The following is a 108,519-nucleotide window of genomic DNA, read 5'->3' as shown; positions in this document are numbered from 1 at the left end:
GAGCAGCGTTATTCATTGGGTAAAATGTTTAAACTTAAACATCATACTTAAATCTTAAGCGCTTGCGTGTCTGTAAAAAGTTGACTATCGAGTTTCATGTTTAAAGTTGTATTAAAGTTTAAATTAGATATTCGCTTAACATTCGTTGTACAGATCTTTTTACATGTAAAAACGGAGATAATTTATCATTATTGGACTGCATTTGCATACAATACACACACACACACTTATCTTTTTTATTTGCACTTTCGATGTTTAAAGCAACTGCATCAGTGTGAAATTGTGTTTTATGTAATAAAATAGTTGGTCATTTTAATAAACACAATTGGTATTTGAGTCACGATTGAAAGACAAATGACGTAAAAAGATATTGTTAAAGACTGATTCAAATTCAATGGTTAAGTCGATTACAAAGAAGTCGGAAGAAAATAGTATTATTTGTTAAGTTGTGGGCTTATTAAGTCTTTTGTTAGATCCAATAATGAAACACATAGATGGCACGCAAAGCGGCAAGTTACAGCTACAGAATGAACACATAATTTCCCATATCCCGTGTGTTTGTTTCGTAAAGTAAATTGTGAGGTTTTATATAGTCTTTTTTAAGACCACTTGAAAACTTTAGATATATTATTATAATAAAAAAATAAAAATAAACCGATTCATCACCACTACTACCACCAACAACAATATCATCATCACTATATTCATATCATCACGACAAAAATCAGTATCACAATACATTAATCCATATATTTTTTATAGCATATGAATTAATTGGTTAATTTTTATCATACTTATAACTGACCAGGGCGACGTTAAATAAAACATATCTAGCGGATTCGACTTCAAGCTGAAAAGAGCCAGGAAGCTGTGTGTTCAGGGTTATTTTGGTTGTTGCTAGAAGATGATATTTCATTATCAAGGCTCAAACCGGTTGTCACTTACAAAGAATACACATTGCCAATAATTAAAGCAATTTTCTTCATCTTCAAAGTCACTACTATAACATAAATACACGCGGAAGCGTTGAATATTTCATGTATCAAACATAGATCATATTACATAAAAAAGCAGAACACAATTATTTAAGTGATAAACGATAATATAATTTTCATGAGCATGTTTATGAATTCGAGTAACTCCTTTGTTTGTTCATATATTTGTGGAGAAGAAGACAGGTGAAAATCAGTTCTAGCAAAGCTGAGTAGTTAAATACTTTTAAAAGAGCGACATAAATTTTTCAAGTCAATGTCATTTTTTTAAATGTAACTGAACTAAATGCACTCAGATCGCGAGTGTATGGTTATATGAAGTACCGCGGTATAGTATGCACACTATTGATAAAGGTCCTTAAGTGTCGTAAATTATTATTGATTCCGCGATTTTTGTGGACTTCAGTTCGGATCTAATTTAAGCATTGATCGAAAAAAAAAACGCTTGCATTGATCTGATTGCATTATGTTTAGTTATTTTTAAAGTTCTTTGTTCGTTTTAAGAATTATGTGACCTGCATACCGTGGACAAAACGTATAAAGATTGACAGAATAGACGCACACGAGCTAACATTAATTTATTTTGATGATGATGTTGACTTAGTGAACATTGACTTAATTGTATAAGAGTCTCACCATTTAGTAAATGTTGAAGGCCGCGCATGTTGTGTCCATTAAACTATTCCCAAGTTAACTGCATTTGACAATGAATACACCGAATCACCGACTTCTTTGCATAAACATTTACAATTAGTGTAATAAAAAGTTAAGAGTGTCTAGTAATATGACGGGATGAGATTCAATCGGATTGAGAAAGTGAAGAATCTATTGCTATTGCGTATTTATTACAATATTAATTCGTTAGGAATATTGCAAAACAAGTAATATTGGAAAATACAAATGACTTTTCCGTTTGGTGCAAAAATAGTATGGTTGATTCAAACGGCAAGAAACAAAAGCAACAGAGCATTATTTGTCTAAATATGAAGTGATGACGTATTGGAGAGGTATTGTTAACACGTGTATTTGATGCGATAAATTGTCGAGTTTGAATGTGTCATGCATGTATTGTTTGATGCATGTGGTCACTAATTTCGCAGTAAGATCAGTATAAGTATACAAATTATATTAAAATTTATCTTAATGCTATATAGTGGACCACTATCCTTACGCAGTTCATGTTGTTCTGTTGAACCGTTTTAATTGTATTTTTCCAGGCATCATTTGGAAAGAAAATCCATCAAACGAAAACGTTTATCCGGTCACAAAATCCGCACAAACATAGCAGTACTGATCAATCAATTAATCGAAAAGAACTATGTACACACAGTATTTTACTTTGATTTAATTTGAAATAATAAGTTTCTTTAATATGGTTAAATGAACCATACTTATATTTATATTAATACGTACATAAATAAGCTCCTGTTGTTTCCACGCCGCGCTTTGTTCTGTTACTTTTAAGATTCAAGGCTTTATTGCATTTGAAAGATGGTTAAACCGCTTTAGATGCAATATGCAATACCCGTTTGCCAAAAAGCGATTGCCATAAAGCGGCGAGCTTTACATTTGAAAATTAGGTCATGTAAACCTAATCTTTTTCAGAAAGGTATCGACCCGCGTTTTACCTGAAATATGGATTACAGGTAATACGCAAACGACATTCAGTTTGCGGTTCTTCGCGAAAAACTATTTTGAAAAATATCTTTATGGACCTAATCTTTATCGTGAGTATAACTTTTAATTGTTAACTTGGTTTTTAAGACACGTTAATGTACATTTAAATATACCGTGTGTATCAATGTATTATTTCACATTAATGATTTTAAGTTAAAGAAACGCGGTTCAATTGTTATGGTTAATTCACGAAACGTGTATGATGTGATCAACTGGTGAGAGACATGCAAAATAAAAACATATACACTTAAAACCTGTTCAAAACGGCTAAGCATGATCACATCAAGTTTTTTTTATTAGAAATAATTGTAAACTTGACAAGCCTCGGTACTTATTAGAATGTGTAAACCAAAGGGACATTCCCAAAAGTAATGTGTAACGGATTACACAAATATTTAACAATTATTGAATGACTTATGAAAATAACAAGCAGAAGTGTTGTCAATCAAATTGATAATTATTAAGGACTTACCTTCACAAAAGCGATTATACGAAACAAAATAAAAGTTGTTTAAATGATAAGTTCGTTTGCGGCGTGCTCCAGGAATTCTAGACATTTTCGGAAAAGTATTGATAAAATTGGGATTGGTAATGAAAGCTTGAAAAAGATTCCATTTGAAGTTAAAATGTCAGATGGTTCTGTATGTTCTGATCCTAGGCAAGTCCTTCAAAAATGGGGTTCCTATTTTAAAAATCTTCTTAGCTCTCAGTTCGCTATGAGTGATTCAGACTATGTAGCACCTATTAATGGTGCTGGTGGTGGTGCTTTTGATGGGTTAGACTTTAACAACTTATTCACCATAGAGGAAGTCCGAAAATGCATAATACAGGCAAAATCTGGAAAGGCTCCAGGCCATGACGATATACCGAATGAGTTGTTGAAGAATGACCTAGCATTGGCGATGCTGCATAGCCGCTTTAATAGATGTTACGTTAGTAGAACTGTACCATCAGAATGGTCTAAAGGCATAATCACCTATTACAAAGTCGTCTACGTCTGATGTTAGAGATCCACTCTCGTAAAGGCGTATTACATTAGCACCTTGTATGTATAAGATTTATTGTAGTCTTTTTAATACTAGAAACACAAACTGGAGTACACAAAAAAATATTATATATGATGAGCATAATGGCTTTGTTAAAGGGAAAAGCACTATTGATCAAGTACAGTCATTAGGTACAATTGTAGAAAATCGTAAATTCAAAAGGCTCCTCACCTTTGGCGCCTGTATCAACTTTAAGAAAGCGTATGATATGTTAGATAGAAATACGCTATGGAAAAAGTTGCAGCATTTGGGATTGCGGGGCAAACTGTTTCAAGCCATATTTTCATTGTATAAAGATGTTAAATGTTGCGTCCGTCTGAATGGCTTCGACACACATTGGTTCGATATAAAGTGCGGCTTGGAAAAGGGTTGTCCCCTCTCCTTTATGCTGTTTAATATGTATATTAATGAGTTGGCTTCTGCAATAAATAGTTTAGATAAAGGAACCAAGATAGGAAATACAAGAATAAGCATTTTATTATACGCTGATGATGTTGAATTATTAGCTGAAAATGCCTAGGATTTGCAGTCCATGTTGAATCAGTCTGGTGTTCTCAAAATAAAATGACAGTAAACTGTGATAAGTCAAATATGACTTTTCGTACTAATGGGACACCTATGTCAGAACATGTTTTTAAACTTGGAACATATGTATTAGAATATGTAAATAGCTATAAGTACTTGGGTGTTGACTTTCACGAAATAGCTAAAACTGTTGCTATGTCAGCGTCCAATGCTCTTGGTCTGATTATTTCAAAGAGCAGAGCATTTGTTGGTTTCCATTACTCGACTTTTGCAAAGCTGTATGCTAGTATGGTATGGCCAATCATTAGCTACAGCGCTCCTTTGTGGGGGATTACTCGTGTATAAATACAGTCCACAACCGGGTCATGCGGTGCTATCTTGGGGTAGGGAAATATACTCCAAATGCAGCTTTGATTGGGGAGATGGGTTGGAAACCTCTCAATGTTAGGCTTTGGGGGTGCAGTTTTCAGGCAGTATTTTAGAGTGATGAATATGCAAAATACAAGGAAAATAAAGTGGTACTTTTTGTCAAAATGCTAATGTTAGAAATAGTTATTTTAGATTGAAAAAGTGTCTTCAAAATATTAATTGTATTGAATTGTTGAATCATGCTAGTGGTGACTCTAAACCTGTAATTAACTACATTGAAGATAAATTGTTTGATTTTGAAAAGTTGAAATGGAAAGCATAGTTAGATAGAAATACCTCTATCAGAGGAAGTGGTGGTAACAAGCTGAGTACTCATAGAATTTTTTTAGTCTGAGTTTTGTACAGAGAATTATTTGAAAACCAATATACTTTTTAATTACTGGTCGACTTTTAGAAAATTTAGATACGGTGTTGCACCATTACGAGTTGAGACGGGAAGATATGAGAATTACGCACTAGAAAATAGATATTGTTTGTATTGCCAGAATGTTGTAGAAGATGAAAAGCACGTACTATATCATAATGCCAATTGTACACTGAGTGTAGAACAGAACTTATATCTGTTATAAATAATATGCCAAGTGTCAGTTATGAAAATTTGTCAGATGATGAAAAATTACTTGCGACTTTTTAAAATGATAATAACGCATATTTTCTTGTCAATACCTGATTTAAGATTTTAGATGAACGCATTTTTTTTTATACTTTAGGGCTTAATCATAATTTTACTGTATATATGCACACACAGAGTCTTAGGTAAAATATCGTTTAGTAGGTTTTAATGGTAAAACTTTTTTTTTAAGAATGAAAACTTGTTTTTGTTATAAATGTTGTAGTCATGCTAATTGTAAAGCTTTTTAAATGTACAGTCTCTAATAAGTCATTTATGACTGGCTACATTCATGTCATTGTGTTATATACTTTGTGTAAATTGTAATATGAACATGCATTGTGCTTGAGACTTGAATAAATATTTGAATTGAATTGCTTCAACCATATAAACAGCATTCAAATGTCGGCATTCATGTTCATAACTATATCCCTTATACAAAGGCTATACAATTTCAAAATAGGAATGACGATCCCGTTTGAATAATTGGTTTTGATTATTTATCACATGCAATCATGTGTAACACATATCAATAGAATAAATCTCAATGTCCGTGCTTTTTATATGAACAATACTACATTAAAAAGCATTGCACAGTTATACGACACTACGGATATGGTTGAAATGTATTTCCTTAAATTGTAACTTATGCTTCGTGATACGTAAGCACATCAGACAAAAATAAACATGTAGGTTTAACTACCTTTAAACATATCGTAATCGAAAACTATATTAAATACATATATTTTGAAACAAAATGATTATTGTTTCCTCTGAAGAATATTTTATTTTTGGTGTACATGAAAATGTGGAATGTTGTTTACAATAGCAAGAAAAAAAGAAACGAAACAACCAAAGATATGTTATATGTTTAAATTGCATGATATTCCATTTCAAAATGTTCTTTAATGATTATTGATAATTGTGTAGTGTTATTAAAAATGCATTGTTACGAATACTACACCATTGCTTTCCGATAATCTGGTTATATTAAATCACGTTAGGCATGAAACAAAATTTTAAACATCACATACAATTGCTTAAGATATGAATTCGCTTATGTTGTTGATTGAACCTCCGTACATACCATTCAAAATGCAAATTATTTAGAAGTAGAACTTCTAGCTTCGAGTGCAAGCATAAAGCAGTTACATGTATTTAAATTGTATAGAATTTATCTTTTTTTAAACGTGCATGCTCCTAATGGTTGCGGACATCAGCGATTGGTTGTCAAGTCATGTCCAAGGATTATTATTAATACATGACAAGAATGATATCTTACTGAGTGTATATAATAGATATGATATAGAATCAAATCACGTTTGATACATTCTATGTAAACAATTTAAACACTGCAATATGATTGGTTTCTTGTTAAAAAAGCATGTAGACTTTAAATTTTATTAAGAAATAAGCAAGGCTAGAATTATAACTAACTGCCATTTTTAGTGATATGAACACATGTTACGGCATTTGAACAAAATGAAACAAGAAAATGGGAGGATAAGGCAAGTTTAACATTCAGGCAAGAGTCATCTCAACCATAATTTAAAGCATTTCAAAAACTGTTATCCTTGAATATTAAACCTGTTTACAGCGGCGCTATTCAGTGGGTAAAATGTAAAACTTAAACAGCATACACAAAACTTCAGCTCTTGCGTTTCTTTAAATAGTTGACTATCGAAGTTCACGTTTAAAACTGTAATCAAGTTTTACATTTGATATTTGCTTAATATTCGTTCAGTTGCATAGACCTTTTGCAATATAAAAACGAAAGTAATTTATGATTAGACTGTATTTGCATTATGTAACAAAACACACGCTTATATGTTTAAATGTACTCTTGATGTATAACAACAACTGAATCAGTCTGCAATTGCCTTTTAAGGAATACAACAGTTGGTCAGTTCAACATAACCTTCTTAGTCACGATTAAAGGCAATTGACGCCAAAATATAATGTAAAGACTGATTGACAGTAAATACGTAAGTGGAAGTCGGAAGAAAATAGACTTGTCTGTTAAATGATGGAGTTATTTAGTGTATTATTTATTTAATACAATAATGAAACACATCGATGGCACACAACGCGACAAGCATTTATTTCCTTAATGTAATACATTTAGTTAAGTGTTGCGTTTTATGAAATTTTATATAGTCGTTTTTTTCACCACCACCACCGCCACCGCCGCCGCCGCCACCGCGGCGGCGCCACCGCCGCCGCCGCCGCCACCGCGGCGGCGCCACCGCCGCCGCCGCCGCCGCCGCCGCCACCACCACCACCACCACCACCACCACCACCACCACCACCACCACCACCACCACCACCACCACCACCACCACCACAATCAAAATATCAAGTTGCTATCTTCAATATTGAAAAAGTTATGGCCAATGTTAAAGATTTCGGACGGACGGACAAATAACATATATTTGACATTTGACCTTGAAGGATGACCTTGACATTCACCTTTCACCACTCAAAATGTTCAGCTCCATGAGATACACATGCATGCCAAATATCAAGTTGCTATCTTCAATATTGAAAAAGTTTTGAACAATGTTAAAGTTTTCGGACAGACGGACAGACGCTTTATATTTGACATTTGACCTTGAAGGATGACCTTCACCTTCACCTTTCACAACTGAAAATGTGCAGCTCCATGAGATGCACATGTATGCAAAATATCAAGTTGCTATGTTCAATATTGAAAAAGTTATGGCCATTCGGACGGACGGACAGACTGACACACTGACTGACTGACGGACAGTTCAACCGCTATAGGCCACCCTACCGAGGGCATAAAAAGCAATGGCGATATTTTTCTCAGCCACATAATTGTTAATAGTTTGATATCACAAAATGAAAGTGAAAGCAGAACTGTCAAACATGACAACCTGTCAACGTGTTGTTTTTGCTGGCACGAGAGGGCGATTACACTCAATGTGTTCACATTTTTACCATAGGCTTTGTCAATGACCTTTATAGTATGGGTAGCTTTGATATTATTTATTGCTATCATGTAACTGCATGATTGTGTATATGTTTACAATACACAAAGCATAAATAATGATATAAATATACTTATTGAGCTTATTATAATCTGAGAACTATAGCCAGGTCAATTAAGGACTTAAAATACAATTTTTTGTCCTGATTTCATGAAGAAATGACCATGCATGTCCTAGATTTCAAAATCAAGGCCCTGGTCTGACACATTGGTAACATTACCGTTAAACTGTTACCAGGCTTCTGAAATTAGTTTTTATTGAACTATGTAAATCAGGCACTGATTTTTCTTGTTTTAAAACAGTCATAGATCAGTTGTGGCCTCTGGGTAATGAACAATTTTTGCTTACTTGTCACACCCTTAAAACTTTCCACACTTCTATAATAGCAAATCTGGATTTAGGTGATCTTCAATGGTACATTTAAACTTAAGTTCTGTTACAAGAGTGCTGGTAAAGTCAAGTCACATATTTAAATCTAGGCCATGTCAAAATCAAAGACAAATGAAAGATGCTTTCATTAATTATTTTCCAGTTGTTTACTACTGCTGTGAGTTTTTATATAATATAACTGATGAACATCATGTGAGAGAAAATTCACATTATCATTGTATATCAGGTTTAGTAGCCTTTTATATAACAAAGTTGGCTAGTTTTCAATGTCGCTTCTGGGGATCAAACCCGTAGGGCTTTTAGGAAGATCCTGAAATTTTTCGATCCCTCGAGAGCAACCAAACCAAAAATTAAGTCAAATATTGCCGACTCGGTTTTTTTAGGTCGGTTCATGAGAGATAATGGAGCTTGATTGGTCATTGTCGGCTCTGGTACTACTTACATGTACCCCGGGTACTCTTAAGTATACTTACATGTACCCCGGGAACTCTTAAGTATACTTACATGTACCCCAGGTACGGTAAATATACTTATTGTACTCAGTCTATATTAGACTGTACCCGAGTTGTATTCTCGCCCAAAATCCGATGTCGTAAAACGCGCAACCGATTATCTTAAACAAACTTCTTTTAAAAAAACACTGCATCAACATGCTTTTTGAGTATGTGTTCCGATAATATAGAGGCCATTCAACAGAAAATTGACATAAATGTGTATATATAATTAATACAAAAAAAAGTCGACAACAACTGATTTAGGGTTAAATTTCCCGGGTACATTTTAGTATATTTAACGTACCCGGGATACATGTAAGTAAACTTAAAAGTACCCGGGGTACATGTACGTAGTACCCGAGCCGACAATGAACAATCGAGCGATAATGGAAGGTGCAACATCCCCCACGCTCCCTAGCATCGCCTTGAGCAGTATTCAATTCTCAACAGAAAAGTGCTGGAGTCATTGATCCCGAGGGACAAGAAAAAAAATTGATTAATGTTCGAAATAAATAATTTGATTAATGACAATTCTATTATTTTAGCCAGGTCACAGGAAAAGCGCAGTCCAATCAGTATCCAATTAAATTATTTGTTATTGTCAGAAAACCGCTTTTAAGCAAACAGCTTTCAAGCGACTGCAGGCTGATCTAGATCCAAACAGACCACAATCGCCTTAATGTCTTTTTTACTGTGATACAGTTCATTTAACTTTAAAATGATAAAAAGTACTAACATGGAAGAAAGAGTACAAACCAGTAAAGAGTTTGAAATCAATGTTGAATTTCAGGACAGCTTGGTGATCTGCAAATCCCCGATGAAATGTTGATTTCGGATATCATAATCATTCAATAAGTCGCAAAATGCTCGAATACAATTTATAAAGCAAAATGTGACTTAAATTGATAACTAAAAATACCAGTATGCCAGTTTTGCCGTGTCAAGCTGTTACGATCCAGAAAGTCCTTCATTCACGTCGAGTATATATCCTTCGAATTCCATCTATTGTTGTCACAAGCGGAGATTTAGTGAATAAATAATTCATATATCCTAAATGACAGCTTCTATATAGCGAAACAAGCCAATTTATGCTGTAAGAAAGTTTTGACACGAGACTCTCATGGGGGCGGCCATTGTTGAATGTTGAAACACGAACGACAACTCTGCTAGGCGAATGTAGAATTACCGAAATCCCCGCTACAAGTCAATATTTTTCAAATTAGTGGGATATTGTTGTTAAGTTTTTGACTGTACCGCTGCTTTATAATATGAAAAAAGCCCCAGATGATTTTTTGACACTTGAAGGTCTTTACAGTGGGGATTTCGGTACCTGATCGTGCTTGTGCAAATATGCACTATGAATTCATACTGGGAATCCCAATAATAATGTTTATATTTTAGTTTTTCACGATCAAACTTGAATAAAAAAAATGTTTCATCAGTGATTTCAGTGTATTTTGCAATATTCTATATTAATATCCGCAGTATTTTGAGAAATAATCAATATTAAGGGTGATTTCTGGGGATTTCGGTGGATTTCTGGGGATTTCGGGGGATTTTGGTAATGACGGGGATTTCGGTATTTCTACGACCCGAGCATTATCTCAATCGGACTGGCGTGGTCTTTTACATAGGTCGCCATTGTGAAGATTTTTTTGATGGTATCATACCTTAGACGATGCTGAAACATTAATAAAATGAGGTTAACTTAGTAATCCTGCTCAGTGGTTGAATCTCCAGGAAATGTTAACATCATCACATAGTTACAATGTATTTGATACATGTATGCCGGTGACCCTCAACTGTAATTTTGGTAACAGACAGGGTAGCCTAAGGTGTAATTATTTCTAAGAGATGAACCCGAGTTGAGGCTTAAACTTACCAACCCATGAGTGAGTCAGAGATCAGCACTCTACCGGTTTAACTGGCCAGGGTAAGCTTGGAATTGGGGACTTACTTTTGCTTTATAATGATCTTAAATAATAATAAAGTTGTCAACAATAGATTTTTATGTATTTTAAAAGCACAACAAGTTAGGCTTGCAACAGAAGTAATAAAAATATATAGATTATTATACATTTTACAAATTTAACAATAAAGTAGTCTTATGTTTACTGAAATGTGCAAATAGATCTACATGTACCAATTGGTTTTTATTTCTGAAAATTTATAAAAATGAGCTAATATAATAAAAAATGTTAATTTTTAATTAGTGGGTGGGGTTAAATTACATAGCACTCAAAAATTATAAGTCTGGGGTTGTTTTAATTTCTGACACTTCAGCACACAGTACAGTAACATGAGTAAGGTATGATCTTGTTATTTTTGTCAGTACCGGTAGTTAATTACGGAGCCGTTAATTACAATGATACTGAACTATTATCGAGCAGATGGTCGTTGAACATTATAATAAAAATTACGATTGTTTTTATTAGTAATAAATCGGCAATTTATCGCTTTTATTCTATTTATAAAGTCAATATAGCGGATAGGTAAGGTGTCTACTGTAGAGCGAATACTGTCAGAACCCCCCCCCCCCCCCTCCCCCCCCCCCCGAACCCTTAATCTCGCGTTATCTCGGCAGTCTCGTTACGCGTGATTTAACAATGTCGAAATCGTGAATTGTCAAAAAGGAATTGTGCAATAATGTATACTCGTTCTCCTGACGTGTGTCAAAGAAAGCACTATAATATTAAATTGGTTTTATCTGTGGATCTAGTTATGACACTCAATATTGCATATAATGCAGTTGAGTGCTTCTGACCTTTGTGAAGTACGAAATTGTCCTTACTTAAAAAAACAAAACAATTACACGCATTAGATAATTCTTACCAAGAGTACTAAAAATGCATTGAATATAAAAAATACCCCGGTCTCATGGGAATTCCAAAATCCGAAAGAGTCTATAACGTAAGTATGTTCCTAGTTTCTTTAAATATATATGTGCATATATAATAGGTTATCACGAGAAGAATGCAAGTGTAAAATGTGTAGTAAAACGAATGTACATCGGAGCACTCTTCGTTATATGTTGTCCAATATATAGCGAATTCGTATAAATATAATGTCAGGACAACCTTGCCTACCATAATATAATACATGTCAATGATGTCTTGCGAGCAAGTTCTAAAATGCAAAACCATTGCACATTTTTGGTAGATGCTTTCAAAATTAGCTGTGATAATGTTAATCGTCAAGCTGCTTTGTAATTGCATATTTACAAACATACTAAATGTACTCAATAGTCATGCATACCATTTGTTGCTATGCACACGATTCTTAATTGTCATATTTGTACACCTTTAAATATGTTATATTGTATGAATCTCGGTCTAGGCAAAATTTCTTTTGTGTATATGTATTTAGCCATAGGCAACACACCTTATCACCAATACACTTAGATGTCTAGATATACAATGAGCCACATCCGATTATAAAGCGAAGTTTATTTCAGGCTATATACCGCTTTGCGCTTTACATTTTCCCATAATGTCGCGTTAACATGATTGTTTTCTGAAATCGATGAATTACTCAAGGTTTTACCTGTACTATCGATTACAGGTAGGAGTAAACGACATGCCGTGTATTGTTTTCCACCTAAAACTATTTGCATAGGATATGTTCTTTGGCCCAAGTATACCGTGAGTATAATTATTTTTATTTGTTTTCTATATTTTAAAGACTCTTTGATATAAGCTTTTAAACCAAATCTACATTTAAAATTGTTGACTTTTAAAGAAAATAAAAGAAGACATAACGACAGTGTGTTTCTAAGTAAATAATTTTAATCTAAAACAAACGCGGAGCACCAACTGTGTTTTATGTCCGAAAGGTGTAAGCTAATATTCATTTGCCATTCACAAAGTGAAATTTGATAAGCCATGATAATTACTAGTGTTAATATGACATGTAATGTAAAAGAAAAATTCAGGTACGTATATGAAATGGATTAAATAAAATTTAACAATCGTTAAATTTCTCAGTAATTAGAACAATAATACTGCGTCGTCCATCTAAAGAATAATTGTGAAGGACTCTTTTTAATAGAAGCAAATACAAAATTATAGTAGGTTAACGATAATTTGTTTTGCGGCTTGCACAGAAGTGCCCAACAATGCAATTGACTCGTTTAGTTGGGCTATTATGTAAATCATAATCACATTCTTTGGATAAAAAGGACATTAGCCAATGCCCAATAAAAAAAGATCGATTGTTTGCTAAAATCGCAAAATTAAACAATTATTAAACATGCAGATATGAAGATATTTAGTTCACAGTTTTATATGTTTTCTTACATTTTTAGAATGTGTTATAAAATCTGTGTTGCGGTCCTTTATATTATATGTTAAATGTAGTATCTATTACAACGCCGTTGTGGCTATACACGCGTACAAATAATGGGTAACCAAACGCCAATTAGTGCATGCCTATGAAACTTGATATTTAAAGCCGTCTAATTTGTGCATATAAGCTGTTCGTATTCCAAATAAGCAACTGGATCAAGTTCCTTAACAAACGTAGAATCCGTCAATCCGACACTATGGACACGTTAAGTTAATCTCGAAAACGACCCAATTGTTACTTATATATTCTAGCAAACGCATATCAAACAGCGTACACCACATTCAAATAGCGTCAAGCAATGTTGTAATATAAAATGTATTAATTGATTGACATTCTGATATATTGTTTCACTGACAGAACGTCATTAGCACTAAATCTATACAATTTCGCATGTATTGAATTTACATGTATATAATGTTACACGACAAGTCCCTGAACTTACATGTTTTGAATGAATTGTGCATGTTCGGTGTATGAATTTTTCGCTACAGCATGTAATTTTGAATCATTTTAATTAGTGTTTTCGTAGAAATCTCCGTCTGTTTACAGCATTGAAATGTCGCGTATAGTTTTTGTATCTTAGTTTAGTTTTAGAGAGGGGCGTGGCGTGGAAAAGTGTTTGTCACCAGAGCCTGTGTTCAGAGCTATTGATTTCCGTTGGGTGGTGGTATATTTCAAAAACTCCCCCATGGCACAACTAATAAAGGTCCCCGCGTTTCCAAATGGGTTGTGATTGTATGTTTCTGTACATTAGTGGATGCAATAATCTTCGCTTAATTGCACTAAATTGTCCAATTTTTAGAATAATGCGAATATGTTGAAAAAAAACCCACAAAACAAACACGCAACAACAACATATAAAATCTACTCACCCTGTAGAATTATCTTTGAACTTTCAAAACATCCGATCCTTAGCGCCACCTCGGAAGTAGCATTGGCTCATTGGATCAAGTAATGCATCGCCCAAAAGAGGTGGCACCCGTGATTAATGGCCGTGACATGGTTTGATGAGTGGTGGTGCAATAAACCAAACATCAACGGTCAGTATTTGTATTCAGTGAAAACCCTGCTCATGTTTAAATGACAAGTTATTAAATGACACGGAAACCATGCTGTAGTATTCATTGTTCTTTTAATCAGTGTAGCGTTTATCAAAGGTGATATCGAAATTTGAATGAACTAATTTATTGGCATAACAAATACTATCCGCCTTTTATGAAAATCTCGATAGGAAATAATTCATGCTATGAAAACTACACCGCATTCAAATGTCGGCATTTATGATCAATACCCGCTCTTTTAGATAAATGCTTTACAATTTCAGAATAGAATTGACGATCCAGATCGATCAATAAGTTTTGACTATTTACCAAATGCGACGATGTGACAAGTTTATTTATAGAATAAAACCTAATAAGTCGTTAATTTTCGTACATTCTTTGTAAACACTAAAAAGCAATGTTCAGTAATACGACCTTGTCCGAAATTTATTTCCAAACATTTTACATGATGCTTCTGGACATCAGTTGCACATCAGTCAAGACACATACGCATGTCCGTTTAACTAGCATACAACATTGACGCTATCGTAATTGAACTTCAACTTACACAGATATGTGGTAAAATAGTTGCTATTTGGACCTTCGCAATTATTTTGCAGCAAAAGTATTATTACGCATAATCTGTGAACATGATAGTGTGGAATTTTGTTTAAAGCACCAAGGAAAAGAAAGACGACAACTCGAGATTTGTTATTGCAGTGTTATTTAATGTTCTTTGATTTTCATTGATAAATGTGTAATCAGCAAGTGTGCAATATGAATTATATCGAATAATGCACCATTATACTGTCTTTAATAGGGTTATGTTTCATCAATAAAGTCATGAAACAAACATAACATCTTCAAATGAAATTGTTTTGGTTAGATATGCATTTGATAATGTTGTTGGTTGCACCTCCGTACATTTAATTAAAAATGCAAATACTTAAGAAGTGAAACGTCAAACTTACAATGCAAGTACGAAGCACTTATTTAACTTGTACAGAATGTATCCTTATTATTTGGAATTGGAAAAAAGAACAGATACGATAGAAAGATATTGCGAGCTTAACCATTCTGATAAGAGTAATCTCGATCATAGTTTATAGCATCTTAAATAGGGCTGTGCTTGAATATTAAACCTGTTTTACAGCGGTGTGATTCAGTGGGTAAACATTTAAACTTAAACAACATGAATAAATATTCAGCATTTGAGTGTCGTATAGCGTCTTGTACATAGTTGACTATTGAATTTCATGTTCAAATTTGTACACAAGTTTAAGTTAAATAATCCCTTAAGTATTCGTGGAATAGACCTACTGACATTAAAATACGAAAAATAAAGAATGTACTGGAAGCAGGACACGTTTACACCACTTGCATATGCACTTACTGTTTGTATTTGCAGAATGCAACAAGGTACACGGTACTATTTACAGTTTCATAATAATATACATTTGCACTGTCGTTCCATAACAAACTGTATTGTCAACACGGAAATCAAATCTGTCTGGCATTGCGCTATATATGGATAACAGTAGTAAGTAAGTTTTACGTACACAATTGACATGTAAGTCACGATTGAATGACAAATTACACCAACAGAGGATGCAAAGACTGATTCATAGTGCATGCTAAAGTTGATAACAATTTTTGTCGGAAGAAAAGAGTATTGTTTGTAAAGTAGTGGTGTTGAAAAGTATATTGTTTGATCCAATAATGAAACAATTTGATGACACGCAACGCCGCAAGTGACAGCTGTATAATGCACATATCATGTCCCGTGTGTTTGGTACACTAAGTGAATTATACCGTTTTATGAAGATTATATTGTCGTTTATTACATTTAGACCGCTTGATAACTCTAGATGAATAATTATAATAAGGAAATAATATAAACTAATGAATTGCCACCACCAGCACCACCAACGACAACAACAATTACATCATCATCACTATAATCATATCGCAATCAACATCACCATCATTATTCACGGACCTCTTATCTGTTATAAAACTTTGCCTGCGTGTTGACTTTAAGCTAAAAAGAGCAAGGAAGCGGTCAATTGAAGGCTCAGTGGTGCAAGTAAGTTGTATTCAATGATCAAGGCTAAACTGTTTTTGTTACAGACCGTACAAAGATTTAGGATGTTATCTTCATCTTCAAGCACATTTGCTTGTGATATCGAGTAAATATCTTCAGTTTGTTTCACCTTTAGCGGAGATGAAGACAGGTGAAAATCAGTTCAAACCCAGCTGATTACTAGAATACTTATAAGAGAGCAACATGACCTTTTCACTGGGATAATTTTATGTTCTATATAATGAAATATTTGTAAGGAAAATGATATTGTCACAAACTGAATAACCGGGTAATTTTTTGTTGAACGAACAAGACATTCATTATAATATTTAAAAAATGTCTTATTACATGCTATTTATAGCTATATGTTTTATACTAATGAATTGCAGGAACAATTAAGCCAGTTTAAGTGCATCACATATGCTTCTCTCATAAGTAATAATACCTATTTTTATCCTTATTTGGATCAATATATGCATGAGGTCATTTAAAGAGACTTATTAACAAAATGTCAACATGGCATTTATCCAACGTTTTGTCACAACTTAAGTTAGATCAATGAACACTGTAGACCAGGAAATTACGTGCATAATAATGTCAAAACGTTTAGTTTACATTACGCATATTACCTAAATTGTAGAACAAATAAATACCTTTGCTAAATGTAGCTAAATGCAATCGCAACAGTTCCAACGGTATTTCCTATACGCAATTTATGGACGTATACAATATTGGATGTTCCTTTTTTCTAACATATAATACCCTATTAATAAATCGTCCAGAAAAATATATACCATATCAAACAATTGTTGTCGTATAATAAAAGTAAATGTTAAAAGAGAGAACACATGTAAATCATCAAATGCTGGTACAATGTATATTCAACACTTAAATGTTTAAAATATTGACGAAATACAGTGTCTCACTTCTTCGCTTGACTTTTTGTCTTTCTTCGTCGAAGATGCCATGATAACAATGTCTCGAAAGCCTTGGAGCCGTTTATCTTGATACAAAACTAAAAAACATGGTTTAAAAAATCTGATTAAGTGCACAGTTGTAACTTTTCCGCCATTGAATCTGTAATGTCCAATTCAATAATTTCCGATGTAAAATTCAGTATTAAATGTAATATGTGTGATTGTGAGAGAGTTTTCAAAATAATAAAAATATGTATTTGATTTCCTACACGCTAAACGATGTCAACATGTATAATGAATCTGACCCGTTAAATCATGCTTATATATAATTACCACTTAAGTAGGAGGTAAACCATATGTGTATTACAACTCTTTTCCAATGCCGGCCCGAGAAATGTCAAACATTGTCATAATGTGTCTAAAAGATTTAAGTCTTTGAAGACCATTCTACGTAGAAGTGCCTCCTGTGTATCTTTTCCACATAGATAGCATTTTCGTATTAAACAGTGTATCCATCTCCGCGCATACAAATTTTGTCGACGTTTAAAATGATACCCGCAAACCCTTCGCGAATGATATTCATAAGTGCAGATAACAACTATAAATTATATTCAAATTAAACACATTCGGTAAAATTGTCTTTTTAACAATTTAAACCAGTAGTTTATGCCATATCATCATGACTTTGGTAGTACAATCACTAAAGGCAATTTTAGCAAATATGTAGGCTCATCATATATTTTTAAAACAGAGATTTTGTTTAAAACAAGACTAAATTTAAATTTGCTACGGCATTTGAAGGAAGCCATTAACACTTTAATTTAGCTTTTCCATTATTGATACATAGAAACATCCATACTATCGTTAGCCAATTACTTTAAAGAATGTTGTATAAACTTAATTCATAGGAAAATGCTGTTAAGTGTTTCAACCATTTTACATTAAAATCAATTATATCATACCGTCTTTACTTTTTAATTTTGCAACCAGTCGAATAAGGCATGTGTTAACAAAACATATTGTTTGTATTAATTTTCTTTTATTGTACGATTTTTTAATACTTAACACGACCGAATAACTCATGTTTCTGTTTGTACCCACCGACCCTTTGAACAAGCACTTACTGTTGCAATTTTGTATTATTTAAACATGCTTTTTTCTGCAATACATTTCATTTAAAATTCATATGATGAAAAATTGTGAAAAAATGTAAATTCGTTCACATTACGTATGTCAACGAATGAACTATTTTATTAAATTGGAATTTGTCTGTGAGTCTATTTATGACACCCAATTTAGGATATAACTCAGTTGAGTGCGACTGACCTTTGAGGAATACGATCGTTTTCCGTTTAGAAATTTTAGACACGCGCATTGCATACTTTATAACAAGTGTACTTTAAAAGCTTCGAATATGAAAAAATACCCTGGTCTTATGGAAATTCCAGAATCGAATCCCAACAAGCATATTTTGATTTAGTTTCGATTTTCCTGTGATAGAAGTTGGCATATATAATAGGTTTCTCAATCCCTCTTCTGTCACATATAAGATTTTATTGAATTTGTATCGATACCAATCAACTTAAGCTATACCATGAACCACTTCAGATCGTCATGTACAGCAGAGCGCTTTTCATTTGCACACGTTAACTTTACTGTTTTCTGAAAATCGATGACTCAATGTTTTACCTGTAATATCGATTACAGGTAAGCGGTTAGGGACATTCCGTTTATTGTTTTCCGCGTATGACTATTTGCATAGGATATTTTCTTTGACCCAATTTTTACCGTGAGTATAATTATTATCATGTGTTATCTATCTTTTAAAGACTCTTTGAGATAAGCTATGAAACAACCTAATGTACATTTTAAATACATCTTGTTGACGTATAAAGATAATAAAAAATATATAACGAAAGTGGGTTTCTAACTAAGTCGGTTTCTAAATCCTTTTAAACTAAACTACACGCGGACCACCAAATGATTTAAATGCCCGGAACATGTATTACAATATTAATTTGCCATTCACTAATTGAAACTTGATAAGCCTTGAGAATTAATAGTGTTCATATAACATGTAAAGCAAAAGAAACATTCAGGTACTTATGTGAAATAGATTAATAAAAATTTAACAATCGTTAAATGTCTCAATAATTAGAACAATAATTGTGCGTCATCCATCTAAAGAATAATTGTGAAGGACTCTTTTCAGAGAAGCTAAAGAAAATAATAGTAGGTTGAACGTAATTTTGTTTTGCGTCTTGTATCAGAAGTGCCCAGCCATGCAGTTGACTCGTCAAGTTGGGTAATTCTATATATAATAATAAATTTCTTTGATAAAAAGAACATTAGCAAGTACCAAAAAAACTACGATCAATTGTACTAAAATCGCTAAATTCAAGAATTATCAAATATGAAGATATGGAGATCCGATTCACAGTTGTGTATCTTTTGTTACCATTTAGAATGTGCAACACAGTCTATTTTGCGGTTTTTAATTTTTTATGTTTAATGTAGTCTATATTACCATTCTGTTGTACGAGTACACATAATGGGTAACTAAATGCCAACTAGTGCACGCCTATGCAACTTGATATTAAAAGCCGTCTAATGTGTGCATATAAGCTATGCTCATTCCAAATAAGCAACTGGATCAATTTGGTTAAATAACGTAGAATCCGACAAAATGAATAAGTGAGAACAATCTTGAAAACGTCCCAATATATTCAAGCAAACGCATATCGGACAACGAACACTACATTCTAATAGCACAAGTAATGTTATAATATAAAATGTATTAATTGATCGACACACTGATATATTGTGACACTGACAGAACGTCATGAGCGCAAAATTATACCATTCCGCATGTATTGAATTTACATTTATTCAATGTTACACGGCACGTCTCTGAACTTACTTTTTTTGAATTAATTGAAAAACAAGGAAGTTGTAGTATGTGCTTTTAGTGAAGTTAATATCGAAAACGACCCAATTGTCGCTTAAGTATTACAGCGAATGCATATTGGAGAACGTAAACCACAATGTAATGTACGATGATATAATGTACCCTTTATCGATTGATCGTCAAGCTTGTATATTTCGATAAATTTACAACGATCTTACAGGTTACGCGACAAGTCCATGAACATGTTTTGGAAGGGAGTTTAAATGTCACTGAAATCGTATTGTGCATCCTTAAGTAGTTGGTGTAACACACATTATTTAATTAATAATAAATGTTGAAATTGATCAATAAGGTGACCTTTTATTTACTTGGTACAATTGAACTTTTCTTGTACTAAATCAGAGTGATATCAACAACGGGTGTTGTATTTAATATGGATGCGCAGGTTTTTGAAAGAAATGCGCCTTAAACGCTGATGAAATATACTATTACACGAAAAAGAAATATAACATGTTTAATAAATTGCAAACTCACGTTTCATTAATATGATATCCAACACAAATGTCTTAGGGAAAGGGAACCTTACTCAAACACTAGACGTCAGTATAAAACCTGTTCAGTTAAATGGTCATGTAAGTAATGTATTTTTATTTTCAGATGGCGATTTCAACCCCAATTAAAGCACTATTTCTACTGCAAGGTAATTATGACACTCTGAAGGAAGTGAAATACGCCGTTATTTTATTTTGAATAACTTTGTTAATGGCATGTTATTCTATCGACAATAGCGAATAATGGGCAGTTTTTTGTGTGTTCACACATGGTATCGATGCTGATTTATTTCAGTGGCAAGTCTTGGGTTGTGCACCATTGAGCTGTGTCGATTGGAAAATAAGACGTTCGAAGGATTCGAGTGCATTTCGAAAAACGATATTATTATAAAGTTTATAAACCATACTTCGAATGCAACACACATATTTGCCGAGTGCTTAACTGATTTGAAAGGATGCTATTTGACCGCACAATCTCTTGGAAATAAATATGCAGTGTTTTATACTGGAAGCGGAGGACAATTTTATATCAACACGTTTGTGGACAAATCACATGGGTCATACAGCTGTTGTGAAAAGTATGATAGCCAGCTGTGTTTGAGCACGCAATTTGTTACAGAAAACACAACAACTAACAACTCAGACTGGGACATTCCTAAGCAAATAAACATCAGTTCAGGTTGGCATTAATAACCTATTGTAAATGCAGTTAATATTTACCCAAACACATCCTGATATAGTATTTTAGCATAATTTTTAAATTTTTACTTTAATATATTTGCATTTGATTAGCAGACACTCGACAGCACATATCGTATAGATCAATGTGTGCAAGCATAAATAAGTGTACATATCGTATAGATCAATGTGTGCAAGCATAAATAAGTGTTTACCTGCGATATTATATGTTTTTGGCAACTATACCAATGCATCACGTTTTAAGATTTTAGTTCTTATGCGTGTTAAAATACTTTTATCTTTACAGATCAAACTACACAACAATCAAAAGAAAGCTATGCAGTCCTTGTTGTAATTTCGACAATACTTTGCATTTCTGTCACGATAAACGTATTATTTGTGTGCCATCAGATTAGGAAGAAAGGTAAATCATTTGTTATAATAATATTTCAATTACCGGTAAGTTTCCGGTATTGGAATCTCGAAGCTCGAAATTAATAGCTCCGTACGTTCTTTCACTAGATAACTTACTGCGTAAATTTTTTATATTTCAAATGCTCGTTTAATACGAAGGCCGGACTGTAAATACACATTAGAAAATCACAAACACATTACTAGTTATATATGAGTTGAGTTTAATATTACAATTAATATAAATATACAGTTGTGGTAGCATAAAGGGTAAATATATAGACGATATAATCCCTTCTATATATATTTGGTGATATTTGTAGTCACAATAGTTCAAATAAGGTTAAAAACCAAAAGAAGTGTCCGTAAGGGTGACAGGTGACCGGTAGCTGTGGAATCCGACAGCAGAAATATCATTTCACGTATCCTTTCAGTTAATGAAAAACAGTGTCTTTATGTTGCCAAAAATTTGCTCGTAATATCATTAGAATGATTGTCTTAACCCTAGTTATATCAATTTATTACATACTATTATACTTTTACTGTGTTTTAATATTGTAGCCGGCATTGTTTTATTGTTTAAGTTTCTTACAGCATTTTTATTTATATCACACAATTTTAGATTATTAATCCTGTAATTAATGCTTCATAATAGTATCAATCACTCTTATTTTTTATCAATTTTATATACATATATATGTTGTGTACAACGCCATTGAATATAATTATATAAATAGGCGTTTCATCAAATTAGAAAGTTTCAAGTTTAAAGTTTCAATATTTGATACTCACCTTTTCAGGGTGCATAACGCTGGAAAGGCTAATGTGCGGTAAAGGCAAGGTATGTTCATATAAATAACGTGTTATTAGTTATTGTTCTTTGTATTATTAATTTGTGTATGACTGATGCAAAACTGCCATTTTATTAAACCACAAATCAATATTTGCAGAGGTCCTCACATGATATACAACCATTCTACGCACTCGGAAAGTTTAACATTTATTAGTTGCGATTTGATAAAAGTAATGACATTTAAGACGATATATTTTCACAAGGCGCTTGTGTAAAATCGGTTTAAGTATGGGAAATGTATGTGAATAAAATCACTGTTTAAAAATAAACACTTACTTGAAGCTCGAATTCATTTTGAACAATAATAACAAATTTATCAATATTTGACAGTATAATAATATTACATATTTAATTACACTAAAACGATAACACTTTGACTACGCTTGCTATTACACACTAGTGCATTTAATCAACAAATTAACTTAGAGCGGTCGAGATCCTTAATGCACAGCTGATAACACACAAGAAAATGCATTCATTTACATATGCTCATCCTGAATAAAATGGACAATTTAAGCCTTTGCACATTTAAACAAAGTTGCCAACTATTTTGTACAATCGTCGGCTTATACAATTATTTTGTTTCGTAGTTGTTTAGGCGATTCTTTAAAGAATCCACTATCAGCTGAGTGAAGTAAAAGGTTATTAAAAATATCCACCGCCATAAAAAACAGATGCTTTATTATCGAATAAAAAATATTTTGGTTTAATTTTGGTTAGGGTTATAGTTATGTCTTGAATGTTCCTTTACTCAGTTCTACATGAACACGATAGATGGACAAAGCTTAATTTAATAAATTTAATTAGAAAAATAAACCTTGCTTGTTTTCTATAAACAAAGAATGGACTCAAGTGTGTTTTATGTTGAGATGAGCATGTGCCTTAGAATTTCGGAGGATTTTAAGATAACATCACTAAACGCGCTCAATCAAACTTGTAACAAGTACAGGTTGCAGGATCAAGTGTCTTTGTGGGGTTCACAATTGAACGTTAATGGATGTAAACACACAGTTTTGTGTTCAAATTATTGTTAATTTCAACTAGTGCATAAAAAACAGTTTTTATGCTGCTTATGGAACAGTGAAATACACCAGAATTACTTGATTTAATAAGCCTGTGTTCTTGGCAAAAAATTCTATGTATAACGCAAGCATATATGCTGCACACAACGTAAGATTTCGGCACCGTTTTTAGACGTTTTCAATGATTTAATATTCAATCTTAAGATATCGACACAAACTGCAAGAAAAACTGCCTTTTATAAATAATTTTGCTTATGCTGTTCAATAACTTGAGATGTTTGCAAACATAATCTTCTTAACGGTGTGCTTATATTCTGTCCATCCCGTGTGTAAACCCCTGTGAACCCCGTTAATCCTTCACCCTGAGTACGGTTCCTGAAAGCTATACAAAAGCAAAAAAAACCCCAAGAGCTGTCACCACAGGATGACATATGCCCCCTATAAACGCTTTGATAGAAGTTATGAGCATTTTTCGAAACCTAAACGCAAAGAGTGACGGACAGACGGACAGACGGACGGACGGACAGACGGACGGACAGTCCGATCACTATATGCCCTCATTCGGGGCATAGCAACCAAAGAAATAAATATTTTTTTGTTATGATTAGATACCACGATTGCAAAGGACAAGCAATAGTTGGGCGAATAATAGATAAGTTTAATGTTCGTGTATTACCTGTAGCAACACAGAGAAGCTAAATAAGAATCGAAAAAAACACCAACACATTACAAACATTACACATTTGTTCATAAATATTTTCGTGTATTACAACCCAGGTTATCGAAGAGAAAAGATACGGCAACTGTTCGGAAAGAATCATTAGATTCTTATTTAAAATACAGGATAAGAAAAATAAGCTCACGCTTAGGACATCAGATGATTGTTATCAAATCACTTTCTCTCATTCCCACTCATCAATACTCCTGACCGCGTGTTATTCGACGACAAACTATAAAAAAGAATTTGTTGTTACATTAACATTATTCTTGCAGATCTTGAATGCTTTACGGGACGAACGCGATAGCTGGGTTGAAGTACGCCCTGTACATTCTGCAGGTGTGTTAACCGTAAACCTTTTATGTCGTGTTTATTGTTGCTTTTTATAATCGAATTTTGTCGTTACATTCATCATACATTTAGTTATGAAGCAATTTTATTAAAACATGTATGGAATTTATTTGGAAGTAACACCAACTATTTCCTCTAATGTATTCTAAGAATTTACATACAACGATTGTAGAAAACAAGAATAAAAACATGTTGTAAACTGCTGTATGTTTTCTTCTACTTCTGTCTTGCAGATTTCAAATTGCTGATGAAAATGTCTGATATCAAAGGGACACAGCTGGTAAGAGACAATTGAATTGATCATATACAGCGCATGTTTTCTTTAATACTCCACTGACAAACCATTTAATATTTAAATTACGTCGTAAACCTTTATTTCATTACTGAGTTAAACATACCGTTGCTGGTTAAAGATTTGTGATTGTATTGTGTTCCTTTAAGTAAACGTGTGAACGCACATAGTGAGATTATTTGATGGCATTCATAACTGTGTAGATCGTAATTCGTGATGCATATATATCATAATACAATTAACAATTTAATGTTCTCTGCATTTAAATATGTAATTAAAACACTGATCTCTTTGAACAAACTTCCCAAACGCTTCAATAATTAATTGGCATAACAGCAACATCTCAGACGACGCATTTTGTATGTGGTGTTCACGCTGATACTGAGAGTGATTTAAGACAGCACACACTTGTTGTATAACAATCAGAATTGCATAAAATAATTCGTGTATATCATTATTTTTATCTCTCTGCGTATATTTATTAGCAATGTTATTTTATTTTGTCAAAAGCAGTTTTTTTCTGATAATGAAAATTAAATCAATAAATTACAAAATTGAACTTTTTCAGTCAATATTTTGCTGTGTGGAAGAGGCACGATGCAGTTTGATTAAACTGATAATGTGCATGATTGATCTTGATAAAGTATTGAACAGGACATTTTTGTTAAAAGATTGATTGAAAATCATTTGAATAATGCTCGAGAACTGCACACTTTGCAATGGTTATGATGATTTACAATAAACAAACTTGTAATCAGTCAGCTTCACATCAAAACACGATGATTGTAATCCGGGTCACAAAATTAAGCACTAAATCATGTAACAATATGTTAACCAATTTAAACGTATAATATGTTTCATTTACAGAATAGTTAACACATTTTTCAAAAGAAGAGTTTGACAGGTAAGTGTTATGGAAAGTATTCCTTTATTATGTGTATGCTATTACTGTTGACATTCAACTGCTAACGAGCGAGCTATTCACTGGTACAAAATGATCTGTGTACTTATCCTAAGGGTGGTCTGATGAGTATTTTTTTAATTCTTTTACTTAATATTATGCACTTGATATCCTCTTATAAAATTGGATGTTGAACCCAATCAAACTGCTCTGATAGTTATAAGGCTCTTTTAGCAATAAGGCACAACGCCGGCGAACACGATCAATAACATAACAGTTTCTTTAGGGACGAACTTACATAAACAAAAAGAGCAAGGTAGAAATCATAATGGACACTTCAGTTACTAAAACGTTTAAAACGACAGTCTTTTGCAAATCGCAGTTTGACGAATCAATACATGGAATAAAAAAACTTCACAACTTTTTTTTTAGTCACCCCCTTTTTACATACGCAGTCAAAGGTTACTAATGAATTATTACACAGTTCTCTATCTAAAGAATTTTTAACTTTGTTATTTTTTTAAAGCAAAGCAAAAAAGTAAGTTGAGCATATTGAATTTGTATCCGAGGGCAATGAACTGAAATTCGGATAATACTTTCCCGAATAGATAAATATTGTTAGATAATCTGACTGTTTTATCCGAAGCGTATATATTTCCGTTGTCATAAAAACACAATATGTAGTCGCTATATTCAAATAATATGAATAAGGATCGAAGATGATCACGAGAAGCGCTTGCTTTATGATCTCATTTTAGGTTTGATAAGAATCATCTGCGCCACAAACTGTTGGTCATTGACGCAATACAAACTATTAGCTGTTAATTGTTTGTAAGTTTATACCAATTAATGAATAATTCATATGTAGTGATGTATATCTTTTCTAATATTTACTATGTCATTTTAATCTGCGCACAACATATCGGGTGGTGCGGTGGTCGAGTGGTAACACTCTGGTCTACCATTCCAGATGTCCCCGGTTCAATTCCCGACCGGGGCACTGGACATTTCAGAAATGCTTCAAGTGTTTCCCACCCAACTAGAGATGTACTATTATGAAAACCCAGGTAATTCTCGCGTGTAACGGTGCTATACACTGAGCACGTAAAAGAACCAAGGGATCTATTCGCAAAGAGCTAGGGTCTCGCACTCGGATTCCTTTGAGCCCAATACTGACTCTTCTGCAAAACCAAAGAACCCCATAGGAAATAAGTGCTTGCACTTTCATGGGTTATCCGTGACTGCAAGGTAAAAATAAATCTATACAAAACATATACACGTAAGTTAAATTAACGTAAAAACAATTTAAAACGACATCGCCTTATTCCTGAACATTAAATGAATACTTTATAAAATATCATAAGTATTGTTTATAGTCTGTATTATTTAGCGCGGAAATACCACACATATAATCGAAAAACGTTGCGTTCAAGCTTTCGAAAAATAGTAACGTAGAATTTATTATCAATTAAATTATCAAGAGGTTGTTCAATCGTATTTCTAGCTTTATTATGGCATATTCTTTGATACCTATTTGTGTTAATAGTTTTCTGAGATAGAATTTGTGATCGCACGGGGTTCCTTTATATTGTTTCAATAAATATTCAAACGTGTTCAGAGAACAATAACAATACAGTATAAATCAATAAAAATAGTTGTGCTGATAATAATTACTATTTAATATATAAGTCCAGCTTTGCTGATCATTTTTACGTTACCATAATTTGATGCTTTTTATAATGAATTTGATCAAACATTTTGTCTATTTAAATTTTTCAGACTAGCTGATATTATAAATAAATATCATACATTGATGCTTATTAACAATGAACTTGTTCAAACATTTTGTTGGTTTAATTCTTACAGAGTAGCTGATAGTAAAAATTAAGAATAAACATAAATATTATTGCAAAAAAAAGAGGAATGTCCACGGTTGTCAAGTCAGTTGTGTCGGGCTTTAATCAATTTTGTATTTTCTCTCCTTTGATCACGCAGGTGACGTATCAATCATGTTGGGGAACGTGAATGAATATTCGTAAAATATATGTTACTGTGGTCTTGCCCAAAGCTTTATATGGCTTGCCGCTATGGTGCAACTATTCTAATGGTGACATAAATCAACTTGAAATATCCCATAGAAGATGTGTTAAACAAATTCTTAGCGTCGGTAGGTACACAAACACCGATGTTGCATTGTCATGCTTAAACATTGAATCCGCGGAAGAACTGATAGACTTTGAGAAGCTTGAGTTTTTCGGGCAACTGTGCCGGCTTCCAGTTAGTTTCTTGGCCAAGAAAGTGTTCATACATAGACTTACACGATATTGCTTAGGGTGCATTAATATGCAACGGCTGATTCCTGACATCTACAGACTATTACAAAAGTACAGTTTGATGCCTACCCTAGAAACATATCTGGAAAGTGGTGTATTCCCCAGAAAGATGGCATGGAAACGGACAATAAAAAACAGTGTTGGAATTACAAACAAACAAAGACGCTCAGACATTGCAAATAAAATTACATGTCGCGAGGATTTAAAGCTATTTGAAGCTGATAGACCGCTTACCGCCAACGTCATTTCTAAGACTTCACTGTCACTCTCTGTGAACCACAAGTCAACGAAGATCCTAAGTATGGCGATGTCGAGGCAATTTGCAAGTCAATGTGCAATCTGTTACAAGTTCACCGACAGTATTGTGAACCATACTCTCTGGTTTTGTGAAAAAAACAGAATTCAAAAGGAATAAGCTTATTGTTGAACTGTACAGAGTGATCGGGCTCTGCAAATTTATGCAATTTATGGCTCTTCCCGTATTGACAATGAGTAGACATCTGGTGTGTCTTGCATTAACAGTAACTGAAGATGGCCTTTTTAGCAATTTCGTTTTACTAAAATTCATATGTGATCTGTTTTAACTTGTTTACATTATATTCGCTCAAATCGACTATGATGTTTCTTTGCAATAACCTTCAGGATGATATTGTCAGTTTATTATGGATAACCTAACTTTAGCTTGAATTTTCGTTTTCATTTAAGGTAAAGTAAATTAAGTTATCGATATTAGCTAAATAGTGTGGTTATTGAATACTTTTTAAGTTTATATGTTTACAAATATTACACCAACTTTCGCTTTCGGTTTCATGTGTATCATTTTAGGTTGATATTTGCCTTTAAACTTCTTCATAAATTTGGAAGAAAAAATTCCAATCGATCGAAAATCCGATTTTATGTAATTTAAACATAAATATTAAATTTATTTATTTATTAATAAATTTAATTATTATTAAATTAATAACTTAAATTACATAAATTCGGAAATGAGAATCGATCGGAATTTGATTTGAGTAATATAAATTTGGAGAAATAGTATGACGTGTCAAACGTTGCAAGATTCAATGTTTTCATATGTATGTGGTATATTTTTATATATTTGTTGTATATGTACATATGTATGTGGTATAATTGCATATATATGTTGTATAAATTCATATAAATATATATATAAATATATATATATATATATATATATATATATATATATATATATATATATATATATATATATATATAAATATATAGTAAAATCAGATATATGTATTGCATAACAAATATATGTTGTATAATTTCATATTTATGTCCGATATTTTCATATATATGTTCTAAAAGTTCATATATATATGCACTATTTTGACATATATGTGGTATAATTCTGATATTTGTGATGTATAATTTTAAAAAGAAATGTGTGTTATAAACTTTCATATTTTTGTGCAATAATCCCATATGTTTGTTGTAAAATTTTCATATATATGTTCTATAATTGGCATCATGGGAAATATTTTGAACAGACGTGACTGAAAAGCGGAGATGGCTAAATCCAGCGTTAAGTACTTACAGTGGAAGGATAAGGACTCATAAATATTAAAGCTGAAATGTCAATAATATTGTATGAGTAATGTATATACATTATTAGTACATTTCTGTTGTATCTATTGAAAAATATTCAAAATAAAACATATGAGTGCCTTTCCGTTTATAGAAATCCCTGTCCTTGGAAAGGGGCACTTCAATTCAGTCATACCGATTTGAAACGAATGATTTCATTTGACGGAATACCAATCATCCTTGTGGAGTGTAACCTTGGCGGTGATGGTTTTTGCAGGAAACTTACCAGATACAATTTAATGAATATTTAAGATATTAACAATTTTATAATTATTTTAACATATCTTATGGCGGTATATGGCTGAGTAAACTTTACGAGAATCGATCGGAATTTGTGCGATCAGTTTAGATGGTAGAATTTCGTAAAAAAAGTGCTTATCAAGTGAGCGCATTTTTGCAGGAGATAACGATATGGACTTAAAGTTGAAAGAACATGTTAAATTAAAAAATATGGTCAAATAAGCCACGTTAATTTTTGTCCGAATAAGGCTGAAGCCGAATAGACCCAAGTATTAGGCTTAGACCGAATAAGCCTGCTACTTGGACGCCTGTTTAATGTGGAAAAATAGAACTCATCGTGACGGTTCACTCGCGAAGAAAAAACATAGACGCACTTAACGCTCGAAAAAGCCATATCCGATTTTTAGCCATACCCATTAAAATATTTCCATGATGCAAATTATAGGACATATATATGAACATTTTACAACAAATATATCGAATTATAGCACATACATATGAAAGTTAAGAACACACAAATATTTAGAAAATTATACCACACAAATATCAGAATTCTACAATATATATATCAAATATATATTTGTTATGCAATACATATATCAGATTTTACCATATATATATATATATATATATATATATATATATATATATATATATATTCACACATATGGCCAGTTACGGGGTCTCTGATTTAGAAATAGGTTATGGGGTTCCCACTTTAAATACATGTATCTCCATACCCTTTTTTATCCGATATAAACACGAATTAAGGTATATAGGGGTACCTACTATTATTATTGTATATAAATACGTCATTTATTTAACGTCTTATACAAGGAAATATATAGCGAACTTATTTGCGAGGTATATACAATTTCAATTTCAGACCTGATTGTGGTTTTCGATTTAAGACCTTATTGTGAGATTTGATTGCATTACCTCCCCTACACCCCCCTCATAGTAATTAAAGGAGCCTAGATTGCGGGGTTGTATATAGACCCCGTTTTTTATATTGACCTCGTAAGTACAGTCTGAAAACTACAGAGACCGCGTAACTGGCACTATGTATTGGTATATATATATATATATATATATATATATATATATATATATATATATATATATATATATATATATATATATATATATATATATATATGCATTTATACAACATATATATGCAACTATACAACACACAAATGGAATTATAGAACATACATATTCAAATATACCACATACATATGGAAACATATAATTTTGCAACGTTTGACACGCCATAAAATAGTTGTGGGATTATTGTGTGTATAACAAAAGAATTAGTGGATAGTATTACATGGTGAAAAAACGTTATGATACAATTATGCTGTAAAAACTTTTCAACATATGTTTGAATACCTTAGATAATTTGTATATATATGCAACTGAAATATTGGATCATGAGTCCCATTATTATCATTTATTATCTAAATTTGCTCAATTTTAATTGCTGTCGATCTCAAAAATAGAGTTAGATAAGTACACTTTGGGACTCTAACTGTTCGTTTTTTCAGTTAGACTCTCTTTATAGTGTAACATTGCCTGATAAACCATCAGTACGATGTATGTAGAATTCCAAGTAATTATTTACGGTTACAAATGCATCGTACAAGTCTGCGATTTCGTAGACTTGTACAATGATGCATCTTTATCGATGTTAACTTGTTTTGTATTTATGCGAGTGTATGTCTCCATGAGTAATGCCTGCACGTGTGCATACGCGTTATTGTAAAATTATACATCAACAACACATCGCTTAAATTTTCTCTAGTCTGACTCAATTGATTAATACAAATTAAAAACCAAAATTTTTATTTTATTTTTGTAAAAAAAATTCTACAACAGTGTAAAATACAGCGCTCAATCCTTGTAAATATCATGTCGTTGAGCGTTCGTTTGAGAAGATGTTAATAAAGATACAGTTGCTCTAATTATTGTTTTGTTGTTGTTGTGACTGTTGTATTTTTATATAGCATTGTTTGTTTCTACTTTTATATAGCTGTTTTTGTGAAATGCTTACACATTTTGATATATGTAAGTGAACGTTGTGCAAACTATTATCTCTGTGCAGGGAAATACCTTCATCACTTGAAATCCCTTCGTAGTGTAGCCTTGACGGCCCATTCTTTACACAACCGATTGTTAGTTTATTTGTAATCCTCTATTAAGTATGTGATTGTGTGATTACAATTGTGAATCCCGTTATCCAGTGACATTGCCCTTTTTCAAATAACACTAACGTTGAAATGGGTGGATACCGCTAGCCAGTGATAATGTATGCTTAAAAAAACTTGCGAAAAATGTATAGTATGTTCGTATAAGTAAAGAATTAACAGATCACTATCTACTAAAAAATAAAATGACAGTTTTCTATCCTATTTTTGCTTCATTTGGCGTATAGCCAATTCATAAAATGTTTGTTTTTTTGTTTTTAAAGAAGTATCTTACTATGCACAAAATGACGAAACTAGTCAGCCTACTGAGATTATACTATTTAGGCCCCAAGGCTTCATTAATTGACTATATATTGTGCTCAAAATAAAATGCGTTTATGTTGCGTGTGCAAAAATGTACTATTACAGTGTAAAAAACAACGCTTAACCATTGTCAATATCATGACCTTGGGCGTTCGTTTGAGAGATTAGATTACAGATACGGTTGCTAAAACTATTTTTTGTTTGTGTAATTGTTGTAGTACTTTATTGCATTGTTTGTTTGTACTACTATATAACTGTATTTTGTGAAATGCTTACACATTTTGATATATGTAAGTGAACGCTTGTGTAAATTATCATCTCTGTACAGGCAATTACCATAATCACTCAAAATCCCTTCTTATTGTAGCTTTGACGGCTCATTCTTTGTTATACTGACTTTAGTTTATCTTTTGATTTTAGGCTATTATAATTTACTCTTTATACACCCCACGTAACCTCACGTATCATAATAATGATACCAAACATATTATCATCCTTTACCATTTGCTTCTTTTCCCTTCCATCTTCTAATCTCTCTGATATCTTTTTCTTCAATGTGCAGCAGTTCTGTAGCTGCAAATGATGTGCAAATGGCATTACGATGGACAGACGCAGATCAGTACCAGGGGATCCAAAGCTTCGTCTATGTTTCATCTAACAGAAATGTCTGAATTGAGAGGTTTTGGCGAAGTCTTAGAGAAATGTGTGGAAATGTCTGGATGAACCATTTTAAAGATATGAGTGATTTCGGATTACTGGACACATCTGATAGTGTGCACTTAGAATTCATTAGATATTGTTTTCTTCTTGTCATTAGTAAAGACCTGAATGAAGTTTGCAATATTTGGAATACTCATTGTGTTCGTCGAAATAACCGAATTTTATGACCTGCAGGAAAACCTGAGGTGTTGTTCTTTCAGCCAGAAGTACATGGCGCAAGAGATTGTAAAATATCACTGGTTGACCAAAGGGAATTAAATGATGTGGAACGGGAGTATTCTTAACGCCCTCCAGAACTTGATGTATCACAAGAGTTCCTGACAATTGCAAGAGCAGCTGTCGGAGATTTGAATCTTCAATACCCACCTAGAAACAGAGAAGAAGGAACAGAGCTTTTTGCTGCAATAATCATGTACATTGAACGCCTCGTTTAACACGGAAATGAAACAAAAATGAACTTAATGATACTTCCTTACAAGCTGGCTAACTTGTGCATTGGTTGACAAAATGTCAATTAATATATATAGTTGTGTCTGAAAGCAGAGCAAGTACTAGTTTTAAACAAGCTGTTGGCTTGTATGCGTTGTCATTGCCATGTATGATTGTGTGTCAATAAAACAATACATGTTTTGTCAGTTTCGCTTTAAAATATCATTTTAATATGTGGCCAAAATGCTAGCTTTATTTGTTATGAACACCCTGAAATAAAAATAAAACACAAACCAGGTTACGGTGTATATGGAATCAATACCGTCACGGGGGAAGTACTGTTACACGAAGGGTAGAGTGTCTGGAAATATAATTTCTGGATCACTGCACTGTTTGCGTAACACTCTCAAATGTCATATGAACGATGGAATGCTTCTGTTCTGCCCATGTGTGGTAATCGCCCTTATACTGTCAAATAGTTATAAATTTTTTGGGCATACGGTATGAACAATGCAACACAAGGTGAGCCTTGAGACGGTTCTGTAAAGACTAAAGATAAACGAGAGAAACTGACTCATTACGACTGTCAAATTTGATATCATTGTTTCTTGCAGTCGTGTCAGAGGGCTGTCAGGTGTCATTTTCTCGTGTTCCCTTGAATGCAGGGGTTGTCATAAGGCACTTCTCGTCTTGCATTGTTCCGCCAATGTGGGGTGAGAATAGCAGTTTTATGCCATACAATAAGAGTGTTTCATATCCAAACTAATTTTTATTATGCAGTAGTCTACATGTGACCTTGACCTTTGAGTAACATACCTCAAACACACCAGTAAACATGGATAAATACATCAATAGTTATGTACAACTAACTATTTGTTAAGGTACAACTACACAGAGTATGCGAAAGTGCAAAGGTAAGTCAGAGGTGGCTGTATTAGTTGAATTTGTTTGATGGTAATCAAGCTGATATTTAAACAAGAACCGTTCGACATCCACACACTCGACTTTTCTCAGGGCAGTGCTAGATTATTATTATAAAATGAAAATCTAAGTGAACAAATATACGTTGAAAATGGGGTATAATTCTGCCAAAATATTTCTTGGATTATCTGTCTTGCAAGTTGGTGTTCTCCTTTTGATAGTTAACAACAGCCCATTGTATAAAACTTGGATATCTTATCCGCCGGTTATCTTTGCGCACTGCTTAAATTTGTCCAAATTGGTTAAGACCTTGGTTAACTTTAACAACAACAAAACAATATCCAAAGCATGTAATGGTCTCGTGAATCTTTTTATACAACTGGAATCCAAATTAAATTATCCAAACACCAGAGATATTGAAAAAGATAACCAATGATAACTTTCATCAAAGTTTACACAACTGGCTGCAAGTGTTCAAAGTTAGAGGTGAAAACCTTTGATAGTTGTTGAAAAATGGACACCAGTCACACACTTAAACAAGACTGATGTCCTCAACTACAATGGTCTGACAACAATAACTCAACATGCGTCGAAAAGTAGAGCTAAAACACATAAACATGATTAAGTCAAGCAAGGGCAAATAAAATTAATAATGACACTGTTTATTTTAGAAAATTTTTATATAAAATAAGACAGACTTTTTGTCATATCACAGCATAGCAATCAATGTGAAATCAATGTTATCAAAAAGGTAAGAAAATAAGAAGAAAAAAAACACAAAAAAACAAGAACTTCGCGGACGAAATTGTGCTACGGACGCAGGCAGGACATGAAACATTGTACCATAAATAGAGATTTAACCTATAAGTCTTAGTGTGACCTTGACCTTGTGGGTAGGGACCTGGCTGTTAAGCATGACACCCTGGACAATCATTATGAACCTTTGTGCCGAGTTAAATAAAATTCACTTGAAAGATGACGAAGTTATTCTCCAGACACGAATGAAACATGAAACTGTATCATATATGGAGATTTGACCTATAAGTGTGACCTTGACATTATAGGTAGGTACCTGGGTGTTTAACGCGACACATTGTCTAATGATGGGGAACAATAGTACCAAGTTAAATGAAATGCGCTTAATAAATTACAAAGTTATGCTCCGGACACGAAACATTGTACCATATAATCATATATGGACATTTGACCTATAAGAGTGACCTTGACCTTGGAGGTAGGGACCTGGGTGTTAAGAGCGACACATAGTCTAATGATGGGGAAAAAAAATAGAACCAAGTTATATGAAATGCGCTTAATAAATGACGAAGTTATGCTCCAGACACGAAACATTGTACCATATAATCATATATGGACATTTGACCTATAAGAGTGACCTTGATCTTGGAGGTAGGGACCTGGGTGTTAAAAGCAACATATAATCTAATGATGGGAAACATTTGTGCCAAGTTAAATGAAATTTGCTTGATAAATGACGAAGTTAGGCTCAGGACACAAAAGCTTGTATCATATTGTCATATATAGACATTTGACCTATAAGTGTGACTTTGACCTTGGAGGTACGGACCTAGGTGTTAAGCGTTACTCATCGTCAAATGATGGGTAACATATGTGCCACGTTAATTAAAATTCGCTTAATAAATGACGAAGTAAGGCTTTGGACACAAAAAATTGTATCATATTGTCATATATAGACATTTGACCTATAAGTGTGACCTTGGTCTTGGAGGTTATGACCTGGGTGTTAAACGTGACACATCGTTTAATTATGGGGGACATTTGTGCCAAGCTAAATGAAATTCGCTTGATAAATGACGAAGTTATGCCCCGGATACGAAACACTATATCATATTGTCATATATGGACAGTTGACCTATAAGTGTGACCTTGAAATTGGGGGTAGGAACCTGGGTGTTAAGCGCGACAAATAGGCAAATGATGGGGAACATTTGTGCCAAGTTAGATGAAATTTGCTTGATAAATGAAGATGTTATGTTTCGGACACAAAACATTATATCATATAGTCATATATAGACATTTGACCTATTAGTTTGACCTTGACTTTGAAGAATGGGACATGGTTGTTATGTGCCACTCATCATCAAATAATGGGGAACATTTGAGCCAAGTTAATTAAAATTTGCTTGATAAATGACAAAGTTATGCTTCGGACACCAAAAACTGTATCATATTGTCATAAATAGATATTTGACCTATAAGAGTGACCTTGACCTTGGAGGTAGGGACCCTGGTTTGTAAAGCGCGACATATCGTTTTATGATGGGATCACTTTTGCCAAGTTAAAAGAAATTTGTTTATAAATGACGAAATTGTGCTCTGGACGCGAAACACTATCATATTGTCATATATGGACAGTTGACCTATAAGTGTGACCTTGAAATTGGGGGTAGGAACCTGGGTGTTAAGCGCGACAAATAGGCAAATGATGGGGAACATTTGTGCCAAGTTAGATGAAATTTGCTTGATAAATGAAGATGTTATGTTTCGGACACAAAACATTATATCATATAGTCATATATAGATATTTGACCTATTAGTGTGACCTTGACTTTGAAGAATGGGACATGGTTGTTATGTGCCACTCATCATCAAATAATGGGGAACATTTGAGCCAAGTTAAAAGAAATTTGCTTGATAAATGACGAAATTATGCTCTGGACGCGAAACACTATCATATTGTCATATATGGACATTTGACCTATAAGTGTGACATTGATCTTGCTGGTAGCAATCTTAATTTACGGCGATACACATCGTCTAATAGTAGGGAGCCTTCGTTGCAGGATGAGTGAAATTTGATTAGTGATAAATCGTAGAGTTATGATCCGGACAAAAAAGGGACGGACACACAGAGGGACGGACGATCGCGATTCCCATATCCCCCTCCGACCTATCAGGGGGGATAACAACTTAAACTGAAGGATATAAAATGCGAAAAAAACTTGAAAATTTGTGTAATACAGAACTATTTCAAACTCTTCACAGACAGGCCTTTTAAACTGAGTAAGCTTTATTTAATAATCTCAAAGATGACAATGTATAACATTTATGTTCATTGGTATTTGCTATTTTTTTTAATTAAAATGTTACTAAAAGTATACATTAACATTGTATTAAATGTTACTAAAAGAATACATTTTTTATCAGAAAACTTAAGTTTTAACTTTGTTCTCAAGAATAAAATTCTAAAAAAATTACCGTTTTACATAAAGGGACACAGTTTCCTTTTCATTAGCAGGAATATTTCTACCAGCGATCAAACAATGTTTGGATGAATTGAAAATGTATTTTATAGTTAATTTTACAATATTCATTATTTTCAGCCTTATCAAAAATGACTTCCATTGTCATAAATTTGTTCATTTGACACTATTGCTAAAATATACACTTTCATTGTGTAAAAAATGAAATCTGGAAAAATTTCAACAAACTATGTTATATATAAAAATATCCAAATATTTACCAATGTAATGTCATTCTGACATTTAGAAATTTGAAATCAATATCCAAATTTGAACAAATTAATATCCACACTTAAGATACCCTGGTTTAATAAGTGCTCTATAAGAATTGTAAAAACATAGCAATTATAAAACACAATCCAACAGTACACAAGTATACATGAACATATATGCTGGCATCTCATGTTTAAAACCCTCAAGTCAAATATACATGGCGCTAAATAAGTCTATGTAAAACTATTTACCAACAGGACAGCAAGAAAATCAAAAGAAGAAATACTTTGTGCTCAAGTGTGTAAAACCTAATTTCCAAAATAATGAAAAAACATCATAATATCATGAGTGTCACCCTCCTTGGGTATTTCTTAATACTTTTCATTAAATATTGATTAAAACTACATAGTACATAGAATGAGCTTGGTTACTGCTGTATAAAAAAAACATCTTGGTTTTCATTGGTTAATCAATCGTACCCAACTACTCCCTCGCCATAAATCAGTCCAAGAAATATAGTTTTATTAAGTAAAACCGTTTTTTGACATGTTGAACTGACACTTGCAAATGGGGCATATCGAACCCCTTTCTTTGCAGCTGCAAACGTAGCACAGCATGTGCTCACAGTCTAAAAAGGTATCGCAATATCTATCTCTGAAAATCTGGCATGTTGGAATTCTAGGATACGTAATACTCTGAAAAGAAAAAAACAAAAACACTCACAAAAGACCATACTAACACTTTTAACACTTCGTGTTAAATAATTTAGGTCTTACAAGGTTTTATCAAGTGCCTCAGACACAGCAAAAAGTAAAAAAAAAGCTCTGGGACAGCTGTAACAAAAAATATAAGTTTACCAATGAAAACATTGATTTTTATGAATACGTGCCTTCCCAAATTATATTTATAAAAGAAGTGTAGAACAAACACATTTCAAACATTTTTAATAACAATTAATATCACTATATTATACAATTAATAGATCTATTTTGTATAAGTTAATTAAAACATACTAACAGACCACGCGTAGAACACCACGTTAGGTATTCACGTTAAAGGCTCTGAAGTGCATCTATTTTTAGATCTGGCAATTTTCGCGAATTTTTTAAGGTTTCGTGAAAAGTTTTCACGAAAAGTAAGGTTTCATGAAAAGTTATCTGTTTTCGAGATAAGTGATTTATTTTCGTAAAAACTTTAATTTATCTTTATGTGGTGGCAGTTTAGAGCACTAACAGGGAAAAATTCGTGTTAACATAATTTATTTTATTTTCGTGAACATTTATCTGTTATCGAGAAAAACGTGTTTTTTTTCGCGAAATCCGCCATTATTTTCACGTTATTACATCTGGTAAGTAGTGGCACAAATATGCTTCCATAAATCTATTCTAGTAAACGTTTATTAAATATGTAAAATAAAGTTAGAAGCTGGTAGTTAAAAGGTGTTTCTTAGCAATTCTTGTGATCTTTATGATGGATGCTGTATTTACGGGCTGTATTTTACGGATTTCTGTACAGTGGTGGGGAAAAAGTGGATCGGTCACATGACGTCTGATCTAAGCAATAGTAGAAAGAGCAAAACACAATTTCAAGCTTTATGAGAAAACGTAGTTGATATGCATTCGTGTATTCAGTGAAATAACCATGGTATACTTATTTTCTGAAAATAGGCTAATACCTCACTGGCAGTAAGAGGGTAAATTTCAATCGAAATAAAGGAATTCCCGTGGCGTGTTAAACAAACATATTACTTTTGGTCAGCACAAAAATGTCAAAATATATTTAGCGGTATTATTCAATTTCTGGAGAGTGGGTTGCTTCAGATTCAATTATGGCGGGCACTATGTTCAGGTTAATCATGAAAAACAAAAAAACAAAAAAAAAAAACACTGTAAATGAATTTGGTTTTTATATAGCAATAGTGAAAGGAACTTAGTTGTGACAATGCGGCAATAGTCAGTTCTTACTGCAGTTAAGAGCTGGTCTTATGGCGCATTTATTCATAATTACCAAGACAGTTGGTCGAGTCAAGTTTTAGTTCATATGCAATAAATCTCTTAAAAGGTTTGTTAATTATTATAGTGGGTTAGCTATAAGCCAAATATGGCTTTTTTCGGTATTTACTTATTTTTATTGTTTATTTTATTGCACACATGGAAACGCGAAACCGGAAAAGGCGCCGTCCGTCGGTCAAACTACACCAGAATCCCAGCCAAAACCAACCTGGCACCAGCCAACAACCCCGTCAGCTGCCTTCCACCCAAATGCCCGATCAGCTGCCTCCCAACCAACAGCCTGTCCAGCTGCCTCCCAACCAACAGCCTATCCAGCTGCCTCCCAACCAACAGCCTGTCCAGCTGCCTCCCACCCCCAGCCATCGACTCGGCCAATGGTCTTCAAACCAACAGCCCGGCCATTTACCTCCCAACCAGCTGCCTCACAGCCACCAACCGGACCAGCTGCATCACAGCCACCAACCCGAACAACTGGGCTACCAGATGCAGCCTGCAGCAAGCCAGCCAGATCCGGCTGTTCAATCGGGTAATAGTTTTAGTGAGGATATTTTTTTACCATGCATGATTCCTAGTTTCAGTCTGTTTTAGGTGATCATGTTCCTCAGTCAATTAAAGACAAAATAATATCAGGCCAATATGTAGATCTGGCAAGTTTGTTGGAGGCCCCGGTAGTTCCAGAAGATTTAGGAAAACATTTGGTTTTGAATAATTTGGGTGAATTAGTGGTAAAGCCCAATATGAAACAAAACATTGTGGATATAGCTAAATGGACTGACGCATTCCTCATTTTCTCAAGCATTTATTTAAGTGCTCATCCTGTTAAAATGCAAGATCTCTTAAAGTATATGCACACTATAAGGCTGGGGGCAGCAAGACACACTGAGGGTTGGAGATCTTATGATCAACAGTTTAGGTTGAGAATGGGTAATAACCCAGCGAATTCGTGGGCAATGATTGATATGGAGCTTTGGCTGTTGTGTATGGGGCCTCCAAGGCAGCCATTTCATGATACAGGGAATTTTGTAAGAAAATGTTATGATTTCAATTATACCAGATGCTTACGGTCAGTTTGCAATTACAAACATGCTTGTATGTTTTGTGGTTCCGACCATCCTTCCAGGGTATGTCATCTCAAGCCTCGCAACACCAGTTCCTTGGGAGGAGGGTCTGTCAGGTGGGCTGTCACCCAGACCTCGTACAGGCCTAGAGCTTACACGTTCCGACCTAGAGGCCCAATTCAGGGGCTCCGGGGCCCGTTTAGCAGATACTAATACCTCAGTTTGGTCTCTTGGCAAGACGCCAATCAATGTTGTTACGATTTCTAAATATCTTCAGTTATATCCAAATCAAGAAGTAGCTTCTGTGCTCAGTAATGGCTTCAAGCAAGGTTTTAAGCTGGGTTATAAGGGTTCACATCTAGGTTCTTCAGCGAATAATTTGGTTTCAACAAAAGTGCATTTTTCAGAAGTCCAAAAGAAACTTGACAAAGAGATTTCCTTAGGTAGAATTTCAGGTCCTTTTAAAGTCCCACCAATTTCCAATTTAAAAGTAAGTCCATTAGGCATTTTAGAGAAGCCAGACGGGGGTTGGCGGTTAATCACACACCTGTCATATCCCAATGGGTCAAGTGTCAATGATGGTTTTAGTGTGGAAGACATTTCTGTTAAATATACATCATTTGACAAAGTGGCTGACATGTTATTTAGTTTAGGTACGTCCGCAATGATGGCAAAAAGAGATATTAAATCTGCTTTTCGTTTAATGCCTATTTATCCAGGGGACTTTCACTTGATGGGGCTTCAGTTCAACAACCAGTATTATGTTGCCACATGCTTACCAATGGGTTTATCTATTGCTCCGGCATTATTCGAATCATTCCCCACTTTTATACATTGGCTAGTAAGTTTCAAAACTGGGATTCAGACTTTAGATCATTATTTGGACGACTTTATTTTTGGAAGTGCAGCTGAGTCAAATAATTGTAACATGCTAGTTTCTACTTTCAAGGAAGTATGTACCGAAATGGGAGTCCCAGTTGCGGTGGAAAAGTCGGTCGGCCCAACAATAGTACTGACATTTGTAGGCCTGGAATTAGATACTGTGCAAATGACTGTTAGAGTACCTGCTAAAAAGTGGAAGAACTTTTGAAGCTTTTGCAAAATTGTCTAGTAAAAAAGAGACTAATGTTAAAAGAATTGCAGTCTTTGACTGGGAAGTTGAGTTTTTGTAGTCAAGCAGTAAGAGCAAGCAGGGCATTCTTGCGCCGATTTTATGATGCTATGTGTGGCATATATATATAAAATATAAGAGTTAGTATTTACAATAATGTATAATATATCAGTATTTATTTTATGCTTTCCGGTGGTTTATAGAGAAATATCAGTAAATTCAAACTGATATTTCACTGTTTCAAACAGTGAAAAATAACAGTGAAAAATATCGATATTTTTCACTGTTTTTCTGTGTAATGATGTCATTTTTTTCGACGAAATGACGTCATAAATACAGCGAAATTATCCAGTTAAACTCTTTTTCATTAAGGATATTTGTTGAATTCGGTGGATTATCGATTTTAATTCACAAGTGATAATAGAAAAAATATATTTTCTATGATCACGAGTGAATTAAAATCGATATTCAACCGAATCCAACGCATTTTCTTTTTATTTTATGTTTTTTTTTCACCTTTTATATACATTGTTAAAGAGTTTAATAACTAAAGAACTTCGCTGGGATAATAACGTCATTTCCTCCAAAACAATGACGTCATTTTACAGTAAACAGTGACAATTATCGATAATTTTCACTGTTAATTGTCAATGTCTGAAACAGTGAAATTATCGGTTTGAATTCACTGATTCTCTAAACCACCGGAAAGCATAAAATAAAATGTAAATAAACGGTGAAAAAAGCATTAAATAAAAAAAGAACATTTTTTGGATCCGAGTGAATATCGATTTTAATTTAATTTAACACTTAAATGGCCAAAATTTACATTTATAGTAATGACATTATACAGGTTGTTATCAAACAACGGTGGTCGTTAAATAACTTATTGTTGTTTTCTCAGTTTTCAGTAAGAATATTGACATGATTGGTTCTGTCCTCCTCTTCGCTGTATTTGTCTGAAAAATAGTGTTGGTAAATATGTGTTATTATATAGTTGCTAGACAGTTCCCATACGCGGAAATGCTTTATTGACTATTATCATATGTTTGACATTTTTGACGTATATTAAAATCGTAATGCCAGGTCATAAGGTACATATAGGCTGTTCCAACTAGTTTAAGTCAATCACACATTTGTTTCGTATATCGTATATCGTAATATTATTTCATATTTTCCTCGTTGATGTTGTTGTTTGTTTGCGTATTAAAGCATGGATTTTATTTGTTCTATGTACTTTATACGATGTATTTTCCTATGTTTTTTTAGATACAGGTTTATTTAAGACACATATCATATAATACTATATATATATATATATATATATGTGGTTTTACTTTATTTTCACAAATCACATATTTTCCTCGTTGATGTTGTTGTTCGTTTGTATATTTAAGCATATATTTTATTTGTACTATGTACGATGTATTTTCATATGTTTTTTAGATATGCTAGGGTATAATACATTTTAAATTGACTAGTGTATATAGATGGAGTTTTTACTTTTAGAACTTATAGATTGCCCTCTAAATGATACGATTTTTATATTCACTAAGGAACCATATTCCAATAGACCAACTATAGTTTTCGATTTTCGTATAGGTGGTCAACAAATGGGAAAGTACTAACATTAACACTAATACAATACTTAACAACAATTAAGTGTAACACATTTTAAGGTGTTATTTTCATTACAAACAGCTTTAAAGTTATCAGCATTCCTATCCCATATTTATAAATTTCATTTGACTACGAATGAAAATAACATTCAAATATAAAGTTGGATTTACGCGGTTATATACGCCCATTATATGACTTCATATAAATGTATTTTTCTTTGTAAAAAAAGGTTTGAAAGCATAAAAAAACGAATAATATCTTCCATATGAAGTTTGAAACAAAAATTATATTCACTAGTGTATCTTGTTGCAGAATAATATAATGAGTGCTGCAATTATTAAACTACGTTTGAAATTAAATTATAACATTCTCACGAAAACACGATAACATGTTTACTCCTTATATTGTAAATTGATCTTTCTTCGAAATGATTATATTTTTGTTTGTATTTACTTCATGCTGTTGTTGTATACTATTGTTAATGACGATGAGCTTAACATGCTTAAGTCTGAATAAGCGAACGATTTTACTCTGTTATCTTCTGTTCTTTATTCAAGACATATCTTATAAAATGAATATGGCTTACTTCATTGTCAATAAAACAATGATATATACTCTTACCTTTATAATTATTACAAACAAAGTATTTTGTAAGCAAGAAATCGCTAGTGTCAAAACACAGCTCGAATTTAGTGCTTAATTAAGTTTTTAAAGAAACATATTACTGTTTTGTGTAAAAGCTTGATAGTGTCGGAAGTTAATTGGTTAACATGTTATTCATTTTCAGTTTTGGCAAGAAATGTATTTGAGCTGCTAATTATTTCTCGTACATGTCTTATACACCTATCATACAAAGACTATTTTTTTTTATACTTTTCCCATTGTAAAGTCGTCGTCATAAAATAGAGGCATACTTACAATGTCTTCTAATTCTGTGACTTTAACAGTGACAACAAAATCTTCTTGCATGTTTACACTTCTGCCTAAAATGTGTTTGTTATATTTTTCAATATCTTGCGTAAATATGTATAGTATATTCCAGTACCAACCAATTTGCTAACGCAATTCATACTTCTAGCTAGAATAATGGATTTACACTCGTTAACAGTTTTCTAATCCATGATAACCTTGTTTTTTTTACAAAAGGAGACAATACTAATCATTTCAATCCTCATTTCTTAAAGCTTCGAAGAACATAATTATTTTTATCTTGTAAGGACCGTTTTCCAAACAAAATACAAATAGTTTATTTAAAGTAGCCAATGACAAAAAAACAGTGCGCATATGAAGGCAGAATAAGCGCTTTTGTAACTGTAATTCTTCTTCCCTCGTGAAATGAAATTAGTTGTATTTTATTTAACTTTTCTGAGTAGTTTTATTCGATCATTTGATCAAGGTTTACAACGAATGTTATCCCCAATACATTACATAGTGTAGTCCCCCAATTTAATTTACATTTATATGTTCAACGTAGTGCATGATGTAGAACAACAATCGTTTTTTCCAATATTGAACCCATAGAAAGAGTCAATTTGGTTCCGCGATATAAGATGTTCTAAATAAGTTTTTTTCCTATTGAAAATTGCTCTCGATTTATATAAAACATTAAGTTATGTTATTGGTCTCCAATTTTTAACAATATAAAGAAAAACAAGACGTATCTGTTCATTCTCTTATTGGATACAAGTTACAATATCTTTTTTGTGATGTGGAGACGCATTATTTTTGTATGCAAAATTGGGGCTCTTAAGTACAAAAAAATTGTTTCAAAAAAACTTATATAAAAGGTGGTTGTGAAACCATTTGGCCCAGGGCTTTTATCATTTTGCATATGTTTTAAAGTGTTTGAAAGTTCTTCGCATGTAATTAAACCTTGCATTTTCGAGATTTCATCAGGATGCAATTTCCTTGTTCCGAATGGATTCAAATAGTTCAAAGAATACTTATACTGTGGTTCTGTTTTTTGATATAATTTTTGGTAAGATCGTGTGGTTTCATTTTCATTTAAGTTATGTACGATGTTTTCAATTTCAATTAATAGCGTTTATTCTTCAGTCAGAACACGTTTGTTTTTATAACAATAATACGTTTTTTTTCCTGATTTCCAATTATAATGTTTCGATGAAAAGTTAATCATTTACAGTAAAACAAACGTCTTTACTTCCAATAAGGCGAATATTATCTCAATCTTCAATTAAATTGTTTATTATATGTGTAACATATTCATATTCTTTTAGATAGAAGATTATTATTACATTTTTAAGGCCTTTGACATGGTCACATTGTTTGTAGCGAATCTACGATTAAATTATCTGACTTTACACTAGTACGAATATCTGATTATTACAAATAATTAAGCAAGTTTTGGGTAATTAGGAAAATATAAAGCCTTGCTTGTTGCAAAGGATTATAACGCCTCCAGATAAATCTCCTTGTATCATCAGGTATTTCTCTTAATGTATCAACCTAATTTCTGCTTACAATTTCTTGTAAAACAATATTACTTGCTTCAATATTATAATTCGAATGTTCATAATTTTTATAGTCAAAATAATTATTAATAAAAAAATAAAATCGCCACAAAGTATGAAATCTTCATTATCAAATTCATATAAAATATTTTTTTTGTAGATTGGGGGTTGTCTGAGTTTGGTAAATAATGAGTATCTAACGTATATCTATTTAAGAGAACATATGCCCAACAAAATTACACCTCCAATTTTCATAAAGAAGAACTACAATTCTTGAAATATAAAGACTATGTAACACAAGGCAAAGCCATGGATAACCCTTTAAGCATTTTGAGCATACATACCTATACCGAGCGCGATAATATTTTAATTTCTTATGCTTTTGTGTGCGAATATTTTTAAAGCAAGAAAATAACGATACCAAACATTTCTTCCCAAGTATTATTGAACGCAGTAACATTACCAGTTTAAACATATTGTAAATATCCCATCTATAAAGAGTATTTTAAATATAAAATGTGTTAGATAAAATGAAAATAGAGTTAGCTATTTATAAATTGAAGGGAGTATGTTCCCCCTATTTAAGGCTGTATACAATAAGGTTATATGTTAAATTAAATAATTTATACTTTCCTATTAGCATTTTACAAAAAGGAAATACATCAAAACCTGCACCAAGATCAGTAAGTTTAGAGCGTGTAGATAACATCAAGATGAGTAGCCCTATGTCAAACTGAAATTCAAGCAAACATATGGCAATGAAGTAATCAATTTCGCTTTTACATTTATTTACTCATAACCTTTAATATACGGCGTTTTTTTTATATAAATAGAAAGGTTACACTCCACTCATATACACTTATTTTCAGTCGTCTGCAATTGTGTTTATGTTTCTACATGTGTAAAATATCATTAAATTGAACAAACTTACACTATATTTGAATGAAAATCCATATCCTTTTTTGCAGGCGCAACTGTTAATATTCACCTTTGTTTAGTTTATAATTCATCTTGGGTTGTGATTGTTTATCCGTTTTCACAGACACTCGTTTCAGTCAACGACCTTGAACTTGAACAAAAATTGAGTTATTATTTTGATGCTGCATTAATTTCCATTTCTAACAATAAACATATCATATTCTCGATTCATTTTTTATTTATCCTAATAGTTTCGATAGGAAAGTATTAAAAGGAACAGTTTAATGTGGAACTATTTTTTACGTGACACAATCGGTAGTTATTCGTCGTGCACATGTTGGAGACCCGACTTGAATCATTATTGTTTAAGTCTTGATAAAGTTGTTAAGACATAATTTAAAACGAAGCAGGATAAATCGAATACATGGTTGGTGCCGAGATGGGGAATGTTTATCTGGTTCGGCCGGAAAAAGAAAATAGGGTGAGCTTTAGCTTCACCGGATAAATTTTCACCAACTAGGCAGCAACCATGTATGATCAATATCTTGGATCTTGGTGATGAATAAGAGTTCACATATAATATATAGATCTATGTGTGAAAGCTACACATTGTCTATACAATACAGTTTCCGATGATCGGGCCACAAGAATGTGTTTATACCCGTGTTCTACTAGTTTGAGTAAAACGCCAACAGGAAGGTGGGGACGTTAACATCAGCGCAAACGTATAAAGGACAGTATGTCTATTCGGAGGACGAGGGATGCGTATAGGTAGTCATTTTGTGTTTTTGCTACTGGCTGACACCTTTCGCGCGTATGTCTGGCATGCAGTTTATTTTTCTGAGTCCATGGCTTATCAAGCCATCCTCGATATTTCTCATAATACGCAGCCGTTCGTAGATCGCTGACCCGGTATCGCACGAAAAGTTTATTTTCTGATGTTAACATTAAAGCTTAATTGGACTACGCCAGCGATTTTTTAGTAATAGAATTTGCCATAATTGAAATTATTAATTTAAGCAAGAAATATCTTTAAAAAAGAACGCCGACTGACTCTGAAATAAAGTTAGCAAATATACGTTTGTAAGTTATTAAATTGTACACAATGGTTTTATTGTTATTATTTTTCAATTAATAGTCACATATCCTTTGCATAAAATGTGTGTTATTAATGTCACGTATATTTAAACCACACGATAGTGTTTGTAGATAAAATAATATACATTGGGAGATCACATCATATGTGTCCTTACAAGGCTTATGTGTTTATTTCCTCTCCATCGCCATACATCGTATGTTAATATCTGATTAACACAGAGTTTTCTCTCGACGCATTCAAATTACACTTTCAGAGCCGCGCATTGTGTAAATGAGTCTTAAGTCGTTTCGGCTGGCCTCGGTCAACCCCAGTCCAGGCTATTGCATAGCCTGGTCAGGAGCTGCGCTGTCCGCTATACATTAACAAAAGGCTTCAGGTCGCAATATACTAAAAGATTGCCTTAACAAAATAATGGTTAAAGCAATAACATTAACAAACCTTTTGCGCAAAGAGACCCTCATTGCCATACATTTTCTTAAAAGCATTCAAAGTCCCAATAATAATAATAAAAAAAGATATACCATGCAATATGTAAGAAGGAATTCGACTAATCAAGGGTCACTACTTACGGGCAGTTTTTTACCGGCTTCTATCCAGTAAATCAGTGCCATGTAGTCTCCAACCTTAAAGCAAAACAGTAAACATGTGAAACACAAAACTTTATTTCCTATCAAATGCATAAATAACTATAATAGCATATTCATTTCAAGTGCACGTACAGATAATTGTGTCTTCAAATAAATGATGTTCATGTTTGTAGAGAGTATAGAATTGCTTATCAAAATTATTCAGTATACTGTAACATTAATTGTCCCAAAAGGTATCCCCTAACCAGACTTTGAGATGCGCAGGCTTGGCTATAGCAAGGCTGGCCGCATATGACATAAACTCCATTTTCGCAAGACGCAGGTCTTGAAAATCTACGTTCGTCGTGTAAATGGAATATCGAAACACCATACTTTCTATAGAAAACTGGTTTACCTATAGCAAACTTTTTAAACTCCGCAGCATGTTCAGGCTTTTAGGAACGATTTCCAGATGGCTTACCGAGGACGGCAAACACTTGTAGTTAGACAATTAAACGATATCACTGTTATCTAGAAACTATACTTTTTCTTAGTATTTGTTTGCTCTTCGATAGTCCATTATATTTTACCCTGACTATTTAGGGACAGAGTAATGTGCGAGATGAATTTTAACGCGTAATTATGACTGGGCTAATTTTGTGTCTATGAGTCATATGAACAAACGGGAGACGGAAAACTACAACGGGCGAGGCATGGTCAGGGGTGATAACCCGAAAAAAGGGTTAGGGTAAGGGTTAGGGTTAGGGGTCGGGTTAGGGTTAGGGTTGGGTTTAGGCTACCCCAAACCCTAACCCGACCCCTAACACTAACCCAAACCCTAACCCTAACCCTCTAACCCCTTCTTGCGCAATACCATACCATGCCTTGCCCGTTGTAGTTTTCCGTCTCCCATGAACAAACAGGTAGTGGTCTGGAGAGCATTATCAAAAACTGCTTAATTGCTAATGAAAATTAATGTACACCAAATATGTTATAATATTATGTATTGATATGTTTTTTTGAATTTCTTATGACAATATATTTTAATACCTGTTATAATTATCAACAGATTGATCTTCCACATCGAACATATCAAAGACTTCCATTAATTGGGAACTGGCAGATGTTTCTCTGAAAATATTTTTTTCATAAAGCGCATATTTAAATCAAAATTAAGAATTTGTGATACTTCTTAGTTATACAGCATTGTAAGAGCGTTAGTGCATTTGCTTTCATATGATGTTCTAAAGCAAATTAATTGGCGCAACTGAACTTGTGTTATGATTTTTCTTTTGTATGTTATTGTAGACACATTAACAAGTATGTTCATTAAAATGCCAAATCAAGATATACAACAGTGAATACTGTTTTTCTGCTTTGAACTTTAAATAATTGCCATACACAGCTGCACATGACTTCTCTTGACTGAAGCTGGTGGCTTGTGCCACTGTTGCAGCCCCAGCAATTGAAAGCGATTCGATGCGAACGGCATTCATGATAGTCTCCGTTAATATTTAAAGATTTGTTTGTCAACATTTTCTTTATATAAACAATTTAATGTGCTAATTTATAAGACTCAGTGGATGTGTTACACATTATGGCAACGCATTTATGAATTGCTATTAATAAATAAGTTAGATGTTCATTATTGCTTTCTTTTTAACTATCGTTAAAGTAATTAAAACAACAGAATATTTTAAGCCGTAATAGTGTGACATTATTATCAAAAAAGAAAGAAAATACGTATGACTTAAAATTTTGTTGAGTAAAAAAACTCCTGGCTAAATTCGGATTACGCATCGTGTGCAATTTCAATGCGTATTAGCCATTTATACATGCATATAAATTCATGTAAACATGACTGGTTCCCGTCATTGTATCCACACCGGTAAAAACGTAGTGACATTACCAATTGACCATCTATGTATAGAATGTGGTTCCTGACCTAATTTACTCCTTAGTCAGAACAGTATCATTTCATTTTGGCCCACGATAAATGTCGACGTTGACACAACGAGCTCCCCGCTGCATTGTTGCGAAGCGATATACGCGTATGATGAAAACATTTGAGATCACATTCGATAAAAACCGAATCGCCCAACTTCAAGCATAAATAACTTCAAGCATTTAATTTTTGCCATCAGTTCATCTCTTGTGTGGCACTATGGAAAAACTTTTTTCTTTCAAGCACTTTTTAAATGAAATGGCAGCCGAAATGCACATATAATAAACAAGTATTGTGGTCTAAGCTTAGAAGATTTTGATGTGTGTGCGAAACAGAGGCTTGCTAAATCGTATAAATATAGATAAATATAGATTAATGGCTGCTTATAAGCCAAGGGCAAAAAAACAACAACAACAGAACAACTGTTAAATAAAACAAAAGTGATTGCTTCATTGTGCACAAGACTGCTTGTTATAGCGAGTTAACACTACATGTACAATTTATTATTAATTCTGATCCTTGGACATAAATACTCCTTACAATTATCGGATTTTGATTTTTACTCATCAATTAAAAATTACATGAATGAAATACCCCTCAACTGAAAAAATTATCTGGAGCTCTGCAGACATATTTAAAAAAAGATTTGAGAAGAAAAGTTAAAAGCATTATGACTTGTATTATTTTCTATATTATAAAATATATGTTAGGTATGAAGTTGCAAGTAATTGTTGATTATGACGTTTTGATTTCTTCTGCAGTTTTGGTTTTGAATTCCTTTTGATTCAATGTATTATCTAATGGCTTGTAGCACGTGTTATTAATTATTATATACATTTATTCCATTATTAAATAATTACATACGATAAACATAGATTTGAATGTTTTATTGCCTATATATATATCGCATATAAATGAAATAAATAAGCATGCAGATTTCAATTATTATTTATACTAATTATTTACAAAAATCTGTAATCATATTGTAAGATCAAGCGAATGGAAAGCTACATCAATTTCGATCAAACTATTATTTCCATCATTCAAATAAATTTAACGATTTTTTTGCTAGGATAAAATATTGTTATAAAGTATCTTCCTAAAAATTATCCATAAATAACAGTGAATTTAAAAGTGCAATATTTAGCAGACTATAACCACTATTATGTGTGTTACCTTTAATAATTTTATGGCGCATGAGGTCATTTTTCCTTTTCATGTGTCCGTATTTTTTTCGCCGATTGTTGAAGTTGTTGTGGAAAAAGTAAGAATAAAAAGCCACGGGTGACTGTTGGGATAATGGACCTCTTTGACAAGAGAAGAGAGCTAAGGCATGATAAGTAAACCAGCTAGACAGCAAACAGGGAGTTGAGTAATAAGATGATAAGGCCGCCAAGGTGAAGTGGATTGAGGAGCAATATCAATATTGAAAAAGAGATGACGACTGGCAGCAGTAAGAAGACCTACAACACCCTCAAGACCGCGTATGGCATGGTGGCCTCTAGCAGGTTCTGATAGGGTTCAACATTGATAAATGGTTTGTGCAAAGCATCTAAGAACTCTACGGAAATAGTCTGATTGGGAACTTCTTCGGAACATCAGTGAGCGTCCGTCAGGGTTGTCTGCTATCCCACGTCCTCTGATATATTTTCCTTCAGAAGATAATGCAGAAGATTACCACACCTCCATCTCCATCGGTGGCTGACCAGTCTCCAACTTGAGATCCGCTTGTGATATTGATGTCATGGGTGGTAACAGCAGTGAAATCAAAGACCTCAACAACAAGCACTACGAAAGAGCAGGAGCATACGGGATTGAGGTCAGCTCGGATAATTCGAAGATCATGTTAAATAACATAAACAACACCTGCGAAGACAAGATGGTACCAGCACCGCTGAGGTCCGATTAAGAATAGTCATGGCAACTGTAGCGATTGCTAGACTGAGCATATTAAGGACAAATAGCTCCATCAGCTTTACTAACAAGTACAGGCTCTACAAATTCCCCGAAGACTCCATCCTACTGTACGACTGTGATAAATGGACGCTTCATGCGGATACAGAACGCAGGATACATGCCTTTCAACACAAGTGTCTCCGAAGACTGCACCGCAACTTCTACATGGAGCACAATACCAACACGAATGCCCTGAACATGACAGCAGCAAATGTTGGACCACAATAACCCCTTCTAGGGAACCTCAAACGACGAAAGCTGGCTTGGTTTTGACTCGTCACACGTGTACCGTTATAACAACATATACACAAATAAACTCGATGGATTAGTTCTTTGTTTTTTATTCATTTTTTAACATAATGTTTCCAAGTCCATATAATTCTTTAAATTAGTTGTTAATGCAATGCCAGTAAATCCATGTATTCAATTGTTAACACAAAGTTTCCAGGTCTATAAAATTATTTAAATTAGTTGTTCATGCAATATTTCCAATTCCATGTAATTCTTCAAACAACTAATAATGTTTCCAAGACATGACAAAATCCGTCCAAATCCATTCTGATAGGACCCCACCCCTAACGGGTCCCTGAAGATAAACCTCTAGCGTCCCTCCTATGTGTTAAATCCTTCTTGTTTTTGTGCAAAAAGAAGCGTTGCTTATATACATGTATCGTTACATAAACATGTCATCTTGATGGGTCAAACCAAATTGCGGAAATGCATATACGAGCGCATTTACCTTCTGGCAAGTGCACATACACGACAACAAACCTCGATGTATCATGTAATCTGGTCACGACCTATATTTAAAACGGATTGAAACCAGTTGAAGCGTGTATCTGCTGTCAAAAAACTTATTGGTCTCAGGCCACACTGACGTTGCCGCAGGGCATGCATTATAGCGAACAAGATCTAAACATCAATTATGCGATACATGTCACGACTCATTGTGCAAGACTGTGTTCAAATGAACCCTAGAGTAAGGTCGCCTTGGAGAAGAAGAACTGGATGGAAAATGGGAAAGAATTGATATCTCTTCCCATGGATGAATTACTCACAGCAGCCCACAAAAGACATGATTAGCGGAAGATCTCTGTGGCTTCATGTTAAATTTTCATTTAAACAACAACAGTCCAAACGAAATAGAATAGCAATGTCAGTATTGAGATCTCAGAATCAGAGAGTCTCCGAGCATGTTTTTTCTAAAACCAAAAAACGATTAAAAGTAAGACTGACTCAGAATATATACTAGATAAATAGTATTTGTTAAATATAATGAACAACAGAATCAGAAAATTAATGACTGCAGACATAAAATAACAACTCAGGATCTGCACAGAAGCTGTAAACTAGCCACTGCAGTTACACAAAAACACATGTTTAAATGTTAATTGAAATCGGTGGATTATCTTAACGATATTGAGCATGGGCATGATGCTAATGTCAGTTGCTTAAATAACATGGCATAGAAACAAAGACAGTTAATAGATAAAGTCAATATTCAATGTGTTATCAATCGCTTGTGACAGACATCCATATTATATTGCGAAATATTTTCTAGTTAAATATATAATATTGCATATTATTGAATAATACAAATTTAAATATAAAGGGCTAGGTTTACGAAGGGTTGAAATATGTCCTGTTACAGCATTTATTGAAATTTCTTTTATCATTAAGGACAATCTATTAAGTATATGAAAACAATATTTTTATAATTAATTTCGCTTTATAATGGCAACATGATAAAACCGTGTGAATATATGTTATTGTATATAAAACTCAATTGTAAATGTATAAATATATATATACATAAGAGTTCATCATGAAAACTATGTAACTGCACATGAATGTTGAAACATATATTAAGTTGCGAAAAAACAACACATTTTGGTAGGTTGCCATGGTAACGAGTAATACATGATGTTTTTTCATACACTTTTGCAAAGAAATCATAAAATAACAAATTCTTATGAATAATACACTGCAGCTTTTGCCTCTTGCATACCTAATTCATGGTCGGAGTATATGCAGATTTATTAAATTAATAATATGTGCAACTTTGATTTCCATTTCTATGGACACAATGATGAATATAAATAATTGTATGCGTCATTTCTAAAAAATAATTTTTTAGTAATTAATAAATTGATTTTAGTTGCATTCTATATATATTAACAGTTTAAAAATAATGTCAATCAATTATACATATAAATTGCAATATTAAACATTTGTTTTCACAACACTATTGCTTGAAACGTCTGAGGTCGCAATACATACCAGAGTGGAGCAATTTATTTACTTTTGATTTCAACTGAATTAGAAACTCTTTTTACGATTATTTAACATGAGAACTGGTAACTTTAAAATAATTCAAGTGAAATACAATTTTAAACTTATGTGAAAACTAGTATCCTTAGAAGTTTTGTTGTGTGATTGTTCACTACATGTTGTCATGGAGCGATGTAAACAACCGTGAACGAGATGATTCACTTACTAAGGGCCTTTGTTTATTAACTTCCTCAATTTATACAAAAAAATGTCTACGCTTTAAATAAAAGAAACATGACCTCGTACAAGGAAATGTGTTCTAAACGTTTCTAAAGAATACATGAATAAAAAACGTGCACTTTTTTTATTTGTTAAAATGTTCATAACAACAAAGATATTGGGTTACATCGAACTATTTAAATTCGCAAAAGTTCAAAATTATATATGAAGGCATATTTCCTACACGAAGAAATTTTACTTTGAATCTGTCTTTGAAATATGCATCCAAACTTAAAATATAAAAGTAATGGAAACATGCCTTCATATTCAAGTCATTAAGTGTTGAAAAAATGTCAAAAACTAGTTAATTCTGCTGAACTGTACATATTTTTAGTCTATATTACTGTTGTTTAAACGAGTTTTAAGTAAAAAGTGCTTTTAAATGAGACAGATAAGATGTCCAGTTACAGAAATATACAAATTTATGATGATTTGTGAAAGTTAAATTGTTACAATTTCACAATGCATATAAAGCTGCTTCGTGAACCTAGTCCTTTGTCTGATAGACAAGTTACAGAATCATATATTACAAGCGACATGTAATTAAAGTTAAGCCGAACATATCAGCTATGAACATAATAAAACATGTACATTGTAAATGTTAAAAGATTCTAAATTTTAAGGAAAATACTTCGTTAAAAAAAACGTTCATTTAATTCATTATTGAAAACGTCAGCAATGACAACATACTCATTTTAATTTATACTCATAAAACCACATTCACTGGCTAATATTGTAACAACCTGACTCCAAATATAATTAAAACTGACACAATTGTTATAACGCTGACCTTTTTACTCTTTCACGGTGATTCGGAAAGTTACGTTCTGGTCTAAATAGAAATTTAGCAACATTGTAGTAATGTGTTCATTGGGCAATAGGTCTAAGAATGTTGATGTGAATACGAGCTCAGCTCGACTTAAATCGATCGATGCCATACAGAAATGTTGTAGTTTAATAACAACTTTTATTTGAATTTTGCAAAATATATCGAAATCTTATTTTGTATTAGAGAATTAATTTTGTTCAATTATAATTGAACAGCATATTATCAAATATATACTCGTTATATAGTCTTGTATTCTCGTAAGATTTATTGAAAAACCATTATGTACAATGAGTGTGGACTTCATTACGACACTTGTGTGGAAACAATCGCGACAGTTTTTTTTCATAGACGAGTCGACCTCTCAAAGCTGAAAACGCTTCAACTCTGACTACGAAATTGAAACAAGTTGTATAAGCCTATATTAAAGTTGTCCCTATCGGAACGCATAACTCACAAACGACCCGCACAAGAAACCATATGTCATAACTTCTCAATATAACAACACTTTTGTAGTGAGATGGCTTGCTTTTCTAAGTTCTGGCGCCAGCAGATAGGCACTTAAACAGGATCCGCTCCGAAAAATATATTGTACATTTAACAAGCCAACAACTGTGACAATAGATAATTATATGATTTCCCCTATGGGGTTATTTAAGTTACTTCTAACTTCTGTCGTTTTTTTAAAATTCATTTAAATGTAAATGGCAAATTAAAGCACATCGATGCAGATATTTATAACGTTTTTATCCCTCAATGTTCATTCATACTCTATTGTTTTGTTTTGATATTGATATTGAAGTATAATTAAATGCCAGTCTTTATTATAGATCAAACAACGGTTATTTTAACTGAAGTGATGTAAGGTATTTGTATCGTCGTAGTAATTATATCAAATATGGAAAGAGTCCGTATTTTCGATTTGATCATGAACCATACTATGATCACAGGCATATACATGAAAAAAAAAGACTAACTGGTATTTGACAACATAAACCATAGATTCAAACTGCCTCAGGTCTTGTTAGAGCTTATATTTCTAGGTTGCAATGTGAGCAATGTAGATAATGACTAATAAATTGTTATCATGACAGACACGTTGAAAGAGTGTTAAGAACGCGTAATAATACTTGGCGCGGGTTCGTTATCAGGCAGTAATAAGCCTTCAAAATATTATAAAAGTATAGTTCGCTAGGATGTTTTCATCAAACAAAAAATATTTTCATTTTTTTCCGTTCATCAATGTAGTTTTAATATCCTTCCGTACAGATGACTTTTAATCCATGCAAATTGAAGTTCAACATTTCATTGAAATAAGCTTATATTTCCCGTTTCACTTTCTTGAATTGATATTGACACGAAAACGGAACAATCGACGTATTGCAACAAATATAGTTTCATTTGTTGATTGTCTTGTGACATTTCCATCTCGGTCTGGGTTGATTAAGCATGGTAGATTACATGCTTTATTGTGTTGTTTTTCACTCAAGATTGGAAATAAATATGTTGCGAATAAGTGTTTTGATTGCGATAAATACTTGTATCCAATGTAAGTATATTCATATACACTAGCGAAATTTAAAGGATAGCAAACTTTTAAAGAAACGCCTGTTGCATAACAGTTGCTGCATTGTATTTCTTTACTTTTTATTGCAGGTTCACAACTCCCAAAAATTTCCATAATATCTGTGAATGAGTCCCAATTATCTATATCGTGTTTCTTGAATGATGATTTAGTAAAATTGCTAGACTTAAAGAGAGCCTCTAATACCACGACGACATCAGTGACTGTAAATACAGATACGTGTTCTTTAAAAACAACACTACCAAATGGAACAGTAAAGTGCGGATGCTTAGAAAGAAACACGGTATTGTGCACCATTTACGGCAGCACATATGTTAATGACGGTGACCAGTGGAAATGTGATGCGTTCAAACACACTTTACTTGTAAGCAGCAATATTGTCATCGTTTCGCTTGAAAGTAAGTACGGTTCTATGGGTTATTTTTAATTGAACCTATGTTCTGTGTGTTTTCAACATATCTTTTCGTGTTATTTTTGTATTTTCAATTTTTAGGATATTTTGTAAATAATCATATGTAACCGTTATCGTATATAAGTCATACATGATTAATACATGAGTCATGTATAAATGTTGCATTTATTTTTACTCACTTTTGATAATTCAAATAGGAATACTGTTCTAAAGTGTTATTAGATAAAAAGCAACAATACAATAACTACAACGAATAATATATATTTATATTTATTAAATATCCTTACCATTGGCTTCATGAAATTTTGATAAAAAAATATCATACGTAACACGAGTTCTATCGGTGTATTGGGATCCAATTTAAAACTCGCAAAATACATTAATACGTTAGTCCTTTATTTAAATGATAAACACGTGAGCTTCAATTGCAGTCAAACTCCTTAAACAATAACTGGAGGATTCTGCAAAAATGTAAACTGGTTCTAAGCAAATCCTAGCTCCACTTAGTCAAGGTGGGGTCATTTGGATCAATAACTCTGTCAACAGGTCACATTCCAGATAAAAAACCATTTAGATAAAAAAGAACAAAATGTCACATCTATAACTCAATCTTGACGAAACAAGATGATGATGTTGTCTATATAGTAGCACATTTTAATTCTGGGTCACTTAGATAAAAAAGCCAGGACACTTAGTCGAATCAAAAGAATAAACTATGATCACTATTGACGACATATTTATGACTCAATCTTGATTACAATTTGTCAGAATTTGTCTCTTGAAACATTCTCTTGATAAATTGAGGTTAACAACTTGTGTCATTTTGAAGCGAAGTTTAATACATAAATTGTAGCTGTATATGCTTGCCGGGACCATATCTAGGCCGAGTTTGTAGTCTTGGTCATGTGAAGTAAAATACACAATTATGTCACGAGGTTAAAACTTCGACATCTGTTATATCATTTGAACTCAGTTGACCGCATCATAGCCCTCTTCTTAGTAGTATGGCGGGCTGGACATTTACGATTCTTCATCTTATATCAGTACCAGAACTTATTCATGTTCGTTGAGCTATACTTTCCAATTTTGATTTTTTTTAATGAGGAACGGATGTTCGAAGTGCACAATATCTTACCTAATTCATGCTGTTTTACTCTAGCAAACAAAAACCATCGAACCGAATATGCCACAAATTTCCGACCCTTTAGCGATTCTGTTTCGTCGTCTGATGAAGTATTTACACGAGTCGTTAGTAAGACATGATGATTTCTATGGCAAACATATATTGCAATTTCTGCTATTCTGTTTAGTGAAAATAAGACAATACAGTGGTCTATCATACAAGTTGTTCAGTATGAAACTGGTACCTTTCTGCAAAATCACTCTGGTTATAGTTGAACATTAAAACGAGTCGTGTCACAATTGTTATAACATTTCTGATATGATTTAATTGAAATATGTGCGCTATTTATGCTGATTATATGTGTGATAATTACACTATAGACATGTATTCGAATACTGTTTTACCTCAGACACCAGTCCCAAGCCTTCCACAGTAGACCAAATCTCGGCAGTAGTAACTACGTCTGAAACGAACGAAGAATTTAGCGTGGGAAATGAAACACTGATAACAACTTATTCATTTGAAGGTTTGTTACATACAATCGTTTAGATTGTTTGCGATGCTATTGCAGTCTGTAATAATACACATTTTTTTAAATGTCTGGTGTTTATTGATTACAGTGTTTCTTATTATTACTATTCAAGCAGACATGTTTTTTTAAATTTAAGAAACACAAAAATATGTGAAACAACTTATAACTATGCTCATTTAAATTGATTTATCGGGTGTAAAGCAAACACATTTTAAATTTAAAACACAATATGATTGGATATTTTAAAGTTTGAATAAGGTTTTGCTTTTAATTGTCATCATTAGTTGATCACTTTAAAAAGTTAGGCCTACTTGAAAAGAGAATGAATAAAAATGGTATTGTCCAATTTGTTTCTGTTCACTGGTTCAATTCTGTTTTGATGGATGCAAGTGTATTTACATTCTTATTAACAATAGCCAATTATCGGCAACAATTGATAAATTGTAAATCATTTCCATTATTTTGTCACTTACCTCACAAAAGACTACTTTTTAAAAATTTCTATTTGATTTTAAATTAAGTGTTTATACATGTCTTATCAATGTATATCATATAAGATCATCGAATAAGAGAACTAAGATGATACATCCGTCAATTCGAATCTTACTGGTACAGTAATCTGTCAAAAATTCTTGTTATCAATAAGTCAAAACTTGAATTAAGTACTACGCATAACCCCTAAATTTGCACGACTATGCCCCTTTGTCTTCCTTATTTACATTGAGCTAAGGTTATTACCAGACAATGTTTCGAGGGTACGTATTAAACACATAAAAAGGGAGGTATTTTTTGAGCAGGTCCGAACGTCATCTTGATACAGATTTAAAATTTATTTTAAATCCAGAGTAATCCATTTAACATTTTTAGCTTTACGTGTTTTAATAAAACCAGAAGACAACAATATATCAAAATAAGTAAGTATATAAAAATATCATGTGCTCAACCAAATTGCTGCATATCGATGAGAAAATAATGAGAAAATGTTCAAAATAAAGAAGTTAAACTTCTGGAGCAGTATACAATATCGAGAATAAGTGTGTTATTTCGGGGTAAAACCATGACGTATTTTCTAAGTCAATTAAGAAAATTAACACTCTTTTTTCGTTTAAGTTCTCGCGAACATTCTTTTTCTAGTTTTTACTAAAATTAATAGTTCATGGTTATAGACCGCAAACAAATATCCGTTAATTATGTTGAGAACAGTCGACGGTCATTTTGAACAATATTCCCAATTCAAGAAATAGTATTTTACTATCATATAGAAGTCGACTTTTTACTCGTGATTAAATTCATACATATGCTGCTTACTTTGGGTAGTTTTGAAACAGATTGTCATAGACCAATGTCATGATTGTTCTTACAGGAAAGTATTTTTTTCCCAAAAACAATTTAAATAGAAATATAATTGTTTATATCAGGCGCTCAAAAGTAAAATCGTATGTTTTTTTTGGGTAATTCAAACATTAAAAAGTTCTATGCTGCCAGATTTGTCGAATACCATTAAGGAGCAACTATGACGAATGTTATGCATTAAACGGTCAATCACATATTTTTCATATAACATATTTTGCTTCTTTACCAAATCAACAACTACAAAAACAACAACAATAGAAACGGCAGTTTCAGTAAATGCGACTATCCCGAATGATGACCTGTTAAAGAACTCAACTTCATATGATCACATCGATTTAAAAGGTAAGCACACTCATGGTCTCAGTTTGAATAAACGATGCAAGAATTGCATACGCAGCACAAACGTATTGACAAAACAGAATAAATGAATATTGGCAACTGGAATATTTATATGTCAAATTTTGTTTACATCAATTTGGGCCTCACTAACTACTTATATCTAACGATGACTATTTAATAGCAGTAATAAATTTGCCATACGTTTGAGGACCAATTTAATTAACGATACCTTTTTTAATGTTTCTGGATTTAAAATAAATAACATACTAACAAAGCTCCGATGCAATTTGAAACATAACATGCACATACTGCAAAGAAATTAAACTCAACAAGTACATATGTCATAACGTTGGTTATACTTGATTGAAATGATTTATTAAAAATGAATACTCGCAGGTCAATCAACAGAAGGCCTTTTGGATAACACAGGTAAGATCAGTATTCTCAACCATGATAATGATGATGTAAGTAGTGTGTGAAACTAAAATATAATAATATAATATAATACAATATAATGTTATATAATATTATATACGACGTCTGGTAGGATATTATATAAATATGTTTATGCACTGGGTGGAAGTAACAAACAAAACATATGTTGTGGTTAAATGGTCATTGACTGACCGTTTTCATTATATAACGAAAGTTCAAAACATAAAGCAATATATACACCAATATATATAACTTAAGAATAAGGAGATTAAACAATTATGTTATTCGTTAAAATGTGGAGGTTTCTTTAGAAAAATGGCCTTCAAAAAGTTGTTATAAAATGTACTAGTTACAACAAAACAAGTTGTTTCCTGCAGGCAAGTGCCGATTTATGAGAAGATTTGGGTGGGAGGTGGGTAAATCAAATTTTTTTCGTTGTTCTCTTTGTACAGCCGCATGGCATCTGAATGCGCATAATTAAAGATCGTTACACTTCGTGTGTTTCCGTCATTGTTTACAGGGAATATAGCCAAGCTGATCCGATTTTTTGTAGATAGGTTAAAGTCCATCTGATTGCCGTTCCTTTAATCCAACGCATAAAAAACACGGATACGTTATTTCGTATAGTTTGCTTATATTATAAATGATTATGTCATATTGTTTTAATTTAATTTATTTGATATGAGTATTGTTATTACTGATCAGAATAATATTTACAATGTGTTAATGGCTTACCTATTCCATCTTTAGTTTTAAAGGCAGTTCTTGCGACAGCTGGGCCGTTTATATTGCTGGACGTTGGGTTATTCCTGTTTGTTTGCCGCAGGAGAGCACGGAGAAAAATTGGTAAGTACGCTCATATATAGTGTCAACACGGTCATGAATTGCACAAATGTGATTTTTTCAATAGCACATACCTAGTACATATATATTTAATCCAGTATTTAAGTGAGCACGATTGCTATTTCATATTTAACGTTCCCATTATCATTCCGGCTCAAGGGCAGAGTCAGATTTTCATTTCCGATTGTAAGGCATTTTTGTCGCTCTCCTATATGTATAAAAATTAGGAGATATTCATCCAATTTGTCTCATATGATAATGCCATATATACGATGACCAAGGCATGAGTCATTTTTACCGGCTAAAGGCCTTAAATGTTGCACTTGAACTCAATTATTCGAGTCATAGTTGTATATCCGTTCCTTTTTTCCTATCTTTTTTAAACAATTATCATGGACTCAAATGTTTTGCCGACTAAAACTGTGAACAGACTATACAAACTCAAGAACTCAAGTTTCAGGTAATATTTCGCGAGCATGTAATTTATGTGCTTCATAACATCTGTACGATGTTATATTAATTAACTTCGTATTATATATCATTCACTTTGAGGAAATGCACTGAAGACATAAGAAAGTCGGAAGAAAGAAGGTCAAAATTATAACCTTAGGTTTTTTGTATTATTGTTATATTACAGTGTTGATGTGAGGTGCATTAAAAAATTAAAACAATACAAAGCGGAATGTCATCTAAGTATGACTACTAGTTTCATTGAACCGTCTCGAAAATCTTTCCCGATCATTTCCCATCACCTAATACTGTGATTTTCGTTAGCGCGTAAAATACATTAAATAATTAATAGTGAACAATATCAAAATAATTACAATAACATTCTACTTTGGTTGTATTGTTTTTTATTTATTGTATCCAAAGGTCAAGTTGAAGATATTGCTACTGTGAGGTTAAGAGTAGGAAATATTGAAGACGGCAATGGTATCAATGGCGTCCATACCGCAATTTTGTTGGATCGCGCAAAAACGTCTCCAAATATAAACGGTACAATTAAACATTCTTAAAGCTCACTTAATTTGGCAAACTTTATTCAACTGGGATTTAAATATGTGTATCAAATGTTCAAGGAAATGTTGTGCATGTGTACCATGTAAATAAAGATGACAATGTATTTGTCAAGTATTACATAAACGCACCATTTGTTTATATGTTTAAGTGGTTAACAGTAGATTTTCCCTTAACAATCACATGTTGCGTAAGTTAAGCTAAAACAAAAGAAAAGTGAAACGTTTGATTTCTGCTTGTGGCGTAAGCATACTTGCACATTCATTAACATATGCTAGTTTTGCATCATATGGCTGCAATCAAACTTGTACGACTATTTTGGCGACCCTTTAATATTAATGTTTCAGTTACTGGTGGGCGAAGGTCACGGTAAATATACTAAACATATAGCACACAAAGAACATGTGTATATCGTTCGAAAAAAATATAAAACATTGTTATGCTTATGATATGACATGATTTGATGTCAGAATATGTGAATGACTTGAAACATTTGTTCAATCAATTTATTATTGTGAAATTTTGTTATATAAATTCCCTCATCGCATGAAATAACATTCATTCAAATACGCTTAACTTCTATTGTTACCGTGAGATAGTATGTAACAAATCTTCGAACGAAAACAAACGACATTTTGTCCAATTCCGCTTGGAAATTCAACCAGTGAAAAAACGTCATTACGCTTTTGTGGAAATTGTAAGTTACTTGTTCAAATGATTGTTCGTTGCTAGAATATATTTAATAATTACGTTTTTTTAAATGGAAATTTGCATTCATTATATATAAGTTTGCTGATCAAGGTATATGAAATCGAAATTTTATAGGCCACTTCTCCCTTAGTCAGTAATGTTGTGACAACAGAAAACATACTATTGGATCCGACGATGTAAACATCCGGTGCAAGGAACTCAATGTTTTACTTTGTTCAGTATTAGGTAGATATTTTGTGTCTTACAACATCCGTTGCAATGCATACATTTTTCACTCATTGAATAGCAAATCTTCATCGGACGAATGCCCTATCAATGATATAGAAGAAGATGACCCGTTGTATAGCAGTGTAAATCACAGTGCTGGAAACTCTTTAGGTATATTATGTTGCAAATCTGAGCACATAACAAACAAAAACAAAACATCAAGCGGTCAAGATAAACTAACTCTTTACCTACATAATGTACTAATAAGTATTACTATTAGTGGTCAAATATTAAACCTGATTTTTTTTTTGTGTTAAAATATTTTTTCTTTTAAACTATGTTGTGATGATTAACAGTTTTGTGCAAATATTTTTTACTTCTTGAATTTTTTTATAATGCAGTTAACGGTGCTTGCGGCTACAACTTCCGGCGGTAAGAAGTACATGTATTAAATGTGTCTTTTTTTCAACGGCATTGAACACAAATTAACAAAAAAAATCCTACTCGTATGTATAATAAGTGGCTTAAATTTTCATATAAACGGGACATTTTGTGTCGTTAAACTCGACCATGCTGATACGTGTACATGTATATATGATCAAATAAACGTCTCTAAAACAGGAACAACCAGGGGTCGAATAGTTTGTTCGGTGAAGATCCACTATATTCATCCATGGACAGTCTTTCTTTAAAACATGCACGGGATACCTTTGATGATCCTACTAACACAACGATTTATTCAAAACCATCGGGCATGGTACACATCAATAAGGATTCTGTGTATACATATGAGAAGAGAGGTGGTCCACTGTTTCAAACTGTGAATAATGACATACTTCAAAGCAATAACAATTACTTTGTAGAGTCACTGTACTCAGTAGTAAAGAAGGATACATCACGACACAAACAGATTAAAAATGCTGTATTGCATGAAGCTGTTAACATTGGTATTCCAATAGGTTCATTGGAGTACCATAATGATCAAAAGAGCAAACAACTGTGCACAAGTATGATGCATGACAATTGTATGTACTCTACAGCTGGGGAAATGGATAAGCAACCAATACACTGGAGCCAGAGCGCATTCATGGTAAGTGATAATGCGCATAAGGTCACTGACGCAAACAACATAGACCCGATTTACCAAACTGTGGATCTAGAAGAGCGGTTAGATACAACGTGGAATAATGAAGATCTAAGTAACGTTATTGAAACCAAGCCAAAACATGATTGCATGGAAGTAAACAAGTCGATGGCACCCATCGATGCCAACGTATGTGCTGATGACCCGCTTTATTCAGTCGTTAACAAGAAGGCACCAAAAGGTAATGCCGACGTTTACTTATTATGATAGAAGTATCACTATGAGTAGCACACCATCGTATTTAAATGTATTTATTAACTATTTCTACGTTAATGTACTACATTATCACAGAGAACATTCCGCGGTACTGATATACTGTATGGTTATATTATGTTCATAATTACAGCTATATTTGCCCATGGAAATGATCTGGTGAAAAACTAACAAAATAATAAAGCATAGAAATATATCGGATTTTAATATGATAATCAAACAATATGCCACTTTAAACTCATCTATTTTAAATTTTTGATTGAGAAAACAACATACTAAGAAATGAACTAAATCCTTTTTGATACGTTTCTTACCGACTGTTGATTATTTATTTCTTACCGACTGTTGATGATTACATGCAATGGAAATGTGAAAACATAATCAAACAGTTTCATTTGAATTTTCAGATTTGCTAAATGGCTTTTATTAAGTCTATAACTCCACAATTAACGCACATCACATTTTCTAATACATGTATAGTGTGAATGGTTTAATAGCTTTTAACTAGACATCAGAAAATCCTGAACAATGCAAATATATTTTGCTTGTAGTATTTCGTATAATTATGTGATCTTTGTTTCTTTCAGCTTTGAAAAATACAGATTGGAACATGTAAGCAAACAGCTAATTATAGATCTCATGTTTTGTTTTCACAATTAAAAAACTTACGATCATAACACTCTGCGATAACTTTTTAGTTAAGGAAACGATTTTTATTACAAACTTTAGCTAGTACAGAGTTTATGGGTGAAACAAACAGAAGATAAAGAAGACGAAACACAAAAAGGCCATCATGGCCCTTAAGCGATCACCTTAGATTTACCAAAAACTCGAAGTTTTGAGATAGTGACTCTGTTATGAATACCCTCAAACCAGATTCACACTTGGCCTAAATAGTTTCGAGATGAACAGTCTTACTAAGTTTCATCATTACTGACTCATACATGTGGCTTTTATAGAGAGAACAAGTTAAAAAAAAAGATTTGATCAGTCGACCTAGGTTGAGGACGCGCGGGACGCAGATAAAAAACTTCATTATATCTTTTTAATATAAACATACTTAACAAGTTTTACTAATTGGATAAAGAATGTGGCGTTTATAGAGGCAACGATTCAAAGTGTAATCTGCACTACTCTGGACACCATACGCTGTGCATAATCTGACCACAATAGCTCACCGTGAGCACCGGAGGCTTCAATCACCCGCAATTATTAATGTTGATAACACATACTTTTAAATAAGTGTAAAAAAGTCTAAATTTTAATATCAAAACACTTCTTTATCATCTGTTTATACTAGATGATAAAAAGCTTAACGTGTTTTATTCATATAGGACAGTTCCTCCCGCACCGCTTTGCACCCCATCAGTCGTTCCACCTTACAGCAAAGTTAATAAGAAACGTTATGGTAATACCTTACTAACAGTTGATAAATTTGATGTTTTTGATGTTTGTTTTAAAAGCAATAAGCTCTTAAGAGCACCGTCATTAGCAAATACATGTAATACAATTAACGACAAGTCATACATATGTATCTCAGTATCACATACGATTACATAAGTACTTATTTATTATATTCTTTCCGGTATATTGTATTCCCAAGGAAATAAACCAAAAAACAAAAAGCTTTGTATTGAAAATGACTTATTGTGTACGTTAGATGATCTATTCAACATTCTAATATTTTAAGTTTATTTCACTTATTTAGAGAAAGCCTCGGTTTAATCTGTGTAAGTATATTGTGTGATATCAACCAAGTACAGGCATGTGTGGATTAACGCGTTTTTCAAATATAATTGTTTAATTGTATACGCAACCATGAATGCATTTTCGGAATTCTTAACAACGTTCTTATAGATTAAAGGATTTTACCATAAACTGTGCAATTTCTTATACCAAACAGTAAATAAACAGATACTTTGTAGGCTTCACCTGACGACTATCCACACGGCGGTTTAACGAAATATGAGATACAGCAGAGCTTTAAAGAAAAAGTTTCTTATTATGTACTCACACTTCAAAGAACTTTAAGTTTATACTTGTGATGCATGCATTTTGAAAAACACACCTTTTTGTCAAACGAGACATTGGCTTTTGTGTAATACAGTCATAAACAATGTAGAGATAAAATTTTCAGAGTTATAAATGTTCATGTACTATTTGTCTTAAATGTATGTGTACAAAACTTATTGACGCACATTCTAATGGCATGCTGCATGCTGTATGTATATTACATAAAATTGTGATATTTCTATTTATAACTCGATTAAATATTTTGTAAAATGTTAACTCCTCACATGTCCTAATGTTCTTTGTCACCATACTCATTTACTGATTTTTATTATATGTATTTGCAATATATACTATATATATATATATTATAAAGAAGATACAATTACGCTGATAATTACATAGTTGCTTTGACAGTGATTATTAAAGATTTAATAGTTAATATATTAACGAAATTATATATTTTATAAACTGTCAAGAGGCACTACAAAGTAGCATTAAATGTGAGATAAATTTCTTTTTAACATATACACAACCAATGTTTTTATTAAAAGTATTTAGTTATCTAGAGCTACTTTAATTCTACGTCATTAGGCCATGCACTTAACAGATTACTATGTTTGTTTATTCATTTGTATTTGTCTGTTTAATTAGTGTTTTGTTTAAACATAGACGAGAGAAAGGACTTTTTGTAGTCATTCGTATACATCCATGATGTTTACATACTTACACAAATTGTGTACGTTATGCATACATGCACTGTTTTACTTATCTAAGATTTTTTTCCTCTGCAGTGTAAATAAATAAAATCTTGAAATGGTTATGGTATCATGTGTGCTTTTCCTTCAGAAATGCCAGATGTATATATGCAAAACATATTTTTGAAAATACCTATCATATATTTATAAGGGTTGTACCAGAATTGCGTTGACAAAGGGAATTGTTCTTTTATTGGCCGCATTATTTAAACAACATTTTGACTGCAATACAATTAACCACTTAAGGTAAGTTTACATCAAGAAATTATAATCAATAAGCTAGCGTCGGCATGAAGGACGGCGCACGTATATTTATTTCATTAACATACGTTAAAGTTTAATTAATTTGTTGAGTAATATGTAAGTAATTGGAATATCGTAAAATTATCATCCACATTGTTACTCAATGTTTGCGTCCGTATAATTGTAGTGATATCATTTAAAGTTATTTTGTTCTCTTGTTAGTGTACAAAAGTTGTTCAAATATTATAGCAAACCGACGATATTTCGTATCATCCAACTGTCCAAAAGGTTATAATGTTAGAATTTTGAAATAATGTTCTGCTGTTATTCTCTTCAAGGACAGCGCTATAGAGTAACAAACAGTGTGAACATCAATTTTTTTTTATAACTAATGATAAAATATGTCATTTCTGCAGTTAAATAACAGCAGTGAAAATAAACAAATTCTTATTTTCACCGGTGAAAATAATACATTTTGGGAACTACTTTTTCTATTTTAGATTATCAAATCAAGATTGACTTCAAGATTTATATATTTTGTTATGATCACGAGTGAATTAAAAACGATATTCCATCGAATCCAACAAATTTTCTTTTTCTTTTATGCTTTTTTCACCTTATATTTACAAAAAGTTCAACCGGAGAATTTCGCTGGTATAATGACGTCATTTTGTGCATTGAAATGTATTAAGGCACGCCACGGGAGAAAGGGTAACTTTTCAGCGAAAGGGAAACAGCTGTTAATTATTTTCTTTGAAAAGGGGCATGAAAGAAAAGCAAATTTGTTCATGTCAGTGTAAGATCGTTTGTTATTTCACTCGTTTCAATGATCACTCGTGAAATAACAAACGATCTTACACTGACATGAACAAATATCCTCTATATATGTACTTAAGAACATACCTCATATACAGTGATGTACACAAATTGAAGTGTATAAATAAGTCACTTACAACGTAAATATTTTACCATCATACGAATGTTTACGAAAGAGAGATCAACCTCCCACTTTTACAGCCCTCCTGCTGCCGTATTGTTAGTTTGGCTAAATCTCTTAATTTGTAATTCATTACCAATACTCGTTTGTAACAATACACAGAGCTAACAATACTTTTGCTACGATGTTCGTTAGTTTGCTTGATAAAATGGGTAAATATATTTAGGTGGAAGTCATTTTGTATCGACATACGTTAGCCTGACAATGAATGACTGTTCAACATACAATCGAACACTGGTTGAGTAATTTCGTTCTATTCATTAAAAATCGCTTAGATTCCATGTTTATGCGTGATACGGGCATACATGTCTGAGGATGTTCCGTGGTTCAAAAATAACTTTCGCGTGCACCCAATACACATATGCCAAATTTAAATATAAAATCGAGTTATGAAAACAAACTGATTAATTACCATATAGATCTTGTGGTGGAAAATACAAAAAGGAACAAAACGATCACAATTTAGTCCAAAACGTAAGTGAACCAAGTTATCATAGTCAACATTAAAAAACACCGCATTTCTTCTGAATGACTGGTTCTGACTGATCCCAGTAGATTAAGAATACGTGTGATTAATATATAATAATGGCACAATTCAAGTTAAGATTATGTTACGATTGCTGAACGTACGGAAACAGTTAAGAGTGCGCCCATATGTAAGACATAAGTACGAACACATATTTATTATATCAATTGTGACATGCAGTCGTTAAACAATTGTGACCGATATTTAGACCAGCCACGAGTTCCCTAAATCCCAAATACAAAAAATTCATACGAATGCTGATAAATTTATATTCGATTCGGGAACTATCTATAGGAACAAAAACATACTTTATTCACTAGAATTAGGTTAAAGTTGGCTCCTAGTACTAAATTGTTTCGATTCAAAACATGTTTTACGAACTTACAAAAGCTCATGATTTGAAGTTAACATACCAGAAAAAGTATCATTTTAATAAAAAAAGTTGACATATAAAACACATAGAGAACACATTTATTTCCCACACATCATCAAACTTGCACATAACATTGCACCCAATGATATAACGTCTGATACTGGGTCATATGGGGTTAAAAACTAGGTGAATAGGACAAAGAAAAGAAAAGCTTGTGAACACTCTATACGTCGCATTAGTATGCGCAATGTTCATTAAACTTGCTCAGACCATTATCAGTATTGATCAGTTAAGTTATTTGGGTCTGAGATGTGTATTTAGTTTGATTCAACGTTTTGGTTAAATTAAGTATGATGTCTATAAGTGAATGATTCTGTCTGTTACATTTTAGCTTATTTTGCAAAATACTTATGATGATTATTATGAACTAATATTTTTTTTTTTTAATTAATAGCAGTATCCTAATAGTGTTTAATTAGAAGAAATAGAGGATATTTGTTCATGTCAGTGTAAGATCGTTTGTTATTTCACTCGTGATCAAAGGAAAATAATAATTTCACTCGTGGCGCATAACAAGAAAATTTGTTGGATTCGGTGGAATGTCGATTTTAATTTACTCGTGATCATAGAAAATATGTATACTATTATTTATGATAATCTAAAAAGAGAAAAAGGATTTCCGAAAATGTGTTATTTTCACCGGTGAAAATAACAATTTGTTTATTTTCACTGCTGTTATTTCACTGCAGAAATGTCATATTTTATCATTAGGTATAAAATAAATATATACCATTTTGCATTTTTTAGTTCTTTGCGTGGTCCCATAGGTCAACTAAATTGCGTTAAATCAACGTTTTTTTACCGTTTACCGGATGAAAAACCTAATGTCTGTTTCGGATGAGCAAAGAATGTCAACTCAAATAGATGATAGCTGGTTCTGTAGCTTGCAACCGAGTGTCGAGTATTCAAAGTCGCATATATATAGGCATAGTGGCAGTGATATAGTCGGTTCATGTATCGCTTGTCCTTGACGAATCGCGTGAAACTAACTAAGCCTGGAAGATATGATGCGTATTTCTAAGGTTATAATTGTTGCCTCATTGTTTGTACATCATGCGTTCATCATGTTCTTAAGCATTTATAGGCGCTTTGTAATACGTCTGCGCGAGATGTGGTAGACTGTTTTTTTTTATTGAACTCAAAATAACAAAGTCGACTATGTTTTGTTTATTTGAAACGAAAATATGAAATAGGAATATATAGCAAATAAGGTATTTATTTTATATAAAATGAAATCCGTTTTGACCGTCGTCATGAAACTGGTTTTGGCGTTTAGTTCCGGTAGTCATTGTTGTTTTCTAGAAAATTTGTCCACATGTTGAAACATGCTCGATCGAAGCGAAGGACTGAAACTGCAATACTCTTATTGAATCCTATAACTGTTTGTTAACTGTTAACACAGTCCCAGAAATGTGAACATCATTAATTTGAAATATAAAAAGTCAAAGGAAAATATTGAGAACGGAACATTATGTCCATATCTCTTTGCTGCAGTGACACGTACCAAAACATTGTATTTAAATATATGCTGAGGAAAGTAACAAGCAAAATACACTTTAGGTCTAATGCAACATTACAAAAGAGGAGCTTGCTTGTTTGAAAACTACCTTATGGTCTCATTAAAATATAAATACAAATCGCATGAAAATACCTTAACATTGACATAATTATTTCAAATGTTAAATTGACTTAACCGTAAGAAATAATTGAAGCGGAACACACTTTCTGTACGAAAAACAACTTGGTAAAGAAGTTCCCATGAAGAATCCCTCACAGACGTAAAGATATTGTTGCAAATAGATTTTGAAGTTTTTTGTCATTAATCATCCTTACCAAAGTGTTTAATTACTTGAGTATAATAAACATTTTTTTTAATTGGCCTACCATTTGGTTGTTGGGGTTGTTGGGGTTGTTCTCTAACAATCCCAGTTCCTTTTCCTGAAAATACAAGTTCATTTTTGAAATGATTACAACGCTCCCAGATCGAACCCGGGACATCATGAGCCCGAATTTACCGAAAAAACTTCGAATCAAGAAAGATTTTTCGTGAAATTTGAATATTCAAAAATTGATTTACTGTTGAGTCAAAATTACCATTCACTTCCGCTTGTGACATCATTTGTCATGTAGAACATTATGTTAGGTACATAATCAACATTGGTAGCATGTATATATATTCAAATGCTGGACGCATTTTCCTTGTTTCTAAGTCTATTCTTTATTCTACAGTCTAAGAATCGGTTGGTGAATACGGGCCCTTATTGCTAGGCGGTGTTAACCAATTTATTCAACCTAAATCTTATTAACGCTCAATATAGTTTTGATAAAGTTTTTTTTTCATGACCGCTGCTCCCACGCGAAGCTTAGACTTATAAAAAGAAAAAAACCATGTTGTTGTATGTGTTATAATTTGTTAAACGAAAAAGCAATACAAAGGGAAAATAACTCCGCAAGAAATACAATAAGGATTATAATTCGGGTAAACAGTGTTATAAATTCGATTCCCTTTGTAACTTTTGTTAATATAACGAAAGACGAACACACCTTTAATAAGAAAGGTATTACAGATGACCCGCTTCATGTGTAAACAAGTTTTACGACATACGCATCAAGCGTAGCTCCATTACTACTTAATAAATGCGCCGACTGGAGCTACGATGGCCGTATAAATCATAAGACCCATTTTCGCGTGACGCGGATCCAATAATGAAGTTAAAGTATTCATTAAGCGGAATAACTCTGAATACGAAAAATAGTATAATAATTAACTACTACGGACTCCATGTAAGAAGATTGAAAGTGGTTACGTTTAAGACTTAAAAGTCTCCGTACAAGTGTAATAATTCTGGTGAACTGCTTGATTAAAAAAGTTAATAGCACTGACAACCATCGATTCGCACATGCAGTGTGTAGTCGACGTATGTGAGTTGTGCGCCGGATAATTAAAATTATAAAACGAGGACAATTTACAAAGGGAATTAAGTCTAACAATAATTAAATTGTTGTTGCGGTTGTTATTATTCTTGACAGTTGCTCTACGTCTATGAATCAATCTCTGTATAAAGTTTGAAGTCAAGCAAATAGGCATTTTTTAATGACCGGACGTGAACAACTAACAAAATTATTATTGTTATTATTATTATTGTTATAATTATTATTATTATTATTATTATTATTATTATTATTATTATTATTATTATTATTATTATTATCAATACTATGTGTTATAAAACAAGACGTTGGTCCATAAAGCAATTTGTCCTGACATTCCGTTTTTGTCTCGACTCTCTCCTTGTCACAAAAAGATACATTTTTTATGATAAAATTGACATTGGACCCCTAAACGTGACCTTTCTTCCGTAAAGAATGGCATCGGGTCTAAGATAAAATAAGGAGAGAGGATAGAAGGAGAAGTATAGGAATAATACGAAAAAGAAGGAGAACATATTGCTATTGTGAAGATGATTACGTCTATGACGGTGAGGACGATGGGGAAGACGAGGATGATGGAAGTTATGATGAAAATGTTTTCGATAATGATGATGACGATGGTGATGATGATAAGGAGGAGAAGGAGGAGGATGAGATTGAGGAGGAGGAGGAAGAAGACGACGAGCACGACGACGATGAAAATAATGGTGATCATGCCGCTGCTGCTGCTGATGATGATGACGATGGTGATGATGTGTGTGATGGTAATGGTGATGATGGTGATGATGATGATGATGATGATGATGATGACGATGATGATGATGATGATGATGATGATGATGATGATGATAACAACGACGACGACGACGATGACTACGACGACGACGACGATGATGATTGTAGTTGTGGAAGTTTTGGTTCCGGTGAAGAGGGCAGGGGCCGTGGTCGTTAAATTTAAGAATAGTTTATGCTTTCGGATGGTTTATAGAGAAATATCATTGAATTAAACTGATATTTCACTGTTTCAAACGGCGAAAAATAAAAGTGAAAAGTATCAATAATTTTCATTGTTTTACCGGATTTATTTTAAGATATCTTTGGTTTCTCAATTTTGACCCACAATTTTACAAAGGGCGATTACTCTGCTGTGAATGTTTATACGGATAGAGTGCGTTTCACTAAGCTGCGTACGCAAATAATTTCCGTAAATATTTGCGTACGCAAATCTTGTTCTCAAAAACGCGTTTCACTAAACAGCGTAAATTAACGCAGTGCGTAAATTATGTCGTAAATTTACGCCAGATATGTACTTCGCGTAAATCAGAAAAATTGGCGTAACCTCCCGTTGTAAAGAGGCTGAGTAACCTGCGTATTAGGGAAAGCGTACCCTTCCGTCGTTTTAGCATTGTGTGTTGTTGATGTTGTACTGAGATTCTTAATTCTCATTTGAAAATATTTCAGCTAATATGTATATATCTGGTTTCGATTTTGTGAGGGCTATACTGTAGCCTGATGATCACATTGTGATATCGTAATTCTCACAAAAATCTATTCCAGATATTTGGTAGTGGTATTCAGTATATGGACCATTATACACTTATTTCATGGATGCGCGGTGAACAGTCAAAAGACTGTTCACCAAGCATCCATGAAATAAGTGTTTTATTACCTGATCAAATTTCCAACATAGAAATAACAGCAAACTAAATTTGTATTTACATACAACAGTTATAAATAAAATAAATAATTTTGACTGTTTAACTGTAAAATGACGTCATTTTTTCGACGAAATGACGTCATTATTCCAGCGGGCAACAGTTCAAACTGTTGACCGGTCAACAGTTCGATATTCACCGGTTACAGTATAAAACATTGCAAATTTCTTTTTCGACGAGGAAAAAGCAAAAAATAATTAATGATCATTTATATAAGACATCAGGTAATAAATATTGCTATTCATCATGTTTCATTGTAAATTGAATCTACTCCAGCTTATATGTAGATGTGTGGTTTCAATTATGTGAGGGCTATACTGTAGCCTAATGATCACAGTGTGATATCGTAATTCTCACAAAAATCTATTCCAGACATTTGATAGTGTTGTTCTGGGTTATAATGTGTGTGTGTGTTGTTCAGATTTTATTTACAGGTGCCACGCCCCTTCACGGATTCATTTTAGCTGGACCTTTTTGGGTTATAATTAGACACGATACAGGTTACATGAATATTAGTCTTTGACTGTTTTGTCCCTAATTTCCTACATGTATATTTATCCTGATTACCTATTTACCGGGGTTGTAGTTAGTCGAGATGTGTGTAGATAGTTTGAGTTTTATTTAGTACGTCATTGGAGAACGAGTGGCACGGGCAAAAAAATTGGCTCAGCTGTAAGCATCAGCTGCACTGTCCAAACTGTAAAAATATCCGCCATTCCATGTCGGTGAAATGGGGCTTTGTTTGAATGTTAATGCTTTACGCACAAGCTATTGTTGCGTTACTGGATCACGGAGACCCAGGCGTTGAATTTTGACTTCATGTAGCACATTAATGCTACACGCTCAACCAATATGCCTTTGAATTTAAGTTGGAAAGCAATTTAGTCCTTATTCGGCTATATAAGAGTGGAGGGTCAACTTGAAAAACAACTATTCCAGGTCAAATCATCTGAATTCATGCATTTAATGCACTTATAATCTTCTCTTTTGCTAAGAAATGACAAAAAATCAGCTTTCCCACTCATATTTTGCACTTGCGGATGATATTTCATTTTTACCTCAAGTTAGTTTAGGTCACAATATACCAAAAGATTTTCTTAACAAATTCAATGTAAAATCAACAACTGCAATGAAAAAAAGAATCAAACTTTTGCGCGTAGATACCCCCATACCCATACCTTTTCTTAAAGAGCATGCCAAGCCGAATGGATTTAAACAAAAAAAAGATAGGTCATGCAGTATGTAAGAAAAAACTCGACGCGAATCAACGGTCACTGTTTTAAGGTCACCTTTTTACCGGCTGATCTCCAGTTGATGAGGGTTTCCCGCAATCTGTCAAAATCTCATGTAGTCTCCAACCGAGAAGCAACACACTAAATGTTTAGTATACAACAATGTTTTCCCTACCACATGCACACAGAAATATTCCAAAATAAAGTCATGGCAAGTGCCCATACAGAGAATTGTGTCTTCAAATAAATGACGTTCCATTTTTAGAGGGTATAGCATTGAACAACAAAATGATTTAGTTTATTGTAACCTTACAGGAGAAATATATTTTGATTAAAATGTGTTTTTCTTGAAGAGTATTATCTGCCTATTCATATTGCACCAGTTTATTAAGTTTGACTGGATTATCTGTCCATTTGGCCATTTTATATCATATTTTTCACACGCTGGTGTTTTCCTCCGAAGAAGGCGATTTTAGGCCTGTTAAAGCTTAAATGTCCCTTTAAAATTTAAAGCTGTTGTGTTCAATATCTGCAACAAAATACCAAAACAAACCAAATGGATAGGCACGTGGGGCTTATGCGGGGTGGGGAAAGAATTAATTTGTTAGGTATTTTCACTCAATTTTGATAATGTCATTTTAGTGTTTTTTTTTAAATCACCCCAAAAATGTCAATTTCAAAGGAAAAAAAAATAAATCCAATTTCATCCAAATCAATAAACAAATTAGTAAAAATGAGAGATCAAAGATACTTGGAAGTGTAGAAATTAATAAGCTTCCAATAACTTGTTATTGCACAACATTAAAAGTGTGAAATCTTGAAAGCGCCTTGTCGCTTGGAGTCCCTTTATTTACCAGCCGCCAATGATATATTCAAGCATATGATGTGGTGGGTGCCTTTAAACTGCAGTGGATGGTCAATATGCACTGCCAGCTCTCATTGAGAGGTTCAAGAGAATACAAAATTTCATATTTTGGGCACAAAATAATTACTTTTGACTATTTTTATGGTGGCAATCAGGTCAAAATGGAGGTTCATAACCGAGCGAAAGAAAAAAATGCTCATGTTGGGGGTTAGACTGGAAGAAAAGGTTAAAATGAATAAGATACATATATGTAGGCAAGCATTAAAAGCTTAGCAATGGGGTTCTATGTACTAACAGGGGCAGAAAAGGAGCTCAGATCAATGTAGGCTTCCTGAAAGGGGTTTCTAGTACTTCTTCTAGGGACACAGCTTCACGCAAAATTCTCAACACAACAAATATCATCGATCCATGTCACCTGTGTATGCAAAGACACGCGAATAAGGTCAATACTTCCCTTATATCACTGAATGAGAGAAGCATGTACCAAATAAAAAACAAAACTGGTTGCTGAAAGTGCCAAATTTTGGCAAAAAGATCCCTCTAAGGTAAATGATGAAGGGGACACTTGCTACAACAATCCTATGTTTCAGTCCGACGCGACATCCTTTCAAGCCAGAACATTAACAGTAAGCATATTGTGAGAACACAATACCAAACACAAGCCATTTGTAGGGTTATAAGTAGCAAATCAACTCAGCTGTACTGCATACATGCTCAGGAACAAGGAAAAACCTGTTAAGTGTCAACTTCCGCTGCCAGCAAAGCACGAGCTTTACGTGGCGGGACGCATAACTATATATTCAAACTGAACGGAGAATTGCACAACGGCAAGGGTTTGAGTGACCACAAACCTGATTATGGCAGTATTTTACACCTTAAACATCATAACTATGCTTATTTGCTTGTGTGCATGATAATAATTTAGTATTATTACCTGTTTTGCCATCAATAACCCTTATGCAGTGACCCTCGGCTTAGTCGCAGACATTCCTCTACATGAACAAGTCAAAATACTGAATTGAAATTGATATAAAATGAAAACAACACATGTATTTATGTATTTTAAGTGTATTTCTATGAATAATATGAAGTGATAAAGCTTGTTATATTCATGATTGTACTAAATATGAAGGCTGGCTCAGCTAAGCATCTGCTGCACTGTCCAAACTGTAAAAATATCCGCCATTCCATGTCGGTGAAATGGGGCTCTGTTTGAATGTTAATGCTTTGCGCACAAGCTATTATTGCGTTACTGGATCACGGAGACCCAGGCGTTGAATTCTGACTTCATGTAGCACATTAATGCTACACGGTCAACCGATATGCCTTTGAATTTAAGTTGGAAAGCAATTAAGCCCTTATTCGGCTATATAAGGGTGGAGGGTCAACTTGAAAAACAACTATTTCATGTCAAATCATCTGAATTCATGCATTTAATGCACTTATAATCTTCTCTTTTGCTAAGAAATGACCAAAAATCAGCTTTCTCAGTCATATTTTGCACTTGCAGATGATATGTCATTTTTACCTAAAGTTAGTTTAACGGAGAAATATATTCTGATTAAAATGTGTTTTTCTTGCATAGTATTATCTTCCTATGCATATTGCACCAATATATTAAGTTTGGCGGGATAATCTGTCCATTTGGCCATTTTATATCATATTTTTCACACGCTGGTGTTTTCCGTCCGAAGAAGGCGATTTTAGGCCTGTTAAAGCTTAAATGTCCCTTTAAGATTTAAAGATGTTGTGTTCAATAACTGCAACAAAATACCAACCAAAACAAACCAAATGGATAGGCACGTGGGGCTTATGCGGGGTGGGGAAAGAATGAATTTGTTATATATTTTCACTCTAAACAATTTTGATAATGTCTTTTTATTGTGTTTTTTTAAATCACCCCAAAAATGTCAATTTCAAAGCAAAACAATAATCCAATTTCATCCAAAACAATAAACAAATTAGTAAAAAAGAGAGATCAAAGATACTTTGAAGTGTAGAAATCAATAAGCTTCCAATAACCTGTTGTTGCGCAACAATCAAAGTGTGAAATCTTGAAAGCGCCTTGTCGCTCGGAGCCCCTTTATTTACCAGCCGCCGATGATATATTCTAGCATATAATGTCGTGGGTGCCTTTAAACTGCAGCAGATGGTCAATATGCACTGCCAGCTCTCATTTAGAGGTTCAAGAGAACACAAAATTTCATATTTTGGGCACAAAATAAGTACTTTTGACTATTTGTATGGTGGCAATCAGGTCAATATGGAAGTTCATAACCGAGCGAAAGAAAAAAATGCTCATGTTGGGGGTTTAGACTGGAAGGAAAGGTTAAAATGAACAAGATACATATATGTAGGCAAGCATTATAAGCTTAGCAATGAGGTTCCATGTACTAACAGGGGCAGAAAAGGAGCTCAGATCAATGAAGGCTTCCTGAAATGGGTTTCTAGTACTTCTTCTAGGGACACAGCTTCACGCAGAATTCTCAACACAACAAATATCATCGATCCATGTCACCTTTGTATGCAAAGACACGCGAATAAGGCCAATACTTCCCTTATATCACTGAATGAGAGAAGCATGTAACAAAAAAAAAAAACTGGTTGCTGAAAGCGCCAAATGTTGGCAAAAAGATCCCTCTATGGTAAATGATGAAGGGGACACTTGCTACAACAATCCTATGTTTAAGTCCGACGCGACATCCTTTCAAGCCGGGACCATGACTGTAAGCATATTGTGAGAAAACAATACCAAACACAAGCCATTTGTAGGGTTACAAGTAGCAAATCAACTCAGCTGTACTGCATACATGCTCAGGAACAAGGATAAACTTGTTAAGTGCCAACTTCCGCTGCCAGCAAAACACGAGCTTTACGTGTCGGGACGCGGAACTATAGATTCAAACTGCACGGAGAATTGCACAACGGCAAGGGTTTGAGTGACTACAAACCTGATTATGGCAGTATTTCATTCCTTAAGCATCATTAATATGCTTATTTGCCTGTGTGCACGATAATAATTTAGTATTATTACCTGTTTTGCCATCAATAACCCTTATGCAATGGCCCTCGGCTTAGTCGCAGACATTCCTCTACCTGAAAAAGTGAAAATACTGAATTGAAATAGATATACAATGAAAAAAACACATGCATTTATGTATTTTAAGTGTATTTCTATGAATAATATGAAGTGATAAAGCTTGTTATATTCATGATTGTACTAAATAGCATCTGCTGCACTGTCCAAACTGTAAAAATATCCGCCATTCCATGTCGGTGAAATGGGGCTCTGTTTGAATGTTAATGCTTTTCGCACAAGCTATTGTTGCGTTACTGGATCACAGAGACCCAGGCGTTGAAATCTGACTTCATGTAGCACATTAATGATACACGGTCAACCAATATGCCTTTGAATTTAAGTTGGAAAGCAATTTAGCCCTTATTCGGCTATATAAGGGTGGAGGGTCAACTTGAAAAACAACTATTTCATGTCAAATCATCAGGAAAGTCGGCATCCTGTGTTTAAATTGAACCACTAATCGTATTTAGTTTGTATATTTTTCCAATCCGTAAAGTGGTCTATGCTAGACATGTGTAACGCGCCAGCCGTCTATTTTTAGACGTCTTGCAAGGTGACCACGTGGTCTTACTGCTGGAAAACCACCCTTGTCTGCATTCGAGCTCGCGTGATTATTGGTGCGGAGAAGTTTAAGTGCACTAGCTGACCTGAATGTTTACAATGTTTGCGTCGCTGTTCAAAATGTAAACAGAGTACGAGAAATCGGGGTTTAAAAGCAAGTCCGTCTGTGGCGTAGCTTGAGCAGCGCGGATTGGGTAGTGTTTTGTTTTGGATTGGTGTAATGGATATGGTGAAATTATTGTTTTATTGCAATTAATATTTAATTGTTGCATTGAATTTTGAAATAAATTAATAGACGTATTTTTTATTGTGCATGCTGTGTTTCTTACTTTTTTTTGTGTACTGTGATGCATTAGAAATGAGTAGCCGAAATATGTCTCCGGGTCTTGTACGGGTAAATTTCGCCCCCCCCCCACAAACGATGATGTTGATCTCCGGAATAGGTCCCAAATTGGCGCGGGTCATTGTCCAACTTAGACAAGGGTCAGGTAACTTAGATCTGGATTCCTTGGAGGTACTTATTGGGCGGCCCCTAAGTGACAGGGAGTTAGACCAGCTGGATTTTGCAGAAAATCCAATGCTTGCAGCGGCGTCCCAAGCAAGTGGATCGGAAGAAGAACACCCAAGTAGGTCCAGGGCCCCAGGGCCAATGTTTGTAAGCAGACCAGATGAAGGCAGAGCTAGCCTCTCAGATATCAGATTAAGAGGCGGACATCACTCGATGGGAGGAGTTCCCGGGGATATGGAGCGATTATCTTCCCCAGTTTGCAAAGCCTTTGTTCCCCAAACGTCTGTTGTTTCAGTCAGATCCTGTGGTGGTGACAGGCATGCCGATACCGTCTGATGTTGCATCAAGCGTCCCCGCCCCGCCTCAGTCGTTAGGTTTGCCCCAGATGAGGGCTGGTAGGGCAATCAAGCGACCTAGGCAAAGTAGCCTTTGTCGCTCGGTTACTGCAGAGGCCTCCTCCATGGCCCCTTCAGCGCATAGCCCCTGGCGCGCGGCAGATTAAAACGTGCCAGTACAATTTAGAGAGACGTCTGCAGAATATTAGGGACACTTTCGGGCCCCAAGAAGCCCTCCTTCTCCTATAATGCGTCCTTTTCCAACCCATTTCACCATGCCTAACAGCCGAACTGTTGTAAGTGGCTTCCCAATGCCAAACAACTTACCCGTTGAGAGTAGTGTTCCCGTGCAAAGCACCCTACCGGTGGTAGGTAATCTCATAGTAGCCAGCAATTTACCTATAGTAGGTAATAACCTTGCACCCAACAATCCACCTGTTGCAGGTAACCTTACCCTACCCAGCTGTGTACCCGTTGAGACAAGCCCTCCAGTCCCAATAAACCCCCCAACCCAGTGGGATCGGGATGTTTCGACCAAGCTGCCAAAGAGCCTGCTATTTGATGGGTGCAGCAATTGGTTGTTGTTTAAGAGGAAGTTTGAGCATTACGCCAGAATGCAAGATTGGTCTTACGAAGAATGCGGTGATTGTCTTGGTTGGTGTTTAACTGGTAAGGCGATGGACTTTTATGCATTACTGACCGAAGGAAGGGAGACTTTACCTTACGCCGAGCTTATGCAGCGGCTTCAGGAGCGCTTTGGTGCTAGGGAGCTCCCAGCCACCGCGCAGGGTCGTTTTCAGGATGTCCAACAAGAAAGAGGCGAGTCCCTGGACGATTGGTCCGATCGGGTGCTGACGCTGGCAACAACGGCATTTCGTGTTCTGCCCTATGCGTACGCCACTGAGCAGGCAGTGACGAAGTTTTATCACGGTTTGCTTGACAAGGAGGCCGGCAAGCATGTAAGCCTGCAGTTACCCACATCGATGGGAGATGCGATGAACATGATGAAGATATATAGCCATGTTCAGTTGGCTTGCGCCGCGGCTCCAATGGATAGCCAAAATGGTGAGCGAGAAGAGTGAGGTGTGTTTAAGAGTTGAGAAGAGCACCTTCTCCAGGTACGGTAAGTTGGTCGGCGGTCGACAAATTGACCCAGGTGGTCGATCGAATACTATGTTCTGTGGAGCGATTGTCGAACTCTTGTGGAAGCCAGGACGATGATTCCCGCGTCAGACAACCGGTTCAGGTGTTCCGTTCCGATGGAGGCGAGAGATTGTATGGCGAGTATGCGGCCGAAGGTTCCAATGAAGACGGCACCCAGAACCTGGGGTTCAACAAGCAACGCCAGGTTAGGTGTCCCGAGGATACGGGTTGCGGCGGTCCACGTGGGCATCGGAACCAACATGCCTACGAGAGGGGATCCGGCCCAAATGCTTATCATGGGAGAGTCTGGGAACCTGCAAAACAACGGGTATCGTAGTGGATACCCAAATTCAAATGTCCGCCCCGAGGTATCGAAGCGAGGCAGGTATGGTTCAAATTGGGGCGAGTATCCCGTAATGGCAAGGCGGGGCATATCGTGTTTGTTTGGTAATTTGGAGCATTTCCGGTGTGGTTGCCGTGTGGGCGCCGGGTCCGTGGCCAACAATGAATCGATACCGCTGTCAGTTACCGAGGCGGCTGAGCAGCAGAGTAGACCGGAAGTAGGTCGCGTCAACCAGTTGGGTTCAGCTGCGCAGTTTTGTTTAAAGGTTCAGGTTGGTGACGTAATGGTTGATGCAGTGATTGATTCGGCAGCAGAGGTAAGCCATGAAGCAGCCACCTACCAAGCAGCGTGATATCAAGCTGTTGATGACAGGAAGGGATGCCTCGATGCATGGTTTTGTCGTAGGCCCAGTTAAGTTAAAGATTGGTAACTACTGGTATCAGCAGCATTTGTATGTAGCTCCGACAGATGTCGATATGCTACTTGGTTTCGACATTTTGATGAATCCGGAGAGGGCCATCATCAATATGGCAGAGGCCACTATTATTTTTGATGGGCAGGTTTTGAGCCTCGAGTGGGGAAGCCTACAGCATACCGACCACGTGCATGACGCAGTTCCGTTTGCGTTGCTGACAGCTTCAGAAGTCGTCCGGGATCCACAGATGGTCAACGATGAGAGCACTGAGCGGGACCATGGGGGTTCTAGTTATGTCGGTACGTTTCGCGTGCAGCGGGTGGCGGTCTAGTCTGGAGTTAGGGCCACCCCGACCGCCGGACATGCAGGTCCGGCTGGCGTCACCGCGGAAGACAGCCGGGAAAAAGTGTCCAGTTGTGGTGTCACCGCGGCAGACCGTCGGAAAAGGGCTTCCGGTTATGGCGTAACATCGGAAGACCGCTGGAACAGTGCGTGCGATTACCGAGTCTCCACTAGTAACATCAAGCTGCCGACCGTTCAAGAAGTTGTCCGTCACATTGGGATGTGCACCGACGAGAGCACTGAAGGAGGCAACGATGAGACTGTAGGCGTCGATGATGCGGTTCCGTTGGCGCTACCAACAGTTCGCGAAGTTGTCCGTCACATTGGGGTGTGAACCGACATAAGCACTGAATGAGGCAACGTTGAGACTGGCGGCGGCAGAGAAGACGAGTTCACCGAAGGCATCGATGATGCGGTTACGTTGCAGCTACCAACAGTTTGCGAAGTTGTTCGTTACATTGGGTGTGCACCGACATGAGCAATGTACGGGGCAACGGTGAGACTGGTGGCGTCGGTGACGGTGAAGCTACAGCGGAGGGAGAAAACAGTTGCAAGCCGTATCCAGTCCAGCAGGAATCTTCCAGATTTGTTTATTTTATTTTTATATTTGTTATGCTTGGCTTCGTCATCGTTGTTGCGGAGTATTGACTTTCCCATTTCCTTTCAGTATGGACACTAGCTTTGAGATAAATGAGATTCTGCTTCTAAATGATGTGGATGGGTTGGGCCCTCGATCTAACCCAAGTTGGGCGGCACAGGAGTTGTCCAGTTCAGTTTTCAGAGCACGTTAGAAGAGTCGTCTTGCTATGGGAACTCTGTCAGCACAGTCCTAACAGAGTTGCCCAAGAGACCTGTCGGCATAGTCCCATAGGAGTTGTCCAGTTTTCGGAGCACGTTAGACGAGTCGTCTAGCTACGGGAACTCTGTCGGCACAGTCTTAACAGGGTTGCCCAAAGAGACCTGTCGGCATAGTCCCACAGGAGTTGTCCAGTTTTCAGAGCACGTTAGAAGAGTCGTCTAGCTACGGGAACTCTGTCGGCACAGTCCTTACAGGGTTGCCCAAAGAGACCTGTCGGCATAGTCCCACAGGAGTTTTCCAGTTTTCGGAGCACGTCAGCAGAATCGTCTAGCTACGGGAACTCTGTCGTCATAGTCCTAACAGGGTTGCCCAAGAGACCTGTCAGCATAGTCCCACAGGAGTTGTCCAGTTTTCGGAGCACGTCAGAAGAGTCGTCTAGCTACGGGAACTCTGTCGGCATAGTCCTAACAGGGTTGCCCAAGAGACATGTCGGCATAGTCCCACAGGAGTTGTCCAGTCGCCGGTTTCCCTCTGGTAACACCCAGAGGAACCAGTTTAGTCATGGCGACTCCTCGGTAAACCGTCAGAGCGGTGCGTGCGATTACGGAGTCGCCGCGTGTGTACGCCGGAAGATCTCGGAGGATGGACTCGGGGACCTTTCAGGCGTGGCTCTGAAGGGTGGCGACCCTCAAGTTCTCGCCGTTGGGAGCGGTCCCAGCGGTGGAAATTAGGTAAGTGTCTAAGCGAGCGTGGGAGCCTGAAGTAATTATCTAGTTAAAGGGTGGGGATGGGTACCTTTAATAGTTCTCTGTTTTTCTTGTTTTATTATGCCCCCCTTCGAAGAAGAGGGGTAATTTTGCTTTGCACATGTCGGTCGGTCTGTCGGTCGGTCCGTCCACCAGGTGGTTTCCGTATGATAACTCAAGAACGCTTGGGCCTAGGATCATGAAACTTCATGGGTACATTGATCATGACTCGCAGATGACCCCTATTGATTTTGAGGCCACTAGGTCAAAGTTCAAGGTAACGGTGACCCGAAATAGTAAAATGGTTTTTGGGTGATAACTCAAGAACGCATACGCGGCCAACAGGGCGAACTCTGAACAATATAACTGAAGCAACTGGTCTGTAATCCTAAATCTATAATTATCAGTCCAATGAAACATCATTATTTGAGTAAAATAAAGTGGATCAGTAAAAATATTATCATAATATGAGATTATTTGTATATTTTGTATACTAAATATTGTGTTAATGTTAAATTTTGTTGATTAATATAAATATAAGCAGGACAGGGGAGGTAATACACTATTATATCTTTCTTATATACAGGGGAAACAAATGCAATAAGTTGAAATTTCATGTTTAATAAATAGAGGATATTTGTTCATGTCAGTGTGAGATCATTTGTTATTTGTTATGATCACATTTTATTATTACTTTGACAAACAACACTTACCTGAATACCACAATAGATTCCACCCAAACAATACCCCACGCCCATACCAGAATCCCTTCCCCCCAACCTTACCCCCCAATTTGTTTTTAAACATCATCTAATAAATTACCACACCCCACATTATACCCCCTCTCACCCCCCCGTCCCCCTACCCCCCACCCCCCCCAATTTTTTTTTGTTTTAAACATCTAATAAATTACCACACTCCACATTATACCCCCTCTCACTCCCCCCTACCCCCCTACCCCCCCTTCCCCCCCATTTTATTAAACATCTTATAAATAACCCCACCCCACATTATACCCCCTCTCACTCCCCCCTACCCCCTACCCCCCCATCCCCCAATTTTTTTAAACATCTCATAAATTACCACACCTCACATTATACCCCCCTCTCACACCCCCATCCCCCTTCCCCCCAATCCCCATTTTTTTTTTAAATCTAATAAATTACCACACCCACATTATACCCCTCTCTCATTCCCCTTACCCCCCCTACCCCCCACCCCCCCCAAAAAAAAATAAATATTTGTTTAACATCTAATAAAATACCACACCCCACATTATACCCCCCTTTCACCCCACCCCCCTACCCCCCCCCCAATTTTTATTTTAATCTAATAAATTACCACACCCCACATTATACCCCCCTCTCACCTCCCACCCCCTACCCCCGACCCCCAATTTTTTTAAGCATCTAATAAATTACCACACCCCACATTATACTCCCCTCTCACTCCCCCTACCCCCCCTACCCCCCACCCCCCCCAAAAAAAAGGAAAACATATTCAGTTTTCAGAGCACGTTAGAAGAGTCGTCTTGCTATGGGAACTCTGTCAGCACAGTCCTAACAGAGTTGCCCAAGAGACCTGTCGGCATAGTCCCACAGGAATTGTCCAGTTTTCGGAGCACGTTAGAAGAGTCGTCTAGCTACGGGAACTCTGTCGGCACAGTCTTAACAGGGTTGCCCAAAGAGACCTGTCGGCATAGTCCCACAGGAGTTGTCCAGTTTTCAGAGCACGTTAGAAGAGTCGTCTAGCTACGGGAACTCTGTCGGCACAGTCCTTACAGGGTTGCCCAAAGAGACCTGTCGGCATAGTCCCACAGGAGTTGTCCAGTTTTCGGAGCACGTCAGCAGAATCGTCTAGCTACGGGAACTCTGTCGGCATAGTCCTAACAGGGTTGCCCAAGAGACCTGTCAGCATAGTCCCACAGGAGTTGTCCAGTTTTCGGAGCACGTCAGAAGAGTCGTCTAGCTATGGGAACTCTGTCGGCATAGTCCTAACAGGGTTGCCCAAGAGACATGTCGGCATAGTCCCACAGGAGTTGTCCAGTCGCCGGTTTCCCTCTGGTAACACCCAGAGGAACCAGTTTAGTCATGGCGACTCCTCGGTAAACCGTCAGAGCGGTGCGTGCGATTACGGAGTCGCCGCGTGTGTACGCCGGAAGATCTCGGAGGATGGATCTCGGGGACCTTTCAGGCGTGGCTCTGAAGGGTGGCGACCCTCAAGTTCTCGCCGTTGGGAGCGGTCCCAGCGGTGGAAATTAGGTAAGTGTCTAAGCGAGCGTGGGAGCATGAAGTAATTATCTAGTTAAAGGGTGGGGGTGGGTACCTTTAATAGTTCTCTGTTTTTCTTGTTTTATTATGCCTCCCTTCGAAGAAGAGGGGGTATTTTGCTTTGCACATGTCAGTCGGTCTGTCGGTCGGTCTGTCGGTCGGTCTGTCGGTCGGTCCGTCCACCAGGTGGTTTCCGTATGATAACTCAAGAACGCTTGGGCCTAGGATCATGAAACTTCATGGGTACATTGATCATGACTCGCAGATGACCCCTATTGATTTTGAGGCCACTAGGTCAAAGGTCAAGGTAACGGTGACCCGAAATAGTAAAATGGTTTTTGGGTGATAACTCAAGAACGCATACGCGGCCAACAGGGCGAACTCTGAACAATATAACTGAAGCAACTGGTCTGTAATCCTAAATCTATAATTATCAGTCCAATGAAACATCATTATTTGAGTCAAATAAAGTGGATCAGTAAAAATATTATCATAATATGAGATTATTTGTATATTTTGTATATTAAATATTGTGTTAATGTTAAATTTTGTTGATTAATATAAATATAAGCAGGACAGGGGAGGTAATACACTATTATATCTTTCTTATATACAGGGGAAACAAATGCAATAAGTTGAAATTTCATGTTTAATAAATAGAGGATATTTGTTCATGTCAGTGTGAGATCATTTGTTATTTGTTATGATCACATTTTATTATTACTTTGACAAACAACACTTACCTGAATACCACAATAGATTCCACCCAAACAATACCCCACGCCCATACCAGAATCCCTTCCCCCCAACCTTACCCCCCAATTTGTTTTTAAACATCATCTAATAAATTACCACACCCCACATTATACCCCCTCTCACCCCCCGTCCCCCCTACCCCCCACCCCCCATTTTTTTTGTTTTAAACATCTAATAAATTACCACACTCCACATTATACCCCCTCTCACTCTCCCCTACCCCCCTATCCCCCCACCCCCCCCATTTTATTAAACATCTTATAAATAACCCCACCCCACATTATACCCCCTCTCACTCCCCCTACCCCCTACCCCCCCTACCCCCCATCCCCCAATTTTTTTTTAAACATCTCATAAATTACCACACCTCACATTATACCCCCCCTCTCACACCCCCATCCCCCTTCCCCCCACCCCCCATTTTTTTTAAAAATCTAATAAATTACCACACCCACATTATACCCCCTCTCATTCCCCTTACCCCCCCCCCTAACCCCCACCCCCCCAAAAAAAAAATAAATATTTGTTTAACATCTAATAAAATACCACACCCCCGCATTATACCCCCCTTTCACCCCACCCCCCTACCCCCCCCAATTTTATTTTAATCTAATAAATTACCACACCCCCACATTATACCCCCCCTCTCACCCTCCCACCCCCTACCCCCGGCCCCCAATTTTTTTTAAGCATCTAATAAATTACCACAACCCCACATTATACTCCCCTCTCACTCCCCCTACCCCCCTACCCCCCACCCCCCCAAAAAAAGAGGAAAACATATTTTTTCTAAACATCTAATAAATTACCACACCCCACATTATACCCCCTCTCACCCCATCCCCCTTCCCCCCACCCCCAAAAAAAGCAAAAACTAATTATTATTTTTAAACATCTAATAAATTACCACACCCCCACATTATACCCCCTCTCACCTCCACCCCCCTTCCCCCACCCCCCACTCAAAAAAAATAATTTCTTTTATTTTAAAAACATCTAATAAATTACCACACCCACATTATACCCCCCTCTTACTCCCCCCTACCCCCCACCCCCATTTTTTTTAAACATCTAATAATTTACCCCACCCCACACTATACCATCTCTCACCCCCTACCCCCAAACAAAAGAAATATTTTTTTTCCTTTTTTTTTATTTTTGAAAGATCGTCTTATAAATTATTGAATATGAACAATTTCCCCATGAGGGCTTACGTTATACTGTCAAGCACTCGAATAGCCAAGCGCGCTGTCCTCTGACAGCTCTTGTAAGGTCACAGGGTCAAAGGTCAAGGTCACAGTGACTCGAAATAGTAAAATGGTTTCCGGATGATAACTCAATGATGCTTACGCCTAGGATCATGAAACTTCATAGGTACATTGATCATGACTGGCAGATCACCCCTATTGATTTTCAGGTCACTAGGTCAAAGGTCAAGTTTACAGTGACTCGAAATAGTACAATGGTTTCCGGATGATAACTTACATTAGGTCAAAGGTCAAGGTCACAGAGACAAAAAACGTATTAACACAATGGCTGCCACTACAACTGACAGCCCATATGGGGGGCATGCATGTTTTACAAACAGCCCTTGTTTTAGTTGTGTTTCGCTCCATTTAGTGTCAGTGTAGTGTAAACTTGTTATGTGTCAAACAATTCTGTTGATAGAATCGATGTGTTTGATTAATCAGGCACGTGTCTACTTATTCGATTTGTCCCTTATTGGCCTCGCCCACCAGTCCATTGTTTGGTTATTATTTAGTAACTTTGAATATACATTATTAGACTGGTTACTCTTGGTCTCCGTGACAACGCAGGGTTGATTTCACTGTTATGACATCCGGCAACTGATACCTTTTTTCATTTTTCTGTTTATGTTTCCCTGAGTGGGAGTGGAGATGTTTGGGTTGGTATTGCCACCTGTAAATATATAGAAAAAAACCATTATAATTGTGTAAGCCACATGCATAGGTCATTGGGTTTATAACGTTCAATTTTATTTATATTTTCTCTCTGATAGGCGTTTCTTGTTTGATTTAATTATTATTATTTTTTTATTTTTTTAGCAGTCACATAAACAACCAAGCAATGTAATATGGATTTTTTTTACACCCATTATTGCTGCTTCTTCCTGTATTTGCGCGATGATTATCTGATATATTAACTCCATGATGTTATATTCTCAAATCTTTTTCTATAAAGAAGGAATGTAGTTGACAATTGTTAATAGTTTTATTTGATCGTTTGTCAAAAAGTTGTAACTCTGTTACTCTTGTATCTTCAATGCAATTGAGTAATTAAATAGTAATTAAATTGAATGCGTTTTAATTCCCTTTTATTGTTGTTTAATTTGAGTTACAATGATATGACGTTAAATTTTATTTACCCCTAAATGTATTATGAATATTGCTGGGCCAAGTGTGAGGTTGAGCGCTCTATAACCAGGTTTAAACCCACAATGCTTTGCATTGACCGTTCCAAGGCGGTGACCCCAGCTTTATTCATATTTTGTGATTATGTTGGTTTGTATTGTGCTGTATTGTGCTGTTTTGTATTGTTCGGGCAATCGGTCACTTGCCTTAAATAAAGGACCAACTAATTTTAGGGATGGCAACGGTTAATCGGTTAACCGGTTATCCGTTTCTTAAGGAGGTTAAACGATTACAAAATTAATATTCGGTTACTCTTGCAGAAAACGCATTTTTTTGTGGAACGAAATTAATGCTCAAATCGTAAGTTTTGTTTTTACTTCATTTCACTGTATTGGCTAATCCGCTAATCTGATCGCAAATTATCGACAATTACCACCCCGTGATGCCCCCCTGTGGATCGAAAGCGATTAGAGTTGTAAACCATCGGGGTGCAGCGGTATCATGAGCAGGCACACGAGCACCTACTCTGCAGTGTGTTTGTTTAGCACTTTACAGTCTATTGTGTTTCAATTATTGATAAATTTAAATTATAAACCGACCAATTACGCTTGTCAATTAGCACATTTGACTGCGATATGTCCTATTTTTTATAAATAGAACATAAACGTGAATATCCAGTTTAAAGTCGGTAAAGCTTGATCAGATAGCACGTATTTAAAAAGTAAAGCGACAATCTATAATCATGCCTCTATCATCGGATGCCTGGAAATTTTTCAAACGGGCTGCTGACAAGAAATCAGCTACATGCATACTATGCCCAACGACACCGTCGTTGCAGGGGGGTACATCCAAGCTCCGTAATCACATGAGATTAAAACACCCCGCTGAATTTGCTTGACTTCCGGTAATTGAAAACAGTCGCCATTTAACCAAAATTCTGTAAGTATGGATCACCTTGATAGCTTTGACAGCTACAGCTACGAGAATTCTCAGGACGAGCCCTTTATAACCCAAAACAGGTTCGTCAATCCACACGTGGGGAACAATGTAAACAATGTAAAAAATGACAACACAAATAGGAAGCGGACTAGAATAAACACAGGTGGTGAGTGTAGCAATGGTGCAGTAATAACAAACGAAAATGACTTTGAGCAATTATCTCTTGATGGAAAAGTTACAGAAATATTTGAACAAATGAAGAATTTCGATCACAAGGTTGATGAATGTTTAAAGATGCATACAAAATTGACATCAATAGAAGGCTCACTATCCGAACACGACCAGCGCTTAAAACTGCTTGAGTACAAATCCATTGACATCGAGGCAAGGAGCCGAAGAAATAACCTCATATTTGGTGGAATAGGTGAACAAAGAAATGAAAACTGTTTTGATGTCATAGGTCAATTTCTTGACGAACAGCTCCAGATAACGCACCGTCCAATAATCCAGCGAGCCCACCGCCTTGGAAGATTCTCTCCAAGCAACAGTAGGGGTATCATTGTGAACTTCCTGAACTTTCAAGACACAGTAGATGTTCTCTCTCATGCAAAACACTTAGCAGGGTCAAACTTCAGCATAAACCGAGACTACCCTAAAGAAATCTCACAAGCTCGGAAAACGCTCTGGCCAAAATACAAAAAACTCCGTGAAAGTAATCCACGCAGCAAAATTGCACTAGTCTTCCCTGCAAAAATAGTTATGGATGGAAGGGTAGTCGAGGACATATATCCTGATTGGAACTCAATTCTCAACGGTAACAGAGTTCGCACAATCCCCGAAGTCTTCGGGACGAGTCAGGCACACAGTTTCCGTTCTCGCCAAAGCACCTGGAACAATATCCCGCCAGCTTCTATCACAACCTCTGGCAACCGGAGGAACACAACTGCGGTCGCCACTCCCATTACTCCAACTGCCACGATCCCCGAAGTACCACGGTCGAATCAGGCACACAGTGTCCCTCCTCCCCAAAGCGCCAGGAACAATATCCCGCCAGAGCCTATCACAACCACTGCTAACCAGAGGAAAACAACTATGGTCATCACTCCCAATACTCCAACTCCCAATTCCGAACACGTATCAAGACGCTCGCAGTCTGCTTCTCCTAATTCTTCAAAAGCTCATGCTCGTAATCATCCTCCAGTATCTCCCAGAACTCCACTGAACACCCAGTCATCTGTGCCCAGCATCCAACGCCCCTGGGATTCTGCGCGTACTGATAACCGTGTGCCCTCTAGGGACACTCCACAGTCCAATAACCATAGTAGGACCACAGCAGACAGCAACCATAGCCATTAGGCCAGTGGGGGGACAGAACCCTCATCCAACCTGAAAGTAAACACCATAAAATTAGGAACTTTAAATGTTAGCGGCATCAAGAAAAGACTAAATTACCAGGAATTCACTGATTTCATAGGTTGTTATGATATATTTTGTATCTGTGAATCTCACACTGATACACACGATATTATAAAGATAAATAACTATGATTATTTTGCGAACCATAGAAAGCAAGAATATAAACGCAAGTCTGGTGGCATTGGTATATTTGTTAAACACAAGCTTGTACCCTCAATAAACATTTTAAAGTCAAATTGCGAATATGCCCTTTGGATCTCTATTGATAAATCTCTAACGATGCTTGACGAAAATATTGTCATTGGTGCTGTATACGTCCCACCCGAAAACTCTAAATTTTTTAACGACGATGAATTTATGACCTTTGAAAATGAAATCTCCCAGATATGTAGTGACCATAAATATGTAATTCTTGCAGGTGATTTCAATGGCAGAGTAGGCAGCATGAAAGATTACATAACCACTGACCCACATTTAAATGACATTTTCGATATCGATGACGACATACAGAGTCAACTAGACAAATACAAAACTCTTGAAAAATTATCCGTCCCACTTGCCCGCACCTCTCAAGACCATCGAACAAATGCACTTGGCCTCCGTCTTATAGACTTATGTAAGAACAACAACATTTTCATTCTAAACGGTAGACTAACCTCTGGAAATAATCACGATATGCTTACATTCAGAAATAAATCCACAATAGACTATGTTATTGCCTCATCTGATTGTTTCTATTTTGTTTCGGAATTTCAAATCATTGAAACTGACCCAATATTCTCGGATGGCCATAATGCACTCTCATGGTCAATAAATATATCACATAGCAATCATCCAAATATAACTCCAAAAAGTAAAATTTACACCAATCAAAAACCAAAATGGAAACCTGATCTCGCCAGCCAATTTGTTAGCAATATCAACCCTAATGAGATTGACCAAATACTTAACCAAATGGATACTTACCCCAAATTGCAGCAGACCATAGAGCACATAACTGATGAGCTGCAATCAGTCTTCCATCAAGCATCCACCAGCACCTTCCCTGAAAATAAAACACATTTTCAAAATAACCATTCAGCTAACAATAAACCATGGTTTGGTCCTCAATGTTTCAAAGCACGCAAAAAGTATCATACTGCCAAAAAAATTTATAATAGCAACAAAACCACATTTAACAAAAAAGAAATGACGAACGCCAGCAAAAAATACAAACAAACAATGAACCACCATATAAATGCAAACAAACAAAACATGTCAAACAAACTTCGATCAATGTCCGACAAAAATCCCAAACAATATTGGTCATATCTTAACAAACTAAAACCAAAATCAAAAATCACAACTACACCAACTCTAGAAGAATTACAGGAACACTTCAAAGAACTAAATACAAACACTATCAATGACAACCGTTTCAATGACACAAACGACCAATCACATTATACAAGCACCACATTTAATTCCACAATCACCAAAGAAGAAATAGAAAAATGTATTTCAAACCTTAAAAACTGAAAAACTCCTAGCCCATTTGACAACATTCTTAACGAATACATAAAGTCCACAAAACATCTACTTATGCCTGTTTATTGCAAACTATTTAACTACATACTAGAAACCGGGTTCATCCCACAAAGTTGGCTCAATGGAATTATAATATCCATATTTAAAAACAAAGGTGACCCTAAAGATCCTAGTAACTACAGACCCATAACTATCCTCAGCTGTCTTGGCAAACTTTTTACTTCAATACTTAACAACAGATTAACTAAGTTCTTAAATGAAAACAATATCCTAGATGAAAATCAAGCTGGCTTTAGAAAAGGCTATTCCTGTTCTGATCACATATTTACACTTCACTCACTAATTGAATTAATGAAAAAAAAGAAACAAAAACTTTACTGCGCATTTATTGACTTCTCCCAAGCCTTCGATAAAGTCTGGCGTACTGGCCTCTGGCACAAACTAATCAAACAAAATATAACAGGTAAATTTCTCACTTTAGTTAAAAACATGTATAGCAACATCAAATCTAGTATCTCACTTAACGGTAACATATCTGAACCATTCATATCAGAAATTGGCGTAAGACAAGGTGAAAACCTGTCCCCTCTCCTATTTTCCCTCTTCCTTAATGATCTGCAAACACATATGCACCTCCAAGGCTCAAACGGCATAGAACTTACAAATCCTGAAGACTTAACTTTGTGGCTAAAACTACTTATATTACTTTAAGCTGATGACACTGTTATCATTTCTGACTCAAAAACTGACTTCCAAAATAGCTTAAACATTTTCCATGATTACTGTGAGAATTGGCATTTAAAAATAAACCTCAGCAAAACTAAAATTATAATCTTCGGTGCTAGACAACTTCAAAACTTTCATTTCACACTTGGCATCCATCCCATAGACATAACTGACCGTTACCACTACCTAGGGATAACACTCTCCAGCAATGGCTCTTTCCTAAACGCAAGAAAACACCTAGCTGAACAAGCAACAAAAGCAATGCACCTATTATATATCCGAGCAAACAACGCAGAACTTCCCATAGACTTAATCCTTAAACTTTTCGACCACACAGTGCAACCAATTTCTTGTTCAGAAATATTTGGTTTTGAAAACATAGACATTCTGGAGAGAGTACACAACAACTTCCTCAGAAAAATTACTAAAGCCAGAAAATCTACTCCTATATCTTTTCTATACAGTGAACTTGGCAGGCATCCAATTGCAATCAATATTAAAACTCGTATGATCTCCTTCTGGTGTAGAACTCAACAGGGCAAAGAACAGAAAATATCACATCAGATTTATAAGTACATGATGAACCTCCCAAACTCAAATTTTAAATGGTCAAACAAAATAAAAGAAATACTCACATCAGTTAACCAAAGTAGCATATGGGATAATCAGTTTCAAATAAACCAAATTAATATCCACCGCTTAGTTAAATCACAGTTACTAACTCAGTTCAAAACCCAATGGCACCACCAATTACAGCAAACACACAAAGGACAAATATATACCAGCTTCAAACAATCACCATCCCTTGAAAACTACCTTATTAAACTCACCAAAAAAGAATACATTTACCTATTCCAATTCAGGACTGCTAACCACTGGTTTCCAGTCGAGACAGGCCGATACGACGGAACCCCATTTGAAGATAGAGTCTGCAGGCTATGTAATTCGGGTCAGGTTGGCACCGAACACCACTACCTCCTTAACTGCGATTTCTTTAATACTGAAAGAGAACAATTCTTAGGTAATGACACACATAATGCTTCCCTTAGCTCATTCTTATCATCAGAATCCTTACCTTTACTTAACAATACAAGCAAATTTATACGCTTTATATTCAGTAAATTTAAACGCTAACAAAGATTCAATACAAGTACACATTTGTTTATAAATACAAATGCCACCAGACCACCAAATTATAGTATATGTTCTACTACAGTGCACTAATTGATTGTTAGTTTTTGTTAAGTCTCGATCTAATGCGTTATTATGTACTTGGAAATGAATTTCATTTCAAAACCTGTATAGCCATCCTTTTTATTATTAATTAGGGCACATTATTGTCTAAATAGTCTCCCTTTAATGATAATAACTACATTACTGCTTCTTCAAAGAGTCTACTTTTTTCTTACATCCGTTTACTACTGTATAATCTGTGGTTACCTACTTGAAATTGAATAAATTCAATTTACATGCCACATTCTCAGTCTTATGTACATGTATGCTTTACCGTTATAAACATTAATTGTTAAGCATGAGGAACATTTATGCTTATAAGTTATATTTAATTACTTGTTAATACTTAATATGTGTATCAGTGTGAGAAATGTACATAAATTTGCTATATTCTTAATTTCATTCGCTAGTTGATGATTGTATTATATTAATTCGGTTGGGTTTTTCTAATAATGTTAAATCATGAGGAACATTTATGCTTATAAGTTATATTTAATTACTTGCTAATACTTAATATGTGTATCAGTGTGAGAAATGTACATAAATGTGCTATATTCTTAATTTCATTCGCTAATTGATGATTGTATTATATTAATTTGGTTGTGTTTTTCTAATAATGTTATATATCATGACTATGTGTACCTTTGCATCATTTTGATATGTTAAAAATATGTACATATATTTATTTGCTTTTCATGATCATGGCTTCTTAAACAAATACTTCCTCGGAAAACCGGCCAAAAAATTATAGAATAAATTGCAATAATAATAACCAGTTTATAACTTATTACAATTTCCTTTTGCTAGTGATTTTTAATAATTTTGTACCATTTCTATCTACAAATTTGTGTTTTGTTTTAAATAGCCGACTTATACCACCAGTATAATAGAAAGTTGACTGTAGTTACCTACTTGAAATTAAATAAATTCCATAAATTCAATTTACATGACACATTTTCAGTCCTATGTACATCTGTACTTTACCGTTAAAAACATTAATTGTTAAGCATGAGGAACGTTTATGCTTATTTAATTACTTGTTAATACTTAAAATGTGTATCAATGTGAGAAATGTACATAAATTTGTTATATCCTTTATTTCACTCGCTTACTGATAATTTATATATCATGACTACGTCTACTTTTGCATCATTCTGATATGTTAAAAATCTGTACATATATTTATTTGCTTTTCATGACCCTGGCTTCTTAAACAAATACTTTCTCGGAAAACCAGCTAAAAAAAAAAATATAAAAAAAAAATTAAAAAATCATAGAATATATTGCAATAATAATAATATCAGTTTTTAACTTATAACAATTCCTTTTGCTAGTGATTTTCATATTTTTGTACCGTCTCGATTCACGAATTATCGTTTTGTTTTAAATAAGCCGACTCATACCACCATTATAATAGTAAGTTGACAAAAAATCACCTCTTGATACCGCTTAGGCCTTGCTCATTCCTTTTGCATGCAGTACACACAATTTGCTTAATCCTAACGGTAGTACCTTATCTATTGTGTCCTTGAGAAGTACAGCTATCATGGCCTCGGGTTGCTCCGACATTATCCAATCGCCCATTGGCAAATTTCATTGTGCGGGTGCAGTCGAGCGAATAAATCACGAAAAAACATGTCTGCAACTATTCCGAATACAGAAATTAAAATTACCAACTGCAAGTTGCATTATCGCCTTAAACGCACTGTTTTAACCTGCACTTTTTAAATAAACCAAAGACCTATAGATAACCTATAATGTTATCTATAGGTCTTTGAATAAACATTTTACTTTCCTGAAAACTGCTATCGGTAACAGCGCGTGCAAAGTTAAGTGACGTGTGAACAAGACAACCCCGCATAATTAAGGTTAAAGATCACTAATAATATTAGAATCCTCGACAAATTAGGCTACACAATTACGAACCGTTATTTCATTCTCATGCATTGCTCACTATGTATGATAATTTGGTGTTTTTTGTAATTTTGTAAAATTGATTAACTTTTCCCACATTCTCGTAGTCAATATATTTATATATGCTCATTCTGAATACCCCCACCCTCGCTGGATAATATGTGCTGTTGTTGCTAAATTATCGGAAGTCAAAATATTGTTATAAAAATTGTACTTTGTTATATTGCCCTTATTGTATATGTTATATACTTGGGTGAAAATAAAAGTTCTGTTCTGTTCTGTTCTGAATTTCGATGTGAGCCATTTCCAGTAAAGCTGACATCACTGGACTGCTATGTAAATACTCCGAAAAAGATGACTGGCTCAGAAAGCGAGTCAATTACATTTTTTTTTGCATGATATGACATGTAACAATTTGCACGTGCCGTGAAGTATTCCATTGTTTTGACTACCATTTCTTGATAAAAATCAATAAAGCGTGACACTGATTACACCCGATCACTTTTGTTTTAACAACTATTGCAAACTTTAACGATTTGGCTGTTGCAAAATATATTTTCGCTAATTGACAATTGTAATTAATCAGCAAACTGTTAATGCATGTAATTCTTAAATGATAATGGGTGTTAATAAAACACAACACAATTCAAATTCTGCACTAGCTTTTATTGATCAAGATGTAGAACAACAATTATGTGTAAATGACGTGAAGCTAATATTACAACAAAGAAATATCACAGTTCACCGACAAGCATATGAAAAATTGTTTATAAACTTATACGTTTTTCGGATGTTGTTTTTTATTTATGTGGTACAAAGACAGGCGGTTAACCGGTTAACCGCTCGAATATCAAAACAGGTTAACCGGTTACGGATTTGCTTAGATTTGCCATCCCTAGTTTTAATGAGAATTCAATACTGCTCCAGCAGCTGGAGTTTCACTTCTTTATATTGTAGTGTTGTTGTTAAATAGCAGAAATGCAAGCATTGACATTCTCAAGGTTATTTCGTACTTGTACTGACAGTGTGTTTTCACGCGAGTGTAATACGCCTGATTTCGTAATGGGTACACGTCGCCTCGCTGAATACTAGGGGGTAGTTGGCGGCAGGGCGAGGCATTTAGAATACTTTTATCAGATCCAGCTGTGAGCTCTTTCAGCCCACTTTAATTAATATTTCACTGAATAACCACTCATGGACATGTCATCATTGTATATTATGCCATTAGAAGATGTAAATTGTTGCATGTCAGGAACTGTGGGGAACTATTGCATGTCAGGAACCGTGAGAAACTGTTGCATGTCACCCAACGTGGTGGTTATTATTATTTAGATAAGTTTTTAGTGAAATTTTAGTGTAACTGTTAACAGCTGAAGGCTGTCCATGGCTAAAGCTTTGTGGATTTACTGGCTGGGCGAGCCCATTAATCTCCGGGTTGTTTAAGGGTCTTTGGGCCGGTTGTATCTTTCAATTCTCGGCATGACACTGTGAACGGCAATATAAATCAATACTGAAATGTTAGCATTCTATTTTCATTTTATTACACACCAGGGATCACTGACATTTTATGGAGGGTATTACACTTTAATTGGGGGTATGCATGCATATTAAAATATTCTTGGTGGTCGCACGAAAACCGGCCAATGGATTAAATTGGTTGTGGTCTATCGAGGGATGAGGCCCCCCATTCTGCGCACGTTGTGGCGTGCCTGTAGTTTTGAAACAATTAGGTTGTCCCGACTTTGGGGAGTCCGGGCACGGTAATAGATCCGCTAGGTCGCTGCGTCTAGGCGTACATCGCATGGCAAAGGCGCCCTCCTTGCTTACGAAAGGGGCATTGGGTCCGAGAGATAGTCAATATACTTCCTTGGGGTGCATGGGACGGCTTGGGCGCAGTGGCTTTAGAGTACGTTGCATGGTGATGGCGCCTTGCTTGCTTTCGAAAGGGGCATTGGGGTCCGAGAGATAGTCAATATACTTCCTCGGGTGCGACGGGACGTCTGTGGCGGACTGACTATGACATTCGGTGGGACGATTCCTTTGTGAGTAGGGGGACGTCCCAAAAAGAGAAAAGTGAGGGGAGTGTAGTGCCAGTGACATCCGGTGTCACGCCCCCCCTGCAGAGTGGTACCCGGCTAGCGTCGTTCATGTGACGGGACCATGCTGCATGATGTAGAGCCAATCGGATAGACGCAGATGCCTGATGGGATGACCATGCTCTCTTGCTACCCGGTCCGCGGACGTGTGTAGACGTGTTCCCTGAGGTAAGTATTGCCAGGAAGATAGATGCCCTGAGGTAAGTATTTCCAGGAGGATAAGTGTATTAGCCTGTGACGGTAGGTATTAGACTGTGCATTCGCCTGTGACTTAGTGTCTTGCCCTGGAGGTTTAGCCTGTGCGTGGGGTAGGTATTCCCAGGAGGATCGTTGGTTTGCAGCGGACTAGACAGCAGACGAGTATTTCCCTCGAAGTGTGTACTGCCGAGGACGACGTCTGTCATCCTGACAAGGTTTACAGTCGATGCTCGTGTGAGTGTATAAGTCAAGTGTCGTTGTGAGTAGTTGCTGTAATTGCAGGCAAAACCCACTGAAGAGCTAACCTCAATAAACACCACAATTGTAACCTGGAAGACATTTTGTGTCTAAGCTTAAAAATTCAGTGGTCAATATTGGTTCTTGTGTTTGTATTTTATTGTATGTAATTAAAAACGGTTGCAATGCATTGTTTTCTTTGTATTTCGTTTGAGGTTTGAACGTCTTTAATGATCAAATCACATGATTTCGCGAATGTTCAGAATGGCAGCAAATAAATAAATTCACTTTTAAATAGCAACTTATACACTCAGTTGAAACACCATAATATATTTGTGCATGCTCTAATTTACAGCTCGAGTATGTGGAAAGGAGAGAGACGGACGTGAAGTGAAAAGGGATTCAATTCCATAAATTGGTAAGAATTGTATGCAGTGTAACTATCAATGTGATTTTGTTGAATGAAATATGTTGAACTCATTTATTCGTAAGGTTGGTCATGCTGCGTTTCTGTATTTATGATAATTGTTGTCATTGTTGTACCTGAATCCTATATGAGTATTTGAGTCATATAAAATACTAGTCCATATAAACGGATTCCCAGAGCCTTTGATAATTTTTGCTATGGCGGCTCTGGCAGTCCATATGCACCCCTATATAAACATGGGTGCAGTTCAGCGCAGCGAATCCGTGCGCTTCACTAAACAGACGTCGTTCGAGACACCTTGAGGAAAATAATGAATAAACTTCATAAACATGTTAAATTTACCTGAATGGCAACCTTCGGATGCTATCCTTTGCATGCACCCTATAAAAACACGACGGTGTTTCAACACACTTTTCTCGCTGACATGTTTATGTTTAAATTTGAAACAGTGTATTCTGTATCGAATACCACATCGTTATCGACTTTATAGGCTGGAGCACATAACCCGACCTGCAAAATATTGATGTACTGCGACCTAAGCAATATTGGGTCAATTTTCCAATATGGCGGCTACAGCGTACAAAACAAAACCTAAGTCAATAAAATTAATTATTTCTAGCTTTAATGGTACCATTTGGATGAGTTTGTGGTTTAGATAGGTAAACTTAAATAAGTTCTTGCAGTTTCAGTGTTCCTTAACCCTTGCATTTTTGATAACATTTTGCACCCATGGACAATAGAGAGCGCATTGCAACTCGAAGCAGCCCATTGGGCTATAAAGCTTAGAGTTGAATTATTGCAACTACCATGAGGGTAACAGATCGATGCCCAAAATGGAGTATTTTCGAATTAAACAAAATATGCGAAATATGCGTTCTGCACAAAAATTGGACGCCTGCGTGTCTTCATTAAACACAAAAAGCACAACATAAACAAGAAGAAAAGCGTAACATAAAAAAGTTTATTGAACACAAGCTCGTTACAACCGTTAAGTCGAGTTTTGAAATCAATACACAGTCAATTGAAAGTAATGCTTTTTTGATGACGACACCTGGTTTGATGAGTATTGTTGCAATAATTAAAATCAACGATCATCATTTTTTGGAGTAAAACGGGTCAAACATAAAACTAAACAACACATCCATTAATACTTTAATTACGGCTGCATACAACCATCTACGTTAAATTGTGAAATTTATTTTATGTAACCTTTTGATATCTCATGATATCCATCGCAAACATGTTCTTTAATTTTAATTGATAATTGTGTTGTGTTAAAAATGATAAACTGGTTATATTTAATCGAATTGGACATGAAACAAACATTTTAGTATTGGTCAACATATGCTTTCGCTAATGAATTATCTGCCCTTTTAAAAGAAAAATGTGGATCTTGTATTTTTATTTATAACCAAATACCCGATATATTATGTTTAATGTTTGCAGATGATATAGCAAACTGTGCAGAAACTGTTCAAAAGTTATAACAGCAATTAAATGATATAGATACATATTGCGAAAGTACTGGAATGGAAGTCAATTTAAATAAAACTGAAATTATCGTGTTTCGTAAAGGTGGTGTCTTAAAAAATTGCGAACGTTGGTATTTTAGAGGACAACAGGTTAAAACAACATCAAATTACAAGTACATGGGGCTCATGTTTACACCTTCCCTTTCATGGGCAGTAGTTCTTAATAAGTTAGCCATGTAAGCACAAAGCACAGAAAGCTATTTTTTCAATATATTCGTATCAAAAATCATATGGTTACTTTACACCAACGCATATGTTTAAAATATTCGACTCAATGATATCATCAATATTATGTTATGCTTCTCAGGTCTCGGGTTATGAGTTAAAGCAAAGAATAAAATCTGTTCATAATCTTTTTTGAAAAATATGTGAAACTAATAAAAACACTAACACCTGTATTGCACTGGGAGAATGTGGAAGACTACCTATGTGTATCTCGTACTATACTAATTGTATAAGGTATTGGTGTAAATTACTGCAAATGCCCAATACTTGTTATCCTAGAAACTGTTACTTAATGCTTGTATCATTAGACAATATCGGAAGGGACTGTTGGGCCACTAAAATAAAAAATCTTCTTTTTACATACGGAATTGGTTATGCATGGATAAATCAAGAAATAGGCGATAACATAATATTTATTAATATATTCAAACAACGGATTATTGACTGACAAACACAAAATTGGCTTGACACCATACACAACTTGATTAGGTGTTATCATTATAAGTACTTTAAAACACACCTAGATCCCGAGAAATACCTTTCCATGAATATCCAAACAAAATTTAAAATTGCTTTTGCAAAATTCCGCAGTGGTAATCATAAACTCAAGATTGAACTTGATAGACATTTAAACTTACCATTTGAATCACGTTTGTGTACACATTGTTCAAATGGTGATATCGAAATAATTGGCCACATTTATTGTCCAATCTTCATGATATGTGGTCAGAGGATCGGTTTCAATGATATCTTGGATGAGTTCGAAAATAGTTACGTTTGCTTGAAAAACATGGTTGCCAATGGGCGGGGCATTTTTCCTTATATGGCTATATATGGCTATAGTAAAATCTTGTTAACACTCTAGAGGCCACATTTATTGTCTGATCTTAATGAAACTTGGTCAGAAGATTCATCCCAATAATATCTTGGACGAGTTCGAAAATGATGCTGGTTGGTTGAAAAACATGGCCTCGAGGGGGCGGGGAATTTTTCCTTATATGGCTATAGTAAAACCTTGTTAACACTTTAGAGGCCACATTTATTTTCCGATCTTCATGAAACTTGCTCAGAAGATTTGTCCCACTGATATCTTTGATGAGTTCAAAAATGGTAACCTTTGCTTGAAAAACATGCTGCCAAGGGGCGGGGCATTTTTCCTTATATGGCTATATATGGCTATAATAAAATCCTGTTTCACATTTAGAGGCCACATTTATTGTCCAATCTTAATGAAACTTTCTCAGAAGATTCATCCCAATAATATCTTGACGAGTTCGAAAATGATGCGGGTTGGTTGAAAAACATGGCCGCCAGGGGCGGGGCATTTTTCCTTATATGGCTATAGTAAAGCCTTGTTAACACTCTAGATGCCACATTTCTTGATGAAATTTGGTCAGAAGATTTGCCTTAATGATATCTTGGAGGAGTTCGAAAATGGTTACGTTTGCTTGAATGACATGGCCGCCAAGGGGCGGGGCATTTTTTACTTATATGGCTATATAAGGTTATAGTAGAATCTTGTTAACACTCTAGAGGCCACATTTTTAGTCCGAACTTCATGAAACTCGGTCAGAAGATTCATCTTAATAATATCTTGGACAAGTTCAAAAATGATGCCGGTTGGTTGAAATACATGGCCACCACAGGGGTGGGGCTATTTTCCTTATATGGCTATAGTAAAACCTTGCTTACACTCTAGAGGTCACATTTATTTTCCGATCATCATGAAACTTGGTCAGAAGATTTGTCCCAATGATATCTTGGATGAGTTTGAAAATGGTTTTGGTTGCTTTAAAAACATCGCCACCAGGGGCGGGGCATTTTTCCTTATATGACTATATATGGCTATGGTAAAACCTTGTTAACACTCTAGAGGCCACATTTATTTTCCAATCTTCATAAAATTTGGTCAGAAGATTGGTCTTAATCATATCTTAGATGAGTTTGAAAATAATTATGTTTGCTTGAAAAAAATGGCTTCCAAGGGGCGGGGCATTTTTCCTAATATGTCTGTAGTAAAATGCTGTTAACACTGTAGAGGCCACATTTACTGTCCAATCTTCATGAAACTTTCTCAGAAGATTCATCCCGATAATATCTTGGATGAGTTCAAAAATGATGCCGGTTGGTTGAAAAACATGGCTGCCAGGGGGCGAGGCATTTTTCCATATATGGCTATAGTAAAACCTTGTTAACACTCTAGAGGCCACATTTATTTTCCGATCTTCGTGAAACTTGGTCAGAAGATTTGTCCCAATAATATCTTGTTATCTAATGAGCGACTTAGGACCTTTCAGGCCCTCTTGTTTTCATTGTGATAGGTATTGTAATGTTTGGAATTTATATTTATACTCGTGGTAATCTTCTGGAGAGACATTAAACGATTTTTACAATATCATGTCTTCAAATAATGATAACATTATAAGAAAACTAACTTGTTACCTTTTCCATCTTTTACAGGCGATTCACACTTACGTATGATAGTATCTTTAAAAAAAAATAAACAATATTACACAACTTTTGAAAATGTATTATATTATGTTATTGTGTTTTGAACACATAAATATAATGTCCGGTCTTGTATGATAAAACCATTATGTCAAAGACAAATGTAATTTAAAACATGTTGAACAATACGGTTTTTTATTATGTGTGTTGTCAGTCAATTTACAATATTTGTCTATTTTACTTCATGGCTATTGTGTGTCCGCATTGAAAAGCCTAGTTTTCGTGTTTATAATATTAGTTTTGTTACTAACAAAACAATACAAAAATAGTTTTGGGAGATTAATTCAGATAACATGAATGATACCAACTTGTTTTTTATTTTTCATAATCATTGTAATTGTTATCAAGATTTTTCTTTTTCATTTATACGCGTACTGTTGTCGTGTTATCGGACGTGCATTCAAAACTGAGCCGCGTATTGCAAAAACGGGTCTTATGTCATATTAGTTCATGAACCTGCGCATTCGCCTTGAGAAAAAGACCCTTTTTCGTATGACGCGGTTAAACCGACATATCGATTAAGGTTCAGTTGCTCAGCCGCTCAAATATTAATTACTTACATCGTGTAAGGAATAAGTTATTTACTTTTATAATAACTATTATAGTAATCGCTCAATTTATCTATCGTTAACATGTGCTTGCACTTTTGAAATAACACAACTTGAAACTATATTATTTGATGTTATTGTGTTATGTATCATGGACACCACTCTGAAATTATATTATATTATGTTAATGTGCTATGTATGATGGGTCGGAGGCCTCGATTTACTAAATAAATTGTTCTGTTCTGTTTATGTTGTTGATTGAACCTCCGTACATACAATTAAAATGAAAATATTTTAGGAGTGGAAGTTCTAGCTAAGAGAGCAAGCATAATGCAGTTATTAAAATTGTATTTGATAAATCTTTTTTTAAACGTGCATGCTCTTAATGGTTGCGAACATCAGCGATTGATTGTTAAGTCATGTCCAAGTTTTGTTTTTAATACACGACAAGAATGATATATTACTGAATAATAAATATGATATGTAATCAAAACACGTGTGGTACATTCCATGTTAATAATTAAAACACTGCAAAACGATTAGTGTCTTGCAAGAAAAAGCATGTAGACTTTAAATTTTATTAATAATACAAGACTCATTAAGATCAGATGAAAACTATGACCTCTATTGTCTACACAATGTTTTTCTATGATTTGACCTAGAGACCTAGTTCCTGACTCTAGATGACCCAAATACAATCCCAATCCAGATTTCATCAAGATAAACATTCTGACCACAGTTCATAAATATTGGATGAAAACTGTGACCTCTATTGTCAACACAAGTTTTTTCTATTTATTTGACCTAGATTTTTACCCCAGATGACCCAAATACAATCCCACACAGATTTCATCAAGAATTCTGACTAAATTTCATAAAGGTTGGATGAAAACTGTGATCTCTAATGTCTACACAAGGTTTTTCTATTATTTGACCTAGTGACCTAGTTTTTGACCCCAGATGACCCAAATAAAATCCCAATCCAGATTTCATCAAGATAAACATTCTGACCAAATTCATAAAGATTGTGTGAAAACTGTGACCTCTATTGTCTTCAGAAGGTT

The 108,519-nt window shown here is 34.9% G+C and overlaps 1 protein-coding gene and 3 long non-coding RNA genes across 5 annotated transcripts; 3 read left to right on the top strand and 1 right to left on the bottom strand.

The window, feature by feature from the left end:
- Positions 1 to 24,972: 24,972 nt before the first annotated feature.
- LOC127850270 (uncharacterized) lies at positions 24,973 to 26,266 on the top strand. Its single transcript, XR_008035188.1, has 3 exons — positions 24,973 to 25,038; positions 25,284 to 25,330; positions 26,210 to 26,266. It is a non-coding gene; the product is annotated as an uncharacterized LOC127850270 (long non-coding RNA).
- Positions 26,267 to 58,425: 32,159 nt separating this feature from the next.
- On the top strand, positions 58,426 to 61,961 carry LOC127850445 (uncharacterized). Its single transcript, XR_008035305.1, has 3 exons — positions 58,426 to 58,619; positions 60,166 to 60,282; positions 61,900 to 61,961. It is a non-coding gene; the product is annotated as an uncharacterized LOC127850445 (long non-coding RNA).
- A 2,175-nt stretch (positions 61,962 to 64,136) lies between these two features.
- LOC127851793 (uncharacterized) lies at positions 64,137 to 68,703 on the top strand. The gene is made up of 9 exons (XM_052385666.1): positions 64,137 to 64,254; positions 64,623 to 64,644; positions 65,273 to 65,364; positions 65,595 to 65,625; positions 65,815 to 66,518; positions 67,138 to 67,162; positions 67,885 to 67,958; positions 68,259 to 68,280; positions 68,476 to 68,703. Exons 5-8 carry the CDS (start codon positions 65,867 to 65,869, stop codon positions 68,273 to 68,275), a joined length of 768 nt encoding a protein of 255 aa, XP_052241626.1. The 5' UTR covers positions 64,137 to 64,254; positions 64,623 to 64,644; positions 65,273 to 65,364; positions 65,595 to 65,625; positions 65,815 to 65,866; the 3' UTR covers positions 68,276 to 68,280; positions 68,476 to 68,703.
- A 24,368-nt stretch (positions 68,704 to 93,071) lies between these two features.
- On the bottom strand, positions 93,072 to 99,513 carry LOC127851595 (uncharacterized). 2 transcript variants are annotated; one of them, XR_008035835.1, is made up of 4 exons: positions 99,283 to 99,513; positions 97,387 to 97,537; positions 95,251 to 95,329; positions 93,072 to 94,254 (listed from the first exon to the last, which is right to left on the bottom strand). It is a non-coding gene; the product is annotated as an uncharacterized LOC127851595 (long non-coding RNA). The 2 variants fall into 2 exon arrangements; XR_008035836.1 differs by having other exon boundaries at positions 99,207 to 99,326.
- Between the last annotated feature and the right edge of the window lie 9,006 nt (positions 99,514 to 108,519).

This window comes from Dreissena polymorpha, chromosome 11 (assembly GCF_020536995.1).
Source record: "Dreissena polymorpha isolate Duluth1 chromosome 11, UMN_Dpol_1.0, whole genome shotgun sequence".
NCBI lineage: Eukaryota > Metazoa > Mollusca > Bivalvia > Myida > Dreissenidae > Dreissena > Dreissena polymorpha.
Note: the sequence above shows the minus strand (reverse complement) of the source record. Positions and strands in the feature narration are given on the sequence as shown.

What these genes read in the sequence shown, in the direction of transcription:
- LOC127851793 (XM_052385666.1), top strand. Translation starts at nt 65,867, where the DNA reads ATGGACAGTCTTTCTTTAAAACATGCACGGGATACCTTTGATGATCCT. An exon ending in TAACAAGAAGGCACCAAAAG is followed by an intron (nt 66,519 to 67,137) that starts GTAATGCCGACG and finishes TGTTTCTTTCAG; the next exon opens with CTTTGAAAAATACAGATTGG. An exon ending in AAAAATACAGATTGGAACAT is followed by an intron (nt 67,163 to 67,884) that starts GTAAGCAAACAG and finishes TTATTCATATAG; the next exon opens with GACAGTTCCTCCCGCACCGC.